The sequence below is a fragment of the Dasypus novemcinctus genome, chromosome 21, assembly GCF_030445035.2.
Source record: "Dasypus novemcinctus isolate mDasNov1 chromosome 21, mDasNov1.1.hap2, whole genome shotgun sequence".
NCBI classification, from domain to species: Eukaryota; Metazoa; Chordata; class Mammalia; order Cingulata; family Dasypodidae; genus Dasypus; species Dasypus novemcinctus.
Genome location: NC_080693.1, coordinates 59,925,915 through 60,070,093, shown reverse-complemented (window position 1 = coordinate 60,070,093; position 144,179 = coordinate 59,925,915). Strand labels below are relative to the sequence as shown.

At 39.8% G+C, this 144,179-nt stretch overlaps 6 protein-coding genes, 2 long non-coding RNA genes, 1 other non-coding gene and 1 pseudogene across 13 annotated transcripts; 7 read left to right on the top strand and 3 right to left on the bottom strand.

Annotated features, from left to right (window-relative positions):
- Positions 1-21,231: 21,231 nt before the first annotated feature.
- Positions 21,232-29,256, top strand: KRT20 (keratin 20). Its single transcript, XM_004450119.4, has 8 exons — positions 21,232-21,741; positions 23,608-23,690; positions 24,978-25,134; positions 25,489-25,650; positions 25,754-25,879; positions 26,858-27,078; positions 27,799-27,836; positions 28,350-29,256. The coding sequence occupies exons 1-8, from the start codon at positions 21,346-21,348 to the stop codon at positions 28,445-28,447; spliced, it is 1,281 nt and encodes a 426-aa protein (XP_004450176.2). The 5' UTR covers positions 21,232-21,345; the 3' UTR covers positions 28,448-29,256.
- A 14,023-nt stretch (positions 29,257-43,279) lies between these two features.
- Positions 43,280-98,718, bottom strand: LOC101411676 (uncharacterized). 5 transcript variants are annotated; one of them, XR_009182466.2, is made up of 7 exons: positions 98,599-98,711; positions 54,664-55,216; positions 50,565-50,644; positions 48,558-48,670; positions 47,440-47,604; positions 44,629-45,384; positions 43,280-43,682 (listed from the first exon to the last, which is right to left on the bottom strand). It is a non-coding gene; the product is annotated as an uncharacterized lncRNA (long non-coding RNA). The 5 variants fall into 5 exon arrangements; XR_009182470.1 differs by lacking the exon at positions 43,280-43,682 and adding an exon at positions 95,613-95,651 and having other exon boundaries at positions 43,738-45,384; positions 98,599-98,718; XR_011646881.1 differs by lacking the exon at positions 43,280-43,682 and having other exon boundaries at positions 43,738-45,384.
- Positions 50,881-56,814, top strand: KRT12 (keratin 12). The gene is made up of 8 exons (XM_004450115.4): positions 50,881-51,635; positions 52,341-52,423; positions 53,408-53,564; positions 54,425-54,586; positions 54,680-54,805; positions 54,937-55,157; positions 55,836-55,906; positions 56,369-56,814. The coding sequence occupies exons 1-8, from the start codon at positions 51,111-51,113 to the stop codon at positions 56,464-56,466; spliced, it is 1,443 nt and encodes a 480-aa protein (XP_004450172.2). The 5' UTR covers positions 50,881-51,110; the 3' UTR covers positions 56,467-56,814.
- KRT10 (keratin 10) lies at positions 95,088-99,671 on the top strand. Its single transcript, XM_012521602.3, has 8 exons — positions 95,088-95,759; positions 96,664-96,746; positions 97,083-97,239; positions 97,327-97,488; positions 97,578-97,703; positions 98,036-98,253; positions 98,605-99,020; positions 99,301-99,671. The coding sequence occupies exons 1-8, from the start codon at positions 95,088-95,090 to the stop codon at positions 99,405-99,407; spliced, it is 1,941 nt and encodes a 646-aa protein (XP_012377056.1). The 3' UTR covers positions 99,408-99,671.
- Positions 99,672-103,457: 3,786 nt separating this feature from the next.
- Positions 103,458-103,588, top strand: LOC111761993 (small nucleolar RNA SNORA31). Its single transcript, XR_002795214.1, has one exon. It is a non-coding gene; the product is annotated as a small nucleolar RNA SNORA31 (small nucleolar RNA).
- Positions 103,589-111,203: 7,615 nt separating this feature from the next.
- LOC101410803 (keratin, type I cytoskeletal 28) lies at positions 111,204-118,765 on the top strand. The gene is made up of 8 exons (XM_004450113.4): positions 111,204-111,653; positions 112,108-112,190; positions 113,123-113,279; positions 115,197-115,358; positions 115,440-115,565; positions 117,533-117,744; positions 118,365-118,420; positions 118,623-118,765. The coding sequence occupies exons 1-8, from the start codon at positions 111,204-111,206 to the stop codon at positions 118,763-118,765; spliced, it is 1,389 nt and encodes a 462-aa protein (XP_004450170.2).
- Positions 118,766-121,873: 3,108 nt separating this feature from the next.
- Positions 121,874-122,508, bottom strand: LOC101447755 (COP9 signalosome complex subunit 8 pseudogene; annotated as a pseudogene).
- A 5,786-nt stretch (positions 122,509-128,294) lies between these two features.
- LOC131274867 (uncharacterized) lies at positions 128,295-139,240 on the bottom strand. Its single transcript, XR_009182190.1, has 2 exons — positions 139,006-139,240; positions 128,295-129,019 (listed from the first exon to the last, which is right to left on the bottom strand). It is a non-coding gene; the product is annotated as an uncharacterized lncRNA (long non-coding RNA).
- LOC101447318 (keratin, type I cytoskeletal 27) lies at positions 128,687-132,725 on the top strand. Its single transcript, XM_004450112.1, has 8 exons — positions 128,687-129,130; positions 129,570-129,652; positions 129,974-130,130; positions 130,366-130,527; positions 130,618-130,743; positions 131,989-132,206; positions 132,421-132,470; positions 132,583-132,725. The coding sequence occupies exons 1-8, from the start codon at positions 128,687-128,689 to the stop codon at positions 132,723-132,725; spliced, it is 1,383 nt and encodes a 460-aa protein (XP_004450169.1).
- On the top strand, positions 136,615-141,487 carry LOC101446595 (keratin, type I cytoskeletal 26). The gene is made up of 8 exons (XM_004450110.3): positions 136,615-137,055; positions 137,511-137,593; positions 138,013-138,169; positions 138,302-138,463; positions 138,549-138,674; positions 139,022-139,239; positions 140,432-140,499; positions 141,085-141,487. The coding sequence occupies exons 1-8, from the start codon at positions 136,615-136,617 to the stop codon at positions 141,234-141,236; spliced, it is 1,407 nt and encodes a 468-aa protein (XP_004450167.2). The 3' UTR covers positions 141,237-141,487.
- Positions 141,488-144,179: the final 2,692 nt, after the last annotated feature.

The following is a 144,179-nucleotide window of genomic DNA, read 5'->3' as shown; positions in this document are numbered from 1 at the left end:
AAATGACACACGACACTGGCTGTTGGACAGCACCATTCTAAGAGCACGGTTGGAGCTTCACTTGTCCGTTCTCTTCATTTGATTATAAACTCTCTGGGGGCTGGAGCATGGGACCAATTCTACACATCACCCAGGGAGGAAACAACTTGAGAGTGGAGTTCATCTCTGAGGTCTCACCACAGCGAGCTTGCTTCTCTGACTCCCTCCGCCCCAACACACACAAGTGACACACATGCACAGAGGGAAGTAGACTTGGGACAGGCCTTAATCACCTTTCTGTGCCCAGCACAGGGGCTATTACCTGAGTAATCTCTGAATGTCTGATTTGTTGAAGCTCTATGTTCATTATTCATAGCTACACCCACTTGTAACACTTACAGAGCTCTGCATATATTTCTTTTTTTTTTTAAGATTTATTTTTTATGTATGTCTCTCCCCTTCCCTCCCCCACCCAGTTGTCTGCTCTCTGTGTCCATTAGCTGTGTATTCTTCTGTGACCACTTCTATCCTTATCAGTGGCACCGGGAATCTGTGTTTCTTTTTGTTGCATCATCTTGCTGTGTCAGCTCTCCATGTGTGCAGCACCATTCCTGGGCAGGCTGCACTTTCTTTCACACTGGGCGGCTCTCCTTATGGGGCGCACTCCTTGCGCGTGGGGCTCCCCTACGCAGGGGACACCCGTGTGGCAGGCACTCCTTGTGCACATCAGCGCTGCGCATGGGCCAGCTCCACATGGGTCAAGGAGGCCCGGGGTTTGAACAGCAGACCTCCCATGTGGTAGGCGGACGCCCTATCCATTGGGCCAAGTCTGCTTCCCTGTATATTTCAAAGTAATTGTGTGTTTTCTCAATTATATTTTCATCCAGAAAGTTGTCCTTCGGCTTATCTAATGCTAACTACATGGGCTCAATCAACCTCAGTGGCACAGTCCTACCAGCACTGAATGGTGGCCCTTTTCTTGCCACCTTCACCAAGATTACAATTACTTTTACTACTATCACTGCTACCATGAGTAGCTACCACTCACTGTGCACTTCCTACATTTCAGTGTTAGGCTACTTCGAATATGTTATTTTATTTCATCTCCACAGCAATTCTATGCTGCATGTTCTTACTATCCTCCACTTTATAGATAATGGAAGTGGGCCTCAAAGAGGTTGAGAACTTTGTCCCAGTTCACACAGCAAGTAAGTGGCAGAGCTAGGACTCAAATCCAGATCTCCAAAGGCTTTAGTCCTTGGTATCTATAATACTGGCAGAGTTCATGGTCATCCATGTAGCAACAAAGCAAAAACAACGTTGAATAGTTTTGAGTAATGCCATTTTGTTGCTTTTACAATGCTAAAATTTAAATATTTTATTTTTATTTTACAGGGTCTCTCATTCACACCAAGACAAAGATATTCTTTAATGCTTTCTCCTAGTCTATTTTTTAAATGTATCCGTCAATAAATTAGGAACTCAAAAAACAAATCATCAACCTTTTTCCCCTAAAACAAGAATCTGTAAATCTGACTTTTCCTTTATAACAGAATGGTATGGATGTATTGTGTCTCTATATATGTGTAGGTACATCTGCACTGAGTTTCAGTTACTAATACAGGACCTGTCAAAATAACACATTGGGCAAATATGCGCATAAGAAAACAGTGGTGAATGTTTCAAAAGCAATTACCAGTGAACTGGGTTTTTGTTTGTTTGTTTGTTTTATTAATTTATTAATTTATTTCTCTCCCTCCCCCTGCCCCCCACCCCCCCAGTTGTTTGCTCTCTGTGTCCATTCGCTGTGTGTTCTTCTGTGTCCGCTGGTATTCTTGTCAGCAGCACTGGGAAACTGCATCTCTTTTTTGTTGCATCATCTTGCTGCATCAGCTCTGTATGTACGGCACCACTCCTGGGCAGGCTGCACTTTTTTCGTGTGGGGTGGCTCTCCTTACAGGGTGCACTCCTTGCCCCTGGGGCTCCCCTACGCAGGGGACACCCCTGCATGGCATGGCACGCCTTTCACGCATCAGCACTGCACATGGGCCAGCACATCACATGGGTCAGGAGTCCCTGTGTTTGAACCCTGGACCTCCCACGTGGTAGGCAGATGCCCTATCAGTTGAGCCAGATCTGCTTCCCTGAACTGGGTTTTGATGAAAGCCCACAAGTTTTGGAATGATCTTTAAAAGATGAATTTTTAAATTTGCATCAGGCTCAGGTTTGAAGTCATTTTTTTCCTAATGACTTAATTCTTTCCTCATCAAAAGAGCTGGATCATTCCAAAAGGAAGATTTTATGGTTGGCAGTTTTACTTCGAGGAGTATTGCCTATGTATATAAATATCTCAGTATAATTTTAAAACACTAAAGCTTTGAAATAATAATACTAAGGCCACTTTGCTAGAATAGTTTAAAAAAGTGGTAAAGCCTTTAAAAGATTTCTTGTAGTTCTACAAAAAGATTCAAGTTTCCACATTAAAATGTAGGCTAAGGGGAGCAGATGTGGCTCAAGCAACTGACCGCCTGCTTCCTACATGGGAGGTCCAGAGGGTTCTGTTCCAGTTGCCTCCTAAAAGAAAAAAAAAACAAGCAAACAAACGTAAAAACCAACTCTGGGGAGCCGATGTGGATCAGTGGTTCAGTGCTGGCTTCCCACATACAGGGTCCCAGGTTCAATCTCTGATGCAAACTGGTGGAGACAAAATGATCATAATAGTTATAACAAAGCAGATTAAGGACTGTGGTTTTAATAAGAGAGTGTGACAAGCTAGAATAATTGATTTCTACTTTGACTCTTTGGCTAATCAACCAGTGCATCTAGGGTCAAATTTGTTGGATTGTTTTTTCCATTTTGACAGTGCTGAGGCTACAATATCAGTATAATCTAGAAAAACAAAGCTGAATTAGAAATTAAAAACCTGAATTCTGACCAAGTGTCACACTTACAATGTTCAGTAAACATAACTGGTAACTGAACATACCACAGTTGCTACTGTTTCATTTTTTTAAAGCCACCAGGTAAATCTTTAACAAAGTCTCAAATGACCTAGGAACAAAATGAGTTCCATAGCAGGAAACAAAATGATTTCTTGGTAGGGATCAAAATGCCCATAAACATCGTGTGTCAGCATAACAGTAGTTCCTCAGAAGCAATAGCCCACTCCTGAATTACAGCACCAGCAGTCCTTGTGGCAGTTCATTTCACAGGGAAGCATTTACTTTGAAACAGTGGGTGCAGCTACAAGCCTGTCCACTCTGTCAACTTAAGACTTGGCCGTAAAATCCTGTTCTATTTTGCCCTGGGCAGCAATTATGAAACATCCCTCAACATACTGTCAAACACATAAGAAATAACTTCATCTCTTTCCTACTTCCTCATTGCTTAAAAATGTACAAAACTCCAAACAATGAGGTCTTAGTGGAAGACCAAAAATATTAGTCACATTGTGAGAGCAGAATTATAGCAGCTCATTCTTAAAAGTATGTATTACTAGACCAAGTATTCATTGACTGTTCCAGGAAGCCCCTGGTTTTGAGGTCAAGGAAGTAGCTATCAAGGACAAAATGCAGAACCACAAAATGGTGTATGATCTCCTATGGTTCCTGTGTTATGGAATCTTGGCTGGTTCTCTGCCTTCACTTTGCTAAATCGGGTCAAATGGGGGTCATCACAGTGGGGTCGTTTCTTCATGGCCCTTTATCTAAGGCTTGACTCTCTTTTCACATGCCAGCATCCCAACTCACTACAATTAATACATGAGCTGGACCCCAGAGTTGGGAGGCTGACTTGAATCACCCAGTGGATTATCTTCAGGGTCCCCTGGGTCTCAGCTGTCTGCTCTCCCACTCTCACTGTCTCATCTTTCTTATCCACCTACATTTAAATGGAGATGTTCTTTATTCTGAGTACTCTGACTCTTTTAGAGTCTTTAAGACCGGAACAGATTGAATGGCTGTGACTTTGTCGCATCAGAAAGCCTTACTGTTTCCATTCCAGCCCCATCTCTGCTCACCTCCCTGCCTCAGGCTCTGGCTCATGCCGGTCCTCCAATGCCTGGCACTGATCAGCCCGTCAGAAAAGATCTCAGGAAGCATATGTGCCCTTCCCCCACCCTCCGCCTCCCATCCCCCGCTCTGCCCTAGTGTTGGGGCCTCGCCCGGAATGTCGCCCCTCTGTACAGAAGCCTTCCCTGATTACGTCAGCTGAAAGGCAGCACTTCCTCTGATTGCTCAGTTCTTTGTTGGGGCCCCACTTCCCCCTTTTATGTAAGTCTGTGTCAGTGTTTCCTCTGAGAGACCACAAGCTCCTCGATAGCAGTGTCTGAGCACTCAGTCAGCACTCAGCCAACACTTGCTGAAGAATAAATGATTTGATAACTTCACCTGGTGGTTTTTCTATTTTTAAAAGTCAGTTGTTGGGGAAGCAGATATGGCTCAGGCGAGTAGGCTCCCACCTACCACATGGGAGGTCACTGGTTCAGATCCCGGTGCCTCCTAAAAAAGACAGCGAGCTGGCACGTAGGGCAGGTGCTTTGAGCTGACACAAGAGACATGGGGAGGAAAAACAATGAGAGACACAACAAAGCAGCAAGCAGAGGAGGTCTCGAGTTTGGCTCCTGATACCTCCTAAAAAGAAACAAGGAGGATGGACACAGCAAGTACAATCAACAAGGTGGGTTGGGAGAAATAAATAAATAAAATAAATCTTCAATAACAACAAAAAAAAGTCAGTTGTCTGGGAGCAGATGTAGCTCAAGCGGTTGAGCACCTGCTTCCCATGTATGAAGTCCCAAGTTCAAACCTGGTACCGCCTCAAAAAAGAGCCAGTTGTCCAAATTTCATTTCATATTTTGCCAACTGCCTACTTCAGAAGAGGTTGAACTTTATAAAACAGTTTTCCTAAAACCTGTTTACACGTTTTAGTCTCAATCTCATTCTCTCCCACCCTCTCCCCCCGCTTCTCTCTCTCACTCTTTCTTTCTCTTTCCCATTTCAAGTTCTCTACTGTACCCTGCAAAAAATTTTCAATATAAGCAAAAAAGCCTCTCGTTTGATCAGTATGAAGCTTTGTATAGTTTTTTTAACTTCAGTATATACAGCAGTTTAAAAAAGTAATGACATAGCCTCCAACTGAGCTGAAATGCAAACACATATGCCATTTGTGTTCTGAGAGACTAATTAATAATACATTTCTTCATCTAGTTTGATGTATTCTTCTGCATTATACCTTGCCTTACTTGTATTCTGAAGCCAGAAATCATTGCCACATTTTAGAGCATCTATTTCAGTTGTGAGCTATCTGGAGCAAATGAAGGAAGAAATTAAAAAGAGTAGGTCTCTAACCTCAGGTTGGAAACTGGAATGCATGGGGCACATACCTTTTCTTAGCCTTTTTAAATAGTAATTTAATTGGTGAGTGTTTTGTTTATCTATCAGGATGGTGTTTGCTAGACAGCTTTCCTGGGTAATGCAAACCTATGTTTATATTGTTATAGACAAGTCATTTAACCTATACATACCTCAGTTTCCTCCTTTGCAAAATAAGGAGAATGGCCCAAGTAATTTGAGAGAGAAATGAGAGCCTTTGTATTTAAAAATCAGCATCATGACAATTAAAACACATGGTGAGTAATGGGCACTGGCTTATTTGTTTTCAAAAATATTAAGTTTTGGCTCTTCAAATAACATACAAGTACATCATAAAACTGAAGCACAGATCATTTCCTACCTTAAAACACAGTCCAGTGGTGACGGGAGCAAAGTGAGCAGCCACCACCACCGCGGCGGATTCCCCAGCTGAGGTGGCCGCCGCTGCCCCTCGACCTGCAGCCGCTGGGGCCTGAGGCGCGGCCTGGGAAGGAAGCGGCCACAGTCTCGCAGCTACGCTCAGACGCGCCCTTGGCCCTGCAGCCCTCCACGGGAAGGACCGTGAGCTGGGACTGAAAGCCAAACCTGCCCAGCAGGCTGAGAGCTAGCAGGATACGGCTGCAGCATGAAGGCAGTCCCGCAGCAGGGGCACGAACTTTCCATGAAGAGAGAAACCTGCTCTCTCTTGCCCACAAGAATGCGGTGGGCGCCCGCCGCTTTCCTTGGAGTGTCATCTTCAGCTGTTAACAGAAAACAGGGAGAAAGAGAAGCAACAGCAGATGGGCAAAGAGTGCTGTGAGAAGACAGAGGTGGAACTGCAGGTCATCTGCAAGGATGTTCTGGAGCTGTTGGACAAATCCCTTATTCCCAATGCTACTTGGAAAAAAGGAGATTATTTTAGATATCTTTCTGAGGTGGCATCTGGAGACAATAAACACACCACTGTGCCGAACTCCCAGCAGGCTTACCGGGAAGCAGCTGAAATTAGTAAGAAGGAAATGCAGACTACACACCCAATTCGGCTTGGCCTGGTACTTGATTTCTTTTAGTATGAGATCCTAAATTCTCCTGAAAAAGGCTGCAGCCTGGTAAAAACAGCTTTTGATGAGGTGACTGCTGCATTGGATACAATGAATGAAGAATCTGAAAAGACAGCACCCTGATCCCACAGTTACTTAGGGACAGTCTCACTCTGTGGACGTCAGAAAACCAGGGAGATGACCGAGATGCTGGGGAGGGAGAGAACGAATGTCTCGCATGCTTCGTGATCTATTTAGTGTCACTCTGTCCCCTCCATATATATCCCTTTGTGAGACTAAAAAATAAAAAGAATCATATGATGTTGACTTTCGATTTTTCACAGCCTCAGCCTAGCAAAAACGGTCCATGGAATAAACAGCTGGTATTTGTATCTAAAATTCAGATAGGTTATGTAAATGCCATGGCATTCTGAAAGTTTTGATTTTGATTAGCTTTGACAGGATTACTGCGTGTTTAATTTTGTAACAAACTGAACACTGTGATTATGGGGTTTTGTAATTAAGCAGAACTCTTACTGGTAGAAAAAATAGATCTGAATTATGTGTAGCATTTTGGAAAGTTTAATCTGATATCAAAATAGTCACTGAAATACAATTCCATTGTAAAGTTATATAGAAAGTTGTAGAAATTATATTGCAACGCCGGGACTTGGAGTGAGACGCCTATCATTTGGCATTCGAGTTGAGTAGTAACTCATTAGTTCTGCCTGTTGTTCAGGGGTGTATTAGTCAGCCAAAGGAATGCTGACACAAAGTACCAGACTCTGTTGGCTTTTATAAAGGGTATTTATTTGGGGTAGAAGCTTACAGTCACAAGGCCCTAAAAGAGTTCAACTCAAGATACCATGAGAGGTACTTTCTCACCCAAAGTCACTGGCCATGAACTTGGAGCAAGATGGCGGGCATGTCTGCGAGGGTTCAGCCTTCCTTCTTCCTCTTAAGGCTCTGTGGTCCCAGCTTCCTCCAATCTTAGTGGCAGGCTGGCATAAGGCTCATCTCTCTTTCCGGAACTTGTTTCTTTCTGGGCTCAGCTGCTCTGGTCTCTTCACAAGGTCAGCGGTAGACTATCAAGCTCATTTCTCTTCCCGGGACCCCTGCCATTTCTAATGAGCTGTCTCTTCCTCTGAGTTCTTCTCTGTGTGTCTACTTCTGTGTGAGAGGCTGTTTCATCAGCCCACCAAGAGGGCTGGGACTCAACACTGAGCTGCACTCTAATGATGTGGTTGAATCAAAGCCCTAATCTTAACACAATTTAATCAGATGTTTCTACTGAATGCAGTACAATCAAAGGTTTATCACACCCAGAGGAACAGACCAGTTTATAAACATAAGCTATATCTCTTTTTGGAATTCATAACTAATTTCAACTGCCACAAGGGGTTAGAGACACTTGACCAGTTTGGGTGGTTGCCACTCAAAAGCTCAAGAGCTGCAAATGTCCACAGTGTCTTCCTCTGAGGAAACTTGAAGCCTAAAATTGGCATTCTTTGTGGCAGATACCTGGGTTCTGACACCATGAAAAGATTCAGTGCTCATACAACACACATGACTAAACCCCCTTTCCTAGAGCAGTGTGACCAATTTGCAGCCCCTGTCTCAGTAGTGGAATCTGTTCTCCTTGTAACCTCTGAGCTAAAGAAAAAGAAAGCTGTGCATCTTAAGAACGGCCTTATCTGCTTACTGGATAATGCCTTTAAGAACAATGTTCTGCAGAGATTAGATTGCCTTTTACTTGAAAAGTACTCAAATATTTGGGGCTCCTCCTAGCTCCCGGCTTTTAAATTTTGAGATCTGAACATTCTTTCCCACTGTCCTTCATGAATGTTGACTTTGGTTTTCTCTTCCATCTCTAGATTTCCGTCCTCCTGCCTCCTTACATTTTTTTTTTCTGTCTTTGAATTCGTTGTCTACTCTTCACTGTTTAATACTACATGGGCAAGAACAGGAAACTGATAAGGGGTGAGATAAGGGGACAGGCACCTGGGTAAGCAGGCCTTGCTGCAGAGAGTGGCGGAGAGCTGCCGGCACCACAGCTCTGTCTTCCTCCACTTCTCAGCATGGCTGCTGCTCCTCAGTCATACCAAGAGCTGAGTTTTTTAAAGGGTACTTTATTTTTTTTTTATTTAGCAAGTATTTTAATTGCATTATCTTTTATATATTTTTTTTATTCATTTTTTAAAAATATTACATTCAAAAAATATGAGGTCCCCATTCACCCCCACCGCTCCCACCCCACTACTCCCCCCACAGCAACACTCTCCCCCATCATCATGACACATCCATTGCATTTGGTGAGTACATCTCTGGGCATTGCTGCACCTCCTGGTCAATAGTCCACATCATAGCCCATACTCTCCCACGTTCCATCCAGTGGGCCATGGGAGGATCTACAATGTCTGGTAATTGTCCCTGCAGCACCACCCAGGACAACTCCAAGTCCCAAAAATGCCTCCACATCTCATCTCTTCCTCCCATTCCCCGTACCCAGCAGCCACCATGGCCACTTTTCCCACACCAATGCCACATTTTCTCTGTGGACCTTGGATTGGTTGTGTCCTTTCCACATCTATGTCAAGAGGGGGCTTAGATTCCACATGGATACTGGATGCAATCCTCCTGCTTTCAGCTGTAGGCACTCTAGGCTCCATGGTGTGGTGGTTGACATTCTTCAACTCTATGTTAGCTGAGTAAGTCCAATAAATCAGAGTGTAGGAGTTGAAGTCTGTTGAGGCTCAGGCCTGGCTATCATATTGTCAGTCCAGAGATTCAAATCCCCTAGATATATCTTAAACCCCAGTACCAACTACAATTCCAGTAAAGTAGCATGAAAGACTTGTGAAAAGAGATCACATCTGAGTCCAGCTCCACCACGCAGAAACACCAGCTCCAAAGAAGGGCCAACTGACATGGCAGTGAACTCCGTCTGCCATGACCATAGAACCTGTGGGTCTCTTTAGCCCTCAAAAGAACCAATACCTGGGGTTATATCTACTTTATCTGTCTCTGAGACTCTGCTCAGGTGTGCATAAGGGCAATCCTTCTGACAACCTCCAGACTCTTTTTTAGAGACTCATAGCCATATAAACTCATTTGTCCTTTCCATTTCCCCCTTACATTAGGTCAAACAGCATTTTTAACTCCTGTTATTATATGTAGACAGGGTTATTCTGCTGGTCTGCATTGAACCTTTAATTCAAGGTCATTTTCTAGTTACGTCATCAGCTGGTACTTGGTAGTGATCCCTCGGTACCAGGGAGGCTCATCCCTGGGTGTCATGTCCCACGCTGGGGGGAAGGCATTGCATTTACATGCTGAGTTTGGCTTCGAGACTGGCCACATTTGAGTGACACAGAGGCTGTCAGGAGGGAACTCTTAGGCACAGTGCTGCTCTAGGCCTTGTTCTTATTTCAGGTGTGTAGGCTCACAAGCATAGTCATTAGTATCAGGGGCTCACTCTTGGACCCTCATTATTAAAGGACACTTTAAATAGCCACGATTTCTCCCCACAATGCAGCCATCCCTGATAATGCTTGTCAGTACCTGTCACCAGATCTGCCAGGTGCACTCATGCAGCTAGGTTCTCAGACACGTTTAAACAAGACCCTAGAATGCAGGGATGCTGCATGAGCACGACAGCAATGGAGAGGGTCCGGAGTAGCCAGACCTGTCAGGCTCACAGTCTCGCCCCGGAACCTTTTAACATTCCATGTAGCTGCAGAGTCCATCTGTTTGTCCAACTGCTGAAATGAGAAAAGAAAAATGCATGCACTGATTTAAAACAAACAAAAAAAGAAGAAGAAAAATTCCCTCTTTTCTAGCTGAACAAAAACATGTGGTACTCCTTGGCGCTTGATAAAGGCGTAGTAAGTGTGGAACTGAGCCTGTCTGTATATCTGGTGGCTCTTTATTGCTTTGTTTTTCCTTACCAGTATTCTGCAATGTTTGCTTCTGTGTTGGTTATATATTGCCTAGCAAGAACCATGGTTGTGAAAATAGTGCAGCTAAAAATAAAAATCCCTGGCTATTAGTGTACTAGATTTGTGTATGTCTTTTAAACAATTCTAATTTCACCTTACACGGAATCATCAGGTAAAGTATAAAACTTCAAAAGTGAAATAAAAAATTTCATCAGTTGAAAATTTTAAAAAACATAGTTCAAAAAGCTCCATGTTAATTGATCATTACCATTTAGTTGGCTACATCTGGATATTTTCTGGATCCTTCTCATATTGGACTCAAGCATCACAAATATTATACTTTCAGGTTATCATGATGAATGAAATGCTCAGTTATGTGGTAATGCAGCAGATTTATCCAGAGAAAGAAGAAACCTACCGGTAGCAATGACATCTATGCAAGAGGCAGCTTCTCCCAGTAGCTTGCTGTCTATTCCTGCAGGGTTATTTTGTTTTGTTTTGTTTTTGTTTTTAGGAAGTACCAGGGGTTGAACCCAGGACCTTGTATATGGGAAGGAGACAATAAACTGCTGCGCTATACCTGCTACCCAATGACAGTTGGTTTTTTCATCTGTGTGTTTGTTTTGTTTTTAGAAGTTACCAGGGGTCAAACCCAGGACCTAGTACATGGGAAGTGGCACTCAGCCACTTGAGTTACATCTGCTTCCTGGTCAGGGGTTTGACTCTGGAGTTTGGAAGATGGAATGAACCAGTTGATACTTGAGGGATGATGTGCAAATCAACAAGGTTGAAGGAAACCTTTCCTACACACCTTATGAATAAGGTATCATTACCTATCTGCAGCCCTGTTCTCACTTGTGCTCCAGATCTAAACATTCAACGACCAACTTCAGAGAGTCCTTCTCCACTTTAATTTGATGCAGGCACCTCAAACTCAGCATATCCGCAAATGAGTGCATCATGCGCCCCTCCTCTGCCATGCCCAATCCCCACTTCGCTCCTCAGTGAAGGGCACCACTGACACTGCCCAGTCACCCAAGCCAGGACCCTGGGGCTCATCCTCATCTCATCCAGGTGCTTGTGCCCTATACCCATTCATTCAAGAAAGGAATCAGAGCCGAGGAGGCCCCACATGCTGTATCCCAGAGAAAGAAGTGCACAGGAGACATAAATAGTGTGACCAACAATCCCAGTTTTCCTGGGACTGTCCCAATTTCAGCATGAAACTCTGAACCTGGAAACCTCAGTCCTGGGCAAACCAGAACAGTTGGTCACCCTGGGGCACAGGGAGATCTTGTGAGTAGAGATGACACCCAGAAGAAGAGAAGAAGGCAGCATGTGCAAAAACATGACATTGAGGAATGCAGATGGTGTGTGTTACTGAAGCGTAGCGTCTGAGGCATGGAGTGGTGAGACGATGATTCTGGAGAGGCAGGCAGGGGCTAGATCTTGAGAGCTGTGTAGTGGACTCAACCATAGAAGTGTCAGGAACTTTTCTGAGACATGAAATAATCAGATTTGCATTGTTGTCAGGGGCTTTTATGAACAGTCTCAACACTTATGAATAGTCGATGGCAGGAACTAGGCTGTTATTTTTAAATCTTCAATAACTTGTTTACTGTGATTCTAAGAAGAAGCTAGAATTTGTCTTGGGGGCAAATTGTTTGTTTGTTCTGGGAGGAATTTAGCTGGGCTCACTCTTTGTCAAGGAGATGGAAAATAAGTGCCCACATGTCATCCTTATGGTACCCCAAACATTGGTGAAATAATCCAGACACAGGGCCAGTCACAGGAGTGAGGAAGGCCATTTGGCCTGTGCCTGAAATTCAGTGGCTTCCCAGTCAGAATGTCTAATTTCAGAGATGACTGCGAGGACCGAAAGAAGATATTCATCTCACCAGTTAAAACTGTGATGTATTTTATGCATGACTTTTCCGTAAACCTACAAATTCTCAATTAAAAAAAAAAAAAAAACATGTCCTAGAGTGCAGTATTTTTTTAAAAATCTGGTGATTAGTAAAATACATTGTATTCAGATTTTTGCGTTGGAAAGGCCATAGGTAGCAAATAAAAACACTTAAAACATCATAATCTTAGCAACCCCATTTTGGTTTACTTTTTCATTTGTTTAATATACCAGGAGTCTCAAAAAATGGAAATAGTCTTCAACTTCCAAGAGGGCTTACAAATATGAGCATAGAGGGCTGGGAGGAATCTGTGACCATCATTTGCAACCTACTACACTATATATACATCTCTTAATTATATATTATATAGTACCACCAGGGTTTTTTTTATTTTGTATCAATTGAATTCTCCTGTATGCATTCTTTTCCTTTACTTAACATTTTATTTTTTAAGATTCATCCTTATCAATAATGTGGCTTATCCATTTTTAATTGCTGCATAATATTCTATTGTTTAATACAACTTCAATGTATTTATCCATTCTGCTGTTGATGAGCATTTGAGTTGTTTCAAATTGTGCGTCTGTGTGTGTATTTTACTATTATGAACAAAGCTTCTGTAAATATTCTTGTACATATGTGCAATAGTTTCTCTGGGGTATTTACCTAGTAATGGAATTACTAATCATAGGCTATATTAGATAATGTCAGACTGTTTTTCCAGGTCATTGTACTTATTCACACAGCCACTATCAATGGTTGAGAATTCCCCTCACTAACATTTGGTTTTGTCCAACTTTTGCCAATTGGCAAAAAATAATAAATAATATATAATAAACAAATTTTAAAAGCCATTCAGCTTTTCTCTTTTGTTCAATATCTATTTACATTTTTGCCCATTTTCTCATTGGGTTTTTTTTTTCCTTACTGTAATTGATTTGTAGGAGTTACTTTCATATTCTGGAAACTAATTTCTTGCCAGTCGCATGTATTTTAAGTATTTACTCCCTATCTGGGGCTTTTTTTGTTCTTGTTCTCATGATGGTCTCTTTTAATGAAAAAAAATTGTTAAGTTAGTCCAAAGTACCAATTTTGTCCTTCATAGTTAAACGCTTTCTGTGTCTTAAGAAATACCCTGGGTACCCTGATTCCCAGTAATATTGCTCTGTATTTTCTTCTAAAAAGTGTATACTTTTTACCTTTCATATTTATACCTTTAATGAACCTGGAATTTATTTTTGTATATTATATGAATATTTTGCATGGGATAGGAATTCAATTTCTATTTTTGTAATAGGAAAATGAAATGCCCATATACAGTAGATCTGTTTCTCAGCTCTGTGTTGATCCACTGTTTATTTGCAGGTCAGTTTAGAGCCATTACTCATCATGTGAGATACAAAACTTAACACTAGAAAATGTAATATGTATTCTTAATTTATAAATGTCTAAAGTTAATCCTAAATTTTGCCCTTTTCCTGAACAATCAAGGACCTTAGAAAAATGTAACTCCATATATCCCTTTCCAACTCTCATCTCCTTTAAGTTTTTCTTATGTTTTATTTCTCAATACACACATTATTTTATAGCCAATATTCATTCTGATTTGATCACATATTTAGCACTTTCTTTGTTCACCATCCATTCCTACATGTCAGATCTGGGATTAGCTTCCTTCTGTCAAACACATTGTTTCGGGTTGCTTTTAGTAAGAGTCTGCTGATGTCAAACTGTTTTTTCCTGAAAATGCCTTTCTTTTTCATACTTTCATATTTGAAAGATATTGTCACTGAGTAGGGAATTTTATATTATTGGTTATTTTCCCTCAGCACATTGACAATATTGTTTCATTTCCATTGTCCATTGTTGCCATTGAGGTATTAGCTATCAGTCTAATCACCATTTCTTTGTTGGTGATCTGTCTTTCCTCTCTACCTATTTTTTAACTCTACTCTTTCTTATTTAATTTGCTGAACTCTGATGTGTTTAGAGGTGATTATTTTTATTCATGTTGCCTGAAATCCACTGTGTTTCCTGAATCTGAAAACTTGCTTCTTTAAATATGTTTCACTTTTTATCTCATTGAATACTTCCTTCATTTTTCTCTTGTCTCCTTCCAGAAGTACAATTAGACATATTTAGTTAGACCGTATCACTCTAGCCTTCATGTCTCTTGACACCTCTTTGTCTCTCTATGATCCATTCTGGATAATTTCTTTGGAGATATTAGTTCAGTACTTCTCCATTTAGCCTTGACTAATCTGTTGCTAAACCCATCCAATGAACCTTTCATTTTAATTGTACATTTATTTTGTGTTATATTTTACAGTGCACTTAGTAAGTTTTATAATCTCTTACTCCTTTCTCCAATTTTCAGATTTATCTCTTATTTTGAAACACCTGACATATAATTGCATTTGTATTCTCTGTCTGATAATTCCAATAGTTAAATTCTCTGTAGCTCCAATTCTCCTGTTGTTACAGTGCTCATAATTCTTACAGCTTTATCTATAAAACTTGTTTGAAGTTGCACTCCTTTATGGAGGATTTGAGCTTGCTGCTGGTAGTTGCCTGGGGACATCACGGATTGAGAAACCACTTTAAATTAAATTCCTCACTTGAAGTTTTTCAGATTACACAAAGACACAGGTAAATACAAACAGCAAACTGTACCAGGCCAGCATGTGATTATAAATTCACAGGAGAGATGTTTTTCCCTCTGCAACCACCGCCAAGGTTGAGATAAAAATGTTCCCTTGCAGGGGAAGCGGCTGTGGCTCAATTGGTTGGGCTCCTGTCTACCATATGGGAGGCCCTGGGTTCGCGTCCTGGGGCCTCCTTGTGAAGGCAGGCTCGCCCGCATGCTGCGGAGAGCCACCTGGCCTGCAAGTGCCACAGAAAGCCAACTCAGCAAGGTGACGCAACAAAAAAGGGAGACAAGCAAAAACACAGAAGAGTGCACAGTGAATGGACACAGAGAGCAGACAGCAAGCAAGCCACGAGGGGAGGGGAAATAAAATAAATACAGACACAGAAGGAGCACGTGGCAAATGGATACAGAGCAGACAGCATGCAAAAAGCCACAAGGGGAAGGCGGGGGGATAAAGAAAAGTTTCCTGGCAGTCCTCTCCTACAGGTTTATTTCTCATATTCCTTACTCTGAAGGCATAGCACTTTAGGATGCTAGCTTTAAGTGGATTAGTCCCTACCCACCTCCCACTTTCCCCAGGTCCTAGACTCTCTTATCTCCTTTGCCCTTTACAGTCCTCACAAGAAAAGGTCAAGGTCTCCAGGACTGAGCGGAAACCCACAGGGTACAAACCAGCTTTGTCACTTGATTCCCCCCTAAGTTTCCTGTCTTCACTTCCTTTTTGATCGCTGAGGAATCCTTCCTTTCATATCTTCTCTGCTCTGGGTGTAAAAAGGTAGATATAGATCAATAGATAGATAACACACTTTAGTTGTTTCCATTGTGAGGGGCACTCAGGATATTCAGTCGCCATAGTCCGTAACATGGAAGTCCTGGGTTGCAACTCTTTTACTTTCTTAACATGACTGGCAGAGACAGGAGTCAGCAGGCACAGAGGATCTCCCCACCTAGGATCTCATGCTTCTTCTCTCAATGAAGTTGGGCAGTAGTACTTTTCTTCATTTACTCATTCATCATTAATATGACAAGTCGATACTGAATGCCTACTATGTTTGAACCATTATGAGACACTGAATTCACCAACCCATTGAAGCATAGTAGGGCAAAATTACCAATTAAGTATGAATCAAAACCTGGAGGGAAGCAGACTTGGCCCAGTGGTTAGGACATCCGTCTACCACATGGGAGGTCCATGGTTCAAACCCTGGGCCTCCTTGACCAGTGTGGAGCTGGCCCAGGCACAGTGCTGATGCGCACGAGGAGTGCCCTGCCACACAGAGTGTCCCCTGCGTAGGGGAGCCCCACTCACAAGGAGTGCACCCCATAAAGAGAGCCACCCAGCGCAAAAGAAAGTGCAGCCTGCCCAGGAATGGCGCCGCACACACAGAGAGCTGACACACAAGATGACGCAACAAAAAGAAGCACAGATTCCCGCACCGCTGACAACAACAGAAGCGGACAAAGAAGACGACGCAGCAAATAGACACAGAGAACAGATAACCGGGGTGGGAGGTGGGAGGGGGGAGGGGGAAGGGGAGAGAAATAAATAAATAAGTGAATCTTTTTTAAAAAACCTGAATATGCCAGATTGTATAATTTATAATAAGGCAAGTTTACCCACATCACTTGCTTATATGTTTCATTATAGAAAATTTCAAACAAATGCAAGAGTCATCAGACTAGTAAAATAAATTCCTATGTACCCATCTTACAGCTTCAACAAATAACTCACGGTTAAACTTCTTTCATTCATATTCCCACTCTCCTCCCTTTCCCAAATTATTTTGGAGTAAATCCAAGATATCATATCATTTCACCCATAACTATTTCAATATGTACACCACTTTTCAAATCACAGAGGTCATGATTCTTTTGTCATAACTTTGTGTAATGTCTACGAATACCATAATTCCTATATGCCATCCTTCTCCACTAATAAGAGCAATATATCCCAGCTGAGATGTCTGGGGAAGACGATTCTTCCCGAGATTGCAGATTCTGTATCTATCATATCTGAACTGCAATGCCTTATCCATGACAGAAAGAGAAAGTTTAAGATCTCTGTAGGGAAACGGACTTGGCCCAGTGGTTAGGGCGTATCTACCACATGGGAGGTCCGTGGTTCAAACCCCAGGCCTCCTTGACCCGTGTGGAGCTGGCCCATGCGCAGTGCTGATGCGCGCAAGGAGTGCTGTGCCACGCAGGGGTGTCCCCAAAGAGAGTGCAGCCTGCCCAGGAATGGTGCCGCACACACTTCCCGTACCACACCGCTGACGACAACCGAAGCGGACAAAGAAACAAGATGCAGCAAACAGACACAGAGAACAGACAACTGGGGGAGGGGGGGGAATTAAATAAATAATAAATAAATCTTTATTAAAAAAAAAATGATCTCTGTAAATTACAGTTCTTATGATAGCTCTCCAAATTACTGGCATTACTTTACATTAATCATTAACATGCTCGGTAAAGTCTGCCCCAGAGGTCAAAATGCAGTTCCTATTAGCTACAAGGAAACTGAGACCTAATAAATTTTTATTTATAGATAACTTTATGTGGGAACAAGAGTCATTAAAACCTACATCTGGTCCTGAGATATAATTCAGAAAAATGAATTGCTGTGAAATACTAGTCTGCTTTCCTATGGTCCAATTACAAGATATAATAATCAATCTACCACAGCAAAAAACTCAGCATAATAGAGGAGCCAGCAAATTCTTCTACCCCTATGTAAACATGCTGAAGTCTTTCCAATAGGAATTTTTTCACCCCAACAAATAAGTAGATTAGATGACTGAACCCCATAGTAATAGCCCTATTGTATCAGATTTTAGTTTAAGTGTGAAATCTCAATTCCTACAAATTCTAGGCAGGAATTGTTGAAATAACACATAGAAAAGATTATTTCTCCAAAAAATTAAAAATGGGATTTTTAGCTCTTTAACTTAAACAGAATTGGGTTCTGCAATAAGGAAGAGTGGCATTAAACAATAAAACAAAATTGATCACATAATAACTGTTTCCCCAAACTATGTCTCTATCCAGTTATAATGCTAACTATTGATTTAAATAATGCTTCTTCTTGACTTAATCATAGTTAGTATATGAATCTCTTAGCTGAGGCTAACTACAAACTTCTAGAATTTAAACAGTACAATTTTCCAATGACTTTAATCAAACAACCTCTTCCTCCATTAAGCACTAAAAACATTAATTCTATGTATACATATGTAAAGAAGAACACAGTTCACATGCCTATGAGTTTTTACTACAAATTTTAGCTGTGACATCTATTTACAAAATACAATTTGAATCTCTCTAATAAATAACAAGACCTGTTTGTTACAAGTTCAGTCACTAGCAGTGGGCCCATAATGAATGCTAGTTGATGAATGTATGAATGAATATGTATGAATGAATATGAATGAATGAATAAAAGCTGTCCATACATATACTATAAAAATGCAAAAGGTAGATTTTACTCGCTCTCAAATTTTACTTTTGCAATGTAACTGAGACAAAATCTAATACGAAGTATAATTTTCAAGTACAGTGTTTAAAGGGAAAAACAATATAGTCTTACTTTATTTTTGAAGAAGGAAGTTTGTGAAAGAAACTCAAACTCAACAAGTAAAAAAGCCATTGGTTTTCTAAAGAAAACCAACCAAAAAAAAAAGAAGAATCACTAAAGCAAGACATTCCAAATTCTTCAAAACAAAAGTGCAAGAATTTTAGATACGTCTTTTCAAGGAATTTTGTTTGTTTGATGTCTTGTTTTGGCTTTTTGTTGTTGTTGTTTATTTACTTGCTTTAATTACATACAAACCTCAATTCAATTAAAGGATCGAGAGTGAATGAGTTTTCTGTGACTTTTTCAATCTCTTTGATTTAACTTATTAAGGAAGCAATTTTTTTGTCTTTTTTTATTTTTTTAATGTTACATTCAAAAAATATGAGGTCCACATATACCCCCCATCCCCCTCACCCCGCTCCTCCCCCCATAACAACAACCTCCTCCATCATCATGAGACATTCATTTCACTTGGTGAATAAATCTCTGAGCACCGCTGCACCTCATGGTCAATGGTCCACACCATAGCCCACACTCTCCACAGTCCACCCAGGGGGCCATGGGAGGACATACAATGTCCGGTCACTGTTTAAGGAAGCAATCTGAATGCTTTAGGGGACATGTGAATTTTCATCCAGGAGGTTTAAATGAGGGGAGTAAATGAATAAACCCGACTCAGTTCAACAAGTGTTCATTCACTGAGTGCTTAAATCAGATCCCCACTCAAATGCCTACATTATCAAGGAGTATAACAGTATGAAAACTTCATCAATATGGTTGCATATTACAAATTGCAAGTCTTTAAGACTTGAACTACCATTTGTTTAATTTTGGTGTAGAATCACAAAAGGATAATGATGGTTATTGGAAAGTGCTATTAAAATTTAAAATATTTTGGTTCCTTTGAGGGCTAAAGAGACCCATGGGAGTTATGGTCATGGCCGATGGGGTTAACTACCAGGGCAGATGGCCCCTCTTTGGAAATGGTGTTTATGTGTGATGAATCTGGACTCAGATGGGATCTCCCTTCATAAGACTTTCATGCTAATGTGCTGGAGGTGCAGTTAATGTTGGGGTTTAAGATATATTTAGGGGATTTGAATCTCTGGACTGACAATGTGATAGCCAGATCCTGAGCCTCAACAGACTCCAGCACCTACAATATGATTTATTGGACTTACCACACTCAGCTAAGATGGAGGTGAAGAAGGACAACCACCACACCATGGAGCCTAGAGTGATTACAACTGAAAATGGGAGGATTGCATCCAGCATCCAGGTGGAATCTGAGCCTCCTCTTGACATAAAGGTGCAATGGACACAACCAATCCAGTGTCCACATAGAAGAGGTGGCATTGGATTGGGAAAAGTGGACATAATGGACAAAGGGTATGGGGAAAGGCAGGAAGAGATGAGAGGTGGAGGTGTCTTCGGGACATGGAGCTGCCCTGGATGGTGCTTCAGAGGTAATCACCGGACATTGTAAATCCTCACAGGGCCTACATGATGGAATAGAGGAGAATATGGGCCATGATGTGAACCAATGTATATGAGGTGCAGAGGTGCCCAAAGATGTACTTACCAAATCCAATGGATGTGTCATGATGATGGGAACGAGTGTTGTTGGGGGGGGGGGAGAGGGGGGGTGGGGGGGTGGGGTTGAATGGGACCTCACATATATATTTTTAATGTAATATTATTACAAAGTCAATAAAAAATAAAAAAATTAATAAAAAAAAAATAATAAAATATCTTGACCAGAAAAAAAAAAAAAAAAAATTTAAAATATTTTTTTAAAAAATAAATAACTAAATCAGATCCCCCTGGTGAGATGGCTCCCATAGCTCACCGTGTGTCTGGAGGTGGAGAAGCAGGAGCCGTGGCCTCCAACCTCCCCCAGGACAGCGGGGTGCAGTCCCGCGTTGCTGCAGGCCCTGCTTCCTCTTCAGAGAACTATCCAGGCTGGGACCTGCCAGGAAGATCAGACTTCCATGGAAGCGTTTGCCGGTAAAATCCAAAGAGGATTCTATAAGAGAGCAGCTGAAGCTTCAGGATGGATGGAGGGAGCCTGCCTCATGGTGGATGTTAAGCTGAATTTATACAGGGAAGAGAGACTCCTCTACACGGCATGCCAAGTGCAAAACAGTCTTATTTATTCTAAATTTCTTGGGAACAGGATCCAAGGTCAGACATGACTGAGGGATTTAAATGCATTATCTAGTCATAGAACATTAGAATGAGAAAAATACAAACCTTCAAAATCACCTAAATCCATTTAATTCACTTCCTCAAACTACAGCTCTAAATTTATATGTTTCAGTCCATATTCAAGGTCTTGTGTTTGAACAAAACATTATATAGTGCTTACAAAATAAAATGCCTAAGCATTTTATTAAACTTAAATGAGAAAAAAAGAGCTAAAACTAGAGATTCTGAAGAGAGATCTAGCAGTACAAATAAACCATGGCCCTTTTCCACCAGTGTGACTTATTATGTACTCACATTTGTCTTTTTAAATACCTAAATTATTCGTGAGGATTGTAAATATTCTTTATGTGTATATTAGGATGAAAAAAATTGCCAAGGCAGGTGTCAAGGCTAAGAGAACACATCTTCCTGATTCAGTTACTTCTATTTTTTTTAAAAAAGAAATCACCCTGAAAAAAACCCCTAAGAAATGCCTCTAGTGGTAACTGCTGGAATAGAAATAAACCTAACGCTGTATTAAAAAAGAAAGAAAGAAAGAAAAGAAAGGCAAGGCAGACTGAGGTGTCAGTCCTACCGTGATATGTCAGCAGAGGAGGAGTGTCTCGGTGAACACTATAAAAGGTCAGCTCAACGTCCACCGTGCCACAGACTCCACTCCATCCATCCTGAAGCTTCAGGGGCTCTCTCTCCTACACTCCCCAATGGATTTCTCCGACAGAAGCTTGCAGCTGAGCCTGAGTCCCTCCTCGCAGGTCTCTGAACTCAATGAGGGCGGTTTCCGGTACAGGAAGCGCGTGATGGCTGCCCCCAGCGTCTATGGGGGCGCGGGGGGCCATGGCACCCGCATCTCCACCTTCAGTCCCATGGTGCACAGTGGGAATGAAATCCACACGTGCAATCTGTTTGTTGACAACGAGAAAATAACCATGCAGAGCCTAAATGACCGTCTAGCAAATTACCTGAAAAATGTGCATCACCTGGAGCACTCTAACTCCAGACTTGAGGTGCAGATCAAACAGTGGTATGAAACAAACTCCGCGAGCACCCGTCGAGACTACAGCGAGTACTACCAACAAATCCAAGAGCTGCAACATCAGGTAAGAGATGCTGTTTTCTACTCCACTCTGCATGCTGGGCCAAGAGGGCATATATATGTTAGGTGGGTCCAAATGGACATTCTAAAGCCAGTTAGGCTGAGATGTTACCTTGGTTAAAAAACGCTATTCTCTAACATCTACTGTTAGTGGAGGTGCATGTCTGACTGCATAATAGGATGACCTTAAATCATGCTGTATAAATATATTATTATGTACAAAATATGCAATTTTAGCCTTCATTTTTATCATCTGTATTTTGTTACAGCTTACCAGGTCAGGGCTAAATGGACGGTAAATTTTTTTTCTGAGAAGAGCAAAAAATATTTTTTTACGTGATAATAATCTTTCTTAATTTTTCACCTAGCCCCCATCAACTTTCCCCTGGTAAATTCAGAGATTTTTTCCCCTTTCACTTATATGTGTTATATCTGAGTATTAGAATACTGTATCATAGATTTAAAAGATAAAGTATTTCAGGGTGGAAAGAGGGACAGGGAGGCCAGATTTTTAAGTACCCTTAAGTACTTTAAGTACCCTTAAGTACCAGATTTTTAAGTACCATTAAATAATGACCTCATCATTATCACCAAGTAGTTGAGAAACTACTTCTACAGTAATAAACTGTTATATTACTGCCAATTCAAATTTATTGCAGTCATATCAGAACCTTTCCCCATGTCATCCAAAAAAGGTAGAGTTCCCCATTTGGTCATTTGCATGGAATAAAAGCAGACTTTACTCCTGATTGAAGGTCTTAGATATGACACAAAGCACTTGCTTTGCTTTAAAGATCTTATCTAATCAAGAAAAATGTCCCTTTCGTTTTCATTTCCATTTTAAGATTAGTATTCCTTTAGAGCAAAGGCTACTTACCAGCAAGACAATTGTGGGTTTTTTTTTTTTAGTTAAATTAGACACCAGCAGGACAAAGGATTTACTTTGGACTACTCAGGAGGTTACCTTGGGGTCTCAGAACTCCAAAACTATGAATTAAAGTGTTCAAATTGCCTTTCTGCCAATGTGATGCCCACTAAAAACGTTCTGAGATAGAACAGCCATCAATTCCATTTGCTGGTCAGATCCAGTATATGAAGACAGGACTGGATCTCTCTAGGATCCACCCAGGCTGGAAATCTAGGATCCACTGAAAGAGTCATGTCATTGTGCATCTTTTACAAAGGAGACTTCTTATCCACGTGCCTCTTTGAGAGCATATTCATTAGGTTAACCACTTCCTAAGATCCCAGGAGCTTCTCCACCCTGATATTCCTAGAGCCAAGCACAATTCTATCCACAGAGCAAGTGCCTGTTCACTGACGAGGTGCTGGGCACAGTCTGGGCATTGGAGAATATGATGAAGAACATAATGTTATTTACGGGGTAACGGGCAAGGAAATAGGCAGCTACCAAAAGAATAAGGCAAGGAGGGCTTTGGAGGGCAATGAGAACCAGGCAGGGCCTCCAGCTCAGCCCTGAGGGCATCAGTGAAGGTGTCCTGGGAGCAATGACGTCTAAGCTGCAATGTGAAGGGAGAGGAGGGGCTCACCAGGAAGAGCTAAGAGGAATGTTCTAAGCAGGAAGAATATCAAAAGCAAGGCTCCCAATGCATGTTTCTTGACTCAAGTTGAATTAAATTCGCCTTTTATATAACCACGAGAAAGATGACCAAACCCTGGGGACTGGAGTTGCATTTTACGACTATATTATGTTAAAGACCCATCTCACTATTCTATCTTTCTATATCCATGTGGAAATTCTGGAAATGAACATCATCCCTGATATAAAAAAGTGGCTGTATCTGAGGAAAAGTTCAATCATTTTAAATTCCTCTCCAGTTGAAAGTGTATTTTATCACATGTTTTCCAGGTTAAAGATGCGCTACTTAAAAATGCTCGATGTGTCCTGCAAATTGATAATGCTAAACTGGCTGCTGAGGACTTCAAAATTAAGTAGGTTCTCTAATACCATGGTAAAACTGCCTAAAGAGGAACTGCTTTTCATGGCATTGGCCTTTCAGTATTATTCAATAGTATTCCTAGTAAAGGAGTCACCATTAAAAAAAATGTCGAATCTTAAAGGAAGTTAGAAGCTTTCTTACCTAGCCCAAAACTCACTTGCTGGACTTCCCTCTCACACAGTCCTAAAATTTGGTCACCCAAGTACAATGAATATCTCCGGGAATTAACACTCTTCTAATTGGTTAGCTCTCATTCTTTCTTACAGGAACCTGAAATCTACTTTTCCATCCAGTGAACCTAAGTCTGCCCCTGATGGTAGCAGTAACAAAGCAATTTATACCACTACTACATAAGAGTCCTTCTATAATCTAAAGAGAACCACTCTGTCTACCATTAGTGATTCTCCAGGTGGGGCATCCATGTTCCTTCAAGTGCCTACGCATGTATAACCCAAGTTCCAGGGATGACTCTTGATGCTTCCTCGTTTTCCAGCATTTTCCAGTCTGGTCTGACCAGCCAAATAATTAGGAACACTCTGCGATTAATACAGTTCAAAACTGTGTTTACTCTCTTGGCAGTCACAGCACACCACCTGTGAACAGAGCTTTCCCTCCTAAACATCTTCCATACTTCCTTATCCTGAATTTGTATCATCCATTAACATTAAAAAGTCCTTTGTGGCCTAGAAGGGTAGCATTTTAATACTACAAGGGATTGAAAAGAAAGAAATGGGAAAACAGATCTGAAAATTAAAGCAGTAAAATTCATTAGTTGCCGTTCTATTAAATCAGCATCTGAATGTGCATTTTTTTTGTTTGCTGGTTTTTTAAAAATGAGTGTATTTAAGATCAGGAGAATGCATGACTGTGTAAGATAATTCACTTTGGATGCATCTGTTTACAAAGGAATAAAAATAAATTAACCATGTGGGTTCATTAAGTAAATCTCACTAACTATATTTAACATCAATAACCCTTTGCTAATACAGTAATTAGAGCAATTTTTATTTCTTTTAAAATATATTCTAGAATTCAGGAACTTTAAAAAAAGATATTCTAGATTTCCCATTCACTCCAAACCACTGAGATTATATTATAGAGTAGACTATGTGATTCCTAGGTTCAATGCACATTTTTTAATGTATAAAAGGAGACTGTAAAGTACTGAAATTGATGTCCTCATATACCACATAAAAATCTTTCTACTTTTATTAAGATTATCTCTTCCACAATGGCTTCAGAAGGACTCAATTATCTATGCATGTTAATTTATTCATAGGTATGAGATTGAGAAGTCGATGAGACTAACAGTAGAGTCAGAGATCCAAAGCCTGAAGAAGGTCTGTGATGAACTAACCTTACTTAAAACAGACATGGAGATTCAAATTGAAGAACTGAATAAAGACCTGGCTGTGCTCAAAAAAGAACATCAGGAGGTGAGAAAATATTCAGAAGTGGTATTGGGAATAATGGAATGGCAATAATAATAATAATGAGAAGAAGGGGAGAAGAAGGAGGCAAGGTGTGGTCATGATGATGATGAAGAAGGTGACGATAATGACATAATGGCATAAGCCCTAACTTCTTTTCGTACCGTTGTTATATGAGTTAAATGACTGATAACAGCATCTGGTCCATAATAAGCCCTATGTTAGTGTAGCTATTTTCTTTCTTATTTGTTCATCCCCAATGAAAGGAGCCATAAGACTTCTTATGACTTTTCTGTGCTTCCGACTAAATCCATCAGAATGTGCTTCCCACTAAGTCAATCAGAATGCTCCCTCTCGTAGGAAGTCGACTGCCTGAAAAAACAGCTGGGCAAGACGGTCAATGTGGAGGTGGACGCTCCTCCAGGCCAGAACCTCGGCACTATCATGAATGAAATGAGGGAGAAATATGAAGCCATGGCCCAGAAGTACCTTCAAGATGCCAAAGAACAGTTTGATCTACAGGTAATGGTATAATTCTAAGGGGCGAGCAAAGACATAGAAGCTGGCCTCCAGAAAGAAGTAACTTTTCTTTTTTCTTCCTTTTTTTTCATTCTTTGAATTTCAGATTGGAACACTGCAACAACAAGTCACAGTGAGCACTGAAGAGTTAAAAGGAACTGAGCTTCAAATCAAGGAGCTGAGCCACCACCACCAGAACCTGAAGATACAGTTCCACACCCAGCTCAGTATGGTAAAGCACATCAAACTTTCACTTCTCAGCCCATTGTGGGTACTAAGCACCTACCTGTGTTAGGAACTCTGGAAATGCAAACACCTGTAAGAAATAACGTCTCTTCACAGAACTGGCAGGGAAACAGGACAAACAACTGATTTTAATTACAAGACAGAGAGAAATCCAGGAAAGAGCAAAGTACTGCAGGGATATGGGAAAGACTAGATCTGGAAGACCTCATAGGGGAAGTAGCATTTAAGCTAGATCTTAAAAGTCAAGATGAACTTTTAAGCTGGGGAAGAGGGGTAAAGGCATTCCAGGCTAAGCAAATCAGTCGGCTCATGATGAGTTCTGCTGTGGTAACAACCAACTTCCACGTCACAGTGGCTTACGACAGCACTACATCCATCATGGTTTGGCTGCAGTTCTGCGCCATGGTATTTTCACTCCACGGGTAAGGCCTCTATCTAGGGTATGACAGTGTTACTGCAGAAAGAAAAGACCACAGACCACACGATGACTCTTGAAAGCTCTCCTAAGGAAAGGCTTCTGTTGCTTCCTTTGCATTTCACTGACCAAAGAAAGTCAAATGGCCAAGCCTGATGTCAGTGGGATGAGGAAGTCAGTCTAATCCTCCCCCAAGGAGGGGTGCCTAGATGACATGGCCAAGCCTGATGTAAGGGACAGGAAATTACCACCCTTTCACAGTGAGAGGACGCAAATATTTGAGAAGAGTTAACAATCGCCACACCGAGAGAACAGTGGGCACAAAGCTAAAAACAAAACACAAAAAACAAGAACTGGTGATTCAAGAAGCTGGCTGGCTAAGTTTGCCTAGATGGACAGATAAGAGATAAAGCTAGAAATACACGTGATGCCTAGATGGAAAGATAAGAGATAAAGCTAGAAATACACATGATGCCTAACTACAGAGATTCTTCTCAAAAGAAATTAAAATTGAGTCGCCACTTAAGTGTCTTTTTCTTCTGTTCACAGAAAGAATCTTTGGCACGCACACTAGAGGAGACCAAAGCTCGTTACAGTGGGCAGCTGGCCAAAATCCAGGCACTGCTGAAGTCCCTAGAGACCCAACTGAGGCAGATTCGAACCGAGTTGGAATGCCAGAACAAGGAATACGATATTCTTCATGACATAAAGACTCAGCTTGAACACGAAATTGCTACTTATCGTAGCCTTCTGGAAGGAGTGGACGTAACGTAAGGCTCTTAGATCAAGGGATATGTGTTCATTTCTATATGCAGTGCTATTTTTAATGTCCACACATTAAACCTGGCCACTTATTACCCAGCATCAGTGCAATCCCTAACACAAAAGCAATCGCATGTACACCTAAACCAATAACAACAAAACAAAAATATACCCAGAAGTATACACACCCCCAAAATATCAAGTATGGCCTTTGTCCTTGAGGTTGTGTGGTAGGACTGAGTTAGAAGATGGTCATCCAGATGATAGGCTATGCTTATGTTGATTTTTATTATTAACAACTAATTCAAACTACAATGTTATTTTTTTAAATTTTCACTGAGAGCTCATGAATTGAACAACAGACCACAGAGGTTCAAGGGAGCCAGTTTAGGAATCCTTAGCTTTGCAGACTTGACTGCCTTCAAATTCCACACCCAGGAAAGTCAACAAGAGAACACAATATTTAAACTTACATTGTAATTTTGTCAATTATGAAAACTTGTAATTTATGTTAAGCAGGCTAGTTTTGGATCTATTTTCAACTTTAAAAATAAGCTATTCAAATTTCAAGTAACAAGCATTATAAAAAGGAAAGAAATACCAAACATCATTAAAACCCATGTCACTCAGACTTTAATTACTTTGAAACTCAAAAGTCTCCATTTTCAAAATGTCAATAACACTGTTGTTTTTTTCTTTTCTTTCTTTAAAAATAAAAAATAAAAAAGAACTACAGGATTTCCATTAAACATCCCGGAAGAAATAGGTAAATATTTTAATTTTCATACATTTCCTCTAACTCTGAATTCTCACTCAGCAGCTCTGCACTCATTATCTACCACTAATGAAATGTAAAGTGAAACCATTTCTCAAGGGAGCAGACATGACACTAGCGATTCTAAAATTCATGTACATCCCATCAAGAAACCTCCATATGGGAAATTTGGCACACTCCTTGTAACAGGGCGATTTTCTTGCCTGTGCTCTTCCATTCTGATGCTGGAAAGGGAAAATAAGCTAAAATGTGAATTTTGCTTAATTTAATAATGGATATTTCTGTTTGGGGGCAAAGAGAGTAGAAAGTTTATAAATTTGGAGAATGTGGTACATTTTCTGCATTTATCTATAAAGTGACTTAAGATTATTTAAGAGAGAATGGATACAACGTTTTTCCTAAAAGAAGGAAACAAGTGCAAAAAATTATAAGTTAAAGCTGAGCATTATAAATCAGCAGAGTCATGTGTCTGAATTAACGTTTACCGTTTAAATCTGAATTCAGATAGAAAGGCAACGAGGAAGACTAAGACGGATGTACAAGTCATAGTGGACGGCAAGGTTGTATTATCTGAAGTCAACGAGACGGAAGAAACTGTATAAACAGCTGCCAGAAGGAGATGCTGCTAACGTTTTGGAGGAAATGTGGCTATAATCTTTGCTTGCTACAGGAAAGCAGCCATCAGAAAGTGCTAGTAAAGCTTTGTAGTGCTTAGAAGCCTATTTATCAGTCTCTAATAGAATATAAATTTTGTACGCAGAGTTGCTGCAAACTACCCGCAAAACTGACATCCAAAGAGCACTGAGATTTTTAAACATCTTATCGTTATCATAAAGCACAGTAGTTACAAGCTATACACCACCTAATATCAATTCATGGTAATGTTCCTGAAAATTACATTACATTGCCATTATGCTAATCTAACTTCATGGAGCAGAGAATTCTAGGCAAATTGCAAATTAACCTCTCTCTCTAATCTTGCCCTGTTTCTCAATTGCAAAACTTCCTTTCAGAGGCCCTTAGATTCCTAATTGAGCCAATTTCTGGGTTGATCTCATTGAACTTTCAGTATTGGTACCATTCTGCTACCTTTGAACTATGTCTGCTTTTTTCCATTGTCTCCACTGCCTTTTAAAACTCAGCTCAGCTCTTTAAATAATTTGAGAGTCAAATTCCAGTCATAAATGCCAAGTAGAATAAGAATAAAGTATGAACACTTGAGAGTAGATTAAAAGCAAAATCAGTGAAGCCCTGCTCAAGATAGACCTCTGCGCCTTTTGATAATAAACTGCATAAATCATCAAGTGCTTTTTTCCTTATGTAGAGAAAATATGTAATGAAATGCTTCTATTTTTTAAATAACAGCTTTATTGAGATATAATTCACACACCATAAAATTTACCCTTTTAAAGTGCAGCATTCAGTGCTCTTTATATATTCACAGAGTTGTGCAAACATCTACCTAATTTTAGAACATTTTCATCCCCACCCCACCCCTTAAAAAAACCATACCTATAAGCAGTCATTCCCCATTCCCTCTGCCCCCAGCCCCTGGCAACCACTATCTGCTTCCTCTGGATTTGCTTATTCTGGACATTTCACATAAATGGAATCACATACTATGTGATCTTTTGTACATAAATATTCATAGCAGCATTATTTGTAACAGCCAAAAGATGGAAACTACCCAAATGTCCACCAACTGATGAACCAATAAATAAAAGGCAGTATATCCATACAATGGGATATCAGATAGCAATAAAAAGGAACGAAGTGCCTCCTCTCCCAGGGGCCGCAGGTTGGGGGCCTGATGCATGGAGGTTCCCAGGACGAGGACGCACTGGTGCTCTCAAGGAATGGATGGCGCCCTGGGGGAGAAGGGCAGGTGCTTGCGGATGCTGTGGGGAGGGGTTCCCAGGGGCAACGTCCCCTCGGAGACACACCCTGGGGAAGTCAAATGGTTCCCTGGAGGGAAGGGGTGGCTTCCTGCACTGGGGGTCCATCTGCCATCCCAGCACTGAGTTTCCAGTTGCGTGTGAGGGGAGGCAAGGACTCCTGCACAGGTGCTGGCCAGAGCAAGGCAGCCTGCAGAGTTGGAAGGCCACTCGTGTGGAGCAAGCCTGCTCAGCCACCTGGTGTTCACGGCCGCCTACTGCTTCTCAAGGTCCATCGATCCCAAACAGTGGACAGTCCAGTTTGGCCAGGTGACTTCCAGGCCGTCAGTCTGGAATCTGCAGTCCTACTACTGCCCTCACTACATGGAGTTACTCTTTCTGAACCCCCCAATTCAGGGGACCTTTTTCCTATGGCATTGCTCCAGTGAAGCTGGTTTACTATGTCCCTTACAACAGGCATATCCAGCCCCTCTGCTCCACGCCTCCACTTCCGTAAGGAAGGAGTTAAGTTTAATTTACACATAAAGGGGAGCGAGAACCAGCTCTGCAGTTAAAGGAGGGAGGAGGGAAAGGGGTTCTAGTGGTTTTGGTGCCAAGAATTTGAAAAGTGGCACCAAAGTGAGGGGTGGTCAATGGTGAGAAGCAAGGGCAGGGCCAAGGCGTGGGGTGGTCAGAGGTGAAAAGCAGGAGCAGGGCCAATAGTAAAAGCAGCGACAAATTTGAAAAGCGATGCCAGGAATGGAAGAGGTGCCGAGCCCTCCCAGCCCTCCTGAATGTAGCGAACAGGGGAGCAGCGACTCAGAGCGGGAACCAGGTAAGTTAGATCTCTCGGATAGGCTGTAACCCCTGAAGTACCTAGTCAATGGGGAACAGGGGAGGAACCTGTGTGTTAGGTTTAGGTTACAAATATCATTGTTTCTTGCTGTTTGGCAGGCCGGCCATGTTATCCAGGTCACATGCCCATTCTTGCAAGACTGTTAATAAAATTCTTTTCTCCTCCACAATCGGGTAAGCTTTTGTGCTCTTACAGGTAAAGCTTTCTTTCCACCAACTTTGGGGGCTCAACTGGGATCCGAAGTTTCAGTGGGGGACCTCCAGGGTGGACAAGGGGAAGGTGCACCCCACTGAGTGAGCGGTCTCGGACTCCTCCGTTGGGGTCCCACCTTTGACAGCTGGAAGGACTTGAGACCAGACGCTTAGATCTGCCAATTGTGGATGAGAAAAGGGGAAGGGAAAACCTGACTGTCAGTGACCAGGCAACCCTGTGCATGGGCCAAGGCAAGAAAAGGGACTATTAAGTATCGCCTTGGTGGTGGGGAAATTCTGATGAGTGTGGGCTTGAAAGAAACCCAGACAAGACTCAGAATGGGGAACAGAGGCAGTCAGTGGACAGGAGAAGGGGCATCTCTAAGATCCCCCAGGGATATTCCTCTTGTTAGTCCATTAGGGAGCATATTGGGTCATTGGACTGGTAATGATTGAACCAAGGGAAAGGAAATGACCATCTGGTGTATTCTGGCCAAAATCGGAGCAGATGAGGATTGGCTCTGTGCCAACCTTGCTTTCATAATTCTTTTTGTGCTTTCCTGTTTGTTCAATGTATGTTTTATTTTATTTTTTTATTTTTATTTATTTATTTATTTATTTATTTATTTATTTATTTATTTCCACCTCCCCACAACTCCAGTTGTCTGTTTGCTGTGTCTATTTGGTGCGCCTTCTTTGTCTGCTTCTGTTGTTGTCAGCGGCACAGGAATCTGTGTCTCTTTTTGTTGCGTCATTTTGTTGCATCAGTTCTCCGTGTATGCAGCACCATTCCTGGGCAGGCTGCACTTTCTTTCGTGCTGGGCAGCTCTCCTTACGGGATGCACTCCTTGTGCATGGGGCTCCCTCACGCGGGGACACCTCTGCGTGGCAGGGCACTCCTTGCGTGCATCAGCACTACACATGGGCCAGTTGCACATGGGTCAAGGAGGCCCAGGGTTTGAACCCTGGACCTCCCATGTGGTAGACAGATGCCCTAACCACTGGGCCAAGTCCGCCGCCCTCAATGTATGTTTTAATACCTCCAGGGGGTAATAGTAAATTGACAAATGAAAATTCTTAAAAGAGCTCTATTCAAATGGCTGAAAATCAGAAAAGAACTTATATTGATAAATAAAGTATGGAAATCTTTGAAATGCCTAAATTGAGATGAATAGTTTTTTTGGTTTTTTTTCCCCCCAGAACAGAATGAGGGCTATGAGACTTAAGTAGATATAGAAAGACGTAAAAGTTTTCTGGGAGTGCTGACTAAAATTTGGTACATTTGTTTAAAGGAACATGTTTTATTCTAAGATAAGATAGCTGGTTTTCATAAAATCAGAATGGAAATATGTAGGACAAAACTTGAATGTATATGACAAGATGTAGAAGGTATTGTAGAAAGTAGCATTAAGTAAGAGAATATGTTTTGTGAAGGCAGAATTTATCCTGAGATGAAGTAACTATTGTCTATGTGGTTATGGATGTTACAAGAAGTTTGTAGAAGCAATGTTTAAACAAAAATATTTGAATGGCTAATTCCAGTAAATCATTATTAAACAGAAACTGAATTGATTTTAATAACAAAAAGTAGATTCATAACAGGAAAAGCTGTCAGAGGCCACCTCAATCTGCATATTAAAGTGGTGGTAAAGGAAGATAATCTTTTTTTAAATAAAGATTCATTTTTTATTTATTTCTCTCCCCTTCCTACCCCCACCTCCTCCCCCCCAACCCCAGTTGTCTGCTCTATTCACTGTGTGTTCTTCTGTGTCTGTTTGCATTTTTGCCAGCAGCACTAGGAATCTGTATCTCTTTTTGTTGCGTCATCTTGCTGCATTTGCTCTCCGTGTGTGCGCTGCCACTCCTGGGCAGGCTGCGCTTTTTTTTCACACAAGGCGACTCTCCTTATGGGGCGCATTCCTTATGCGTGGGGCTCCCCTATGCGGGGGACACCCCTGTATGGCACTCCTTGCACACATCAGCACTGCGCTGGGCTGGCTATCAGTTTAGCCAAATCTGCTTCCCAAGGAAGATTGTCTTGATTCACCTGGGCATCTGTATTGCTGAGTAAAATACTTGTTAATTAATGTCATCAGGTTGAAGGTGTAGAAGTAAAAAGCTCCATGGTGCTGAAGGGCACTATATACCAGGCCAGTGGAATACTGGAGCCTACCTTCCTAGCTTCTCTCTAGGGTCAGTGGTGCTGTAGCGTACTGGCTGTGTGAAGGACATGTTAAGTGCAGCATCGATTGCCAGAGTGCTGTGAGTACAACATAATTGGCATTATGGCCTGCTTCCATGTAGAGACAACTTGTATGGTGTTGCAAACCTGGAGTTTAGATCTATTAATTGCTTCAAAAAGAAACTTATGCATTCATTAGTGCATTGATTAGTATTAAGTACTGTACCTATGTGTCTGCTATTCTAGATATATGCTCAATGATTATGATGATATCTTTTCTAGATCACATACTGAGGGATACTGGACATGATAAAAGGTCCTGGTATACTTCACTTTCTAAGTAGTTAATGAACGCGTTTAATCCAAGTCTCCCTCCTAGTCCTTATTCTAAAACCTGTCCCACTCATACCCTGGGGAAGACTGGCAAACCCACGTGCCATCCTGCCAGGGCTAAGCGTTTTCGCACCAGGAAGGAAACAGTAAACGAGGTGGCTAGGATCCACTTCAGCTTAACCCCTTCAAGATAGTCTGTGGGTAACATTTCCTCACCTAGGACCTGAAACCAATTCCTGATGAAAGCCAGCAAACTAAAACCCATCAACGTTGAGAAGATGCAGCCTTTAGGCACCTGGCCTTTTCTCTTTTCGTGGCCCAGTATTCTTTCAGTAAAATTCTATATATATCCTCAAATTTCTAATTAAATTTCTTTCTTCCATCTTGTTAACCATACAGGGATTTCACCCAATTTCACCCAGGGTGCCATAGTCATCTTCCTTCAACCATGACAGAATAGTAGAAGGGTTTTACACCTTGTCAGGTAAGACCTACTGCCCCTAACCAGAGGGAAGCAGTTACAAAAGAATGACCATCGTCCTACAGCACCCCTTTAAGAATGAATGTATAAGTTCTTAGGGGGAGAAAGAGGCTTTAGAGGGCTCAAACGGGCACTGGCAGAGGCCCCTGTTCTAGCCCTCCCTTCCCTTAAGAAATCTTCCCGCCTATTTGTTAGAGTAAAAGGGACAATCTTGGTGTTTCTGACCCAAATCTGGAGAGGTAAAAGGAAAACTGTAGACATCCTTTCCAAAATCCTGGATCCTGTCTCCAGGGGATGGCCCAGATGTATTCAAGCTGTGGCAGGAAATGCTATCCTGGTAGAAGAGAGCAGGAAGCTGACTTTTGGAGGAGCCTTACTCGTTAACACCCCTCATCAGGTCAGAACTACTTTGTCTCAGAAAGCAGGAAGGTGGTTGACTGATTCCCAAATTCTGAATTATGAGGCTACCCTAATGGGAAAAAATGACTTGGTATTGACAAAAGACCATAGACTAAACCTGTCCTTCTTCATTTGGAAGGGATCTGATCTTCCTGAGCATGATTGTTTAGACCTGATTGTGTTCGACCCGAGTCCAGTCCAACTTAGGGGACCTTCTCTGCACTTAGGGGAAAAATTGTTCATAGATGGGTCCTCCAGGGTCCTAGAAGGAAGGAGGCTCAATGGCTGTGCAATTGTTGATGGACTAACTTGTGAGGTGAAAGAAGCTGGCCAATTGCCCAATGACTGGTCAGCTCAAATTTGTGAACTGTATGCATTAAATCAAGTCCTCAAATTATTAGAGGAAAAGGATGGTATGGTCTATACGGACTCTAAGTATGCCTTTGGGGTAGTCCACACCTTTGGAAAAATTTGGGAGGAGAGGGGATTGATTAACAGCAAAAGAAAAGGGCTAGTCCCCAGGGAATTAATAAAACAAGTATTGGCCAATCTACTCTTACCCAGGGAAATATCAGTGGTGCATGTAAACAGACACCAGAAAGGTCATACGTGTGAAGCAAAGGGCAATAGGTTAGTAGATAAAGAAGCTAGGGAATGCTCCTAGTTCCCCTTTGAAATTGATCATATACCCTCCATTTCCAAAGACTTTGGGGCCCCCACACTCTCTGAAAAGGAGGTAAAAGAGCTGGAGCAGTTAGGAGTGACTCTAGATGATCAAGGGAGGTGGCTTCTCCCAGATGGCAGGCAAATGTTGAATAAACCAGTGGTGAGAGAGGTATTAGAGGTCTTATACCAAGGAAGTCATGGGGGGGGGGGGAGGGGAATAGGCCATGTGCATTTTGGATGTGTGGGCCTTTATACCATAGCTAAGCAAATAAGTGAATGATGCATAATTTGCCAAAAGGTCAAAAGGAAAGTCTTAAGGAAGCAAGAACAAGGGGGAAGGGGGCCGGGCCTCAAGCCATTCCAGAGCGTTCAGGTTGATTACACTGAAATGCCCCCAGTGGGTCAGCTAAAGTATGTTCCGGTTATTACAGATCATCTGACAGGATAGGTGGAGGCATATCCTCTGGCCTCAGCTATAGCATCAAGAATTTCTAAAACTATCCTTGAACAAATCATTTCTCATTGTGGATTAGTGAAAAATATAGATTCAGACAAGGGCAGCCACTTTATCTCCCAAGTACTGCAGAATGTTAAGCGAAGGCTGGGTGTCTCATGGAGCTTCCATACACCTTGGCACTCGCGTCCTCACGGAGACTGGAGAGAATGAATCAGACTTTAAGGAAGTATCTTTCTAAATTGGTTTTAGAAACAAAGTTACCCTGGATTAAGTGCTTACCCATAGCCCTGTTGAGGATTAGAACTGCCCCCAGGAAAGAACTGGGAATCTCCCTTTATGAAATCCTTTTTGACTTTTCCTCGGAGGACTGGAGACCTCCCTTCCTTAGAGTCGAAGAATAGCTTCCTTAAGAATTACATACTGGCTTTGTCCTCTACTTTGTCATCCCTCAGGCATCGTGGTTTGCTGGCCCAGAGGCCATCTCTCAAATTCACTGTCCATCAACACCAACCCTGCAGTTGGGTCCTAATCAAGTTGTGCAAAGAGTCGAAATTTCAGCCAACCTGGGAAAAACCCTATCAAGTTTTGTTGACAACTGAAAACTGCAGTCCAGATAGCAGAAGGAGGCTGGACCCAATACACCAGAGTAAAAGAACCAGTACCTGAGCCAGACGCTAAGTACCCAACAACACTGTCAAAGTCCTGGGAAATAACTCCAATTTCGGATCCCTTAAGGATCACTCAGAGAAGGCAATAGTTGGGAGGGCATATCAGAAAGGGGGAGGGACTGGTCAGACTCTGTATCAGTGAACTTTGCAGGAAGATATCCCTCCACTTAGAGGGAAGGCTCTTATCTATATCCACCTTGTCTAGTGCCTTAAGAGACTAGCAGATGAAGGATTTAAAGTTTCTGAAAATGAGAATAATTATATTGATTATGATTTTTCAGATTCAGATCATGACAAGCTCCATTAAATTGATAGTAAATATAACCAAAGGCCTAGAGTCTCAGACTGTGCAGTTTGACACCTGCCAAGTGATAAAATACGGGGATTTAGTACATCAGCGGTGGCCGAGTGGGTGAAATAAATATCTATGCCTAGAGTCTCTGAGAGACTATCTCAACCTCCCTCCTGTCTCAATTGGAGCTTTGTGTGGTGGACTACCAAGTACAAGGGATGGATAGAGGAGGTCATACTCACTTGAAACCATTAGAGGACAAAATAGCCTTTTATAAAGGTAATACCCCACCAGACTGCAAAAACCTCCAGTGTAACCCAATGGTAATAACCATTAGAAAGGCAGGCAAATTCAGCAATAACAACCATTATTCTTCCCCTACAGAGTCTATGGAATGGAAGTGGACATTACAGGTAAAGATCCTCTGGGAAGGTTCCAAATTCGAGTCCTTCCTCCCCCTGCAGATATGATGTCAACAACATCCCCTCCAGCTAACCCTACAGAGATACCAAGGGAAAACCCACCACAGGCCAGAACCCCAAAGCAAAATGTGTGGGAATTAGTTCCACCACCTTGGCAAGGGCATGATTAAATGATTTATAAAAGCTCATCTCTTCTTGCTTCAGAGCAAAAATACCTCCGTCCTTGCTTATCTCTGCACAAAATGTCTCTTTTTGCTTGAAGTTTGAAAACAGCTTCTTCTTCCCTTTCTGCCACTAGATAGGATGTGAGTCTAGAGACAAGGTTTCTTGTTCCAAGACTAAACCTCCTTGAGAAATTTAACTTTAACCACTGCCCTAGGCCAAATCCAAAAACACATGATATATAAGCAAGGAAATAAAGCAGATGGAACACTCCCTGCATATGAGTTTTGGTGTGCGAGTCTTTCATTCCCACAGCAAGTGGCGCCCAACGTGGGGCAGCTGATTTTCCCCCAGCTGAAGGGGATTTTTCGGGATGGCCCCCAGGATGTTTGTTGCTGCCAGCGATGACAGCCGCGCTTGAGGTAAGCTGCTCACTGGGTTGAGTCACAGGAATGCGCCTGCGTAGTGCAATTGGTCCAGACCATGCACCCTGCACAGGCAGGGGAGGTAAGCTGACTGCAGACACTAGTATAATATGGGAAATACATTACCAAAGCAATAGGAGATCTATCTGCACACTTTACAACAACTATTGAAAGCAGCTAATTGTAAAGTGAAAAAAGAACAAATTACTACATAGCTTCAAACAGTACAGACCTTTTGTCCATGCTTCCCCAATGGAGGAACCTTAGATTTTTAATTATGGGAACTCTAGACCTAGAATTAATTGTTTTTTGTGTTTGTTTGGTTGTTCAATGTCAGTGTATATTTTAATACATCCGGATGGTAATATAAATTGATAAATAAAAATTCCTAAAAGAGCTCTATTCAAATGGCCAAAAAACAAATAAGTGCTTATATTAATACATAAGTATAAATGCTAATATAATCTCTACAATGATAAAAATTGTAAGTCTTGATTAATGAAATTACAAGTCTCCATAAAAAATAGTTCATGCCTAAATTGAAATGAATAGTTAATTTTTCTTCACAAGATAAAATGAAGGATGTAAAACTTAAATGAATATTTTAAAAGGTAAAAAATTTGTGAGAATGTTAACTGAAATTTGATGTTTGTTCAAGAAAAGAATGTTTTCTCCTAAAATAAAATGACCAGTTTTCATAAAATCAAAATGGAAATATGCAGGAAAAAACTTGAATGCATATGGCAAGTTGTAGAAAGTATTGTGGTAACATTAAGTAAAGGAATGTGTTCTGTGAAGGCAAAATTTGTTTTAAGATAAAATAATTATAGTCTATGTGGTTATGAATCACTATAAGAAGTTTGTGGAAGCATTGTTTGAATTAAAGTGTTTAAAGAGCCAATTCCAAGGCATCATTATTAAACAGAAACTGAATTGATAATAATAACAAAAAGTAACTTCATAATAAGAAAACTTATTGGCAGCCAGCCTCCTCCTGTCAACTTGCCTCCAAAAAACTGTTTCTAGTATTGCATGCTACTAAGTATTTGAAATAAAGAAAAGTTATATTTCCATATAACCAAATTGAATCATTATTTTGACAAGTTTGTTTAGTGTTGATGGCAATTGTGTGTTGTAAGAAGTTTACTTGGAGACAGTTTCCAAAATCATTTTGGGAACTTATGTATGTAGGGTGTATTGAATGTGTTTTTATTATTAGGGAAAGAGAAAACAATTTTGTCCTAAAATAAAATGACTGGTTATTAGATAAAAGTAAAATTTTGGAAAAAATCTGAATGAATACAGAAAGTGCAAAAAGTGTGCAGAAAAAAAAATTGTAGATAAAGTTGAGTTAAGATTTGATGAATCTAAAAAGCAAGTCTTATCACTTTTAAAGGAACATAATGTTCAAACATGCTTTCTCAAAGTCAAATCCTAAAAAAGTATCTTTTATTTCAGACTATTGCAAAGGATTTGTTCTTTCACCTTAAAAGAAGTGAAGTAATAAAATAGTTAAGTTCATTTAATATATTAGAAGTTAAATGAACAATATTTAAAAGTGTTATAAAATTAAAAGGAATTCTAACCCTGTTAAATTGTATCAGTTAAAAGTTCATATGAATACCTAAAAAGTATACAAAATTCCTAGAAATTTAACAATGTTCCAGCATAATATTAAATAAAAATATAACTTTTTAAATCATAGTTCTAATTATTATTAAAAATAATACATATCACAAAAACAACCTCTCTGCCTGGAAATCAAAAAGCAAATGCTTTAACTCATACTTATCTGATTTCCATTGAAAGCTGCTGCAAAGCAAATACTTGAACTCATACTTGTCCAATTCACATTGAAAGCTGCCATGGGATAATATAAAACAGTAAGCTCTCATAAATTAAAGTAACACTAGTGTTGTGTGCAGCAACCCTAAATATTGTTAGGTTATTATAAAAATTAATATCCAATTATGTCACTATCACTTTATTTTAAAATTTGCTAAAGCTTTCTCTAATATCTTCTTAGGCAAGTCAAGCCAGCCTGCATTCATATGTGAACAATCCAAAAGTAAATTTTGCAGTGCTTTCCCAAGGCGGTGTGCATAACCTGGTCATCTATTCTAACCTAATAACAAAAATCTAACTATAATAAACCTGTAGTCTTATACAAAATAACCTCCACCTTGAAACTATGCTCACAAACCAAAAAAGGGCAATGGGGTGTTAGGTCTAACCAGTCCAAAGGATGTCATACAAATAGCCTTATATACTTTAATTTTTTTAAATTGCAATGAGGATGGCTATATAGCACCAGAATGACATTTTAAGATACCATTTGTAAAAATTTATCCTAAAGTGTTCTACAAACCCCTGGGACAAGAAGCTAATGGTAATTGACATGGTCCAGTAAATGTACTAACATAGGGAAGAGGGTATACATGTGTTCTCTCCCCAAGAGGACCTCTTTGGCTTCCAGCAAAGTGTGTAAAACCATACCATGGCCTGGTGGAATCTGCAGCAAAACCCAATACTGAGCCTGGAAGCACTCGACCTGCAATCAAACAACATCCCCCTGAGGATTACCCAAGGAGCTGAACAGTTACATGGGGGATCTTAATAAATTGGGCGACCAAGCATAAGCTGTTAAGGTATGAGTTGGGCACCCCAAAACACCTAAAATTATTTTTTAACTTATTTGGCAGTAGTCACTACTGCTTCTGCTAAAGTGGGAACATGGAAAATGTACATATTGCCCATCCTTATGTCTTTTAACCCCCGCACTGCTAATCACACCTATTATGGGCCAATGTAACAGATGCACCCCTATTTGCTCTCACCTCCTGGTGGGATCCTGAGCCCCTGTTATTCTCAAACAATTCAACGTGCGCAGGAGGATACTGGGCTCCTCCTGCAGGCCCACTAATAAATGAAATTGACTGGAGGCATTCTAGCATTTGTATCACTCCTTTAAAATGGAATGACACCCAACATAATTGGAACCAAATTTAAAAAACACCATCATATATAGGATGAAGTAGAGGCTCTCCATCTCCAATTAGAGTGGCAATTATAGAACTTAAAAAATCAAAATCAACAAACCACACTAAAAATCTTAGCCGAACAGTTATAATGACTGAACCCTTCAACGTAGTTTTCCAATCTAAATTTTAAATGGTGGGCAACAATAAGAGGATTAATTTGTCTCTGTCTTGTTATAGTTATAGGATGCAGATACTTCTTCCAACTATGGCAAAGTACCACACAACACTACAAATACCTGGCCACTGTATATACAGCTACTCAAACAGAACCACCTGCTCATAACAGAAAGGGGGAAGATGTGGGAATTAGTTCCACCACCTCAGCAAGAGCATGGTTAAATGATTTATAAAAGCTCATCTGTTCTTCCTTCAGAGCAAAAATAGCTCTGTCTTTGCTTATCTCTGCACAAGCTCTCTTCGCTTGAAGTTTGAAAACAGCTTCTTCTTGCCTTTTTGCCGCCAGATAGGATAGGAGTCTAGGGACAAAGTTTCTTGTTCCAAGACTAATCATCCTTGAGAAATTTAACTTTAACCACTGCCCTTGGCCAAATCCAAAAATACATGATATATGAGCAAGAGAAATAAAGCAGACGGAGCCCTCCCTGCGTATGAGTTTTGATGTGCGAGTCTTTCATTCCTGTGGCAAGAATGATCCCAAAGCAGTGAAGATACTTAAGGCAGAGGATTTAAAGCAGACTATAGGAATGAGACAGGATATGGAGACACAAATGCCTGGGTAGAATGGCTCAAATATACAGTCCAGAGTCTGAACAAAAGCAGCTGTTAAGATTGTGCAATAGGCCGGCTCACTCCTCATATTGTACCCTTTCCATTAGGTATGGAAGAGCATGAAAGGGAGTTTAAGTGCGTGGTGCTCCTCTTCCAGAATGCAACTCCTGGCGAAAATTGTAGTATGTTGTCCTCTCTCCTCCCTCCTGTCAAAAAGGGAAACATCAAAACCGTACTAGCTTCCCGCCTTGGTCCAGGAAGTCACTCTCCCTCTCTCTCCAGATGGGAAAAAGAGTTCCAGGACCTTGGACCATGGCCTAGTGTACACAAGTATGGAAAGTGAGTGAGGAGAGTACTGGCGATATCTCCAGTTTGGCCATACCCCAAGCAGAACTTTGGTGGTACTGAGGAAAAGGCGTCCTCCAACCGGTGTTACCTGAGAAGTGGGGAGGAACCTGTGCTCTGGTTCAATTGGCCATCCCATTTACCCTGGCATTCAAAAAAGAGGAAGAAACACAAAACCAGGGAAAGAGAAAGGAAAGAAGTTTACCTGGTTCCTTTGACGACCGAATTTATCTAGATAGTATAGCAGTTCCCCAGGGAGTCCCAAATGAAAATTTTTTTAAATTATTTATTTATTTATTCCACCCCCACCCCTACCCCACCCCCCGTTGTCTGTTCTCTGTGTCTATTCGCTGTGTGTTCTTCTGTGTCTACTTGTATTCTCATTAGGCGGCTCCAGGAAACGATCCTGGGACCTCTTGGAGTGGGAGAGAGGTTATCATTCTCTTGTGCCACCTCCGATCCCTGATCTGCTGCATCTCTTATTATCTCTTCTCTGTGTCTCTTTTTTGCGTCATCTTGCTATACCAGCTCTCCACGTGGGCCGGCACTCCTGTGTGGGGTGGAACTCTTGTGTGAGGCAGCACTCTGCACAGACCACCACTCCACGGGAGCCAGCTTGCCACACGGGCCAGCTTGCCCTCACCAGGAGGCCTTGGACATCGAAACCTGGACCTCCTATATGGTAGACGGGAGCCCAATTTCTTGAGGCACATCCGCTTCCCCCAAATGAATTTAAAGCTAGAAATCAGGTAGCTGCAGGATTTGAGTCATTCTTGTTCTGGTGGGTCACTGGTAACAAAAATGTGGATTGGATTAACTATACATATTATAATCAACAAAGATTTATCAATTACACTAGGGATGCAGTTAAGGGAATAGCAGAACAGTTGGATGCTACTAGCTGAATGGCATGAAAAATAAGATAGCCCTAGACATGATGCTAGCAGAAAAAGGAGGCATCTGTATTATGATTGGATTGTAGTTGCTGTACCTTAATCCCCAATAACATGGCCCCAGACAGGATTATCACCAAGCCCTTGCAAGACTTAACAGCCTTATCTGAAGAGTTAGCAGAAAATTTTGGCATTGACAACCCACTCACGGGATGATTAGGGAGCTCCTTTGGAAAATGAAAAGGAGTGGCACTGTCTGTCCTGACTTCCCTTATCATCGTGGCTGGGGTACTCAACAGCAATTGGATTTTGCATCATCCCTTGTGTCCGAAGGTTAGCTCAAAACTCATTGAAATGGCCCTAACCAAACAGATGCCCATACAGTACAAGCAAAACAACTGGTACCCCCTTAAAGAGGAATATCTCTATGATGAAGAATGTGAGGAGGCTCTTAGCAGATCTGAGAAACTGAATTGTGAAAACTAAAAGGAGTCTAAAAGAAAGAGGGGGATTTGTAAGGAAAGGGTTAAGTTTAATTTTCACATAAAGCGGAAGCCACAGCCGGCTCTGCAGTTGGAGGGAGGGAGGGAAAGGGGTTCTAGCGGCTTTGGCCCCAAGAATTTGAAAAAGTGGCGGCATAGAGGGCGGGGCCAAAGCGTGGGGTGCCAATGATGAGAAGCGAGGGCAGGGCCAGCGTGAGGGCAGAGCCAATAGTGAAAGCAGTGCCAAATTTGAAAAGTGGGGCCAGGAGTGAAAGGGGTGCCAAGCCCACCCAGCCTTCCAGAATGTAGGGAATGGGGAACAATGACTCAGAGCGGAACCGGGTAAGTTAGACTGCTCAGTTAGGCTGAGATGCCCAATCAGGGGGGCTCAGGGGAGGGACCTGCGAGTTAGGTTCAGGTTATAAATGTCATTGTTTCTTTCTGTTTGGCGCACCAGCCATGTTATCCAGGTCACGTGCCCATTCTTGCAAGATCGTTAATAAAATTCTTTTCTCCTCCACAACCAGGTGAGCATTTGTTCTCTTACAGGTACAGCTTTCTTTCTAACAGTTCCAGAACAGGACCGACTGCTGGGTGGCCAACTGGGGGCACACTCAGGAGAAACAGTGTGAGGCTGGGGACAGGAGCGCCGGGGAGAGGGCACTGCCCTGTCCTCCTGTTCTCAGCTGCCCTGCAGTCCTCCTCATGGTCTGCCCGCTTGCCTCTGAGCGTTCCCTCCCCACCCGCTCTCACCTGCAAAGGGCAGGCCTCTCTGTACCAAACACCTGATTGTGTCTCCATCTGGGTGGGGAGGCTGTGGGCCAGAAGTGTGCATTTGGGAGGAAGCCAGCTTGGCCCAGGCCTGCGCTCCCAGCCCGCACGGTATGCAGGTTTGGCCGCAGCCTTGTCACATGGTCTCAGCACTTGTTTGGTTTTTTCCTTAGTGAGATGTAATTGACAAAAAAAAAAACATAAAATTTACTCCCTTAAAATGTACAATTCAGCACTTTTTAGTATATTCACAAATTGTGTGACCATCACTACTATCTGTCATCATTCCAAAAAGAAACCTCCCACTTCTTAGCTGTCACCCCAACTCCCCACACAGACAACCAGCCCTAGACAACCACTAATCTACTGCCTGTCTTTATATAATTGCCTACTCAGGAAATCAATTCATATAAAAGGAATCATGTCATATGGGGGAGGAGGGCAGAAATGAAGTACCTATGCATGCCAGAATATGGGCAAACTTTGAAAACATTATGCTTAGTGAAGGAAGCCAGATACAAAAGACCACACTTTCTGCACTGTAGTGAGTGATAACTGCCTTGCGAATGTTTACAGGAAAATTTGCCCTCAATCATTGTGTGTGCCGTATGGCATCATATTCTAGTAAATGGATTAGCTTGGACTTAAATTTTGATATAGAAGTTTGTAAACAACTAGGATTTTGAGTTTTATTATTACATGGAAAATAATTATGTGGTTCACTTAAGAATATCTGCCCTTTACTGAGCATGTATCAGGAGCTCAAACAGTGTGCCAGGCATTTTACAAGCACTTTTCATTCAATCCTCACAATAACCATCTGAAGCAGAAACTATTAATTTGAATCATATGAACTTGACAATATTCAGTCATTTTTGACCTTCAAAAATAGCTATTTCATATGGTCTGATCTTACTGTATTATCCCCGTTTTACATATGGGAACAAATAATATATGAGAATATGAAATTAGTACTTTCCCGAAGTCACACAGTTAACAAATAGTGGAGCTAGACCGAACCTCAGAGTTATGTCTAGTCATGATATCCTCTTAAGTCACTAACTAGATGACAAACAACTGCGCTGAGTCACACTTGAAATGAGCATTGGCTTACCCTTAGTTATTTAGTTGTTTCCTCGTTGTCATTTTCATTAGCCAGACATTGTACAACACCCAATTGTGGCAAATATCCAGCTTTGTTAGATAACCTCACACACAAAACTTGAGTCAGCACAACTTCTGTCAGAAAATACATTTTCACCCATTCTCCTTCCCTTGCTTTCCAAAGAAATGAAGATGCCACAGTCTCAATTTTTCTTCATTTTCTTTCAAATCACTTCAGCTAGTAAATTGCTTTGAAAGATGTTAAAAACTTTTGGAAATGATTTTTTTTTTTTTACGATTTCTTTTTTATTTATTTCTCCCACTCACCCACCCATTCCCCCTGTGTCTGCTCTCTGTGTCCATTCGCTGTGTGTTCTGTGTCTGCTTGTATTCTCATAAGGCAGCTCCGGGAACCGATCCTGGGACCTTCCAGAGTGGGAGAGAGGCGATTACTCTCTTGCACCACCTCGACTCCCTGTTCTGCTACGTCTTCTTATTTTCTCTCCTCTGTGTCTCCTGTTGCATCATCCTCCTGCGCCAGCTCTCCATGTTGGCCGGCACTCCTGCGCGGGGCAGCTTTCCCGCAGTGGGAGGCACTCGTGGCACTCCTCCGTGAAGTGACATTCCCGTGTGGGCCAGCACTCCGCGTGGACCAGCCTGCCCTCACCAGGAGACCCTGGGCTGTGAACCCTTGACCTCCTATATGGTAGACAGGAGCCCAGTTGGTTGAGCCACATCCATTTCCCGGAAATGAATTCTTTTTCACCTACCAGGACACAATCCAAAATGATCTTGAGTTTTTCACATGCAAATATCAAAGACTGCGAATCTATAATTAATTTTAAAAAACAAAAACAACTAAGCAGATGGGTCTGAAATTCATGAGGCATGTAGAATGATGTAAAATCAAAACATGGTCAAACTGAGTCCCCATGGGCACCCTCTGCTCTCACCCTTATCCACTTAGGGGGTAGTAGTCTCAGGTACCAGCTGATTACACCTCCAGATAACAATTCTAACTTAAAGCATTGGTTAGTGATTTCTGTTTTTTAATTCCCCTTCACACATCCTTGTTTTCTTTCACCTAGACTCACTTCCAAGAGTCTCCTCACAGGATATTATTTTGTCTCCTCTCTCCCACCACAGCCAGCCTCCAAATTCCTCCCCTGCACTGGAGAACAACTGAGCTCTGAAGTCCAGAGATCAGCCCCAGGGAGTCCCTGTCCATTCCTCATTTAAAAGCAAAGTAGAAAATGTAGGTAATCCTCTATTATTTCATTCATATGACCTCAAAATGTTATTCAAAGCAAGAATAAAAGGTATTATAATCCAAGCAACTGTGAATTACAGAAATGGAAGGTTGTTCTACTATTAAGGGAAAGAACTCAGGTGGAAAATCCTGCAGTAAATCACCAGGAAACCACCAATGATAACCTAATGATTTACCAATACCACATAAATAGTTCTCTCCATTTTGAATATTACCTAAACTCTATAAAATGGAAAACAAATTTTTCTTTTAAGGCATTCACCCTGTCTCTAATCATTTTCTCCATTCCTCAAATTAGATAATGACTTTCCCAACAAGTATAAGATTGTTTCTATTTTGCACATTTTGGCCTGCCTGTACATTTATGCAGCTCTCAAGGAAACTTGTTTTCACTTCTGAAAACTCTAAGAGAGGATAGATGTTTTACTTACCACACACACACAAAGCCAGTGAAAAAGCATTCTTCCTTTCACTTATGAATATTTTCCATATTCAAAATTGGATTCAGACTAAACCTTGGCCAAAGCTTACCAGTAATGTAGAGCATAGTCATTTTTCAAATTAAAGGGACTTTAAATGACACATTTAAACACACTAAGGATTAATCTTCCATATGAAATAACCCCAGAAGTGCATTGGTGAAATTTAGCCAAACACTAGGCTAGGACTCAGGATAAAATGATAAATCAGACATAGTCTCTACCTGAGAGAATTATGGGTTGAGTATAATATATAATACATACATAACATAAATGAGTATAAATATAAATGTATAAATACTGGGCTAAATTCTTTAAAATTTACTTATAGGCATTAGAGCTGGGAAACACATTTCATCCCAAAATTGGTTCTGAGTTCAAAAATATAAGTTAATCATATTCCCCTATTATGCTATCATATTTCAAAGTTAAAACTCTGAATTTGGCACACCCCTTCTAACTCTGTAAACAAGTAATAGCCTCTGTTTGCATTTCTATGGCAGTAAAATAGAATCACCTCTATCGGGGGCAGGGGACAATTAATTTGTGTTATACAAAAATCTCTGGAGATGTGGTTACAGGTTAAAAGTATTTTGACTATGTGTCTGTGAAATTTCATCTGTGGTATCATTGCTGAGAAACTATGAAGAGTAGTTCTCTGGGTCTCAGTCTGCATAATGAGATGTGAAATTCAAAGAGAAAGTTTTTTATGAAAAGGAAAGAGCTAAAGCTCCTATAGGGTTGATGTGGAGGGTAGAAACCCAATCTCACAACTGGGGGTTGGGAGCGCGGCATCAAATCCACCCCCTTGTCCTTTTTATTTGCACTGTAAGCAGCATTGTTGTGATATCTGGAGAAGGTACTGCAGACCCAGAGCCTATTTCTGCCACCTCAAAGCTGTGTGTCCTAACCCTTAGACTGCTAATCTGTAAAATGAGATAACGAAAGCCACCTTAGGAGACTGCATGAAAGTTTAAAAGGCCGCCTGTAATTCACCTGGTACAGTTTCCAGAAGCACTAGGTATACAATAAATTGTAATTCAAACAAGGATAGCTAAGCCAGAATACTTACTTGTAAAATAGACTCAAGGAATCTCCATATGCAGCTAAAACTCACATTAAGTGGCATTTCGTCTTAACAAGTTTCCATTGTTGGGAAGTTGAAAAATTAAACAAATGAACTGTAGTCTCACACATTGAGCAGAGTCTGCCTTAGGTTGCTGCATCCTTCCCTTACCTGTAGTGAAGGAGAACAGAAAATTTCTGCCAATCCCTTGCTTGAAACCCCTTTATTTGGAAATCCTACATGCTAGCTCTTTTCGATGGTGATGTTAGGGTAAACTATGTCCCTTTGCATATACCCCTTATGTAATCAGGCAGAAACAAGTTTAATTGGATTTCACCATGGGTTCATCATTTCTGCCCTGGGAAAGAGATCGAGTCAGAACAGTGGTTCCACTTGCCAGAGCTGAAACTGGGTATCCCCTATGTTAGTTTGACATGGGCTTCAGGCATGACCCCTCTGCTCTGCCCCCAGATTGCAAGGAGACTCACAAGCTCTGGCTCAGGGCTGTTCTTATGACTGAAGACCTCCCTTTAGGGAGGCTGCTGGAATCAAAGCAGATAATACCTGGGTATGTGGGAGGTAACAGTGGAGGCACTCACCTAGTGGAATCCAAGCTACAGGCAAAGAATTCCTCAGTCTGCCTTCTACGAAGGCAAAGCAAGTGCTGACCATTGGGAGACGAAAGCCAACGGGATAAAGGCCAGGGGAAAAAGTCTCTGAAGAAAAGTCTCCAGGTAAAGGTGAGGCCGGTGGTGCTGCAGAACCTCCCCCTGCATGGAGCACAGGCTTTCGTGCCAAACAGTGACAGATATCTAAGTGCACGTTTGTGGAGGTGGGGGTGGGGGGCTGTTACATTAGAATGAGTCCAACATCTGAATGTGTTTACTTGGCATGCTATCATAGCCCACTGCTACTGAAATTGATATATCGCGTAGCTTGCCTATACATCAAAAACCCCTTTTTAGTTTTGGAAAAATCGCGTAAGTAACAGACTTTCATGACCCATAGCATGATTGATCAAAAGAGAAATCAGTTCAACCAGGGTTTATTGAATGCTGACTTTTACAAGACACATTACAAAGGAACTAGAAATTGAAGATGAAGGTAACAGCAGAATCAAATACCTTTAACACTTTCATGTTGGCTTGATTGAAATACTTGATTTAATTCTTAAAAATGCCAGCTCTTTTTGGCACAATTCAAGTCGTCTAACAGTTGCAGGCGTAATCCTCTACTGCTGAAGAAAAATGTCCAAAATACATTATTATTGTTTTAGTTAAGACAAATTTTAAAAATGCCATTTGAGCTCATGGCATAATCTTAAACAATGGACAAATATTTACTAAATATCATGATTGTTTGTATTAAGTACGTAACCTCTCAATAATCTCATAGATATCCAATAATATTGCTAGGAAATTAATCTTTATAATTTAGATTCAATCTCCAATTTAAAATATATAAAAAGCCTTCTTTATTATGAAATGTATTAAATCAAAAAAGAATTCAATTTACTTTTTAAAATCTAGAAGATAGTGATTTTTTAAAGGTTCTCATTAGTAATCAAATAAAACACAGAACCCGAATATACCAGATACAAGAGGAAACTTGTTCCCCTCTATGAGACCTAAATCTCTTTTTGAAATTTGAAAGTTCCTGAATGTATCTTTACAATGATTGTAATGTATTTCATTTCAATAAATCCATCCAATTCAAAACACATATGTATCTATAATACACAATGTATACCTTCTTAATGGAATTCAGTATGTCTTTGCAAAAACTTGCTTAAAGAACTATTATTTACACCCAGAAATTTTATTCCCTATCATCAAATGTAGAATATATTGAATTGAGAAATCTGCACTCAACAAAGTATTTCCAAGAATCTACAATATATACTCTTTGCCCAACCAATTATTAAAATTCCAATGATAATATTAAATAATCTTAAAAGAAAAACATTATAAAATTATATATTCTATCAGTTATGTTCAAATACATATACAAAATTCTCATATATGCATACATCTTTATATTTCTGCAATTTTCAAACTTCCTACAATGACTTTATATAAAACACATATATAAAAACACCAATAGAATTATTTTACTTTAAAAAGAGGAAATTTTAAAAATAATATCAAGATACTTAGACTATCTCAAAGAAAACACGTAAAAGAAAATTCTTTACTCTTAAGGAAAACCCACTAACCCAGAATTACATTAATGGTTTTCCAAGTACCTACAACTCTGAAAGTAGGGTCCTTTCAAGTTAATGCATTTCCCACCTGAACTGTACTGTTTTCATGCCCACATGTAAGCCACATTGGCTTCAAAGGCAAATAAAATTATCAAGGAAAGTATAATAGGAGTTTTATTTTAAAGAGAGAGAGAGAGACAATGTGATTCTTTGAAGCACACTTTCCAAAGTTTTCATGAAAATTAAAAAAGAATACTGCAGATTATCTAAATTGAGAAACTTATTCTTTCCAGCAGTCAACTGAAATGGTTCCCTGGCTTCTTAAATTTGGGACTTTAATCATTTCTCAATTCAAACAGTGTACTTCCTCTTTCTCCTTATTGATAATGGCAGTTTTTGCATGATCCATTCATTCAGGCAAGATTTTTACTGAGCACCCATTATATGCAACATCTGTTGGGGAAATAAATATAGTAAGCACTGTGTATAGAGCGGTAAACAATCAGACAAGGCCTGTAATTTCATAGAGTTTACCAAAAAGGTCAATTCCTATCAAAATAAAAAAAAACTGTAGAAGCGACTCAAAAATAGCACGTCAGTGTTCCTAAAAATAAAATAAACTAATTTTATTTGTGTGACAAAATAATGGCAAATTATTTTAAATTTAAGAAGGAATTATTTTTATATTTCTTTAGCCAGCAGAAAGAAAAAAGTGTCTTATTTCAGAATCTATATTCACAAATAAACTGAGGATAATCCTTGGCCCATACATTTTATCGATTTCTTTCACTCAGACCCCAAAGCAGAATATAAGAGGTCTTCTTTCTGAATTAGAAAAAGAAACCATATAATATTCTAGTAACAAGGTCTTAAAGTCCTTGAAAATTCAAATTCCAGTATCAACTTGGGAAATACATTTATTTCTCACCTTCCAACAGTGTTTCTTAGAACTGCTTCTGAAACTGTTTTCCACCAAAAGATATACTATCATGGTTTATACTGGCTTTTCTAAATGAAACAAATAGGAAAGACAAGTGAAAAACTTTTTAAAGCTTAAGGTTTAGAAGTATTCATTAATTTATCCACACCACAAGAATTCATTGCTTCTTACTGTATACAGGACTCTGGGCAGTGCTGGAAAAACAGGCAATAGAATCATTTAGAAAAGAAAAATTCCTTATGACAACCTATCCTGACCCCACCCAGCTTTCTTTTTTGTATAATAAATATGTAGTGGGCACAATTATTCAATTATTTCTATACCAGTGAATTTTCATTTGGCATAAATCATTTACTTGCTGAGCTAGCAAAAAGGGGGAGGCACTATATTTTGAATGGCGTGAACTTTTCAACTCCAACACCCCTTTCACGGCCTATAAAATGTTAACTTTTCTGCCTTACTCGCACTGCTTTACTTGCACTGCTTCCTCCCAGGTTGTGGCCACTGGGCTGTAGATCTAACCCAGCAACTGCCATGTCACGCTCAGGGTGCACCTCTGGGCTGTTATACCAGCTGTCCTCCCAAAATGGGACAACAAGCAGAGCCAGGGGCATGTCTGCTTCCAGTATTGGAAGTGGCTATGGGGGAAGCACCGCTGGCTTTGGAGGCAACTGTGGGGGAGGCTTCTCTGCTCCTTCCATGTTTGGTTCTAGTTCTGTCTTGGGCAGTGGGTCTGGAAGTTACTTTGCTGGAGGTCTGGGGAGTGGCTTTAGAGGCCTAGGCACTGGTTTTGGGGGAAGCCCAGTAGGAGGCTTCTTAAGTATTCTCTCTGGCAGTGATGGAGGCCTTCTTTCTGGATCAGAAAAAGAAACCATGCAAAACCTTAATGACAGATTGGCTTCCTATCTGGACAAGGTCCGAGCTCTAGAAGAGGCTAATACTGAGCTAGAAAACAAAATTCGAGAATGGTACGAAACCCAGGGATCTGAGACTGGAGACTCCGGATCACAGAACGATTACAATAAATATCATCCATTGATTGAGACCCTCAGGAATAAGGTAAGAATATGTTTTTTGGAGGGGCTTTGGAAATTCTTTTGTTTTCTTTTTTACTATTACAATATTTTACAGCGACAATCACCTAAAACATAAGTATTCTTCAATTTGATTGTATTTGCAACAATTTTCTCATCTCAAGATGGTTAATTCCATTTTATCAATTACCATAATTGTATTCCATTTCTTTTATAGGAAGTGTATGTTTCTTAATTTTTAAATATTTTATAAACATTTTCTTTGAAAAATGGAACTGCCTAAATTTTTAATACAAGAACTATTTCATATCACCTAAAATATATTCCTGTCAAAAATATTTGTATAACACTATATTGTAATATGGGGCATTTTTGGGACTTGGAGTTTTCCTAAATGATACTGCAGGGACAGATGCAGGACATTGTTTATCCTGCCATAACACATTGGATGGACTGGGGGAGAATGTGAACTACAATGTAAACTATGGTCCATGCGGTGTAGCAGTGCTCCCGGGTGTCGTCACCAAATGCAATGAATGTGCCTCACTGACCAAAGGGGATGTATGAGAGAGGACGAGGGGCAGGGAGGGGCCGGGAGTTTTTTAACATGACGTTTTGTATGATCTATTTATCTTTTAAAAAAATAGACAAAATTTTTTTTACAATTTAATTAAAAATAAAATATTATATTGTTAAACCTCATTTTGCATGTCTCCCTCTCTTCTGCCAGATCATTTCTGCCAGCATTGGAAATGCCCAGCTTATCTTACAGATTGACAATGCCAGACTGGCTGCCGAGGACTTCAGAACGAAGTGAGTAGAATAAAAGAAAGACTGATGATGACATGTGCCACAATTTATTCTTAGTCTCAATCTTCCTGTTTTTTTTTCTTTAAAGATACATAAATCACACAAAATTCCTCTCTTTTTGATGGTAAATACTTCAAACCTTTTGAGGTTCACATGCTGTATACATTTAAGTGTTGTGGTAAATTCACAATAATTATATTCAAACGCATTTCACATTACATGTCCTTAAAAGTTGCTTAAACCTAAAACAATGGATTACCATATGTGCGATTTTGCCATTGACTCATGATACAACATAATCCTGTCAATGTCCTATATCTCAACTTTCCATGTATATAGTGAATTAATAATGTTTTTTGCCCAGGAGTGAAATGAAACAACTGTTTTCCTGATGACACATACAACTAAAGTATTAATCATGACAATTTATTTTTGTATTCCCTCTTCTCTCCTCATGCCCTACCCTTTCAGATGTAAGAAACACTAATTTCCTTTTTGCTCCACAAAATTTCCACACAGTAAATGTGGTCCCGAAACTGTAAAATCCTTGGTAGAACAAGAAAAGAAGTACCAATCTTTTAAATTAAATAATGAATTAAAGTTAAGCAAAATGACAGTCATTTTATTTTCAGCTGCTTTCAGGATGCCATCAGAAACTCCACCTAGAGAGGAGCTGCTATTCTTCACAGTCCCAGCAACCAGGAAAAGGGGAAACAGTTCCCTGGCATGTGGCGATATTGGGGTTTACTGCTGGTAGAAAAGTATCACCTCATAATCTTTTCACTTTTCTCCTCCTGACCAACTGAGTAGTAGCCTATCATGCAAAAAGGAAAAAGGTTTATAAAAGCAAAAATAGCGTTATATGTTACAATGCTACTATTTTTAAATGGTGGCACAGATTTATGCAAAAAACAGCTCTGAAGACAGCAGGGGCTTTATTCAAATGACTGTTTTAATTCCCTGAACCATTCTCTATCTGGTTTTCAGGTATGAGAATGAACTGGCCCTACGCCAGGGTGTGGAGGCCGACATCCATGGCCTGCGCAGGGTTCTGGAGGAGCTGACCCTGGCCAGAAGTGACTTAGAGGTCCAGATGGAGAGCCTGACTGAAGAGCTGGCCTACCTGAAGAAGAGCCATGAGGAGGTGAGCCAGAAAGAACAGCCTCTACAGGCTTTTTTTTCCCCCTCCTAGACCAAAAACTACAATTTCAAATTTACAAACCTGGAGTTAGAACAAATGTGAAGAATATTTTATCTTCCTATTGACATTGGGTTTCTGGGAGCGTGTGTGTATGGGGAGGGGTGGTGGTGGTGATGGTATTGATGGTGGTTCCTGTTAGGTATTAACAAATGAGAGGCACTTTTTGATTTTGTCATTTAATGACAATTATAATTTTAATCTTCCTGACAGTGATTTTTTTTAAAGTATTGTTTTAAAAGTTAAAAAGAAAGGTCGACCAATAACTTGTAATGTTATATTATGTTAGAGAAATCTGTTATACCCAATGCAATGCAAACGCAACACACATCAGGAAACTCTGACACACCCGTTAGCTGGCTGATGTATAGAATGGATATTAATCATGACCCTGGCAATAGGATTCCAAAGAGGTTTCTACTGCATTTCAATGACTATGGCCCAAATGGTGTCAAGCCTAAGTACTGTTTGCAGGCCTCAGTTTGGCAGCTGTGCAGCATGCAAACATCACATCTTCCCATAAAGGCCCTCAAGAATTAGGACAGACTCACTCATTAGGCACAGTAGGCACAGATTTAGGGTCTGAGATACTATTTGGGACTCATGAAAATGTTTTAAGTTCTTTTACATATAGAAGAAAAATATGAACTTTTAGACTTATATATTTATTGCACTAATATCTTTATATCAACACAGTGTAAAATACAGTTTTTTAAATATCTGTGTGTATGTGGAAGAAGAGACCCATGGAGGCAAAAGCCCATGAAAGAATGCACCCCTATGCGCCTCTCATTCATCGTCCCCAGGAGCTCCAAAGTTTCCGGGCAGGCGGCACCAGCCAGGTCAGCGTAGAAATGGATGCTGCCCCCGGAGTGGACCTCACCGGGCTCCTCAACGACATGAGGACACAGTATGAAGCCATTGCTGAGCAGAACCGGAAGGATGTAGAAGCCTGGTTCAATGAAAAGGTCACATACAGAAAAGCAAAAGGTTTGATACATTGACAGAAAGACCTGTGAGCAGAGCGCTCACGTCCCCTCACTACCTCTTTGCTGTTGCAGACCAGGGAGCTCAGGAAGGAGATCAGCACCAACACAGAGCAGCTTCAGTCCAGCAAAAGCCAGGTCGCGGACCTGAGGCGCCAGTTTCAAAGCCTCGAGATCGAGCTCCAGTCCCAGCTCGCTATGGTAAGGGTCTCATAAAAAACAGAATCATGTCAATTTTCAAAGAAAATGCTGCATTCAAAGTAGGTTTGATCTCTTGGCTGCCTTCTTTCCATTCCGTTGTTCTATCTGTACCGTCTCCCTTCTGCATGCAGAAGAAATCCCTTGAGGACTCGTTGGCAGAAACTGAGGGCGACTACTGCAGCCAGCTGTCCCAGGTGCAGCAGGCCATAGAAGGCCTAGAAGCACAGCTGCTGCAGGTGCACGCCGATGCCGAGTGCCAGAATGCTGACCACCAGCGGCTGCTGAACATCAAGGCCCGCCTGGAGCTGGAGATCGAGACCTACCGCCGCCTCCTGGAGGGTGAGGCTGAAGGGTAAGTAAGAAAATGGAGGTTGAAAAGAACTTCAGTTGTTGGCCTGAGTGCACTTTTTGCTGTAATATAAGGAAAGGAGAGGGTCTTTAGTTGATGGAGAAAAACAAATCTAGTTAAGACATGTCTTGTATTTATTAAATGTTTCTCACTTTGCAAAGTGTTTTCACCTATTATCTTAATTGATAATTCATAAAATGTGGCAATGAACAAAGATACCATAGTAGTATATTGGAAACGGGTACTTCCATGTACTAGAAAAGCCATTCACTCAATTTCCAATATAAATGATCCAATGCTAAGAACAAAACATCAAATAACAACCATCTGGATCACCGAAGGCCCTCTGTTGCAGACTTCCCAAAAGTAATGGTAGCCTGGAGAAGTTAGAAGAACTCTGGACTATAAATTGGGAAATTTAATTTCTGAGACCAAATTTCCCCTAATTGCCAAGTCACTTCACTCTCAGAACCCACTGTAGGCAGGATTTGAAAATAAAGATGTATGGCACCAATTGATCACTCATTCAATCATTCTTAATCAAGAAATTTAGGATGTCTTCTCTATTTGGTCATAGCTTTGTGTACCATCTTAATTTTGACCTTAACTAGCAAACTCTCCTCATTCCTCCTTATTCCAGAAAGCATCATGTGATGCCATCCTCCCTTGCTTTCTTTACAGCAATAGTGTGGATGAAAGTTCATCGGTGATAGACAGCAAATTTGAGACACAGTCAATTGATTCCTCTAAAGGTAAGCAGATTTCTTAAGAATCACTTAGAGTAAGTCAGAATCGCATTTATTAATTAAAACTGTAAGATCACATTTAATATAGCAGTATTATTAATCATTTAAAGTATATTGGTATTCTGAACCAAGGAAAAACATTTTGCACTCCTGTAGCAAAATATAGTAGTCAGGACTGTATTAAAACTTTTATTAATAGGAAATTCAGAGAGAGCCTCTCTACAAAAGATATAAAAGCCTCATAATCAATTTTTAAATGTTAAAAAAAAGAAAAAAGGTTCATTTGTACACTAGACTACAATGAATACATTTCATTTTCATTGAATAAACGTATTTTTGAAAATGTAGAAGTCACTTTCAATGGATTTTATCAGCCAATACCTATTTAGCTTACATTAAACAATAACCAAATTTGGATTAACATTTCAAACACTAACTTTTGCTTTCTTACTCCATTTTTATCTTTAGACCCAAGCAAAACCCGAAAAATCAAGACAATTGTGCAAGAGGTGGTGAATGGTGAGGTGGTCTCATCCCAAGTTCAGGAAACTGAAGAACTAATGTAAAATTTCACAACATCTGCCACATGATTGGTTCATTAGGAATAAGAAATTTACTATTAGAAAGTATTCCTTTCAGAAAAGTTGTATTAGCTCAATCTCTATTTTTGTCTGTTTCATTTTCTTTGGACTCCCTATTCCCTTTAAGTACTTGTTGTCCTTCTGAAAAACTATTCAATTATAAATCATTGTGGTCAGATCAGTCTCTGTAACAAATCAAAATTACCTATCATCTTTCTGTATCTAGAGTAATCTTTAAATGAACTTTCTTCTCATGACCTGGAATTTTCTCTAATCACAGAATTTTGATCAAGTAGTAATATTTAAATAGAGTTAATTTTAATAAAAGATTAATGAATGGTAATAGTGTGAAATAGGTACTCTTTGAATTCCAACAGCCAAATCAAGGGCATCAAGAGGGGTTTATAAAATACTTGGGTAAACACAGGAATGAAGATGTCAAGGCTGAAAGTTAAGAAGATTCTTTTAAAAGTTCTGTCCTTTTTAGGTCAGCCCATCAAGGCTGCAACAATATTATATTGTCCACATACAAGGATAGCAGTTGCCATGTTCATTTCCTAACACTTTTTTTTCTTTTTTTTTAAGATTTATTTATTTATTTCTCTCCTTCCCTCCCTCCCGTTGTCTGCTCTCTGTGTCCATTTGCTGTTTGTTCTTGTGTGTCCGCTTATATTCCTGTCAGCGGCACCGGGAATCTGTCTTTTTTTGTTGCATCATCTTGCTGTGTCAGCTGTCCATGTGTGTGGTGCCACTCCTGGGCAGGCTGCACTTTTTTCGCACGGGTGGCTCTCCTTATGAGGCGCACTCCTTGCATGTGGAGCTCCCCTACATGTGGGACATTCCTGCACGGCACGGCACTCCTTGCACGCATCAGCACTGTGCATGGGCCAGCTTACCACACAGGTCAGGAGGCCCTGAGTTTGAAGCCTGGACCTCCCATGTGGTAGGCGGATGCTCTATCAGTTGAGCCACATCCGCTTCCCAATACTTTCATTCAGTCAAGAAACACTTACTGAGCTCCTTCATTGTGCCAAGCATGGGGGTCATGCTAGAGACTGATGAATAAGATATGGTGTCTGCCTTGAGACACTCACAATTGAAGGAAGAGGTAGTTGTCTACCAGGAATGGTGATACAATGGAGTGTCTCAGTATGCCAGGGCTGGCTGCTACAAATACCACATGATGGGTTGGCTTTAACAACAGGAGTCTATTTTCTCATGGTTTTGGAGGCTGCAAGTCCTACATCAAGGTACTGGTACTGGTAAAGCTCACCTTCCCAGAGTCTGTAATGTTCTGGTGATCTCTCTATCTCTCTCTCTCTCTGTGTGTGTGCGTGTGTGCGTGTGTGTGTGTGTGTTCCTCTGATTTCCAGCGGCTTCTGGCTTATTCTGAATTCTGGCTTCCAATGAATGAATGACTGTGCCCGAATCTCCTTCGCTTATAAGGACTCCAGTCACATGTATTAAGGCCCACCCTGACTCAAGCTGGCCTCACCTAAACAGTATCTTTGAAGATCCTGTTCACAAATGAGTTCACACCTTAACTAACAGCATCTTCAAAGGTCCTATTACAAAAGGGTTCACACCCACAGGAACACAGATTAAGACTTGAACATGTCTTTCCGGAGGTACAAGATTTAATCTCCAACAGTGAGATGGGGCAAACAGATATGCAAAGAATAGCCAACCAATGAGAGAACTTGTCAGAGAGCAAAATGGAAGGTTTCATACAGAAATGGCCCAGGATGTTGATGTGGGAGGAGCAGGAGGGTGGGGAGTGGGGTATATGGGAACCTTTTGTGTTTTTTAATGCAACTTTTTATGCCATCTATTTTATCTTTTTTCAAAAAAGACAATAATAAAAAAAAGAAAATGGGAAAAAAAAAAGAAAAAAAGAAATGACCCAGGAAAAGGCAGAGAAAGGGAACATTTTCTCCGCAGGAGAAAAGATACAGGGGAATAAGAAAACCTTGTTTCGTTTCCCTTCTGCTATCTGGCACCTGTGAGCCCAGGGTGAGGTTTCTATTAGGGAGGATCAGACTCACAACTCAAAAAGAGAAGTCATGAATTGGGGCTGAGGGGAGGCAGCCAAAATCCAAGCCCAAGAAGATGGCTCAATCTGGGTTGTCAAATTAAAATTCCCTAGAAAGAAAACAAGAGCATGATTTAATGATCAAGAGCCTGGACTCTAAAGCCAAATGGTTCAAATCCTGGCTCTGCTACTAAATAGCTAGAAACAACCCCTGTGTGCCTCAGTTTCCTGATCTTTAAAATGGAAATGACGGTGATGATAATACCTACATCACTAGATGGGATTTACGACAATTACAGGAGGTAATATACAGTGCACCTCTAAGAACTCAAAAGGTGAATCCTATTATTATTACTGTATGGAACCAAAATGGAATGGAGAAACCAGGGCAAATGATGAATAAGGAGTGTCAATGAGAACAGAAGGGAATTATGCAAGTGTAGAGGAATTTCAGAACTGAGTGCAGAAGTCGAAGGAAGGTTTATATGCGATGCGATTTTAAACTGATTTTCTTGAGTATGCAGCTTTCTGAAATCATACTTCCTTTTAATATTTTTTAATATTTTCAGGACTTGCACTCACCTAACTTTAAAATACAGAGAAATTCAAATGTTTGGCCTACATTTTCTAGAACACATCCTAAGATGCATTACCTTTCACACCCAAGAAGATTATCAAGGTCTTTCTTAAGCAGTATCCATAGTTTCCAAGTAATATATTATACCACTTCCCTGTTATTTCAAAAGTAGCTTTAAATAGGTACTTTTTAAAATAAGCTTTGTTTTCCTTAGAACTACATCTGAATGGTGTAAGACTCAGAGAATAAAGGGTTTTGCACAATCATAAATGCAGTAGGCATTTCTTAGCTATTATCTTAGTTTCTCAGTATTGCCTTCTTTTTGAAATATTTTCTCCACTGGGTTCCCAGAAATGGGAAACATTTCTCAGATTCCTCTTGGTAACCTCTGAATGTTGGGGGACCCCAAGGCTCAATCCTCCTCTCTTTTCACTCTACAATCCCTAGGTAAGCTCTTCCAATCCAGTGGCTTTAAAAACTATTTATTGATTACTCCAAGATGGCCCCCAATGAGTCTTGCCTCCTGGTATTCACAACCTGTGTAGTCCCCTCCCACAATGAGTAGTAGGGGGTGGGGGGACACAAACACCTGAAAAAAATCAGGTATTTCACAAAACTTCACTTTAACGCTCCAATGTCTTGAATTTAATGTAAAAGATAGTAAGTCTAGAGTAACAGTCTTTTTCTGATTATCTCAAGTCATTTCTTATCCATGTTCATTTGCCCTTTATTCAATGCCAAGAAATGGAATTAGCACAGCATCCTTATCATGAGAGTCCAGACTTCATTCACTAGATCATGAACTGTAAATCAACAGACTTAACATAGACATAAAAATAAAAAGTCTTTTTGGACTCAGCAATTAGTGAATTGCCAAAGTAGATCTGTCTTTAAAGGAATGTAACTCACAAGAAAAAGACCTGAGTAAATGATCAGACAGCAAAAGAGGAACATCTTTTTTATAATTATTTTTAAAATCTAAACTTTTACAAATTAAAAATATTTGATTTATATGCACTTGTTGCATGCATAAGCTAGAGAAAGACCTGAAAAATACAAACTAAACTGTTAAAAATGATTCTCAGAGATTAGATAGGGATTTAGAAAAATGTTTTCTTTTGCATTAAAAAAAAAAAAGTTTAAAAAACAGCATGTATGACTCCGGCAGTCAGAGAAAAATTGAGTTTTAATACTCAAAACAAATGGGCTTGCAAATTAGGGAGGGAACCACCCAAAAAGCAACCAGAAGTTTCCAAAGCAGCCACTTCCATAGGCTTTTAAGAGTGCCCCCTACTGGAATTTTAGGAAATGAACTTTTAAAAACTAGTTCTGCTTGATCAAGTCACTTCAGATGTGTTCAACATTTGAGTTTATCAAAAAGAAAAAAAGCAAGCAAGTATTTTTCAAAGCATCAGCTTAACAAATGAAATCTTTATTAATGTTTTAAGCAGTATTAGTTTCCAGAAAGTTCACCAGTGAGAAGACAGTTCTAAAAGGCATAAAGAAGCTAATAAGGTGCGGGCCGGGCCGCGGCGGCATACGGAGCCGGGCGGGGCCGGTGCAGGCCGCGGTGGCGAGAGGCGGACGCCGGAGCTGGGCCGGGCCTCTGTAGCGAGCGGAGCCAGGCGGAGCCGGGTCAGGCCGCGGCGGGTACGGAGCCGGGCGGGGCCGGTCCAGGCCGCGGTGGCGGGAGGTGGACGCGGGAGCCGGCTGGGCCGCTGTAGCGAGCGGAGCCGGGCGGAGCCAGGCCAGGCCGAGGCGGCATAAGGAGCCGGGCAGAGCCGGTCCAAGCCTCCGTGGCGGACGGAGCCGGGCCTGCGGAGGGGTTTCTGTTCTTTTTTTTTTTTTTTTTTTTTTAAATTTATTTACTTTATTTTATTTTATTTTTTTTTTTTTTGGAGCATCTGCAGTACTGGGGAGTTCGTGGGCCCTGGGCGGCCTATTGGGGGTTTGTAGGAAGGGAGGTGCTTGCAGACCCATTTGGGCAGACAGACGGGGGGTTTTAGGGCAAAGCGGGGGGAAGTTGTTGTTTTAGATAGTGTTGCAATTGTGAAACGTGTATACCTGTATCTCTCTTCTCCCTATCCGTTCCCCACCGTTTGCCCATCCTCTTTTTCTTTCTTCCTTTCTTCTTGTCTTTCTTTTTTCTTTATTATAATTAGTGTTTTTTTTTTCGGTTTTCTCTTTCCCTCTTGTCCCTCATCTTCCACTTATTTTTATTTTAATTCAAGTATACAATAGGTGCTACAGGGAACACCTCACATTTGCTGGGTTTTCCGATCCTCCACTGCCTCATTTCTGTGTGAACTGATTTAGGCTACCTACACTATCCCCCTTCCCCTGCATCTTGATATCCACTATCATCTACTGTCTCTCCTATATTCCACCCCCCACCTCCCGTTCTTTGATCCACAAAGTGTCTAACTCTTAATTTCTAATACCTTTGTTCTGTTTTCTGTCTATTATCCACTCTTGAAACTATTACCTCTCCTTTCTTTCTCCCTCTCTCATGAAAACAATAGCTTTGTAGTTCATACCATATTCCTCCCAAATTCAGTCATCTACTTCATAAAAGGTACTCTACCTACAGCTATAACTCTATACAATCTACATGAATCTAACCTCCATCCTTCCAGATCTCATATTCTTGCTTTGTTAACATACATCACCAATACAACTTTACACTTTTCCCTTGCTTACACAATTGCCTTTCCCCAACACTAATACTTTCCTCTAAAGTGAACTTAACCAACAACAAGTAACTAGAATAAGAAGAAAAATCTGACAAAGAGAAGATATAACACCTATGCAAAAATAACAACTAATTAACCTCCAAGAGCAGACAAAGAAGCTAAGGAACTGATTAAATTCGTCAAAATAAAGAGATGACCAGAAAGCAACAAAAATCTACAAACCAAACCAATAATCAGGAAAACATGGCTGAATCCAATCAACAAACCAATAATCACGAAGGGGAGCAAAACTTGGCACAAGCAATGAAAGATCTCAGAACATTTATCACCGACAAATTTGATGCAGTAATGAAAGAGGTTAACAACATGAAGACATCACTTGGAGGGGAAATTGCAGACATACGCAAAAACATAACAGATATGATGGGAATGAACACCACAGTTCAAGAAATCAAAAATACACTTGCAGCAAATATCAGCAGACTAGAAGAGACAGAGCAGAGAATTAGTGATGTGGAAGACAGTACATCAGAAATCAAACAGATAGTAGAAGGGGTCAATAAGAAAATAGAAAAAATCCAATTAGGATTTAGGGACCTGAATGACAATGCAAAACGCTCAAACATACGTATTATAGGCATTCCAGAAGGTGAAGAGAAGGGAAAGGGGTCAGAAAGAGTGTTGCAGGAAATAATGGCTGAAAACTTCCCAAATATACTGAAAGAGACAGATGTACATATCCAAGAAGCACAGCGCACTCCACAAGTCATAAACCCCAACAGGCCCACCCCAAGACATATACTTGTCAAATTATCCAATGCTCAAGACAAAGAGAAAATCCTAAAAGCAGCAAGAGAAAAGAAAACCATCACATACAAGGGAAGCTCAATTAGATTAAGTGCTGATTTCTCTTCTGAAACCATGGAGGCAAGAAGACAGTGGTATGATATAGTCAAGGTACTAAAGGAAAGAAATTTCCAACCAAGAATACTTTATCCAGCTAAACTAGCATTCAAATATGATGGAGAGTTCAAAATATTCGCAGACAAACAGAAACTGAAAGAGTATACCAACAAGAAACCTCCCCTTCAAGAAATTCTAAAGGAAGTGCTGAAGGAAGAAAGGAAAAAACAGGAAAGGCAAAGTTGGAGGAGAGTATAAGACCAACAACAACAACAAAAAAGACAAAAAAAAATATACAAACAAAATATGACAAACACAAATCCAATCAAAGTATGGCTAACACAAATAATTCCTTGATAGTAATAACACTGAATGTCAATGGATTAAACTCACCTATCAAAAGATTCAGACTGGGACATTGGATAAGGAAATATGACCCATCCATATGCTGTCTACAAGAGACACATCTTAGACCCAGAGACGCATGGAGATTGAAAGTGAAAGGCTGGAAAACAATCATACAAGCTAACAATAACCAAAAAAAGGCAGGAGTAGCTATATTAATATCAGACAAAATAGACTTTAAATGTGAAACAATTGTGAGAGACAAAGGATACTACATTTTAGTCCAAGGGAAAATCTGTCAAGAAGATCGAACAATCATAAATATCTATGCCCCTAACAAGGGTGCCTCTAAATACGTCAGGCAAACGCTGGAAAAACTAAGTGAAAGAATAGATACATCTACAATTATAGTGGGGGATTTTAATACACCACTATCAACTCTGGACAGAACATCTCAAAAGAGAATCACCAAAGAAACAAAACATCTGAATAGCATACTAGAGGAGCTCGATCTAATAGACATATATAGATCGCTACACCCAAACACAGCAGGATATACATTTTTCTCAAGCGCACATGGATCATTCTCCAAGATAGATCATATGCTAGGCCACAAAGAAAGGCTGAACGAATTCAGAAAGATTGATCATACAAAACATTATCTCTGACCACAGTGGAGTCAAGCTGGAGATTTGCAAGGGACAGAAGCCCAGATTTCACACCACGATTTGGAAATTAAACAGCACACTCTTAGAAAAACAGTGGGTCAAAGAGGAAATCTCAAAAGAAATCAATGACTACCTTGAAACAAATGATAATGATAACACAACATACCAAAATTTATGGGATGCAGCAAAAGCAGTACTGAGAGGGAAGTTTATAGCCATAAATTCATATATCAAAAAAGAAGAAAGAGCAAAAATTGAAGAACTAACTGCACATTTGAAGGAATTAGAAAAACAACAACAAAGCAACCCAACAGGAAGAAGAAGGAAGGAAATAACAAAGATAAGAGCAGAACTAAATGAAATAGAAAATAAGAAAGCACTTGAACAGATAAACAAGACCAAGAGCTGGTTTTTTGAGAAGATTAACAAAATTGACAAACCTTTAGCAACACTAACAAAGAAAAAAAGAGAGAAGATGCAAATACACAAAATAAGAAATGAGAAAGGCGATATCACCACTGACCCCACAGAAATAAAGACTATCATAAGAGGATATTTTGAAAAACTATATTCCAACAAAAATGACAATCTAGAGGAAATGGACAAATTCCTAGAAACACATAAACAGCCCATATTGACAAAAGAAGAAATTGATGATCTTAACAAACCAATCACAAGCAGAGAGATAGAATCAGTTATTAAAAATCTCCCAACTAAGAAGAGCCCAGGGCCAGATGGCTTCACAGGTGAATTCTACAAAACATTCCGGAAAGAACTGACACCAATCCTGCTGAAACTATTCCAAAACATCGAAACAGAAAGAACGTTACCCAACTCCTTCTATGATGCCAACATTACCCTAGTACCAAAGCCAAACAAAGACATCACAAGAAAGGAAAATTACAGACCAATTTCTCTAATGAACCTAGACGCAAAAATACTTAACAAAATACTTGCTAATCGTATTCAACAACACATTAAACGTATTATACACCACGACCAAGTGGGATTCATCCCAGGTATGCAAGGATGGTTCAACATAAGAAAATCAATCAACGTAATACACCATATAAACAGATTGAAGGAAAAAAATCACATGTTTATATCTATTGATGCAGAAAAAGCATTTGACAAAATACAGCACCCTTTCTTGATAAAAACACTCCAAAAGGTTGGAATACAAGGGAATTTTTTGAACATGATAAAGAGTATATATGAAAAACCTAAAGCCAATATTGTTTACAATGGAGAAATCCTAGACTCCTTCCCTCTAAACTCAGGAACAAGACAAGGATGCCCACTGTCTCCGCTCCTATTTAACATTGTCTTAGAAGTACTTGCTCGAGCACTGAGGCAAGAACCAGAAATAAAAGGCATTCAAATTGGAAAGGAAGAAGTCAAAATTTCATTATTTGCAGATGACATGATCCTATACATAGAAAACCCTGAGAGATCTACAACGAAGATTCTAGAACTCATAAATGAGTTTAGTAAAGTCGCAGGTTATAAGATCAATGCGCAAATATCATTAGCAGTTCTGTACACCAATAATGAGCAAGATCAGGAGGAAATCAAGAAACAAATACCATTCACAATAGTAAATAAAAAAATCAAATACTTAGGAATAAATTTAACTAAAGAGGTAAAGAACTTATACACCGAGAACTATACAAGATTGTTCAAGGAAATCAAAGAAGACCTAAATAAATGGAAGACTATTCCTTGTTCATGGATAGGAAGACTGAACATTATTAAGATGTCTATCCTACCAAAACTGATCTACACTTTCAATGCAATCCCAATAAAAATCAATGCAGCCTTCTTTAAGGAACTAGAAAAACTAACTATGAAATTTATTTGGAAAGGAAAGAGACCCCGAATAGCCAAAGACATACTGAAAAAGAAAAACGAAATTGGAGGAATCACACTACCTGACTTCAAAACATACTATAAAGCCACGGTGGTGAAAACAGCATGGTATTGGCATAAGGAGAGACACATAGACCAATGGAATCGAATTGAAAGCTCTGATATAGAACCTCACATATACAACCACATAATATTCGATAAAGCCACCAAACCCTCTCAACTGGGAGAGAGTGGCCTATTCAACAAATGGTGTCTGGAGAACTGGATAGCCATATGTAGAAGAATGAAAGAGGATTACCATCTCACACCTTATACAAAGATCAACTCAAGATGGATCAAAGACCTAAATATAAGAGCCAAGACCATAAAAACCTTAGAAAGCAGTGTAGGGAAACATTTACAGGACCTTGTAATAGGAAATGGATTTATGAATATCTCACCAAAAGCACGAGCAGCAAAAGAACTAATAGATAAATGGGACTTCCTCAAAATTAAAGCCTTCTGCACCTCAAAGGAGTTTGTCAAGAAAGTAAAAAGGGAGCCCACACAGTGGGAGAAAATATTTGGCAACCATATATCTGATAAGAAACTTATAACTTGCATATATAAAGAACTCCTATATCTTGAAAATAAAAAGATAAACAACCCATTTAAAAAATGGGAAAAAGACTTAAACAGACACTTCTCCGAAGAAGAAATACAAATGGCAAGAAAGCACATGAAAAAATGTTCCAAATCTCTAGCTATCAGGGAAATGCAAATCAAAACTACAATGAGATACCATCTTACACCCATAAGATTGGCAGCTATGAAAAAAACAGAAGAATACAAGTGCTGGAGAAGATGTGAAGGAAGGGGAACACTCATCCACTGCTGGTGGGAATGCAGAAGGATCCAACCATTCTGGAGGACAGTATGGCGGTTTCTCAAAAAACTAGCCATAGATTTGCCATATGACCCAGCAATACCACTGCTGGGTATATACCCAGCAGAACTGAAAACAAGAACACAAACCGATATATGTACACCAATGTTCATAGCAGCATTGTTCACTATTGCCAAAAGTTGGAATCAACCCAAATGCCCATCAACAGATGAGTGGATCAATAAAATGTGGTATATACACACAATGGAATACTACTCGGCTGTAAGAACAAACACACTACAAACACATGTGATAACATGGATGAATCTTGAGAACCTTATGTTGAGTGAAGCAACCCAGACATTGAAGGACAAATACTACATGACCTCAATGATATGAAATAAACAAGCTGCCCTAGATAGCAAGAGACTGAACGATAGGCTTACAGGAAATCGGAGGGTGGAGGAAGGATATGAGCCGATGTCTGCAGGGGTCGAATTTAAGACGAGATGGTGGTAAGTATGAACACAAAGAAGAGATAAAAGGGGGGCAAGGGGTTGCCTTTGCTTGGGGCTTTGCGGGTTTGAGGGTGGCTGGGGAGGGACGGATGGGTAACGTTGCCCAAAAGTGGGGGGAGGGAGGGGTAGCATACGAACCAGGGGAGGGTCAGGTGTTGGTGGAGAGTAAAATGCCGACAAAATCATATCAAAATATAATAAAGAGGGTTACCTGTTTAGAATGCTCGGAGGGGAGGGTCTGATGCAGGACGGGCTCCTGGGGAATGTCTAAATGCTCATTCTGCCAGAGTGGGTGACACCATGGGGTAGAAACCCAAGTAGTGAGAGTGGGGGTGGACCCACATCCTGGGGAGGACTAATGCCATCCAATAGAGGGAACTGTATCCCTCGAGAGAAAGGGTGGCTCCCAGGGCATTGGGGCAGTTGAGTAAGTTAGGACCTGAACACTATTCCATCTATCTCTGGAAGTGGCTCCTCAGGAAACGGAGGTTGGCTATCACTGAGGGCACCAAGGTGGAAGGGAAAATGGACGTTAAATGTGTGGAACCAAAGTAAATGGGGGGTAAGAGAGGAGTTTCTTGAGAGTACACAAGGATGGATATAAAACATGTAATATTACACTATAACATATAGGAGATGACAGACTAATAATGTAAACCATAATGTAAAACATAGGATAACTAAAAATGTAAAGAACTGTGTATCCTAAAGTATGCACCACAATGTAAGCACAGATGTCACCTTGTTAGAAAGCTAATGTCTCAGACTCTGTACATCACTTTAAGTAAATATGATATGAATAGGGCGTAAGAGTATCACTGTGGAAGGGAAAAGGTTTTCTGGTGGATGTGTGGGAGTGCTGTATATTATATATATACATTGCTGTGGTCTAGGACTCCTGTGAAGAAAAGCTGAATAATTAGGGGGGGGGGGGAAAGAAAAAGATAGGATGTGGAATTTTTTCAAGTCAACATTCTTTATCTAAGTTCTTTATCTAACTTTATCCAAGTTCTTTATCTATCCTTTAAACTCATCGCTATATGCCATTCCCTAGTAAGGGACCATGAAATTATATTGGGCTTCAAATTTCGGGGAGTTCTGGATCAGAGTGTTTCAACAATGGCAATGGAGGGATACTGGTATGGGGTACCAATGACAGGTGATATATGGCTGACAGGGAGCTGTACAGAACATATGTCCAGGGTGCATGGTAATGTTTGGATATACTCATAGTGGCAACAATTAAAAACCACAGTAGGGGGGGTACTGGGTTCCTGGCCAGTGGTGCTCTGTCGTGGTCCCTAGGGGAGCAGCGACAGTCTCCCAGGTACAGTGGCGGGGACCGGGAGGGAGTGAGGGTTCAACAGTGAGCCCCTGATGCTAATGACTATGCTTGTGAGCTGATAAACCCAAAATAAGAACAAGGCCTAGAGCAACTTTGTGCCTGGGAATTTCCTCCTGTCAGCCTTCATGTTACTCAAATGTGGCCAGTCTCGAAGCCAAACTCAGCATGTAAATGCAATGCCTTCCCCCCAGCGTGGGACATGACACCCGGGGATGAGCCTCCCTGGCAACGAGGGACCACTATCAACTACCAACTGATGAGGCAACTGGAAAATGACCTTATACGGAAGGTTCAATGCGGATCAGCAGAATATCCATGTCTACATAAAATACCATGACTTTAAAATGCTGTTTGACCTAAAGTAAGGGGGAAATGGAAAGGAGAAATGAGTTTATATGGCTACGAGTTTCTAAAAAAGAGTCTGGAGGCTGGCAGAAGGTTTGCCCTCATGCACAACTGAGCAGAGTCAGAGAGACAGATAAAGCAGATACAACCCCCAGATATTGGTTCCTTTGAGGGCTAAAGAGACCCATGGGAGTTATGGTCATGGCCGATGGGGTTAACTACCAGGGCAGATGGCCCCTCTTTGGAAATGGTGTTTATGTGTGATGAATCTGGACTCAGATGGGATCTCCCTCCATAAGACTTTCATGCCAATGTGCTGGAGGTGCAGTTAATGTTGGGGTTTAAGATATATTTAGGGGATTTGAATCTCTGGACTGACAATGTGATAGCCAGATCCTGAGCCTCAACAGACTCCAGCACCTACAATCTGATTTATTGGACTTACCACACACAGCTAAGATGGAGTTGAAGAAGGACAACCACCACACCATGGAGCCTAGAGTGATTACAACTGAAAATGGGAGGATTGCATCCAGCATCCAGGTGGAATCTGACCCTCCTCTTGACATAGAGGTGCAATGGACACAACCAATCTAATGTCCACATAGAAGAGGTGGCATTGGAATGGGAAAAGTGGACATAGTGGACGAAGGGTATGGGGAAAGACAGGAAGAGATGAGAGGTGGAGGCGTCTTTGGGACATGGAGCTGCCCTGGATGGTACTTCAGAGGCAATCACCGGACATTGTAAATCCTCACAGGGCCCACTGGATGGAATGGAGGAGAGTATGGGCTATGATGTGAACCAATGTATATGAGGTGCAGAGGTGCCCAAAGATGTACTTACCAAATCCAATGGATGTGTCATGATGATGGGAACGAGTGTTGTTGGGGGGGGGAGAGGGGGGGGTGGGGGGATGGGGTTGAATGGGACCTCACATATATATTTTTAATGTAATATTATTACAAAGTCAATAAAAAAGAAAAAAGAAAAAAAAAAAGAAAATTGGTAGGCATGTAATAAATAAAGCCAGATATGAACTGAAAAAAAAAAAAAAAAAAAAGAAGCTAATAATTACTGAGAAAATCAGCCAGCCAATCTTAACTAACCAGCCTTAAAAAAACAGATCAAATGAAAATTAATTCACATAGCTGAAAAAAATGCCTTTTTATGGAGTAGTAAATGTTTCCAAAATCTTGGAAATGAATCTAAAATTTAAATGTCACTGTTTAATATTAGTATCATAAACAAAAAATCAGATTTTAAAAAGGCCCCAATTGAATTTACTCTCCTTGGTGCCTCAGTTTTTCATTAGAGCTGCAGCTGCACATTCAGCAACATTTGATGAAAGGACCTACTATAACCAGAATTTGTGATTAAAAAACAATCAACTGGTGAACAGATAAATTGTGGTATATTCATACAATAGACTACCTGGCAATAAAAAATAATAATAATAATGGAACAACTAACATACAAAGCATTTTGCTGAGCAAAAGACGTTAGACACAAAAAGACTATATACTCTATGATTTCATTTATATGAAACTCTAGGAAAAATAAATCTAATCTGTAATGACAGAAAGCATATCAGGAGTTTCCTCTGCTGAAAGCATGGAGGAGCGGAGAGTAACTGGGAAGGGGCACAAAAGAACCTTACAAACTGATAAAAATGTTCTGTATCTTGATAGCTGTGATGGTTTCATGGGTGTATCCATTTGTCAAGACTCTTCAAACTGTACTCCTAAAATGGGAACATTTTATTGTTTGTAAATCATATGAAATTGATTTTAAAATGATTTAGTTATCTGTCTTCATGACAAACCAGGTACCATAACCAGTGGTGTGCTGGGGCAGTCTTGCACCTGCTCCCAAGCAGACTGATCAATATTTAAGAATTTTGCAAGCATGGCATGGCAATTGGCAAACACTACTATGTGGCTTACCAGCACATGACTGAGCCTAGTGGTTAAGAACACAAGTTCTGGTATCTGACTGCCTGAGTTTGGGTTTCAACTCTGTCATTTTCTAAGGGATTATATTTACCTCTCTTTTTTTCAGCTCTCTGGTCCATAAGATCAGGGCAGTAATAGTACCCACCTCACCTCATACGTATATTGTGAGGATTCAGTGAGTTCATTCACATGTGGTACACAGTAAGTACTAAATGCCAACTGTTTACAGAAAGAAAACTCATGCTACAACTAAGGAACTTATTTACATATTTTCCACAGACTTATTCTTTTTCTTCCTTTCATGCACACTCCCTAACAATTCTAGTGTTGGAAAAGAAATAAGCAATTTTTCATCTCATATATTTCTCCTTTGCTGACTGCTAAGGGGTCAAATTTTTTCTCACCTGAATGATGAGGAGGATAATACTTACCCCTCCTATCACAAACAGCTGTGAGCCTCAAATAAGCCAAGTTCTGAGAGAGACCTTTGTTACCCCTGAAGCACTGTGGAAATGCTGTTAACACTGAGATTGAAGGGGGAAAGATTCTGCAAGTAAATATAAAGTATATAAAACAAATTGAAGAAAACCTTAGCGCTCCTGGGGATTATCTCTCACAATTTCGGAGGACTTTTTCCCTAAGCCATCATAGTATAATTTATAGCAAACTCCTGAACAAACTCAATGCTTTACACACATGCAATAGGTTGTTTGCAAAAATCTGAATAGATATTGAAACTTTATAGAATGTAAAACATGAGTATTAAGGCTTTGTTAACTATTTCTGTACTCTGGTTTCCTTTGGATTAAATTTTGAATTTAAGGATTTAGTTGCTAACAAACGTCATTGTTACTGACTCACTCTGCAAATGTTTTCTAACAAATGTATGTTTTTCAAACATCATGAAAACAAATATACAATTTATAAACAGACTTTAAATAAGCCATGCTAATAACAACAGTCCACAGAGAGGCAGTAGAAACTAGATGGTATTTCAGGCTTGGCTCAGTGAGTCATTACTTTACTCCTAACAAATTACTCAACTTGAGATTATTCACCTTTTACAAAAAGACTATAATAATAATTCCCTTAACCCAGCACATTGGAATCCTCATGAAAAATCACTACAAACAGAGGGCACTATGAACTTGGCAGGTCAGAATATACTCATTTCGGTTATTAACTTTGAATCCAACTTCTAAAATTAAATATTCATAAAAGTTCCTGCTGAGAAAAGCATATCATTTTTGAAATATTTCATTTCTTTGCAAATGCTATGGTATTTCAAAGGAACAAAACTGCAAACACAAATTTTTCTAACCAAAGTATATTTTTAATTTTTTTTAGACAATATTCAATTGGAAGCCTTATGTTTAGGTATGGTTATGAGATATCATATTCATTTATTTGTGTATTCATTTATTCAACAAATATTTATCTAACATCAATTATATGTGTTTTTACACAGACTACTGAAAGTAACTTCAGTTACAAACACGAAGTTTTCCAAGGGTGTTTCTTTATTGCATTGGTGCAAATGGGATAACATTAATCATCATTTTTAACTGACAACCGTGACGTTGCTGCATAAACAGTATATGCTGATTATTTAACAAAGGTGTCAGGAGGTGCAGTCAACTTCTTTTAGGAAGATCTGACACTTCCTCATTCATTTTTATGAGTTTTACAAGTTTTAAAAGGAACAACTCATATTATTAAAAAAGTATTTTCAGGGCATACTTTTACATTATGATGCTTGTAAATATTTAATTGCATTTTATGTTATATACAAAAGTACCTGCAAGGTACTTAGTGATATTTTAACTGGATACCTATTTTAAGCAACCTAATGTGCTGATTCTGGATGAGAGGCAAATTCTACTGTTAAACTTTCCTATCTTATTTAATAAATGACTGAATAAGATAAATTTTCATTATTGGTGTGTATATATATATATATATATATATATAATCAGCATCTAATCAAGAGATAATCATGGGACAAAAAATGCAAAATAGATCCAGGTTACTACAAAATTAGGCAATAGTGTTATGAAGTAGTACAAGGAACTCTAGTTATCCTGTCTCACTATTCAGAGTTTTAGAGTAAGGAGAAGTCTAAAGGACTTTGTAAAGGGGGAGAATTTGACTCAATTCCCCACTGGAGTTTTCTGTGGAAGATTTCTCTCCCCTCTGAGACTCTGGAAGGTATTTTCACTGCTTGGTAGAGGTGGAAGGAGAGAAGGGCTGAATGCTGGGCTGAATGTGACCAGTGGGAAAATGTGACTCGCTCTAGGGGAAGGCAGATCTCAGCAGGGAGGGGAGCCCATTGAACGTTTTAGTCATCATTATCTTTATCATCTGTCACCTCCAGGGTAACTGAGGAAACAGACGCATGACAGAGGAGATGATTTCTGAGGCGTTAAAGGACATATAAGATCATATTTCCCAAGATATAACGCTGAAGTGCCTGGTTACACAATAACTTGCTCATTTATTCAGAGGGAGATTGTTTATCTTCATTTTCCAAAGTATTAACACTGAAAATATCATAAACAATTATATTTCAAAAAAGCATATATATCATAAAATACATATATCTAAGCATCTTATATCATGATAATTTATTTTTAATCACATATGATCTTTATGGGTCATTTATGTTTAGTGTGGTCAGAAGAATCACCAAGTAAGATTTATGTATTTTCAGTCAAACTGAACTTTAACTAAAAATCCAATAAAAGTTATTCCACCCCTAATGTTGGTCTCAAAATCCCTCAACTGTAGTTTTTTAACCAGGGTCAAGATCCATGTCCCCTGAATCCATCCATCCATCCATCCATTCCTCCATTTATTCAGTCAAAAAATAGTGTAACCATATCCTGGCCATATTCTGGCATTTTACCTCCTAAATATCTGTGACCTAAGTACTATTCTCTCCAGATCCACTCTAGTCCAAGCCACCATTCATCAGCTCTCCCTGGATAACCACACAGCTCCCACTTGCACCCTTTCCATTCCATTCTCCCCACTACACCTCATTCCTAAAACCCTTCAAAGGCTTCCTACTGTCCTTCGAATAAAAAACAAAAATTCTGCATCATCTGGCCCAGACTCCCTCTCCAACCTCAAATTGGGTGCCCTCCCTCTCTACACCATCCCTCCTGGCCTTGTTTAGCTTTTCTAACAACCTGCTCCTTCCACCTCCAGCATCTTCTCACAGGCTTTTTCTCTGCTCAAAAAATGCTTCCTTTCCATTTGGGCCTAGCTAACTCCTACTTAAATCAAATGTCACCTGTCCTATTATATCATAATATCCTGTAGTTTTCTATCATAGCTCTTAGCACAATTAGTAATTATTCATTTGTATAACTAATGAGGTATGTCTGCTTCTTCCACTATAAACTCTCTAAAGTCTCTAAGTGCAGGGGCCACAACTATTTGGTCCTCCACAGTGGCCCTCACACGTAGCAGTGTCCACTGCATAGGAGACAATCAATATTTGCTAAATATACGTGCATGGAATTGTGTACAAGTGCTAGACTATATACTCAATAAATGCTGGAATGCACCCAGGACAAGTAACATGGAGGTAATGATGACAATTACCATACCAAGGAATGAAGAGTCTACATCTGCAAGCCAGAGAATCCCCATCCATAGGCCCTATGGCAACACAGCCCCCTCTCAATTAGAGGCGGAATGGACATCACCATCCCAGAATCCTCAGGATTGGGGAATCAACTATGAATTAAAGCAGACTTACTGGTATCCTACTACAGACTTATTGTGATTCTAGCAATGGAAGAAATTATATCATTGATGTGGAAACGGGCCACTGGAGGTTCTGAGGGCAGGAAGAGGGAAAAGCAATGTAATATGGGGGTATTTTTGGGACTTGGGAATTGTCCTGAATGACACTGCAACGACAGATATAGGCCATTATAAATCTTGTCATAACCTACAGTATATGTGAGAAGAGTGTAAACTATAATGTAAACTTTAATTCACGCTTAGTGGCAATGCTCCAAAATGTGTTCATCAATTGCAATGAATGTACCACACTAATGAAGGGTGTTATATTGTGGGAAAATGGGGGAGATGTGGGGGTGGGGCATATGGGAACCCCCTATATTTTTTATGTGACATTTGTATAATCTAAGTATATATTTTTAAAATGTTTAATAAAATTAAAAAAAAAAAAAAAGCTGGAATGCCTGTATGGCTCTCTAGGTATCCCCAGTTTAGCATAGGGCTACCACACAAACAGACTCAATATTTGTTGCATGACAACTGAATGGTGATATATTTCCTCTATTACTTTCTTGAAATATCCATCAGGGTTTTATCTATTTATTCATTCCAAATACTTCGCCAATCTTTCTTTTGGTAAGAATGAATGAACAAACCCTAGTTTATCAATGAACAACAGCTAAGCTGAGTGTCTATCACATAGGAACAAAAAAGATGCTCTGAATGATTTAATTTGAACCTGTTTTGGTAACTTTATTGAAAAATACATGTCATATGGAAATGAATTCCACTTACTTTATCCTCCTCATATCTTAGTAAAGAAAGTATGCTGGCTATCAGAGACTGAAAACCACTTAGATGTTATTTGCATTTTACTGAGAAATTCTTTTAATTTAACTAACATTTTCAGAAAACCCTTAAGACACTCACACTCTTTTTTTATTTTACATATATAAATCTTAACTTGGTAATTTCACAAGGAATATTCATATAAATCTTACTGCACAATATCTGTTGACTCAGTCTAAAGTACTCTTCAGTTGCAACAAGAGTCTTTAAACTCAAGACACCTTCTCTTTTTTTTAAGGAAATTTAACCTTAAGACTTCTTTCCTTACATCTAAAGAGTATTAGGAATTGTTTTCACAAAACAATTGACTTGGTTTCTATGCAGTTTTTCTAAGGGAAGGAAATGTGTCCATAGATGTTCACTTATAGAAGCAGCATCAGAATCCTCTAATTCATTATTAGCATATGTTTGGTACAGAAGCACTCAACTCTGGATACAAAACTGAATTCTAAAAGCAACACCATGAAAAGCTTCAGTCTGAAAACTTAATACTCCTGGCAGTCTAGACCAAAACACAACTTGTTCTTTCTTAATTGACAGAGGTGTTCTAATTGATTTTTCTCTCAAACAAAATAAAATTTACTGAGCATTATGGAAGAAACCATGAACAGACATAGATATGTATGCAAATAACCTTACTTTGAGGTAGGAAGATTCCTGCACTATGAGAGAAAGTGCAGATGAAGTGTTACAGAGGTTTGAAGGAGGGAGAGAATACGTAGGGCTAGAACAGAAGGACCACTCTTAAGGCAGAGCCTTGAGAAGTATAAAAAATCTCAGTGTATGGTGTTAAATGGGAGTGTGGAGGCAGGAACAGGAACAAATAGCATCTCCCTTGGACTGCCTTCACACAAGACTAAGTGCCTTTTCTCTGTGAACCCTTTAGAACCCCCAACATTCCTTAACCATGGTGGACTGCATTTCATTTTTGGAAGATGAGTTTGCATGTCTGATTCCACCTCAAAGGCAATGACCATGTACTATTGGCCATTCAGAAATAAATCCTCAGCACCTAATGCAGCATCTAGCACCATGTAAATATACCAAAAAAAATGCTGGCTGAAATGTTTAGAAGCATCACACTGGGTTTACATATTGTCAACACAACTGAAAAATTCAGAGATAAAGAATGGCTGAAATCTGATGAAAACTATTAATGAAATCCATCATTTGCCACAGTTTAAAATGAAAGCATATGTTAACTGGATTTTTCATTTTGGTTCCAATTATGTTGTCACATATATATGGCCCTAATGAGTCACTCGAAATTCTGAAATCTGGGAACAATAATTTACTAAGTTTCAATCACTACATTACAGCAGGTGAGGACGCAGGAGAACAAAACCAACAATATTGCAAACTGTCTGTCCACTGATCAATCTTTGTTAGGAAGAATGTCCTAGTCAGCAGTGGAATGACAGCAACACCTAACAATGGAACAACCCAGAAAAAAATAAATAAATCATCTGGGAAAATTTGCTTAGTGGAAAATAAAAATCCAATGTGTATTGCAAGATTTTGCAATAGCTACATGTTGCAATAAATAAATGTGATTTTTAATTGAAGGTGTAAGATAATTATAGCTTAGGAGTCAACTAGTTAATTACCACCACAATCAGAACTTTGAGGGACAAGCCTTGGCTCCATCCCCCAGAAAAGAGGGTGAACCCAAGTGAGTAAAACAAGTTTCCATTACAAATGTGTTCAAGACACCTGAGCCACCCTGAAACTAAGCCCTGAAACCAAGAGGGAAATATTTGTGTTACTAATGATTATTAAATTTAAATAATTTCTATAAATATATTAAGAAAACAAAAATGCCATGTTATAGATCTCTGAAAGTAATATTACACTGAATATTGCTGCAATGGGACAAAATATAGCATGCATTCCTAAAAAAATATTCCTTGAATACTTAAAACAGAAAAGAAAAAAGGTCAGATTAATAGCATAGATTTAGAAGTGGTCCAACTAATAGAATCCGTATGACAATGGGCATGAAAACCAGGTCATCTAAAAAATTGAAGTTGAATGAACTGGTGACCCTTTAGCTTGGAAAATAAAATACTTAAGGGAACAAAGTAACTGTCTTCAAAAATATGAAAGACTGTCCATCAGAAAAGCTATGTTTTTTTGTGGCAGAATGAAAGCTACATACCATATAGCAGATTTCAGTTCAACCTGAAGACAAATTTTTTAATAATTATAACCTCTCAAAAATGGAATGAATACTTTGTAAGCAATGAGTTTCCCATCACTAGAAATATTCAATAGAGATAGGAGATAATTGAGAAGGAGATTCTGTTTAGCAATGAACTAGAGAAACCAGGAGAAGGAGAAGGGAACTAACATTTGTGAATATCTACCATACACAAAACACTTGCAGGACACTGGTTTACTTTATCTCAATTGATAGTCTCAAACTCATGAGTTGTACATTATTTTTCATATGAAGATGCTAAAGCTCAGAGAGGTTAATAAGCAATTTATCACACACTCAGTAAGAGGAAGAGCTGGGATAAGAAACCTGGTGATGGCCTTTAAGGTTCCTTGCAAATTCCATGCAGGTTGAAGTCATGACAGTGAATCTGTAAGAGGTCTACATAATTTCATTCTGGTTACTTCCGTCAATTCAAGCAGCCTCATATTATTTTTCATCAGAATATCCAGAGACTTTGGTCAAAGAGAATGTCAGCTTCCCCCGTGATGTCAAATCCAAAAGATAAACCATCTTTAGATCCTTTCCAGATAAAATTCTGTAATTCTGATGACCTATTTTACCCAGAATCCCTAACAACCCATCTAAACTGGAAAGGGCGGAGAGTTTCACCTTACATGGATCCAATCCAGGAAACTGATTGTGGCTTTCTGGAACAATGTCATTAAGAATTCTGGGGAAGTGGACTTGGCCCAATGTATAGGGCGTCCGCCTACTACACAGGAGGTCCAAGGTTCAAACCCCAGGCCTCCCTGACCCACGTGGAGCTGGCCCAAGCACTGCACTGATGTGCATAAGGAGTGCCCTGCCACGCAGGGGTGTCCCCTGCGTAGGGGAGCCCACACGCAAGGAGTGCGCCCCGTAAGGAGAGCAGCCCAGTGCAAAACAAAGTGCAGCCTGCCCAGAAATTGTGCTGCACACACAGAGAGCTGACACAACAAGATGATGCAACAAAAAGAAACACAGATACCCAGTGCCGCTGATAAGGATAGAAGCGGTCACAGAAGAACACACAGCAAATGGAACACACAGCAGAGCAGACAACTGACACACAGCAAATGGACACAGAGCAGACAACTGGGTGGAGGGGGGAAAGGAGAGAGAAATAAATAAAAAATAAATCTTAGAAAAAAAAAAAAGAATTCTGCAGGCAGTTTAGGTTCAGCAGATAGAAGTGTTATTACCAATTCATAATGTCTGCTATGGGTAAAGGGAAGGAGAGTAGCAGCAAGGACATCCATGTTTGTCATCCCTAATCTATTTCCTAAAACTACTTTTTCTAGTTTACATCACCAATTCCTGAGTAGATACAAGCTCCATATTGTTTTACCAATTAACTGTTGAAACTAATGCTTATTATTCCTAAAACTACCAATGGAGAATATGGGAATACCAAATGAGGCAGACAGAAGGCTGAAAAATGGCTTGGAAAGCGACAGGGAGGAAGCGAGAGACCCGACTTGGACTCAAGAGCATGAGAATTATATGAACATAGGCTCAGAAGGAAGCAAAGGTTTTCTGTTAGAGAAGTGCCTGGAGTGTTTCCAAAAATGATCACTTATTATGGTTCAAAAGACAGGGTCAAGAAATGATGCCCTTCTATTTTTTTAATTATTTATAACCAACACCCTGAGGAGGCAGCACTTAATCTAACATGGCTCACAAACACTAAAATAAGGGGGAGACAAAATTGACCAAAAGAAAGCTATACTTTAAAAAAAAAAAAAGGTGCAATAAAGATGTAATTAAGATGATACATATATTTAAAGCCCTACAATGATCTGGTAGAGCATTGAATTGGGCCTATACTCTGACCTGAGACCTCTGCTACACTTGTACACAGCAGCATGTTCCTCTGGGGTTTTGCAGCACAGCAGTGCCAGGAGTGGCTGTGGGTCCATTAAAGGCTCAGGGGAAAGTTACGGCACTGTAGGGGGCTTAGAGAGTACAGAGGGCAGCTGTGGTGGGGAGCCTTCTGGTGGAGTTTATAGTGTTGGGGGTGGGCTGGGAACTGGCACAGGGTAGAATGCTGTATTAAATGGGAACCTTGGATTTTCTCGTGGCTCTGGTAATGGTGGCTTTCTCTCAAGTAATGAGGGAAACCTTGCAGAATTTAAACAACGATGCAGAATCTAAACTTCCAACTTTGACAAAGTACATCACCTGGAAAATGCCAACGTTCACCTTGCACTGAAAATAGAAGGCTGGTATGAAAACTTTGGAAAAGGAAATACTGATGGTCAACCTCAAGACTATACAGCAAATATGAATCACTATCCAGGACCTTAAAACTCAGGTAAATTGGTTTATATAGGTTTGAAACACTGACCAATATACATTAGAGCAGATAAATTAAAGCATATATACATACATATTTTTTTAAATCTATTGTGCCTAAAATTGTCATGAAATGGCCTGAAACTCAATTGAAAGATAATTTGATTTTTTTCTATATTTCAGAGGCTCTGAAAATATTTAGATGAAAAGTTCTACAATAATCCCAGAAGTCTGAAGTGCCTGTTTGTTATTTATACAAATATGACTGACACACTTATAATTATTAAAAATCTATAATCTGGCCTAATAGCAACCAATGTATTTCATTTAGTGGTATAGATCTTTTTCCTCTCGCGAAGATCACGAATGTTACTTTGGAAAACACTGTGCTACAGATCAACACCATCAGGTGGTGCATTACAGATGATTTCAAGTTCAAGTAAATCAGAAAACATGTAAAAGACTAGTTGTGAAGAAAATATTTTTCCCCATTTTCTTTAACTGAAGTTAATAATGATTCCAAAATCTTACAATATCATTACTTCATTTTATTATATTACCTAAAACACCACAGCATAAATGTTTTCTACAAAACATTTAAAATACAGTAACTAATAGTAGTAGGCTAGCTATCTGGAAACTCCCAGCTGTCTGAATCTAATAAATAGAATGTGACTCTCCAATCCACAGGTCTGAGACTCGATCTATTTTTTTTTAAGATTTTATTTATTTATTTCTCTCCCCTTTCCCCTGCCCCCACTGTCTGCTCTCTTGTGTACTTGTGCTGTGTGTTCTTGTGTCCGCTTGCATCTGTCTCTCTTTTTGTTGCATCATCTTGCTGCATCAGCTCTCCGCGTATGCAGCACCACTCCTGGGCAGGCTGCACTTTTCTTGCCGGGGGCGGCTCTTCTTACAGGAACACTCCTTGCGCATGGGGCTCCCCTACGTGGGGGACATCCATGTGGCATGGCACTCCTTGCATGAATCAGCACTGCGCATGGGCCAGCTCACCACACGGGTCAGGAGGCCCTGGGTTTGAACCCTGGCCTTCCCATATGGAGGGCAGACACTCTATCAGTTGAGCCAAATCCACTTCCCTGAGACTCATACTTTATAGAACTGCAGAGGGTCTCCAGTACTGTACTTAAAAATGAGAGAATTTTCTTCCTTTCCTATTCAAAAAGTAGAGTGTAGATGTTCATTCTTTTGTGCCTTTAGTATTACTTTATCTACCATTTACTGAACATTTACACCTGCCAGGCTCTGTGCAAAGCACTTTTGCACATACTAACTCATTTTATTTCCTCACAACACTGTCATTATTTAAAGATGAAGTAACTAAGGTTTAGAGAAGAGATTTGCCCAAGGTGACAAAAGTGGCAGAGGTGCAATTTTAACCCAGGTCTTTACACCTCAGAGCCTGTGCTCTTTAACTTCTACTATGTGTGATGTTTTATTAATATTACCACGGCATGAGGAAAGTTCCATTAATCTACAAGTTGTAACCATTCTTCTAATTCTGCTTTATTCAGACACCACAGTGAAGCTGCCCTTTACCAGAGAATTGAGGCTGACAGCAATGGCCTACAGAGTCTTAGGCAAGTTGAGTCTAAACAAGACTGACCTAGAGTTGTAACCGGAAAGCCTAATGGAGGAGCTGAGTTACCTCAAAGAGAATGATGAAGGTGTAGTAGGAACTGCATGAAAAGTTTTAATGTCAGGACTTGTGAAGATATAGTGGTAATAGGCATTCATTACAAGACACTTTTTTTTTTTTAAGATTTATTTTTATTTATTTCTTCCCTCTTCCCCCCACTGTCTGCTCTGTGTCCATTCACTGTGTGTTGTTCTGTGCCTGCTTGTATTCACATTGGGCGGTTCCAGGAACCAATCCTAGGACCTTTCAGAGTGGGAAAGAGGCAATTACTCTCTTGCACTATCTCTGCTCCCTGTTCTGCTACGTTGTCTTATGTTCTCTCCTCTGTGTCTTTTGTTGTGTCATCTTGCTGCACCAGCTCTCCATGTTGGCCGGCACTCCTGCGTGGGGCGGCTTTCTTGTGCGGGACAGCATTCCCGTGCAGGGCAGCACTCCTGCACAGGGTGACATTCCCTGCATGGGCCGGCACTCCGTGTGGGCCAGCTTGCCCTCACCAGGAGGCCCTGGGCCTCAAACCCTGGACCTCCTATGTGGTAGACAGGAGCCCAACTGGTTGAGCCACATCCATTTCCTACAAGACACTCTTTTCATAAAACACAGATTAAATAACACAGACTGTAAAGTCACTATGTCTATCAGGTTTTTTACATCTCTTTCCCTCTGCCTAGCCCTCTGATCTCAGTAATGGCCAATAGAGGCCTGGAGAATGAGACTGGATCTTGCCTAAACGCAACATTTCATAAGATTAGTTCCATAATGCAGTACATTGGACACAAACAGAAGAAAATTTGAAAACTAAGGGTAAGCAATGGTGGGAAGGGGAATATGGCTATTTCTTACATTATTATTTTCACTGTTTTGAATCTTAATTCTTGGTGTGTTTCCATATTTTGCAAATGACTCAAAATTTTAAGAAAGAGCACTTAGACTAAAGTCAAAAGTCTTGGATGCAGGTTCCTGCTCTGCTCAACACCAACTCTGTCAAATGGTTATTCTCTGAGTCTAAGTTTCTTTGCTGATTAAATGATACCAGAGAATCAGATGTGGCTCAAGTGATAGAGCTTCCGCCTACCATATGGGAGGACCTGGGTTTGATCCCTGGGGCCTCCTGGTGAAAAAGAAGAGAATGTGTGCCCACGAAGCAAGCCAGTGCCAGCACAAGTGCCTACATGGTTAGTCAGTGCCTGCACAAGTGCCCGCGTGGTAAGCCAGTGCCCCGCGCAAATGAGTCACCCAACAAGATGATGACGCATCAAAAGAAGAGACAAGGGGAGAGTCAAGATGAAGTGCAGCAGAGACCAGGAACTGAGGTGGCACTATTGACAGAGAACCTCTCTCCACATCAGAGATCTCCAGGATCAAATCCCAGTGAATTCTAGAGGAGAGAAAATGAGAAGAGAAGACAGCACAGGAAGCAAAAAAAAAAGCCCCAGCAGGGCAGGAGGAGGGGAAGGGGGAAAAATAAATCTTTTTAAAAATAAATAAATAAATGATACCAATATTTACTCCCTAAATATACCCATACCCCCCCAGCACAACTTAGTTTCTGGGGTAGCAATGAAGATCAAATGAATCACACTAAAGCACCTTGAAAAATGTAAAAATATTATATTGGTCTTGAATATTTTTTTAACAGGTGTGCCAAATAAAATTCAGGGCAATCAGTTAAATTGGAATTTCAGAGACACAATGAATAATATTTAGTGTAAGTATGTTCCATTAATTGTGTCTCTGAAATTCACATTTAATTGGGCATCCTGTAATTGTATTTGTTAAAGCTGGTAACCCTATATTGTAATCGTCTAGAAATTTTCTAAAATTTTAAAAAAAGATGAGTAAAATCTGGAATTCCAGATTTACCTTTTAAAAATGTATTAATTATCAAATTCCAGATGCAAAACTAAGTAACCTGTGGCATTTTAAATTATTTTTATTTTGGACAAGGAAAGAAAGGTGACAACGGTAAGGAAGCTCATGTTGAAGTTAATGTAGCAATGAAAATGGCCCCCAGGGAGAGCACCTAACTCCCTGCTGAGCCAGATGAGGGGACAATATGAGGTCTTGGCAAAGCAAAGCCACACAGAGGCTGAGGCCTAGTTTAATGAAAAGGTAAATCTATTACCACCAAAAGTCATGCACTATTAAGCAGAGATCATAAAAGCTGGTACAAAGTATTAATAATGCACAAAAAAAAAAAAAAAAAAAAAAAAGAACTGGGAAGCCATCAACTTCTGCTCCTGGACTGCGGAGCTGCAGCAAACCCTCCAGACCTGGAATTGAAGCTTCTGACCCAGTGGTCTCTGGTAAGAATGCTACATGTTGTTTTGAAAGTCAAAATGGTATATTCACATATGACAGAGACATAACTGGTTACAGATATTTTGAGTCATTTTATCCATTTTATTAATAGACCTCTATAAAATAATGTCTGCACTGTAAAAAATTAAAGCAACTCTGACTAAGGTTAAATAACAGAGGCACAGTGAATTGCGATAAGGGAGAAAAACACAATGCCAAGATTAAATACAGTTAGAACAGTTTTTCTTTAAAATTACAAACTAAACTCTACCTGATAGTGGTGTATAGTATGTCATTATGCTATGTTTTTCTACCTTGCGATTTTTAGAGTCATCTTTTCACTTTTATTTTCCATTCCTTCAGAAACAATCCTTTGAATCTAGTTTGGCAGAAAAAGAAAGTAGCTATTGTGCTCAACTTTCACAAATGCAAGAAATGACTAATAATCTGAAAGTTCAAGTACAACAAATTAGGATTGGAGCAAAGAGCCAGAACACTGAATCTGAACTCCTGGGCATCAAGATTTGCCTGGTAAATGAAATGGAGAAGTGCCATAAACTAATGAATGGAGTGGCTGGGTACATGATGAAGTAATATCTACTAAAATCCCAGCCCTTCTATTAAACACTCAGTTCTTAAAGTGAATGTGCATTACTAAGTGAAGCTGAGAATATCAGGCCAAATAGAGCTTGCCATAAATTAATTTATCATCATGAATGACCCATTTCTAACCAAGTCAAATCCATTATCCTTAAAATACATCTACATCACAAAGTATTTGCAGAACAGCTTTGAAAATAACATTTTAAAAATCAGCTAAACAAGAAGGAACATTCTTCAAACGTGGTTAACTTAAGATTTCCATGTTAGTTCATTTGTAAATACATTTTGACCAGAAATACACAATGAAGAAAGGCTAAAACCCAAATTCTGTTCATTTCAGCAGCTCTTTATTGAACAATCAGTGAGTAAGGCATTGTGCAAAGCAGTTTAAGGGATACAGAACTGAATAATTCATGGACTGTCCCTCCCCACAGGAAGCTTATAGTCCAGTATGAAAAAAGGGTCCACTTCATTCAATGCAAAATCAAATGTGAATCAGCAACGCCTTTGAGCAATCAACTTTCTCCCTCAATTTTCTAAAATCCTCTGGAAAGCATCCTCCTTTTAAAAGGTTTGTCCCGGGCCCTACTTTAAAAACTAAAACAACTTGTAAACTAAAAGGGTTAGGCAACTGTAGCCTATCTGACTTAGACAGGAAAGAAGGACTCTCTAAGTGAAGTAAGGAAGAAGATGATCTGCATTCCTATGATCCCTCTTTTAAATTTTACCACTGGAAATGGTTCCTCCTCACAGTCTCTGGGCCTCTACGAATACTTTGATGTGACCGCAGAGAGCAAGGCATAGCAAAGCCCTTGTTCAAGTGTCAAATCCTGAACTACCCCATGCTTTCCCTTTTGTAAAAAAAAGTAAATCAACCGTAAGCACCTTCACAACAACCAGACAGCACAGAATCTTTTGCTATAACCTCACCTCACAGAGTAGAAGATATTACCCTCTAGTCTTCAATTTATAACACAGCTAAATTCAACTACCAAAGTCAGTGCACCTGAAAACACTATAAATACCAACTTACATAACTCAGCTGTAATACGTGATTGTTGATGAAATGTAAGCCTACACTAAAACACAGCTAACTATAACAGAAAGGCTCCACCCTCACCATTGTAAACTACATTTCAGTGAGAGTCAGTGAAACCAAAGCAAAGTTTAATTAAACACTGGGCACTGAAAGGGTATAGAAACAGACAAACATGGCTTCAATCCTGGCTTGGTGACTAATTTACCAGCTGTATGGCCCCTGCACAATCTAAGATTCAGTTTCCTCTTCTGCAGAATGGAGCCACCTTATAAGGTGGTTAAATAGGTTACATGAGAAAAAGTGCATAAAGCCCTGAATACAGTTTCTGGCACAGAGCAAATACTTACTGAGTGTTAGTGGTGGTGTTGGTAAAAGTTCTCATTGTTAGTCTTCCTGTTCTTATGCTTAGAGTAACTTAATTGCTATAGTTACAATACAGTTATCTCAGTGTTAACTTTTGGGATCTTCATACTTGGATAGTTCTGTTAAAAAGGGGGTAGCAGGGCAAGCAATTCTACTAGATCATATTTAGAGTGTAGCATTTATATTTCAGACATCAAGAAAAAGAAAGTATATACAACATCTTACAGTTCTATAACTATCCATTCATTTATATCTAGCCTTTAGGACTAGAAAATTCTACTCCTACTCCCACATTTTAACCAAATTTCTCACATGGAAAGTATTTGTAAACACACCAAAAGGTGGATAACATTTAAAGTCAGACTGTTGGAAAACTCCAAAGCAACAGAAAACCTCCATGTCTAGTTCACATTGAATTAATTCAGATCTACGCTATGGGTTCACTATTGTAAGCTCTAAAACTCACAAGAAAAACCTGATAAAAAGTTATAAATCGCTAGAATGGGTGTTAGCTCATTCTAGAAAAGTTAGATTATAAAAGGATTAGCAATGCAATTATACATTATGGCTAATTGCTATGATTTGTTTTTTTAATGACTGGTCTGGAACTAAGAACAATTCTGCCAAAGACTCAAGTCAGAGGGACCCTCAAGAAGTTAGGATAGAATCTAGATTGGGTACAGGCAAGGATATCTTCAAGCATACAAACTCTTACCCCATCAATCCTTTTTCCTTTCAAATTAGTCTACTTTTCATCACAAAAGTTATGTCAATTTTTCAACACAAATCAGTCTTTTTTCAACACATATAATGATAATAAGGAAGGCTGGTTCAGGCAAAGGAAAAAAATAAAATTCCTACGTTCTTGGTCATTTAATAGGTCATGAGGCTAAAATATACAATTTGAGCCACTTCAAGATTTTAAGTGTTATTCGTTGTGTTAAAGCAAAGTTAATCTGTTATCAAACCCCATTTGAACTACTTTAATGAAAAATTGGGGCGAGTTACTTAATTTCTTGGTTACACTAAAAACCTACCTCGTAAAGTTGCTATTAGGATTTGATGAGACAAAAAAGCAGTTAGGGGAGCTGGTGCAGCTCAGTGCTTGAGAGCCAGCTCCCCACATACGAGGTCCCAGGTTCAATCCCCAGCCCTGGTACCTCCAAAAAAATAAAAATAAAAAAGAAACTACACAATTTTTTGTTAAAAAAAAAAAAATGTAGGTAAAGTGCTTAGCATAGGTCCTGGAACATAGTAAAGTCTCAAAAAATACACGTTCTAATTACCTGTTATTTGTATATTTATTTAATTGGCTTAATCTGAGAAATTAAAAGTTCTTTGGATTTTATAAAACCTTCAGCCTTGTGAAGGGAGCCACAGAATGGTTATGATCAATTTTCTCCCTTGCTTTTGGAGAAATAATTATTAATTTTTATTTAAATAATTACTTAGATCTATTCCTTCACCATTTCACCACTGAAAAAAATATGATCTGGAGAAAATGCTCCTCTTATTTTGTTATAAAACTGACAAGAAGTTATAATTTTTTAATAGTCAACTATTTTTTTAAATCTCTAAAAAATAAAGAGATTAATGTCATAAGATTTTCTTTAAATTTAAGCACGATATATGTATTCACTTAAAATCACTAGTGTGCTTACTATTCTCATTCCAATATTTTCTCTATTCTAGTAGATCTTCCCAGTCTCCTTAAATAAAAATTAACAAGAAGCTATCTCCAGCAATAAAGTTAATTTCTCTCATGACTAGCCATCTTTGAAATGACTGATATTAATACACAACCACACATGGACCTAGAGGAATTTTCTTGGACTTGTGAATGGGGAAAAAGCAGTCACGATATTTTTGGCACTGTTCACTTTCAGTGCCTTAAGACTGGGGTGTGTAGAAGTTTGCTTGGTACTTCCAGCTTTACTATTTTTAATGAAAACTAAAAGGGACATTATGTTTCTATTTTTTTTTCTATGCCAATAAGTTCTCCTCCTAATGCAAGTAATTCAGAGTAATTGTCTTCCACAAAAGGAAGTTAACTCAACCAAAAGGAAAAAGCTATAACACACTAACGAAATTTAAAGGTTAAGTCATATTACATTTAATCTTTAAATTATACCATACTCATGGGCTAACTAACTAGAAATCCAACTAAAATAGCCAATTCTCCTAATTCAAAAAAAGCATTCAAATTTTAGAGCAAAAATACTGCTAGATCTCAGCAGTCCACTAATATCCAGATCATCTCAACAGGTCCAGGATCAAAAATAGGGACTTCTAATGAAGAGGGAAAAGTGAAGTCTAAAATATTTTCTTAATAAAGTATATACAAAGAGCATTTGTGGCTCAAGCGGTTGAGTGCCTGCTTCCCACACAGAAGTCCCAGATTCAGTCCCCAATGCCTCCTAAAAACAAAAAAAAACAAACAAGCAAACAAATGAAAATCCAACTCAGAGAAGCCAATGTGGCTCAGTGGTTGAGTGCCAGCTTCCCACATATGAGGTCCTGTGTTCAATCCCCGAGCCTAGTACCTTAAAAAAAAAGGGAAAAAGAAAGTATGTATATTCTAAGATATATTATCTTTATATATTTTAAGATATCTTAAAATTCCCAGGCAGAATTGGTTTTCTTATTATTTCTTACACAACATGCTCTGAAAGTACTGGCTTAAATCAAAATTAAATTAGTTGTCTTTAACCAGGCTTTATTTAAATTTTTAACTTGCACTATTACCAAAACATATGGAACAGGAGTTTAGAGAACAAAATAAAAACAAAGAAAAGAAAGTGGAAAACAACCCTGAGGCAAAATGAAAACATTCAGAGAGCAATGAGCATTTACTGGGGATATCAAAGAGTATAATGCGGCAACCCATGTAGCTCTGTTGTTGAGTGCCTGCTTCCCACGTACCGAGGTCCGGGTTTAATCCCCCATACCTCCTAAAAACAAAACAAAGCAAAACAAAAAAAGAGTATAAGGCACCCTCCCTTCTCTAAAGGAATTTAAATGTGTTATCTCACGGGGAACAATAAGCAGGACTCCAGAATACTACAGCACATTATATAATACTAGATTACACAACATAGTAAAGAAGAGACAATCATGAACTAGACTGGTGGTGAGACGTCTATGAGGAGATGGCATTTAAATCAGAGCTTAGAGCTGAGGTAGAATGATGTGAGTAAGCAGCAAGTTAGAAGGGTATTCCAAGCCAAGAGCAACAGACAAAGGTCTTAAAATGGGATTAGGAACAGTGTCTTGGATAAGAGTAATAAGCCAGGGCCGCTTGTAAATAAAGGATTTTTTAAAAGAAACGCTAACACACGCTCTTTCATGGGATCATGGCTGCATTATTATTCATTTTATGGGTAGTAAACTGAGAGGAAAGGCTGAATGTCTTGCTCAGGGCCACATAAATACTTTATGAGATGAGTCTAGCACTCCTTCCACCCCACCACCCTCATTCACTGCAGAGAGCATGAGGCTGGACAGAAAACTGTAGGTCACCGACTTAATCCATTCCCAAAAGAAACCAATATAGACACTTTATGTTGATGACATGATAACACTACTGTTTCAGAAAATTAATCTTGCTGCAGTGAAGAAAACAGATATTAAGCCACACAGCACTGAGCCAAGAAAACCAGTTCAAAAGCTAGCAAAGTAATCCATAAAAAGTACTGAAAGCCTGGAATAGGACAACTGCAATGGACTACACAGAATGAAACAAATACATCAGATGTGACAAAAGAAAAAGTGACAAATTGACTGCTAGACATAGGAGGCAAAGAAAAGAATGGAGTTAAAAATGAAATCATCTATCATTAAGGGAAAAAAATTGACGGATGGGTTAGTCACAAATTTATCAGACTGAAGACACAACCACATCCCTACAACCTCTGCCCTACTCTCCTCCCCAGCCATTTTCTCCTCCTCACTGGCCATTTTAGCCATTTTCCAACTTCTAACACTATCCTTTCATTCATTCTTATTTTGTCAGCCTACTGTGCTTGAACAGGGGTCAGGCTCTTAGAAACCTGAGCAGTAACTAAAAATAACAACAAAAGACATTTATAATGCACTTATTCTATGTATGTCAGGCATTCAAAATGCTTTATTTTTATTAACTCATTTACCCCCCTGTACAACCTGACAGGGTAAGCAAAAATTATTATTCCTATTTCAGGGCTGAGGAAACTAAAGCAAAACCACACAGTAAGTGATGGAGCCAGGATTGTAACCTAAGCACTTTGACTCCAGAGCCAACTCTAAAGCTTTCCCATGCAGTTTCCTTAATTTTGTGGCTCCTATTACAGTGCAGTCACAGAAGATACAGAAAAACTGTGTGTAATGAAAGTGTCTACAGATTTTAGATCCCTAAATTTTATAAGTTTGCCAATGAGAAGATATGGGCCTTATTAAAATCTTAAAGTACAGTATTGCCCTAATTGCCTAACTGCTCAGAAGAGTAATTCATCAGACAGTTGCATAGTTTTCCACTTTGCTCTGACTCTGTGCACATTCAGCAATTTGTATAATCACAGAACATTCAAGTAGAAAATGTCTGACACTCAAACGCTTAAACAGAAAATTCTAAACATTTAAGTCATCGACCTTGCCATTTTGAAACATAACCTGCATTATCAGATTCATTCTTCTACAACTACCTCAATTATTTATTATATTTCTATTATTCAATCAAAGAAAGAAATTTGCCATTAGAGTTTTCAGCTAGAAACTTCAAACTAAAATAAAGAAATGGGCAAGATCCAAATCCCAACAATGAGACAAGTCAAGTTGATAACAAATGCTGAATCAACAACACGGTTCAGGAGCCCCAGCCAAATTAACCCCATAAGAACAGCACCTATAGCCATCCTAACCATGACTCAAAATCTAGAAGCAATAAAAGAAACTGATAAACTAGAGCACATGAAAATTTAAAAACCATTGCATGGAAAAATAAAACACCATAAGCAAAGCCATCAATTCTAATACTGGGTATACACCATGGATTGTCCCACCACTACTCTCTTAACCCTGTCCTCCGGTGAGGTGTCAGTGGTTCGTAAAAGTCAATCAGTGATCTTCAATCCCCTTCTTCTTGACCTCTCTGGTAACCATTCCTACTTATCTGGCTTCTCTCCTCCTTTGTCCGAGGATATACTGGTCTGATTCAAAATCAGGCTCCAGCAAAACAAGCTGTTTTACCCTGGGCAACTTCCTAAGACTTTCTACACAGTTTTTTCAATTATTAAATGAGGTCTATAATACCTATTTTAGAAAATCTGGGAGAGAATTAAAGAAAGATAAACGACCTAGAACACAAATGATGCTCAAGTAATGTTAACTCCTCTTCCCTCACCTCATTAACATTTATCCCACACTTAAACTGAGAGTATACGTCTCCTCAACAAGATTTATAATGACTGGTAATATCCTTAAAGGCAGGATTTGAATCTCATTCAATCTTCCTAGCTTCTAAACACCTATCACTGTGCTTTACATAGAGACACAGTAAAAATGAGAACAATGAAATCAGTTTCATTGGATTATGGCAATCAAGTATAAATGGTGCCAACACAAATAGAAGGCTCAAGATACTTTTATTTTTTCCCTTGTACTTTGATGCAAAGGTTTCTTTTCACATATTCCTTAGTTTAATATGATTCATTGAATATGATCTTTCCAACTGTTAACTGAAACCAGACTGAAATGTTTATATTTTCCCACTGGGGAAAAAAGACTAATACTAAAGCAAAATTGTTAAGATCAAGATCCTCAAATTTGTGATAATTACAGGTAAAATCTAATAGAATCTCGCTTTACTTACAAGTTTTTCTCTCCAAATAGCTTTCATTAATATCAAGGTTTCAACATCCTCTGAAGTTAGGAGAATCTTTTTTTTTTCCTATCCTGATTTATCAGTCTTCCTTTACCATGTGTTATCTTCAGCCAGGATCAATTCCCATGGTTGAGTATTGTTTTTTGTTGGTTGTTTTTTTTTTTTAACTAATGCCCTACTTGCGTGTGCTAACAGGTTGGAGGAGCTGAACTGTGCTGGGTAGTAACCTCCACCCTAACAATCAGCTCTTCATTATTGCACCCAACCACATTCCCTTTCCCTATAGAAACTATTTCTATAACTTCCATAAACTAAAATATGCTATTTTAAATTCAATTTATGGGAGCGGATGTGGCTCAAGCAGTTGAGTGCCCTCCTACCACATGGGAGGTCCCAGGTTAGGTTACTGGTACCCCCTGAAAAAACAAAGACAAATAACAAGCAAAACAAACGATAGAGCTAGCTCAGGAAAGCAGATGTGACTCAGTGGTTGCATGCCCACTACCCACATGCAAGGTCCCAGGTTCAATTTCTGGCCCTGAGAACCTCAAAAAAAAAAAAAACACTTTTTTTTTTCAATTTATCAAAGCGATATAAATTGGTGCCAAATACCCTAGCCTCCAAAGCGATATAAATTGGTGCCAAATACCCTAGCCTCCAAGTTCTCTTTTGTTTTTCCCATGTGGAGATTATGGTAGTAAAAAGAGATATTCAGGTCTATCACTCCAAATCCACTGTTAATAGAAAGGAGAAATTATATGACTACCCAACCCACTGGTATAATAGGAGAGAACCAACAGCCAGGAGTCAAAAGACCTGATTTCCAATCCCATTTAACCATCTATTATATTGCTTTAGGCAAAATCATAACCTCCAGCTTCAACTCCCTCTTCTATAAACTGGAGATTATAACCACCATCCCTACCTCAACAGGTTGTTTTCAGAGATTATAAAATCACAGGATCACAAAAGGTACGATATAATTGTAAACTATGTGTGAATATATATACATATGATTTTGAATAGCAACATCACAGCCTATGAGAAGACAGAAAATAATTTTACCTAATGTATTTAAATCCCAATTAAATACTTCACTAAACAAACTGTTATACCAAACTCAGTATAACCAAGGAAATGTGTTTTTAACTGAGAAACAGCATCTGGCTTGGGAATATATGTGCACAGCTTCGTTCATAAATTGGGTAGCAAGTATCATTCTCTAATCTGGACTTACATACTTGCAGTAAAATTTTAAAATATTTAACAAATATCTCAATTCATTACATTCAATGAATCAGAACTTACTGTAAAGAAAGGGCTGGATTAGGAAGTGGACTTGGCCCAATGGATAGGGCACCGGCCTACCACACGGGAGGTTCACAGTTCAAACCCCGGGCCTCCTTGTCCCGCATGGAGCTGGCCCATGCTTAGTGCCGATGTGCGCAAGGAGTGCCGTACCATATGGGGTGTCCCCCACGTAGGACAGCCCCACGCACAAGGAGTGCGCCCCATAAAGAGAGCCGCCCAGTGCGAAAGAAAGTACAGCCTGCCCAAGAATGGCACCGCACACACAAAGAGCTGACACACCAAGATAACGCAATAAAAAGAAACAAAGATTCCCGGTGCCGCTGATAAGGATAAAGGATAAAAGCGGTCACAGAAGAACACACAGTGAATGGACACAGAAAGCAGACGGGGGGGGGGGGGGGGGGGGGGAATAAATAAAAAATAAATTTTTAAAAAATAAAAAGTGCTCGGGAAACGGACTTTGGCCCAGTGGTTAGGGCGTCCGTCTACCACATGGGAGGCCCGCGGTTCAAACCCCGGGCCTCCTTGACTCGTGTGGAGCTGGCCCATGCGCAGTGCTGATGCGCGCAAGGAGTGCCGTGCCACACAGGGGTGTCCCCCGCGTAGGGGAGCCCCACGCGTAAGGAGTGCACCCATAAGGAGAGCCCCAGCGCAAAAGAAAGTGCAGCCTGCCGAGGAATGGCGCCGCCCACACTTCCGGTGCCGCTGACGACAACAGAAGCGGACAAAGAGACGGGATGCAGCACACAGACACAGAGAACAGACAACCGGGGGAGGGGAGGGGAATTAAATAAATAAAAAATAAATCTTTTAAAAAAAAAAAAAGTGCTGGAGGTTAGCTCTTCAAAATCTTATGCTAAGAATTTCTGCATTATGATTTTCACAAAAGTCTTGAATATGGTGAGTCTAAAAGTCCAAAAAAGATCCAAGATAGCTTCATTATTTCAGATTTTTTTCATATAAAAATGGTTATCATTAAAAGATTCCTCAATCATTCCTCACTTCCAATTTCCTAGGCAAAGTATCAATATACTCTCAACCCTTCAAAGAAATTAAAATATAAATATACAAATTTCCTAAATTCTGTTATTATAGCTTTAACTCACTTTTTCTATTTTGTAGCTTTACAACACTACTAAATTGTTTGGCATATGTTTTTTATTTTCCTTTTGGTTGCTTAGTGTTTTCTACAAGATCTTTATTATAACATGATTTTGGCAGACTATTCTATTTGCTGCTCCAGTAAATTAGAACTATTTAAAACATGAATATGAGCTTTTATGTCAGGACTTAAAAGTTAGTGGTGAGCATACAGATGCAAAACACAGTTGCAGAAAGCAGAAGAATATATGATGAAAATTAGTAAAAACGTGACATTTTTGAAAGCATCCTTGCAGGTGACTGAAGTCTAATGAGGATACTGATGTTCCTAAATAGAAGCCTCATTTTGAATGAGGGATAGATGTCTTTTGAGAGGCCAGTTGGCTATGAAGTTCCTTCTTGAGGGCTCATGCTATGAGGTTAATTTTGAAAATCTGGCAATGAAAATCAACCAGAAATAGCCCTTCATCTTACAGACATGGAAAGGAAACATACACATGTGAACTGTTTTTATTAAGACATTGATTTTTAATTTTGTAAATGGATAATGAAACAACCTTATGCAGATTAGTATGTTGGTAAAATTCAAACCTTTTCTGTTAACACTACCCTAGAGTCACAAGCTATTAACTTTTGCTAAAGGTGAGAACCTAGTAAAGGCAATGACACTTGAAAATTCTAGTATGAATAAACCTAGATGCATGTAAAGCAGAAAACAAACCAAAAAAAAAAAAACCATGAATCTGAAAACTCTTGTATTGGTTCTAATTTCATGGTTAAAATTCTCTTTCCCTAAAATACGCAAACATTCAGAGCAACCTGAACTAGTGCTGAGAAAAAAAAAGGATTTTAATAGTTACTCAGTGTTCTTCAAAAGATGAAAAAGAATAATGAAACATGCTCATCTGAACTCCACCTATTTTCAGTTTCCACATAACAAACCTCCTGTTTGTTCTTAAGGCAAATTCAAAACCCTTACATATTGGGATTGGTTATTAATGAAGGTAATTTATGCAATCCTAAACCAAAGATGCTAAGTTGGCAAAAGGAAAACCATGCAAGTAAGCAAACCCTAACACACGTGGAACACGCCCTCTCAGTATATAAGGACTTGTCACTGTCCTTGGATAGCAGGCATTCCCTGGGCTAACGCAACAGCATCACCATGTCTGTTCGATACAGCTCAAGCAAGCAATACTCCTCCTCCCGCAGTGGAGGAGGTGGTGGAGGAGGAGGAGGAGGATCATCCTACAGAATTTCGAGCAGCAAAGGCTCCCTTGGTGGAGGATTTAGCTCAAGGGGATTCAGTGGTGGCTCTTGTAGCCGTGGGAGTTCTGGTGGGAGCTTTTTAGGAAGCTCATCAGGTGGCTATGGAGGAAGATCAGGAGGAGGATTTGGTGGCGGAAGCTATGGTGGGGTCTGTGGTGGAGGTAGCTATGGAGGAGGAAGCTTTGGTGGGGGAAGCTTTGGTGGGGGAAGCTTTGGTGGGGGCGGCTTTGGTGGGGGCGGCTTTGGTGGGGGCGGCTTTGGTGGGGGCGGTTTTGGTGGAGGCAGCTTTGGAGGAGGCAGCTTTGGTGGAGGAGGCTTTGGTGGAGGAGGCTCTGGTGGTGGTTTTGGAGGAGATGGCGGCCTTCTCACTGGAAATGAAAAGATAACCATGCAGAATCTGAATGACCGCTTGGCTTCCTACTTGGACAAAGTTCACGCTCTGGAACAGTCAAACCATGAACTGGAAGACAAAATCAAGGAGTGGTATGAAAAGCATGGCAACACAGGCCCAAGAGAGAGACCTGACTACAGCAAGTACTATGATACCATCCAAGACCTTAAAAAGGAGGTAAGCAGCATTTTTAAATCCAACTTTAAGCCTATTTGTTATGCATGTAATTCAAATAGATGAAGCTTTAATTAGCCACAACATGGCTTTTCACTGTTAGCCTATGTAACTTTCTTATGTCCAAAAATAATAGTCTCAGCAAAAATGAGTATTTGTGAGAGTATGGCCACGACAATCTTCATTCAACATGTGTTACATGTCTTATAGGATGGCAGCTTACAGAGAATTTTTTAGCACTTAAGGACTGTACAATGAGTCCCTTGTAAAGATATACCAGATTTACAAATGTAGAAACAAAAAATTACTCAATGAATCAGAATGAAATATTATTCAGGTTGATAACAAATAAACCAAACTCTTTACCAACATTTCCAGAAACATGAATTCTCCACTAAGGAAATGGGATATTGCTGGCCTCCAGGGAATTCATGAAGTACACCGACCATGTACCAGTTCGGAGTGTATTTTTTTTATTTTTATTTTAAAAGAAGCTTTAGATTACATAAATGTTACATTTAAAAAATTGGAGAATCCCAGATGCCCCAGGAGTGTATTTACTTTAAAGTATTTATATAACAAGTCAAACCAGACAAGAGTGAGTCCGTTAAAAGTTGGCCAAAATACATTGAAATCAAAGTATAAAATAGGTGGAGGGGGGCACACTAGCAGGAACACATTTATATAATTCCAGTTAGTTCTCAAAAAGTAATGATGCAAATAAAAGTTTAGAAATTTCAAGAGAAGAAATGATTTAAAATTAAGCATACAGGTAAACCTGTATTTCATATTAAAACAATATATTCCTCAAAGAGTTTGTGGGAGAACAAGAAAAACCTGTTGTGCATTTATTAAAAGCCGTAACTGCATCTGACCTCTTTCTAAATAACCGTGCCTCTCTCCCCAGATCCTTGATCTCACAACTGATAATGCCAATGTCGTGCTTCAGACGGACAATGCCAGACTGGCAGCTGATGACTTCAGGCTGAAGTAAGCTAAGTGAATATGGTACAAAGTACATCAGTTGTTTTTAACAATCCTTTTTGATACCCCACAATAGCATTTGCATTTTCGTGAATTCATTCGAAGTTAAATATTACTGGAGTTGTCTAAGAAATTTTCAATTTCAATAGTACCTTTCTGGTAATACTAAAGGAAGAAAATGCATTTAAAGCAACTACTAAACTTCTCTGCATTCCACTACTAGTATTTCTATAATAAAAGTTGCCATGATATGAAATCAACTCTATATTTGCTTTATGTATTCTCTGCTAAGAGACACCTCCCTTAAATAAGTTACATCTATTTGTATCCTGCTTATTTTAGGTATGAGAACGAGCTGGCCCTGTACCAGAGCGTGGAGGCCGACATCAATGGCCTGCGCAGGGTCCTGGATGAGCTGACTCTGGCCAAGGCTGACCTGGAGATGCAGATCGAGAGCCTGACTGAGGAGCTGGCCTACCTCAAGAAGAACCATGAAGAGGTGATTCAAAAGTTATACATCCCCAGCCGAAAAAGGGCTCATTGCCTTCACAGTGAGGTCATTAAATCTTTTCTGTTCCTCTACTAGGAAATGAAAGACCTTCAAAGTGTATCCACTGGTGATGTGAATGTAGAAATGAATGCTGCCCCTGGTACAGATCTTACTCAACTCCTGAATAACATGAGAAACCAATACGAACAAATTGCTGAACAAAACCGCAAAGAGGCTGAAGCCTGGTTCAATGAAAAGGTGAATTAATCTTCCCTCAGAGTAAATACCATGGAGATTTTGCTATCATTTCAGAATTGTCTCATCTTTCCGGTTTTTTCATACTCTAGAGCAAGGACCTAACAACACAAATCAACAGTAACATTGAAGAAATGTCCAGCAATAAATCTGAGATTACGGAACTGAGACGCACTGTTCAAGGTCTGGAGATAGAACTACAGTCTCAATTGGCCCTGGTATGTTAATAATAACCTCTTTAAATGACTTCAACTTTACCATACCACGTTTCATGCCCACAGAAGAATAGCAACAATAAGATATGTAACAAGAGAAAAATGCTGAGTTGGGGCAAGAAAGTAGAAATTAAACTGGAGCTCTACCTTAATGGCAAAGTATTATGGCACTGATCTAAAAGTGATGAAAGTGAAGTGCTGTCATTAAACATAAAATAAATTCTATTCATTTTCTTTAGTCTTCTAAATGATTTCTTATTAAACTATCAAGTAAGCTTCACTGGTTCAACTGAACAATGAGATCGCTAAACCACAATACATTCTCCTCTTTTCAGAAACAATCCCTGGAAGCTTCCTTGGCAGAAACAGAAGGTCGCTACTGCGTGCAGCTCTCACAGATTCAGGCCCAGATCACCGCTCTGGAGGAACAACTGCAACAGATTCGAGCTGAAATCGAGTGCCAGAACGCCGAGTACCAAGAACTCCTGGATGTTAAGACACGACTGGAGAATGAAATTGAAACCTACCGCAACCTGTTAGATGGAGAGGGAAGGTAAATTTAAAAACTGAAAAAAAAAATATCCCAAGCTGTGCCTCGATAGCACGATTCCAGATAGCAAAACTCCAAAATCGCGAGGAGGTGCTAGCAAGGGGTAAAGAGGAGGCAGGAAACAGAGAACCTAAAAGGGCATACGCAATCAGTCTCAACGTCTCTTGAATTTATCCCAACAATCATCCTTGGAGTTGTTACGTATTAAATTGTTTAAAGGATGCATTTAAACGTGCATGCAAGGCTGGGTTTTTACTTTCGAAACGTTTCTCTTATTTTCTAAAGTAACGATAATCTGGAAAGCAATCCACTTTTGCTATGTTAAAGTTAACCGAATGTAACTCTCACCCTCAGCGGCGGCGGCAGGCGCGGCGGCGGCGGCAGCGGCGGCGGCAGGCGCGGCGGTGGCGGCAGCTACGGCGGCGGCAGTTCCGGCGGCGGCGGCGGCGGCAGCTATGGCGGAGGTAGTTCCGGCGGCGGCAGCTACGGCGGCAGCAGTTCCGGCGGCGGCGGCGGCGGCGGCAGCTATGGCGGAGGCAGTTCCGGCGGCGGTGGCAGCCACGGCGGCGGAAGTTCCGGCGGCAGCCACGGCGGCAGCCACGGCGGCGGCGGCAGCGGCAGCCACGGCGGAGGCAGTTCCGGCGGCGGCGGATATGGGGGCGGTGGCTCCAGCGGAGGCCAGAGCGGAGGTGGGGGCTATAAGTCCTCCTCTTCCGGGTCACCTGGAGAGTTTTCGTCTAAAGGCCCAAGGTCAGCAGAAACTAGCTGGGGTAATCAGAATCAGTTTTAACTTTTTGGCGATGGTTTTGTTGTTTTGTCTGCTCTAGAGCCGTTTTAGAAATACAACTCTTACGGCTCCCACTTAAGTTTTTTAATAAGCTATAAATACTTTTGCTACCAGTCTTGAAGGAAAACTAGCCTGAACATTGGAAATTGAATTGTTAATTTAACGTATTTTCTTTAAAAAATATTTTAATTTAGTTTTAATTAGCAAAGACCCCTACACATTGGTTAATCTGAATTCCATTTCTTTTCATTATTCACGTACAGATACTAAGAAAACCAGAGTAATCAAGACAATTATTGAAGAGGTGGCACCTGATGGTAGAGTTCTTTCATCCATGATTGAATCAGAAACCAGGAAACAGTACTTTTAAGCCGCATCTAGAGGAAAGAATCTACCTTCACAAAGGCCGTTATATGCAGATGAATAGAAAAAAATCTTGAAGAAAACACTAAAGTTTTAATGGTCTATGAAATCAGGTTTACTCCTTGAAAATAACGTGTCTAAAAGGTGTTTTGTGGTTTCTATACTTCTTTTCACTTTATCGGAAAGTTCTCTTTAATGGAAAAAAAAAGGAAAACTTTTCTGTTCTTACGTATTGATGAATTTCAATAAACTTTCTAACTGATGCAAACTATCCAACTTGGTCAGAATTGTCTTAAATGATATTTTTAACATTAGAATTAGTAAGCCCTCTTTCCCCTGTTGTCTGCTCTCTGTGTCCATCTGCTGTGTGTTCTTCTATGTCTGCTTGTATTCTCATTAGGCAGCTCTGGAAACCAACCCTGGAACCTTCCGGAGTGGGAGAGAGGCAGTTATTCTCTTGCGCCACCTCAACTCCCTGTTCTGCTACGTCTTTTCTCTCCTCTGTGTCTCTTGTGTCATCTTGCTGTGCCAGCTCTCAACATCGACCAGCATTCCTGCGTGGGGCGGCTTTCCCATGTAGGGGGGGCACTCCTGTGTGGAACAGCATTCAAGCGTGGGCCAGCACTCTGCATGGACCAACTTGCCCTCACCAAGAGGCCCTGGGCATCGAACCCTGGACCTCCTGTATGGTAGACAGGAGCCCAGTTGGTTGAGCCACACCCATTTCCCAAAACCACAGCATTTTTTTTAAAGATTTATTTATTTATTTCTCTCCCCTTCCCCCTCCACTCCAGTTGTCTGTGTCTATTTGTTGCATCGTCTTCTTTGTCTGCTTTTGTTGTCAGCGGCACAGGAATCTGTGTTTCTTTTTGTTGCGTCATCTTGTGTCAGCTCTCTGTGTGTGCGGCACCATTCCAGGGCAGGCTGCACTTTTTTTTGCACTGGGCGGCTCTCCTTATGGGGTGCACTCATTGCACATGGGGCTTCCCTAAGTGGGGGACTCCCTGGGTGGCAGGGCACTCCCTGTGCGCATCAGCACTGCACATAGCCAGCTCCACACAGGTCAAGGAGGCCTGGGGTTTGAACTGCGGACCTCCCATGGAAACCACAGCCTTTTAAGGTTCATTTAAACAAAAGTTCTGAACACTGAATTGCTGTAATTATGATTTCTCTAAAGTAAAGGTGAACACAAACAATACAGGTTTTTAATCTTGTATGTGGCTAGGATTAGTCTGTGCCTCGAAGACTCGCTTGTTTTCCTTGATGGGTTCCTGGGTTACCCATATCATCAAGTACCACCTTCCTCTCTATCATTCCTGGTTTGAACTCCAGTTTTCCCCAAGATTTAAGCCCTAATCCCCAGGCCATTTGCTTGGGACTCCCTCTGCTGGTAGATCCTACACTCCTTACCTGAAATTGATGGCCAGGGGTGGACTTCCCTCCAAACGCTTTCTGACCTACCTGATAGCAAATATTACCAAAACTCAGAGACATTCCTGAAAAGTCTAAAGCCTTCGCGGTCCTGTCTTCTTGCCTTTGTTCCCCAACCCCCCTCATTTTCTGCTCTCTGTATCCACTCACTGTGTGTTCTTCTGTATCTACTTGTCTTCTCTTTAGACAGCACCAGGAATCAATCCTGGGACCTTCTGGAGTGGGAGAGAGGGGCTCAATCCCTTGTGCCACCTCAGATACCTAGTCTGCTGCATCTCTTATTGTCTCTCCTCTGTGTTTCTTTTTGTTGTGTCATCTTGCCGCACCAGCTCTCCATTCAGGCCAGCTTGCTGTGCGGGCCCTCACTCCTGTGAGAGCCAAGTCTCAGCACTGAAGGAGAGATGCTCCCATGCCTCTTAGCTTGTGGTATCTCTCCAGGATCCATGATGTTCCTTGGCTTGTAGCTGCACCACTCAAGCCTCCATTCTCACAAGGCCTTCTTCCCTGTGTGTCTCTGTGGGTCCTTTTCTGTCTCATAAAGACACTCTGTTATTAAGACCCACCTAATCCAATACGACCTCAGCAGATCCTTACTTTGATTACATCGGAAAAGACCCTACTTCCAAATAAGGTCACATTCTGGGGCTCTAGTTGGACATGAATGGGGCAGAGGGGGAGGTCTTCAACCTACTACTAGTAGAGACAAAAGAAAGTGGAAAGTTCTACAGTTAAGTAAGCCTAGTTCACTACGGGAGTTTTAAAATGCAATTTTAATTTTAATGCCTTCTGAAATGTCTACAGGTATCTACATCACATCTAAATTACACTTCCTATAATTTCACTGTTTCATCATCCACCCTGGCAGTAGAGCTGATTACCTTCTTCAAATTTTGGGGCAAAGACCAACTAGTCACATCTTGGTAGTGATAACCATTCTTTACAGAATTTATTTGTAAATGAAATAATCACAATGTAATTTCCACTCTGCTTGGATTAGGGTAATGCCTTAAGCCAATTATAAAATTTTAATGTTCATAAATATTATTTAGGATTTTTAAAAATACTTAAAAACACAAAGTGCTTAGGCATAAATTTTAAAAATGTGCAAAATATCTACAATAGAAACTAGTAAACCATTGGTGAGAGAAAATAAAGAAATCTAAACAAGTGAAGAAATACACCATACTTATGGATTGAGTCTTACCAACAGCTTACAAGTTGCTGAGGCCTCAGTCCAACTACCCTTTAGGCCCTGAATCCTAACAGCTAGTACGTGAGTGCGCAAGGAAACAGATCCTTCCCAATTGAGCCTTGAGATGGCTGCAGCCTCACAGAGACCCAGAGCCAGAGGACCCCACTACGTCAAGCTCAGATTCCTGACCCATAGAAATTGTAAGATATCATATGTCATTGCGTTAGGCCACTAGTAGACGAACAGTACACTAGACATCTTCAAAATAAACAACTTCTGCTCATCAAATAGTACTGTTAAGAAAAATGAATAAATAAGCCACAGGCTGGGAGAAAATATTTGCAAAACATACACCTGACAGAAGACGTGCATCCAGAAAGTATAAAGAACTATAATTTTAAAAATAAATAAATAATACAATGGTTTAGAATCAATTTACATGACTCTCGACCTTGTCAACGCCATCATTCCACCATTGATGGCACATTGTCAGTTTGAGCTGCAACTTCTATAATCATGTTTCTTATTTGGGTCAAGAAAAGATTAGTCATCTTGGCATTATTTTTAATGAAACAATATTGGATGTCATCAATTGCAAAGAACTTTGCTGAGGTTTCTTGGAGGACTTCAAATTTTCCAACTAAAGCATCTCATCTACTTCCATGCCTGAAATGCCATCTTTAGGCCAATAACTCCTAAATTTACAACCTCAGCCCAGACTTCCTCTCTGAGCTTTGGACTCATATATTCATCTACCTATCTTTGTATATCCATCTTGATGTTCGACAGGCATATCAAAATTGTGTAGAACTTTGGGATCTTCTTTTTCCAGTGTTTCCAGTCCCAGTGAATGGTAATCTCTCTACCCAGTTGCTCATGCCAGAAACCTCAGATTAATTCTTGGCATCAGCTTGATTTTTCCTTCCCAATCTTCCCTCCATCCCAGCCAATCATCACATATTATTCCCTCTATCTGGAAGAAGGAGCAAGTTCACACACGAGTGTGCATGCACACACAGACACACAAACACACTGTTTCTGGCTAACATTTACTTATACCTCAGGACTCAACTAGATTTCACCTCCTCAGAGAGGCTTGCTCTGACTCCCCACCCAACCTCACTCCAACATTCTACCATCCAAATGATTTTCCATGTTATTCTCTACCAGAGCGCTACTTTCTTTTCCCTTATACTTCCTATCTCAATTTGCTGTTGTCTATTTGGGTCTAAAGTCTGATTCTGCAACTAGAATGTAAGCTGCATCAGGGCAGGTACAGTGCCTATTCTGTTCACCACTCTATCCTCAGCACCCAGCACAATTTCTGGTAGAGAAGAGAGGTGAAATAAATACTGGTTGAGTGGGGCACCTTGTCTAATCATCTTGCCGGTCAGGTCTTCCTGATCTGCTGTATTTAAAAAAACATCAGGTAATCCATCTCTAACAAACCTGGAGCAGTTAATGGCTGCTGCTCAGGTTTCCAAAATAGGTGCAAGAAAAAGAAGGTCCTCACACTTTCTGCCTGTCTGGTCGTGGCAGCTAAGATCTAATGGGGGAATACAGGAAATTCTAAATATCTTGGAGAAGGGGAAATAATCTTTGCAACTCAAGAAATAAACTTAAAAACAGCAAAAAAAAAAAAACCATCAGATATCCTTGATCTTTGGCAGTTCATTTCAAATAGTCTAGTCCATTATTCACATAAACCACTAAAATGCCTTGGAAATGCAATATATTTGGTGGCCAAGCTACATCTCCCAAGGTGCCTTTCGAACACACAAGTGACAAGGTGATTATTGCTGAAACCATGGGGACTGATTGGGAGTTCATAAAATGCGGTGATTGGGAAGCGGATTTGGCTCAACTGAAAGAGCATCCACCTACCATACAGGAGGTCTAGGGATCAAACCCAGGGCCTCCTTGACCCGTGTGGAGCTGTCCCACACACAGTGCTGATGCGTACAAGGAGTGCCGTGCCACGTAGGGGTGTCCCCCGTGTAGGGAAGCCCCAAGTGCAAGGAGTGCACCCTGCAAAGGGAGCCGCCCCACATGAAAAGCGCAGCCCACCCAGGAGTGGCACCGCACACACAGAGAGCTAACATGGCAAGATGATGCAATAAAGACACACAGATTCCCAGTACTGCTGACAAGAATACAAGTAGACACAGAAGAACACACAGTGAATGGATACAGAGAGCAGACAATGAGGGGGCGGGGAGGGGAGAGATGAAAGTATCAATGACTATATATTCCTGAAGGGGTATGCCTTCCAAAATATTTTTAAAAAAACAAACATGATGACCATGATAAAGCCCACCCATCAACAGCTGAGTCCTACAGCTGAGTCCTGACTCCTAATCACAGTTGTCCTTCTGCCCATTTTTTTAGCATAATAGACAAACTTCTCAGTGTTGTGTTGTCAATATCAATAAGACATGACCAATTACCTCGGTTCAAGAAGTACCTACTTGCTTCAACTGGGGTAATGAATCATTGTCATAAAATTCCTTACACATGTCTCATTTCATTGTGGCATGACTTTAAGCTGTATGATCATTTTTCAAAATATCAGCATTATTATTAATGATATTTGGCAAAGATTCCTCCAGCCATTTGGCAATATAAATCACCAAAGTAATTACATAACCTTTGAAATCCATTGTCAAACAATTCATTTTAACAACTACTGCTTGTACATCTACTATGTGCAGGATACTGTGTTATGTGGTAAGAACGTACAAAAGTAAGTCTTCTTCACTTTAGTTATCAAGAAGTAATGCACACCAGGGAGCCAAGAGTGCCTACAACTGCAAGCAAGAGAATTGCATCCATCATCCATGTGGACTCTAAGCCCCCACTTGATGTAGAGGGGAACTGGACTTAACCATCCCAGGGTCCACAGGATGGAGGAATAAAGTATAGGTTAGAGTGGACTTGCTGGTGTTCTGCTGGGGAACTATTGTGATTAGTAAGGGAAGAAATTGTAATACTGATAAGGAGAAAGTGGCCACGGTAGCTGCTGAGGGTAGGGAAAGGGAAGAAAAGATATGATGTGGGCACATTTTCAGGATTTCAGGTCCTGGGTGGTGCTGTAGGGACAGATGCTGGACATTGTGTGTCCTGCCATGGCCCACTGGGTGGACTGGGGGAGAGTGTAGATTACAATGTAGACCACTGTCCATGTGGTGCATGCAGCCAGTGCTCCAAAATGTATTCACCAGGTGCAGTGAATGTGCCACGATGATGGAAGAGGTTGTTGATGTGGGAGGAGTGGGGTAGGGGGTGTGAGGGGGTTATATGGGGATCTCATATTTTTTTAATGTAACATTTAAAAGAAAATAAAGAAGAAGAAAAAAATCTAAGAAAAAATTGTTACACAACAATGCAAGGTATTTGAGGTGGTATGATGTATTGAGCTCTGTATGATGTTATGCATGTTTCTTTTGTGAGTTCACATCTTTTACTACATGCCCATTGCTTATGTACGTTCGTGTATGTATGATATACTTCAATAAATAGTTTTTAAAATTAAAAAAAAAGGAAAGCACAATGCTTTGTGTGATCAGAGATCTTTACAATTTTCAGCATTCTTATACCTCTACATGAAACATATATGTCAGCAAAGGACAGTGGACACATATCTGTATTTCAAATTATCTTTTCAATAACTTCAAATTTTATCATCTGATTTTCTGTGAAATATAATATGATCATCATAAAGATTGTTTTATATTTTACCTATTAATGTGGCTAACAACTCTTAATAGAGGTGGAAGTGTCATTTTTGTTATTCACTCATACTTGTGTGATTCCATTATTTTCCAGTTGCTGTTTATTTGCACTGGTCTATTCTGAAGGGTTCATTTCATTAAAACTAGCAAATAGAGTCTACAAATACACTCAACTAGACATACATACACTGCAATATCTCAAAACACTGAGAGAAAATAAATGAAGATATCACTATCCACTTCTCCACATTTTGGGGTACCCACTCAAGCTGATGGAGACAGGTGACTGACAGGTGAAGGCAGACTGCCAGTGTCATTCCTTTATTATATGTTGATAAAGCTTAATTTATTTCTTATTTTCTCAGAGATAAAAACCTAAAGAGACGTTCTAGTCTTTTTCCTCCAACTCATTCCGTTGCCTTCAACCACCTAGAGATGCACAACCTAGTTGGAGACCAGTGCTCTACAGTGCTCAGCCCTGCAGCTATCTGTAGTAGGCCAGTGGTTCTCTCTGTATCAGACCTAATATTCTCTTTCTTAAAACAAATATTTTTATTTACCCCCTTGCATATCCAGATGTGAAATAATAGTATAATACAACCTTTCTACATAGTTTCAATACATACAAATGTTACATGTGTATTTCATACATATACCTCATACACGTATTTCATATAGATACATACATAAACACATATATGTACATAAGCATACATAGACACATATACAACCATACCTGTAATATCTAAAAGAAAAAAGGAGAGAAAAGTTACTTACAATAAAAGTATTTGCATTTCACTATTGAAATGTTTTATCATGACAATACTGGAAGACAAGGAAATAATCAAATGATTGCACTTATAGGCAAATTCAGTATGAATGCAGGAACTACAAGTGAAGACTGATAAAACACATGAATATTTGTTGACTCAAATACCATGAATAGCAATGATGTTGGTAATAGGATCTTTCAAACCACTCTTGATAAAATTCAGGTCAAAATAAAACACAGTCTTCCCTTGATTTACACAGCATTTACATTCCTGGAAAATTCTTTCAAAAGCATGTTGTGTTTTTATATAAAACAGAATTTTTTCCAGACTCAATAATTATAAACAAGTTTTTCATCTCCATGAATGTCCCATGGGAAATTCAAAATTCATGGGCAACACAAGAAATTCCTTGGTGTGCAGAACTGTACAATGCATTTAGGGTATCAGATGTACTTGCCCCCATCCAAATGCCAGTAACGTTCCCTATCATTATGATGACTGATCCCCACCCTGCACACATCCCTCCAAAATGCACCCTTGGGGGAAGTGTCCCCTCCACTGAGACTGGGAACTAGACTTTCATTGCTTGTGCATCAAGAGTGCCAGTAGAAAAATAAAAAAATATTAAAAAATAAAAAATAAAGAGTGCCAGTAGAAAAAACCTTGTCAGTAATGCGTTCCCCAGGAACCCTTTGGGCACTTCCTTTGTAAACCAGATTGTAAACCCTTTAAGATGGGGACCACGTCTGCTTTACTCATCATTGTATTCCCAACACCTAGCACTGTTCCCAGCACACAAATAGTTAAGGCTCGATAAATATTGATTAATTGAATGACCAAATGAGTGAGTCACCTACAAATAAATGAATGACCAATAAGATATCCCAAGTCAAACCCAGAGACAGCAGGGTTAAAAAATGAGAAAGGGAACGAGCACTGAAATCATCCAGTGTCTACCATGTACCAGATGTACCAGGCACTTGGCTAGCTCTCCATCTCCATTATTTCTTTCATAGTAAATATCAAAACTGTTAAAGGCTGCCCCCAACCTTTGGGAGGAGTTCCAGCCACCCAGTAACAACAAGGGATCTTGGGGACCGAGACACTGGATTGTGACCAGTGGGGACACTGCTAAGTGCAAAGCTGGGTAGTGTCACTCAATTGTCTTTCAATTCATTCACTGGGGATAGTTGTTTCTGTTTCCCAGGAACCAAGAGAGAAGGTATATTGAAATTAGCAACTCCCTACAGGAGTTCAGTAAAATCCATGAACACTAGTGTAAAGAGAACTTTCCCCAACATGATAAGAACAGAGGAAAGATGCAGCAGGAGCATGTATGTCAGAAAGAGCACACAGCTTCTGAACCAAGTCAAGGACTATGTGCACAGTTGAGCAGTAGCAGGGAAACCTTTCAGAACAATCATTCCCAAGACCCTGCCAGAAGGAAGAAAGGGATTTGGAGTCCTCAGGACTTTCATTGAATAGATGAAATTCATTCATTCAACAAACACTGATTTAGGACCATGTGTTAGGCACTGTGATAGGCCATGGAGATAAAAATTTTAAAGTTCTACCAGACCTAGCCGTTTCCTGGGATACATGCTGCAGTGAACATATGTGCAGACTACTAAGTATCATAGGCCAGGCATGACAGCATCCAAAATCAGAGTTGTCAGGGAAGGTTTTCTAGGCGATGTGGCTCTTGAACTGAGGCTTGGAGAAGGTTAGAAATTGGATAGATGTTTAAAGGTGGGAAGAGCATTCTAGAATGAGAGGGGGCACAGTTACAAATGCTGTGCTGAAAGTATCTACCTCCAAACGGTGATTAGTGTATTAAAATTTCTGCAAAATATTTCTGACCAACGTTGTTCGTTGTGCCAAAAGTGCTGTTGCTGATGATGGTGGCATCATCCCAGAAGGCAGCCCAGCGTGGTGGGAACAGCCAGCCACAGGCTCCCTGGCTTCAAATGCTAGCACCATTTGTTTGAGCTGTTTTTCTATCTAAACTTAAAATGCTTATGTATAATGAAAGGATCACTGTCCAGTCAGGGAAACCCCTTTTGAGCATGACTCATACAGTTTTATGTTGTGTATCCTTAAACAGCCCCTATCCTCAGTTTCCTCATCTTTAAAACCCAGAAAAGAAACCTTTCTTCTCCTAATTCCCTGCTTCATTGTAAAGTTCAAATGAGGTAATATACACGAAATCCCGTTGGAAGCTATGAAGCACCGTATAAATGTAAAGAGATCTTGTCTTCATGTTCACCATGATCTGGAACTTCAAAAAGATAAATGTTGGGCTGTTTCTAATCATGAATTTATTAGTTTCCAGTTGAGGGCATGCAAGACCCAAATTGGAGGTTCCGCGCCAAGCACCCAAGCCCAAAATCCATTTGAAGATAAATGCTGCCACCTGGTGGAAATAAGGGGCAGGGGCAAGTATGGTGAACAAGGTGGGATCTTGACAGGTGATAACAGATGCTGGCTGAAAAGGGAGTCAACTTTTTAAAACATACCTTTTAAGTAACCGCTTGTTTTCTTTTTAGTTGTGAAGTGTTCTTTTGGAAATATTTTATTTACATATACAGGATGTAGAATCATTGTTCCAATGGCTTGTCTAATTATTATTTACAGGTAAGTAATAACCAGACACTAAAGAGGTTTATAATTCTTTATATTTTAATATACTTATTCTTTAATATTTAAATATTCCCATTAATATGGGATCATCAGCCAGCTGGAAGGTACTGAGTCCTAGAGGAAGCAAGACTTCCAGCCTCTAAAACCAGGAGCCAATGAATTTCTGCTGTTAAGCCAACCCATTATATGGCGTTTGTCTTAGCAGCGGGGAAGCTGACACAAACATATGGACTTCAAGGCAGAGCCTGCATTCTCCAGTTCCCCAATGCCACATCTCGACTTGTGCCACTTAATTCTTATGCTAAACCTCTTTTGAGGCTGCCTTCCATTGTCCCTCAGCACACCATCCCTATCATTTAAAGAGTTTGGCACCTGGGTCACAGTCCACTTCTCTCCCCTCTCCTGCCATCATGAGAGACTTAGTGCCTATGCAGAAGACCATCTAACGTCTTAATCTCATAGTTCTTGATCTTTTACTCCAATAATTGTTATTTGTTGGGCACTGGTAGCACCTGGAATTGTGACTACTTTAAAGTTCTATTCAATTTTAATCCATCTTCCTTCACTTCCATCAATCCCCTACTTTTACTCTGCCTGCTCTGTGGCCTCATAACGATGCCCAATGACTCAACCTTTGTCTTTATCTCAATCTATTTATCTGTCCTTTTGGTTTTACTTCCTTCTTTTTATATCCTGGACCATATGACCAATCACTCAACCATTTTCTCAAAAGCACCAGAAACTTCTTTGCCATGTTTTCCTCCTTCTGCACCTGTTTTCAAATCCCAAAATCTACATCCACCTAACCGTCACCCTCTCTACTCCTGCACTAGGAGTACTTCCAAATATACAGGTGAATGCCATTGCAAATTTACGGTTTCCAACCGCAGCTGGGCCCTCAATTCTTCCTGACAATCCCTTTACTCATTGCTAGTCAGATGTATTCCCTGATTTCATACACTTACTCTAAATAGCCACACTACCTACCAATCAGCTTCTAGAACAGTCCGCCAGTGCCTCAAACACCATCAGTCCAAAAACTGAACCATCTTCCCTCTCCTGTACTCCCTTTCTCAGTTAATCTAACCATGATTCTCCCAGCTTCTGATTTCAATTACCTAAGAGTCATTTCCAACTCTTTCTTCTTCCTGACTTTCCAAATTCAACCAGTCACCAAATCCTCAACTCCCTCTTCTCTTCATACCCACTGCCTTTATCTTTTCCCACCTGTGCCTGTTGCTCTAAACTAGTGGTTGGCCTTCTTGCTCCATTGCAACCTGATCATCTTACCATCTACTTTTTACTTAGGATTCATTCCAAACTCTTTTCAATATCATTGAAAGCTCTTGTCTGGTCCTGACCATAAATTTCTTAAAGACAGTAACCTTATCTTTTTCATCTCTGCATTTATCACCATGACTTCATTTTTACATTTCACATAGAGCAACAGACACAGTCGCCATAATGTTAAATAAAGGAATTAGTCGATATTTGTGTCATTGTCCAAGATAATAAATAGATGTTATGATCGTCAAAGACATTACCAGGATCATATATTTTTAAATAACATATTTTTTGCATAAGTGGGATAAAATATCTGTTTCTGTAGTTAATAGTCCCTTATATACCTCTGAAGTTAAGTGAGACCCTACTGTACCTAAGGTATCACAGTCTTACTTAACTTTTAAAACCTTATAATACTCTGCACCAGATAATGATGGTATATTCCTGGGGTCTAGATAAAAGTAAAGAATTAGTCAAAATTAGAATTAAAATAATGAACTTAATACAGAACTAACCCTATTATATTTAAGATAACAAATACCCTGAAGCAACAGTCAGGGATTTTAGACGTTAATTAATTTTTTAAAATCACCCAATTATACATAATTTCATGCTAATCTGAATGATGCCATTTTTCTTTTACTATGCATGACTCAAAAAGAAACACCCCAATAATTTTGCATAAAAGCCCATGATACGGCTCTGCTTTGATATTATAGCTACCCACAGACGAAGTGAACGTATGTCATAACATGTCTTTCCGATTTTCTAGTGGATCCAGGCATATTTGCTTACGACCTGGAGCTGGATCTGTCAGACCACCCAATGGAGGTACAGGCTTTGCGGGCAGCAATGCGGGTGGCAAATCTGCTGCTGGAGGTGGATTTGCCTGTGCCCTGGGAGGGGGCTTGGGCAGTGCTCCTGGTGGGAACCATTCTGGTGGTGCCCTTGGAAGTGCTGCTTGTGCTGGCTTTGCCAGAAATGAAGAGGGCCTCCTCTCTGGGAATGAAAAGGTGACCATGCAGAATTTAAACGACCGCCTGGCATCCTACCTGGATAACGTGCAAGCTTTGGAGGAGATCAATGCTGAACTAGAGAGAAAAATCAAGGGCTGGTATGAAAAATATGGTCCCAGATCGTGTCGTGGACTTGAACATGACTGTAGCAGATATTATCCAACTATCAAGGACTTTAAGAATAAGGTGAGAAATGACAAATTTGGGACCGTTGAAAGTATTTAGAGCTAAAGACCTAGCAAAAGATACAGAACTACAGTAGGAAATGTTTCCTGTTTTTTTTTTTTTGTCATTTATATTGTATTTATTTGTTTATTCTTTATTTTGATACATTATTCTTCCTATTAGTTAAAAATAAGCATTTTGATTCATAAAATTCTATGAGTTAAAATGCTACTTGTTCCATTATTAATGTTTATTTGGCAGTATATTCATAGGTGATATTGCATCATAAGGGTTATGTGAGTAGAGAAGAAATAAAACTATAGCCGTAATTTTTAATCATATCTTAAACATTTTGATTGTTACTTAAGGAAGCAACATTTTGAAGGCAAAAGGTTAATTGTGCAGCATTTCTATTCCTGAAATAATAATTATAAGATCAAACTTATTTGTTGTGTCCCCCCTTGATTTCTTCTAGATTATTTCTTCTGCTACTGTGAATGCTAATGTCATTCTGCAGATTGATAATGCCAGACTGGCTGCTGCTGATTTCCAGCGAAAGTAAGTAATAGAAAAACATTCATGCTCTAGAAAAAGCTTCCTATATATTTCACTGGTGTTTTAGTTTCCTAGCCTGCCCAGCAGATACCACAAAATAGGTTGGCTTAAATAATGGAAATTTATTAGCTTACAGTTTTGAGGCCAAGAAAACATCCATATCAAAGCATCATCAAGGTGATGCTTTCTTCCCAAAGACAGACTATGGCGATCCTTGGCTCCTCTGCCACATGGCAAAGCACATGGCAGCATCTGCTGGTCTCTCCCTTCTCTTCCAGATTTTGTTGATTTCAGTTTCTTGCATTCTTGACTTTCTCTCTCTCTCTTTGTATTCCTTTCATTTGTAAAGGACTCTAGTAATAGAATTAAGACCCATCCCAAATGAGGTGGGTCACACCTTAACTGAAGTAGCCTCATCAAGAGGTCCTACTTACAATGGGTTTACATTTACAGAAACGGATGAGATTTAAGAACATGTTTTTCTGGGATGCATACAGCTCCAACCCACCAAAATTTGTTAAATAAAGTCTCAATTTCACCCAAGTAGAATAAACTGTAATAGAAACACGTAAAGGAAGCAAGTTTTATGTTATAATACTTCAATCAACTATATTCACAGCTTATACATGTTTATTACATTCTTGGGCAAAAATATCACTGTATTTCTATGCTTATCTGGAACATCAACTAACTAAAACCATTAAAATAAAATTCTAAAATGGTATATTATATTTAATTGGGATATGTTATTGGAATTTGCACAACTGAATAAGTGCTGAATGTCGTGCATAGTATTGGGGAATTGGGGGGCTATGTACATTTTTATTATATTTAAAGTCCTAATTCAATGTCTAATTTCAGTAGAAAGCCATTAAGGCTTTATTTTTCCATCTCTTGAGGTAGCCTAATTTGTGCTGAAATTCATGCCCTCCAAGGTATGAAAATGAGCTCAGCCTTCACCAAAGTGTAGAGGCAGACATCACTGGGCTGCGGCAAGTTCTGGACGAGCTGACGCTCTGCAAGACGGACCAGGAACTACAATATGAATCCCTGAATGAGGAGATGACATATCTCAAGAAGAACCATGAAGAGGTAGGAGAAGCTTTACTTCTAGTCCAATTGGGACTTTGTGCATTTTAAATACTTTCAGGGTTTTAAAAGATTACAACAGCAATTCATGCTCACTGTAATAATTCAACCAATGCCAAGAGTTAGAAAGAAAGAATTTCATTTTCTCTCACTCTGCCCTCTAATCCCATCCCCCAAGGTAATAAATGTTAACAATGTGATCCATAGCCTTCCATTGTTTTAGGCTGATATAACATTCTGTCCATTTTTAAATAATACATTACTATTGCATTAATAAACCCATCTTTCTTTAAAGCAGATTATTTCATTTGTAGAGGTCCATTTGGGGATCCACCTTCTCAGAAAAGAAGATGTTACTGTCCTTCCTCCTCCTGAATCTGGGGTGATCTTACCACTTACTCTTGCACAGTGATAACCCCGTTAGCTGGCTCTTACAATCCCAGGCAGCGGCTACCCTGTGACACACACACACACAGATGACTGCCCCAAAAGTAAGCCCAGAAGTTTTCGAAACAATGGATGAGAAATACTTTGGAAACACCCTCTGGCAGGAAGTGCCCCAATGTTGGAAATAGCAAAACACTAAGGCTACTTGCCTCCACTGAGAAAGGGAAGAGGGGGAGGGGAAGGAAAGGGAAAAGGAGAGAGAAAATAACTGAAATGAAGGAGACACAAGAAGAGGGAAGGGAGCCCTGGATCAGAGAGCTGGAGTCAGAGCAGCAGAGCAGATGCAGGAGATGAGACAGCAGACCCAACTCCGCAGAGGGAGGGACACCCACAGGGAAGGAAGAAAGAGCAGCAGGTAGAGTCAGGATCACAGGGGGGCTCGTTGTTCCCCTGAAAGACCTGACAGGGGTGGGTGGGACCTTGGGATGTCCTGAGGGTAGGTGCAAAGAGCCACTCACATCTCAACATCCCCCAGGAGAATTCCATCTACCACACTCACCAGTCACCCGTGTCCCTAGTGATAACTTCAAGCATTGATTTTCAAACTTTTATAACAGCAACTCTTCTTCAAATGGAATCTTACACAAACTCCCAACCATAGAAATAAAGTAACCAGTGGTTTCCTTGGGCAATGTAAGTATTTTGCTTTTAGCAGACACCGGAAACCCACTGATCTAGTGTCATAAAAGATGGCCTAAGAAAGCAGTTACCATGGTAAGAATCCATCAAAAACCTCAAAGGCTGGGTTCATGTCATCGATCCACTTATTTGTCCAGAAATCCAGACTCTGACTAGGTCAGACAGCTAAATGCTGTGGCCCGGGCTAGAAGCTAGAACAAAGCAGCTGCTAAGAGCAGGTGCACTGAGCACGGAACATCTGCATCCAAATCCCAGCCCCTCCCAGCACTAAGCAACAGGCAGATCACTTTACCACTCTGTACCTCAGTTTCCTAACCTGTAAATGAGTCTAAGAATAGTACTTACCTCATGGAGATGGTCAAGATTTGGATGAGTTAATTTCTATAAAGCGCTTACAGCGATGCCCAGCATTGTTCTTGATAAATGGCTTTTGTCCCACAAAGCTCCGTGAGAGGAGGAATTTTTGTGTTTTTCTACTGCTCTGGTACCATCACCCAAAACTCTACCTGACATCTAGTCAATAGTCATGTGTTTAGGGTAAAAGTGTGTTAAACTCTCTAGTCTTTGAATCCCCTCCTCATTTAAAAGAATTTTTAAAAACTTCTCTTGGAATGCAGTGGCTTTTTTGTGGTACTGGTAGCTGTGATTGTTTTCATTCACAAAGGAGTAACTAATTAAATAGATGATTGACCTGACTATGGATGGACTAAATCAATTAAAATTTTTTGTCCCATAAACTGAAACCACGAACCTTGAGACAGGTCTTAAAAAGTTCTTCTCTGACTCCATGTTGTCAGAAATGCCCCTCCAGTCGCACTCATGCTTCCCTCCCAGGAAATGAAGGCTCTGCAGTATTCTGCTGGGGGCAACGTGAAAGTGGAGGTGAACGCAGCCCCGGGGGTGGACCTCACGGTTCTGCTCAACAACATGAGGGCCGAGTACGAAGACCTGGCCGAGCAGAACCGCCGGGGTGCGGAGGCCTGGTTCAACGAGCAGGTGAGGCCAGCCACCCCTGCCCTGCCCCTACCACGCGGCCAGGGCGGATTCCCTTTAACCTGCGTGCTCCTGACCTTCCAGAGCACCACTCTGCAGCAGCAGATCTGCCGGGAGGCTGGCACCGCCGCGGCGGCCAGGAATGAGCTGACAGAAATGAGGCGTACCCAGCAGGCCATGCAGATTGAGCTGCGGTCCCTCCTGGCAACGGTAGGTTAGAGCATAGATTGGCCTGGTTTCGTGACTCTAAAAAGCCGAAGAGAAACCCGGCTCTTCTTCCCTATTAAAACTTTACTAGACAGCAGAAGAGAGAAGGAAAAACCAACGCAGAGACACTCCTAAAGAGAGACAGGCAGTGTCTTCTCCTCCCTGAGATCCCTGAGGATGCCCTTCCTGGCCAGTGCTCAGGGCCCGGCATGAAAATTTCCAACATTTCACACTGTCCCTTCCTTCAGGTAGCTCCTCTTAGCCCCACAGAGCAAGCAGCAGCAGTGCTGCTCCACCTGAAAATTAAGGGACAGGTCTACAGTCATGTGGCCACACGGGGAAGCCAGGTCTCAAACCAGCATCCCCTACTGTAGATGAAGACTTACTGAAAGCCGCACGGGGGGAGAGAGGGCACACTCTGCATTCCCAAGAGCATGGTCGGTCTCCTCCTCCCCATAGCGTCCAGGGCAGAGGTCCAATGCCGACACACCCCACAGAGAGCCTGCCAGCCAGCCATCTCGGCACCTGCCGCGGGCACCCGGATAACTTAAAACAAGCCAAGACTAAAACCGGCCTTCCCTTCTGGAGTGTGAGCTGGCAGCAACCGAAAGGATTGATTCTGAGAATTACGGCACACAAGTGGCCTAGGGCCTCCCTGACCTCAGAAGAACTTTCACCCTCCCGGAGGACACAGAGAAAGAGCAGCTATTATACAAATGAATGCAATGAAACAAGAAGGAAAGATGACTCAAAACAATAGGAAGATTATTCTTATTTAGCCACCATAGAAAGGCATAGTGCTTTCTTACTTACTATACAGAATTTTGATTGGGGACTTGCTTTTATTGTCTATTAACCCAACTAAACTCTTCTTCTTCCCATCCTCATGACTCCTACCAGCTGGTAGCCAAGATCCTCCCTGCCACATTGGGCTCTTGTACCCTCCTCTCTTCCCCATTCCCTTCTATCCTGCAGCTAGAGCCCGCCGTTCCCTTCCTTTAGTCCTATACATGGATCCTCTCTTATTTCTGAGCTATGTTGAAGGAAATCAATTCCTGAGTTCCCAGATCAGAATTTTAAGCATTTTAACAGGGAAACAGTGCTTTACTTTAAGCAAATGTGAGATCAAACGTCACTCCAAACCAGAAGTCAAGGAAAATGAAAGGGCAGATGTGTGGAGTGGGTACTGGGATAATAACTAATATCAGAAGACGTAATAATTGCCCAGATGTATTTATATATGATGAGGGAAAGAGGGAAAGTACCTTAATTGAGATAGGGTCATATGCCAAGACAAATTATAGACTATGGAAGCAGAAATGAAGACATATAATATTCATAAGGGTAATATCAAACTAATGACCTCTACTGTGTTATATGATGGGATAGTGGCAAAGTATCACAGAAAATATATCTCTTGTCTGGAAATCCCACCCATGATAAGACAGTCTTTCAACCTCAAATGCTTATAAATGTCTTTGATGGATGGCAGAAAATCAAGGATGGATTAGAAAAAGAAACAGTAGGACAAAAGACTTGAAAAATGGTATACCTCTGGGTACAGTAGCAGAATAAGATTGAAAAACAACAGGCAGCCCAAAAATAAATATGTAACTTCAAAATGTAAGTTTTTTCCAATTATAATACTATCCCAAAATAATTATTTAATATACACATTGGTAATAATATGAAATATGACCTAAACAGCATGAATGTCCAGTGGAAGTGTCAAAAGCCTTACAGGAAAAGGATCACTTACCCACACGTCCCATGCATGTCAGGTCACCCAAGCCTGGCCCCCACCCAGCAGATGTCACTCACTTTCTCCCCCAACCCCCACTCTATGGCACCAAGCCCCACAAATTTCCAAAATTCACCCAGGGAACAGTGCTGCTACTCACTGAGAAAACCAGTCTAGGTGGCTCACCGAGCATTTCTATCCCTTGCTTTGATATCTTTTATGTCCACAGAAACACTCCCTAGAGTGCTCCTTGACGGAGACCGAAGGCAACTACTGTGAGCAGCTCGCACAGATCCAGGCTCAGATCAGGGCCCTGGAAGAGCAGCTGCACCAGGTCAGAACTGACATTGAGGGCCAGAAACTCGAGTACGAGCAGCTCCTTGATGTCAAGGTCCACCTGGAGAAGGAGATCGAGACCTATTGCCACCTGATAGATGGAAAGTAAGTTAAAATATTTGAACATTCCATTTTCACTCACTTTCATCAACAACCATATGCTGCCCATTTGCCTTCCATACCTTCAAGCCTTTTATTTTTCATTCCCACTGCAGAAAAGCATGTCCCTCTTTGCCTCAGCAGTCACCCCTTCAATATTTTGTACATTACGTTCTCTTCCTTATCTTGGAATGTCTTGGATGACCACTATAGTCCCTGCAGGAGCTCCCATTTGTTGTCCATATTAATTATTGTGGACCTCAAGATTGTCCCATCCAAGCTTTAGCCTTCTTTCAGTTCATTTCTAATATCACTGCCCTGAAATAAATGTAGTCTACACAAAATCCCAGGAGCCATGCATAAATTCATATATATATAAAATCTCTTTAAATTTTAACATTTTGGGTTTTAAAAAATCAAATGGAAACAATTTTTATATCCTTTCTTTAGATTACAGTTAATTATTTTCAGCTCATGCACACAAAAAATTTTTTAAATATTTTCTTTATGGAAAAATAACATCTGTTTCTGGCACACAAACTTTACCTGAGTTCATGGTCATCTATGAATATCTCTTAAGTGGTAGTAAATAGAAATATAAAAGAATATACTGTTTTTTTCAATAGCTCGTGTTCCAAATCAAAGGGCTTTGGATCGGGAGGCTCAGGGAATTCATCTAAAGGTAACAAAATCTAGTTCTTTACTATTGCAGCAAATAATTTTACATTAATGTCAATCATATACTCTGGCAAAAGTCTTAAGTAATTTTAAGGAATGTGCTCTGAACTATTATAATCTATACTTACTCATCTACTATATTATAAGCAGCAATGTCATGTAATCCTTTAGGTTGAATATGTCTTTCACATGTATTTTATTTCTAGGTTTACCCAAAACCACACTGGTAAAGATGGTGGTTGAAGAGATAGATCAACGTGGTAAAGTTCTTTCATCAAGGGTTCATTCCATTGAAGAAAAGATATCCAAAATGACCAGTGACAAGACAGAACACAGGGTTCCTTTCTAGATGTCATTTTAGAGTCAAGAATAACTTAGAAAAGGATCCTGCACAATTGCATTAAAAACAATTTCTATCCTTAAAGATCAATTTACTTAGCAAAAATACCTGTTTTCTTAGTTAACTTTTCCACTGATTTGAATGTTTGTTTACAAATAAAGAAGCTGGTATGCACTTATCTCCATTTGCTCATGACTAAATGAAAAATACTTTGCAATTTTTCTATGTCAAATTCCTAGGGAGAGATTTATAAAATATACTGAATGGCCTTCCACTCTGGTTTCAAGTAATAGGCAATACCACATGGAATTTAGTGGTATTTAAATATTAAACATTCACTAGACATAATCTTTAAGCTGAACCGTCTTCGTGGGCAAATAACCTAGTAAAGTTCAGAAGTTCTCCTGTGACTGAACAACTCTGCCACTAGATGGCGCTTTTCTGGAATTTCACCTACTAAACTCTTAGGCTCTGAATACTTCCCAGCACACTATTCCCCATATAGTAGAATGATGTCCAGGAAGATGCACAGCAACAAGCCTCGTGTTAATAACTCTTTTTTTTTTTCCTGGACCAGCAGTCAGCAACCTTCTTCTGTGAAGGGCTGGATAGTAGATAATTTAGGCTTTGCAGTCCATATGGTCTCTGTTGTAACTACTTAACTCAGTTGTAGCAGAAAGCAGTCACAGGCATTAAGTAAACAAATGCACGTGACTATTTTCCAATAAAACTGTATTTATGTCACCAATATTTGGATTGCAAGTACTTTTTGTGTTCCATAAAATATTATTCTTTTAATTTTTTTCAACCATTTGAAAATGTAAAAACCGTTCTTACAAAACCATTTTGTACAAAAACAGAGGACAGATCAGATTTGGTCCACCAACCACCCCCTGTTCTAGAAATTTTAAATCTCACAGGATTAATATGCATTATAGGGAAGCGGATTTGGCTCAACAGAGCGTCTGCCTACCACATGGGAGGTAGGGTTCAAACCCAAGGCCTCCTGACCCATGTGGTGAGCTGGCCCATGCGCAGCGCTGATGTGCACAAGGAGTGCTGTGCCACACAGGGGTGTCTCCCGTGTAGGGAGAGCCGCCCCACACAAGAAAAGTTCAGCCTGCCCAGGAGTGGTGCCACTCACACAGAGGACTGATGCAGCAAGATGGCACAACAAAAAGAGATACAGATTCCCAGTGCCACTGACAAGAATATAAGCAGACACAGAAGAACACACAGTGAATGGACACAGAGAGCAGACAACTGGGGGGGAGTGGGGAGGGGAGAAGGGGAGAGAAATAAATAATAAACCTTGAAAAAAAATGCTGTGGATCTCTCCCCCTCTTAAAAAAAAAACATGCTTTATAGTTATTGGGTCTTCCTACTTTTCTAGATCAAAATTTATGGTAGGGATTCCCAACAAATATTAAATTCCCAAAAAGGGAGCCTCTTTCATTTCTCTAATCTATGACTCAATTCAAAGAAAAGCTCCAACAACCATGTGAGAATTCAAAGAAATGATGAACAATCGGGTAATTACAAAGATTTGAGCCAAAATTCATCAAATGAAGTAAATACTATATTGGGAACGGGGGGTGGGGGGGCTGGGAAGGATAATTGCCCAGATATACCATTCATTTCTATATTGTTCAATGTCACTTTTACATGCAGACGTAACAGCATTTTACATGTATACAGAATCACTAAAATTATACAATCATATTTCATAGCTCCTACATGCATATGTATTTTGTTCTTACCAAAACAGTAGAAATGCTGCACAAAACAGACTCATTCTCATTTCATTCCTTGCTGTGCACATATTCTACCAACACTCTATGAGTAAGAAAAAACTGAAATAAAAATATATGGGTTGCCCTATCATTCCCTTTCCTTCTATATCTTCAATTCTGTGAAGGCTGAGGGATGTGAGGGAGATGCAGAAGAAAAACTGGAAGGTAGTAGAGATTGGTTCCTGAGGTTTAAGGAAAGAAACCATCTCCATAACACAAAAGTGCAAATGCAAGGTGAAGCAGCAAATGCTGATGTAGAAGCTGCAGCAAGTTATCCAGAAGATCTAGCTCAGATCATTGACAAAGGTGGCTACACTAAACAACAGATTTTCTTTCTTTTTTTTTCAGATGAAAGAGTTGAAGAATTTAATTAAATATTTACTGAACAAACACAGAATAAATGAAAAGGGGGTATTTTAACCTGAAGATACAATAAACAAGTTCAAACATTCAGAGGGCTATCACACACACAATGAAAGATTGTTTGTTCAGTGTTTCTCTAAAAGGCAAAACTTGAACTGAGGGATAATTACAATCAACCGACAGGCTGCAACGTGAATTTTACCAAGTGTATCACTTATCTTAATAGCTGCTTCTCCAGTATCATGCATTCCACACTTTTCCTTTCTCCTGAAAAGAGATACTATAACTTAACATTTTCCATGAACGCCTTACATAAGTTGCATTTTCATGACAAGCCATCCACTGCCAGTAATGGATGCATGCACAGCATCAGTAAAAGTCTAAAGTTAACAAAGTGTTTTTTAAAGGAAATGATCTTTTGTTCCTCAGCTATATTTTAGTATTCTACACTGGTGAGTCTCAAGAGATGGGGAGAAAAAGAGAGCATATTCTCCAAAGAGGGTGAGTCTGAATCCCCAGCAATTGTGATACTGCCTTCTGGCAACAGTCCTCCTCAAATCCCAAATGAGTCACACGACTATCAACCAAGGGTACCAGTGGGAATATATTGGGGGGGCGGGGCCGGAGCAGGGAAAAGAGCTGACAACCACGGCTCCGTGGTAAACAGGAGAGCTTTGTTTATGAGTCACTAGGAAAAATAACCTCGCTGTGTAATACTGATAGGCTCCATCCAAACTGATGAATATTAGAAAATGAGAATTGTTTCAACTTGTATTCAGCACAATGTTTAAGGACAAAATACATATAATACACTTTATATTATATATGTATTTTATCACATACTCTGTAAAGAATGCTGAGGTATTTAATCCATTCAATAAATTGAAAATAAAAATTTTACATTTCTCTATTTGTTGGTATATAGGATTCTGAAGGTGGATCTTGAACTATGAATGACAAATCAGTTTTCAGGGAAAGCCGTGTAATCCGCCAGTCTGGCTGGCTGTTGTTCGTTGGGGATTGGTGGGACTAGGGCAGGCTTTAATAAGGGAATAAATGTACTAAACGAAACATCCAGGGTTTCTGCAACAGAGGTTTGGGGCATAACCATTCTCGTGGTGGAGTCAGCTTGCCACCCTTGTTCTCAAATATCTTTCACAGCCTCTTCCACAAGAAGCTGGACAAAGGCTACAAAGCCGTCAGCGATTATGGAAGTATATGCCTGAGAAACCAGGGTGAAGCCTCATCTCCTTGTTGCATCTCTTGGTGCTTCCATGATCGGCCTAACCGTCTTGGAATATTGGTGGGCATTGATGGTCATGTAGATCCCAGGGAAATCTCTCTGCCAGATTCTCTGTCTTTCTGACCAAATTCCCCCAAGTTAAAATTGGCAGATTTTATAGCAGGTGGCATTCTTTTCCAAAGATATCTTGCATTATTCACTCCATTATGAAGCAGATTTAGAACTAAAAGCTGACCATACATTGGAGGTGGGGGAATTCCTCCAGGATCCTCGAGCTCCTGATTCTAGCACTGATTCAGCAACTTTTTTTTTTTAAAGATTTATTTATTTATTTAATCTCCCCTCCCCCGCCGTTGTCTGTTCTCTGTGTCTGTTTGCTGCGTCTTGTTTCTTTGTCCGCTTCTGTTGTCATCAGCGGCACGGGAAGTGTGGGCGGCGGCATTCCTGGGCAGGCTGCACTTTCTTTCGCGCTGGGCAGCTCTCCTTATGAGGTGCACTCCTTGCGTGTGGGGCTCCCCTACGCGGGGGACACCCCTGCATGGCAGGGCACTCCTTGCGCGCATCAGCACTGCGCATGGGTCAGCTCCACACGGGTCAAGGAGGCCTGGGGTTTGAACCGCGGGCCTCCCATGTGGTAGACGGATGCCCTAACCACTGGGCTAAGTCCGTTTCCCCCACTTTTTTTTTTTTAATAAGTAAAACATTTTTATTTTTTAGGTTTTTTTATCTTTATTTCTTTTTTTAATGTTACATTAAAAAAATATGAGGTCCCCATATACCCCCCACCCCCTTCATCCCACTCCTCCCCCCATAACAACCTCCTCCATCATCATGAGACATTCATTGCACTTGGTGAATACATCTCTGAGCACAACAGCACCTCATAGTCAATGGTCCACACATAGCCCACACTCTCCCACAGTCCACCCAGTGGGCCATGGGAGGACATACAATGTCCAGTAACTGTCCCCGCAGTACCACCCAGGACAACTCCAAGTCCCGAAAATGCCCCCACATACATCTCTTCCTCCCACTCCCTACCCCCAGCAGGCACCATGGCCACTTTCTCCACACCAATGCCACATTTTCTTCAATTACTAATCACAATAGTTCATGAATAGAATATCAGTAACTCCACTCTAATCCATACTCTACTCCTCCATCCTGTGGAACTAAGAATGGTTGTGTCCACTCCACATCTATATCAAGAGGGGGCTTAGATTCCACATGGATGCTGGATGCAATTCTCCTGCTTTCAGTTGTAGGTACTCTTGGTTCCCTGGTGTGGTGGTTGACCTTCTTCACCTCCCTGTTAGCTGAGTGGGGTAAGTCCAATAAACCAGAGTGTAGGAGTTGCAAGTGTGTTGAGGTTCAGGGCCTGGCTATCACATGTTCAGTCCAGAGATTCAGGTCCCCTGGGTATACACTAAATCCCAGCACCAACTACAGATCCAGTAAAAGTAACAGGAGAGGCTTGTGGAATCTGAATCCAGCTCTATCACACAGAAACACAAACTCCAAAGTAGGGCCAACTCACATGGCACTGAACTCCATCTGCCATGACCATAGAAGAACCAATATCTGAGATTGTATCTACTTTATCTGTCTCTGGGACTCTGCTCAGGTGTGCATAAGGGCGACCCCTCTGATAACCTCCCAGCTCTTTTTGGAGACTTATAGCCATATAAACTCATTTGTCCTTTCCATTTCCCCCTTTCATTCAGGTCAAAAAAGCATTTTTAACTCCTGGTATTAGATGTAGACTGAGATATTCTGCTGGTCTGAGTTGACCCTTTTATTCAAGGTCATTTTCTAGTTTCATCATCAGCTGGTCCTTGGTAGTAATCCCTCAGCGCCAGGGAGGCTCATCCCCAGGAGTTATGTCCCATGCTGGGAGGAAGGCAACACATTTACATGCTGAGTTTGGCTTTGAGACAGGCCACATTTGAGCAACACAGAGGCTCTCAGGAGGTAACTATTAGACACCCTGCAGCTCTAGGCTTAGTTCTTATTTCAGGTGCATAGGCTCACAAGCATAGTCATTAGTATCAAGGGCTCATTGTTGGAACTTCCTTCTTTTTTGGTCTTTGCCGTTGCACTTGGGGGATTGTTGCTGTTTCTTTAGGGAATGTGATAGAGCTCCCCTGGCTAGGAGCTCAGCACTCCCTCAGTTGTTGTTCTTAATTGTAACCACTATGAAAATATCCAAACATTTTTATGTACCCTGGATATATGCCCTGGAGAACTCCCTGCCAACCATGTGTCCCCTATCAATAACATCCCATACCAGTATTCCTCCCCTACCATTGTTGAACCTCTCTATGATCCAAAACTTCTTAAAAAATGAAGCCCAATATATTGCCAGGTTCCATTAATAGTAAAATGGAATATAGTGATGAGTTTAAAGGTTAGATATAGAATACATATTAATTTAGAAAAATTAAGGTAAAAATAAATTGGGGTATCAAAAAATTTAAAAATGCAAAAGCTTTGTTTTTGATGTTTTGCTTTCTATCACTGCAAAGCCCTGAATACACTACAAACACATGTGATAATATAGATGAATCTTAAGAACCTTATGTTGAGTGAAGCAACCCAGGCATTGAAGGATAAATACTACATGACCTCAATGATATGAAATAAGTAAACCAAGCTGCCTCAGAGAGCTAGAGACTAGATGATAGGCTTAAATGATTCAGCAACTTTTTGAAACTGAAGATACTTTCTGCCATGACCTCCACTGGCATCTTCTCAGCCAGTCCAGCCGTTGCACCTTCCCAAAAGCCAGACCCTAGACTCAACAGATTTTCAATGTAAATGAAACACCCTTCGATTGGAAGAACACCATATAAGACTTTCATAGCTAGGGAAGAGAAGTCAATGCCTGGCTTCAAAGCTTCAAAGGACAGGCTGATTCTCTTATTAGGGACTAATGCAGCTAGTGATTTTAAGTTGAAGCCAATGCTTACTTGCCATTCCAAAAATCTTAGGCCACTTAAAAATTATGCTAAATTGACTCCTCCTGTACTTTATAAATGGAAAAACAAAGCCAGGGTGGCAAAACATCTGTTAAACAGCATGGCTTACTAAATATTTTAAGCCACTACTGACACCTATTGCTCAGGAAAAAAAGATTCCTTTCAAAATATTACTGCTCATTGACAATGCACCTGATCTCCTAAGAGCTCTGATGGAGCTGTAAATGAAAGTAATGTTGTTTTCATGCCAGCTAATATAACACCCATTCTGTAGCCCATGGATCAAGGAGTAATTTTGACTTGCAAGTCTCAATATTTAAGGAATACATTTCTTAAAGTTATAGATGCCATACACAGTGATTCCTCTGATGAATCTGAGCAAAGTAAATAGAAAACCTTCTGGAAAGGATTCACCATTCTAGATGTCATTAAAAACATTTGTGAGTCTTGGGAGGAGATCAAAATATCAACATTAATGGGAATTTGAAAGCCCTCATGGATGACTTTGAAGGGTTCAAGACTTTAGTGGAGGAAGTAACAGTAGATGTAGTGGAAACAGCAAGAGAACTAGAATTAGAACTGGAGCCTGAAGATGTGACTGAATTGCTGCAATCTCATGATACAGCCTTAATGAGTGATGAGTTGCTTCTTGTGGATGAGCAACAAAGTGGTTGCTTGAGATGGAATCTACTCCCAGCAAAGAGGCTGTGAACATTGTTGAAATGACAAGAAAGGATTTTAAAAATTACATCAACTTAATTGATAAAGCAGCATAAAGTAGAAGAAGTAAATTCACATATTATAATAGATCATGACAATTTGCAGTTTCAGCTACTTCATTTTCAATCTATATACTTGAAAGTTATACCAGTCCCTGGCAAATGCAAGATTTTAAATAATTTTTGAAAATTTTTAATTTTAAGAAGAAAGCAAACCAGGTAAAGAGAACAACATGAATAAAGGCAAAAAGGTAGGAAATGGGTATTAATCAGGTAAAAGAATGGACAAGTCAGGCAGGTAGGACCTACATCAAGAAAAGCCTGAAATGTTATCCAAAGGAGCTTCATCTACCCTATAGTCAATGGATAATCATAAAAGATTTTGAACAGGAGGAGAATGGAAAAAGAGAAGAAATACTCACTGACATATTGACAAGCATGGTTGTTTTACATATGTAACTTCCATGTTACACTCATAACAACACAAATAATGTTTCCATCACAGAAGTGGAAAACTAAGTCTCAGAGAGAATGAACCCTGCATTAGTTACACAGCTAAATGGTGGCAGAGCTGAGATAGAAGTGTTGATGTACTTGATTCAAGAATCCAAGTTCTTACAAGGACATGAATGGTGCTGACTTCAGAAAGTTACCCTGACACCCACCTATTGAACATGATGGAAAAGAAAAAGGCTTCACACCAGGAATCAGATTAGGATTCTAATAATTCAGTTGAAAGATAATTATGGACTAATATGATAGTGACAAGAGAAACAGACCAGAGGAAAAGGCTTTAAGAGCCACTGCAGCAGTAGATTCAATGGGACCCAGTGACCTATTAGAGGCAGGTTGGTAGAAAATGGTATTATGCAGAATTGTATGTGAGAGGGTGTAAACTACAATGTGAACTATGGCCCATGCTCAGCAGCAATGCCCCAGGATATGTGTATCAGTTGCAATGAATGTGTCACACTAATGAAGGCTGTTTTTATGTGAGAGGGTGTGGGAGGTGTGGGGAGTGGAGCATATGGGAATCTCTATATTTTTGGTGTAACATTTATGTAATCAAAGCACATTTTTAAAAATATCTTATTAAAAAAGAAAAAGAAAAAAGAAAATGGCAGTATTAAAGATTTCTTAGTAATTCTAAACATTACTCAGGGTAATCCAACCAACATCTAGTGAAAACAAGAGACACAATATCAAGTCTTGATAACAAGGTAATTGTGCAAGGAATTAAAAGTAATGAAATACCCAGGTAGAAATGCCTGATAAGCATAGTAAGATACAGGTCTAGAAAGGAGAAGAGGCAAGTGCCAAAGATATGTATTTAGAAATCATTCATACAGAGTTAAAGCCATGAGAAGGGATGAGATCACCAAAGAAGAGTATGAAAAACAAGAATGTAAAGTATAAAACTGTAAGGAAAGACAAAATTTAGAGCACATACACAAGAGCTATGAATGGAAGAGCAAAGAAGATCAACCAAGACTCTTTGAGTACCAAAAGTGACCAAGAGGGTATAGGAAAATAAATATGACGAAAGATGACTGGATTGCAGATGTGGGGTGATTAGTGATTTTCAAGATATTAATTAGTCTTGATGGGACCAAAACTCAGGAGTGAGTAAAATGTGAAAAGTAGAAGTAAACGCAGAAATTTTTTCTAGCAATGAACAGTAAAAGAAGAAATGTAAAAATATGAGAAATTTAGAGTTAGAAAAGGAGCATAGAGATCTAATAGTCCATTCCTTGCCTTTTACAGATGAGGAAATTGAGACCCAGAAAGGTTAACAATTCCCTTATTTAACCTGGTTAGCAACAGAGCTTAGGCAGAAAACCAGTAATGATAAAATGCTGGCTTGCTTTTCTGTAAATTCATGTATTATAATAGATCACGACAATTTATAGTTTTAGCTACTTCATTTTCAATCTATATACTTGAAAGTGATGTCAGTTGTTCTTGGCAAATGCAAGATTTCAAATAATTTTTGAAAATTTTTAATTTTAAGAAGAAAGCAAACCAAGTAGAGAACAACATGAGTAAAGGCAAAAAAGTGGGAAATGGGTATTAATCAGATAAAAGAATGGACAAGTCAGGCAGGTAGGACCTACATCAAGAAAAGCCTGAAATGCCATACAAAGGAGCTTCATCTACTCTATAGGTGATGGGATAATCATAAAAGATTTTAAACTGGAGAAAAATGAAGAAAGAGAAGGGATATGGATCAAGGGAAGAACTTCCAGTCTCCAAAGAAGATTTTATTTAATTCATCCATTTTCCTTTAGGACATGGCCCCCCTTTCTCTGATACCATGAACTCATAGTCTTATTTTTAACTTATCTGGAAGAACAATCATAATATCTATAGAAAACGATGACTATGATGCTTCACTTACTGGAGCAAATGCAATGTTGTTGATTTGAACAAGGAAAGGAGAAATTCATTTATCATATTTTTTATTATTACAGGAATTTTATATTCCTAAAGTCTAGAAGACAGGAAGAATTACTCATACTAAATTTAAAGTGCATTACTATAATAATCTTGATAATACTCCACCCTGTCCCATTCCAGAGATAAAAAATAACCCCAAGGTGAGGATCCACCTATAGAAATGGACACTGTAGGGTAAGGACATTCATTAAAAAAAAAAAAAAGCACCCAATTATGGATAATTCACTATGAGCTGGGAAACACCATTTTGCTACATCTAGCAAAGTTCATCAAGAAACACCCTAATAATGTGTATATATACAGGCAAATTAAACTGTTTGAGTCAGACCTTCACCATCAGAGTGCCACTCTAGAACAAACGCTCCAGTCTAGACACCATGTCTGTGTGCTTTTCTTCTGCATCCAGACGCCTTGGCTCATGCGGGGCAGCGGGTTCTGTGAGGCTTTCTAGTGGGGCAGCAGGCTTTGGGGCTGGAAACGTCTGCGGTGCGCAGGGTATTGGAAGCGGCTTCTCCTGCACCCTGGTGGGGAGCTCATCTGCAGGAGGCTATGGTGGGGGCCTGGGAGGGGGACATCTTTCTTGTGCCACCTTCACCGGGAATGAACACAGCCTCTTCTCCGGCAATGAGAAGGTGACAATGCAGAACCTCAATGACCGCTTGGCTTCCTACCTGGAGAATGTGCGAGCACTAGAAGAGGCCAACGCCGACCTGGAGCAGAAGATCAAGGGGTGGTATGAGAAATTTGGGCCTGGTTCTTGCCGTGGTCTTGATCATGATTACAGCAGATACTTCCCAATAATTGATGACCTTAAGCACCAGGTAAGAAACACATCATGAGAACATTTAGTCACACACACACACACGCAAGCAGGAGCTTTCACAAATTGTAAGACTTTGCTCTCAGTTTCTGAATTTTGGTAGCTCACTATGAATATTCAAAATAATTTGTACTAAAATTCTAATCTTTGAACCTCTTCTAGCATTAAGTATGCAGGTTGATGCTTTTTATAATATTAAAATATCAATAACTGTCCAATGTCTTCAGTTCCATCTATATAAGTTCTTCTTTGAAAACAAGTTTTTTTAAGAGGTGGGGGCGGGGAGTAAAATAGCCCATACTTAAATTTCCCATTTTCAAAAGACTCACCTTAATATTGGAGACAGAGTGACAGAACCATTACTATAACTTCATAGGTGACTTCATTTCAAGGAAATTTAAAATAAAATATATATATTTAACTGACTCCCCCTTTATCAGATAATTTCTGCAACTACAAGTAATGCCAGTGTTCTCCTGCAAAATGATAATGCGAGACTAACAGCCGATGACTTCAGACTAAAGTAAGTAGCGCTGAAAAGAAATGGAAAAGAGTTACCCAAGCATTTCCCTCTTTTATTTAAGCCATTTAAAGTCAGCTTAATTCTTTGTTTTTGTTTGTTTAAACCAAATGAATATTGGAGAACCTAGTGGAATAGCAGACTTGAGCTTATTATGTACAGTATTTGAGCTCTTTCTTCAAAGAAATGTATTTATTGCATTAGGAAGGATCTTACTGAAGTTTTAAGTATATCTTAAGAGTTTTACCTCAAAGCTTACTTTGAGCTTTATGATCTAAAAAGTGATTTGACTAATGTGATGGAACTTTCAAACATTCTTCTAAGGTATGAAAGTGAACTGGCCCTTCACCAGAGCGTCCAGGCGGATATTGGTGGCTTGCGCAGGATCCTGGAGGAGCTGACCATGTGCAGGACGGACCTGGAGATACAACTGGGGACTCTGAGCGAGGAGCTGGCTTACCTCAAGAAGAACCACAAGGAGGTAGACGCTCTTCCTCCCTCTCTTCCACCGCCCTCCCCCTCCCAGATTTTAAAATTAATTTCAGGTGGTAAACGTAACATCAAGAAGGAACTTCCAAGTTCTCCACGCAGCTTGGATTGTTTGAAATGTTTCTATTCATTCTATTCATCCTCCTCAAGACAAAAAGATTTCTCGCGTCCATCTGGCTCTTTTAAAAATATTCAGATCCTAACTTCCTCAAACAAATCTTTTTCAGGAAATGAAGGCTCTGCAGTGTGCCGCTGGGGGCAACGTGAACGTGGAGGTGAACGCAGCCCCGGGGGTGGACCTCACGGTTCTGCTCAACAACATGAGGGCCGAGTACGAAGACCTCGCCGAGCAGAACCGCAGGAACGTGGAGGCCTGGTTCAAGGAGAAGGTGAGCCCTTCTCGCCAGCCGACGCGGCCCAGGGTGTGATGCAGCAAACGTCTGTCTCCTAACGGGGATTCTTGACCTATGGCCTTTCAGAGTGCATCGCTGCAGCAGCAGATTTCCGAGGACACTGGTGCCACCACCTCAGCACGGAATGAACTGACTGAGATGAAACGTACTCTTCAAACTCTGGAGATTGAACTTCAGTCCCTTTTAGCGATGGTAAGTAAAAATTACAAAACAGACGTCCTTCAGAAATTTCGAAAAAAAATCAGACATTCTTCGAGATGACGTTACTTCTTGTAGTTTTAACCCATTAATTACTATGCTTAAAGTAAAATATATTTGCATTTTGCCCTTTAGAATCTTCTTTTGCCTTTGTGATAATTTTGAGGTACTCAAAACAGAAAACAGTTTTACCCTGAATATTCTCTCCCAAGTCAAAAGCTCAAAAGCCACAGTCCTGTGAAGAACAAAACTCCTTTTACCCACATTCCTAGCTTCTTTATCTAGCATTCCTTTTGGTCACTTAATTAAGAGGACTTATAAGTTCTTTTTCAAGTAGTATAAACAAGAAGAAAAGTAGAGGAATGAAGGTTAAATATAAAGCTAAAATGCATAATGAATGATAATACCCTTTTTCATTAAGGATTTGCTCAGCACTTTGACCCACATGTGAGTCTCACAGTAACTCTAGAGTATGGGAGAGTGGACTTTATAATTCATGTCATTATTTCCAAAAGAAGAATCTGAAATTCAAAGAAGTTAAGTAATTTACCCACAATTCCACAGACAGATACAAAGGATCTAGAATTCCTCTCCAAATTCGCTAACCCCAAATTCTATACTTTTCCAATGTGGTTAACAAACTTCTAGAGTTTACCCACCAAAAAGACTGTGAATGTATATAAAAGTGGGACTTTACCCCTATTCCATGTGTCCCTCTGTGAATCTATACAAGCCAGTGAATCAAATTGTTTAAAATCTTTAAAAAAAAAAAAAGTAATTATTTTCTTTGGATCATTCTACTTATGGAAAGTTTATGCCATCCACTATAGGATATTCTTTTATAGAACAGCTACAATCCTTAAGAGACAAGACCATCACATGATTAGAAATGAGGTAGCAAAAGTGTAGAGGAACTTTTATTCCCAAGGAAAGCAGCAAATTGTGCTAGACACTACAAGCACAGGCTATACGGTGGTGGGAGGGAACTTTAGACTGTGCCCTATGAGGAAAAAATTTCATCTTTTCTAACACACGTAGAATGAAGTAACATTCACCACGTACTGTGTCTTTGTCAAATGGAAAAACAGTATGACAGCTAATAAAGGCAACAATTAATATTGAACAAGTGATATCTTTTGGATGAAGATGGATATTTGCATTATGTAAGGGTGGCTCTCTTAAATATCTATTGTAAAACAACACTGCCATTTTCTATTAAACTGTCTTGCTAACCCACAGAAAGACTCCCTGGAGTGCTCCTTGATGGAGACTGAAGGCAACTACTGTGAGCAGCTCACACAGATCCAGGCTCAGATCGGGGCCCTGGAAGAGCAGCTGCACCAGGTCAGAACCGACACCGAGGGCCAGAAACTCGAGTACGAGCAGCTCCTCGACATCAAGGTCCACCTGGAGATGGAGATCAAGACCTATTGCCACCTGATAGATGCAGAAAATGGGTAAGTCTTCTATTTGGAAAATAATTTATTTTGAGATTATTAAAGATTATTTGAAATCAAGTTCAAAGTATCTGTGATCCAGATCATGTGCACATAAAACCCCTCCTAGGGTTATTTCAGAGTTCATGGAACTCCCATCCTAAGTCATTGTTGTTCAGTTTTCTCAGAGAAACAGAGAGAAAAAAATTAATGCAAGCTTCTCATATTTTCACAGCTCTTGTGTTAAATCAAAAGGCTATGAATCACCAAGAAATCAGATAAAAGGTAAACAAAAGCTGTGTTGGCACTCAATGTTTATTTGAATATATTTCAAATGGTGAGTTATTTCCCATTTGTCTATTCGATAAATTTCAACAGTTCATATGTGTCATTTTAGATTCATCTAAAACCACCATGGTTAAAACGGTCCTTGAAGAAATAGATCCTCGAGGCAAAGTTCTGTCATCTAGAATTCACACAATGGAAGAGAAATCCACCAAAGTCAACAACATCAAGAGTGAACAGAGAGTTCCTTCCTGAACTCCAACGGCCCAAAAAGGAGCAACCCTAAGTTAAAATACCAAATTAAAACTAGATTCCTGCATAAGGACCCTCTTGTTTTTCTGCTATACTTCCAATGAATTAAGACAAATTATTTTTTAGAATAGTAACTTTTCTTTGGTTCTCCCTATGGGGGTGTTTCAATAAAAGCTCTTCCTGTTGCAAGTCATCTTCACTGGTTCTGATTAATCTTTGCATTTTAAATATACCCCTCACCCCAATGGGAGCTGAGCTTTGTTTTTAATTTCTTCTGTTTAATTCAATGGTCTTCACAAGTCAAGAGTAAGTTTAACAAGAAAATTAGTTGGAGTTTTTTCACATCTCTGTAAAAATTTTATTTTCCTTTAATAAATACTTATTGAGAACACACTAAGTGCCAGGTAAGAAGAATAAAACAGTCAATCCCTGAGCTCAACATGCTCATAGAAGTGGAAGTATGGAGACCAAGAACAGAAACATTCTAATAAAAAGGATTTCAAATCTTAAATGGTGAGAATTAAAAGTAGGAGGGAAAAGAAGTTTGGGGGAGCAGGGTAAGTGGAGAATTCCAGTGGGTGGCCCATTCATAATAGGGCCATTCCACTATGAGGATGGAAATTCACAAACACTCCACTTTGTCTTTGCCATCCAAGACTACAGAGTCATATGTCTCTTTCAAGTCAAACAACTTCGGCTGAAATAAAATATAGTGTTTAGGTCAACGAACCTATTTCTCTAACCTATGTCCAAGGTTTGGTGAAAATGGGATGGGGAATAAAGTCAGCTGAAAACCCTCCATAGGTCCATTTGAGAGTGAGGGAATTTGGTGCCCCCATCCCAAACCCATAACAATAACAAAGGCAGATTTTTCTCTGGAGCTGGTGCTGTTCATCAAAACAGTTGAATCACAATGACTTTAAACTCTCTTCCTCTCTCCCCCCATGTATACTTAAGGTCCAAGGAAACCTAAGGCAAATACTCCCCTTTGCACTTAACTTTCTAATTAACCCATCCTCCCACTATCTATCCTTATAATCCTAGAAGCAGTTTATCAAAATCAGGAAAAGAAGACATCCAATTACATGGTTACTTATTAAAAGCATTTAGCTCTGATTTATTCAATATTTGAGATGCCTGATCACCAACCAGTCATATCTCAGAGAAAAAACTCTTTTTACTAGAATCAGGTTGAGAGAATGAGTGTTTATATTCAGGATTTTCAAAAATAACTTCCAGGGAACAATCAATAATAATTGAAAACCAGCACCCACTATGTGCTAAGAGGCACTGTTCTAAACAGCATTTAATCCTCACAACAACCCTATGAAGTAGGCATTATTTTGGTCCTCATTTTACAGATAAAGAATCCAAGCACAGAAGAGTTGAATAATTTGCCCAGCTAATAACTGGAGGTACAGGATACTAACCCAGGCAATCTGGCTCAGAGTCTGTGTACTGAAACAGGACATAAGGACAAGCTAGTAAGAACTTTATGGTTCTACCTTCCTTCTAGCAAGACATAGGATTAAGAAAACGCAATAAGATTAGAACTCAGAGTCCCCTTCTTCCCAAACAACCAGGAAAGCCATTTTATGGAAGAATTAGGACACCAGAATTTGATTCTCAGAAAAAATTTAGGAATCTAGTGACAAAAAAACCTCATTCATGTTCAAGAAAACTGCTGTTCTAAACTTGACTAACAGAAATGTAAGAATGTGAATTTTAAACAATGGCAAAAGATGTTGAAGTATATTTGAAACTAAACACTAAATTTATCAGGAGGAAAATTAATATAAGACAATTAGAATAAGATAATGTAATGAAAAACTTTATCCCAAAAGAAGGAACATTAACACAGCATAACTTAAAGTTTAATTCAGTTCAATTATTTGGAGTACCTACAACATGCACATTAAATAATGCTCTAATACCTAGTAGATTCTCAAGAATATCCATTTCTTATCATGAATAAAATAAGCCTTCTCATGGAAGAAATATGTATATATTCTAGAAGTGGCCCAAAGAATTTGTTAAATTTATTCTCCACTTCAAGAAGAGGTTAAGGCACACCTAAAATTTTATAGTAAGAAATTAGCTTAGAGGAAAGCTGTAATTAAGAAAATTTAAGAGACTTGCTCTTATTAGTAAATCAGGGGCAACATTTCAAAAGGAGTTTAGCATCAAACTTTCCAGTCCTGCTTTGATACAGAAATGCTTTGTGACCTATGTTATCACTTGGCTTTACAGCCAGCTCATCTCCAAAATGATTAAAATAATATATACTTATTTCACAAAAGACTGAGTTAATTAGTATTTATAAACTCTTTAGAGATAAATAGATTATGTTAATTATACTTTGCAGTCACATAATAGCTCTTACCCAAGAACTTCAAGCCTTATAAACTATTATATTAACAACATGATCTGTTTTTCTTATATTATTCATGGGAAATATGGGGAAAAGATAAAATCTGACCAGTCACAAAAAAAATCAATAACCAGGCTCTGATTACGAGCTACATCTCTTAGGTTATCATGCATTGTTTTAACATGTGCCAATGGTCCAAATTACATTTTTGTATTATCTTAAAATATTTCGAGTCAAAAAATTCCAAGCATTCCATTTCACCAAATATTCCATATCTTTTAGTGACGATAATTTTTGGACTTTTTCAAAGTATTAGCTATCCACAGCATTGACAATCTCATTCAGAAAAATAATGACTGTTTCAAAACTATCTAAACCTGTAATCAGTTAGCCAATCAATTTATACCATTATAACTGATAGAGGCCTAACTCTTTGAGACATGTCCACTTGATTATAATAATTTGAATAATTAACATTTACAAAGTGTTCATGCACTTCAGACTATTTTATAGTCATTAATAATTGGAACCGCTCAACACTCATTTGAGACACTTCAGTTATTCTTTTCATTTGTTGAATGAGGAAATGAAGCATAACCAGACTGGAAAACTTCCCATGGGCATTAATGTAAGAAGAGTCTGTTTCTCTACAACAACCATCTTCTGTCTAGGATACTATAATTAATGGGTCTCAAGGTAGTGATGGAAATATCCTTTTCCTTTATATATATTTCTCTCCACTTATCAACATGAAGCTCACCTCTCAAAATAATCCATATTAAATACATAAATTCCAACTAAGAGACAGCTCAGAAAATATTTCTAAGGTAGGGAAGCAAATATTTTGGAGACTCAGAAGTTGGTTGAATTAGACATTCTGCCCCTGGACTATACCAAGAAATCTCTATACAAATAATTATCTATTAGCATAACATGTTTGTTAATTTTTAGAGAAATTAATAAAAAGTACAGTAAGACTTCTATTATTTCAGTTTTCAACTTTAAAAATCAACTAAAAACCTTCTACTACCAAAGGATCAATAGATATTGAATGTCTGATTTTATAAGAAGGAAAACACTGAATAAAGTGGAAATAACGGAGATATGCCATGAACATTTGCGGGACAAAAGTGGTAGACATTCCTCATTTGAATTGTCGATTCTTTGTTAAATGGAGGGAAAAAACTAGAATCTATTCCAGAGGTCAGAAAGATGAACATTTAGTCATATTTAATTTTGACCTTTGAGGCTATGACTTAGTATTACTCCATGTGGCACCTTTTTTAATATATAAAAAATATCCTTGGGCACCTTTCTACCTACAGACAGGGCACTATTAAAAATCACCCAATTATGGAAAACAACAATTAATGTGCAAGTAATATTTTTTTACAGTTTGTCATAACTAAGACTGAAATAACTTACTGAACCCTATAAAAGGCCAATGGTGTTAACCTCTATGGACGGTGTACTTTGACTTTGCTCCTCTCTGGGAAGGGGTCACTCAGCTCTCCTGTCACCATGTCTTTCCAACTTTCTAGTGGTTCTAAGCAGATGTGCTCAGGAGCTGGCTCTGTTAGGTTGTCAGGTAAAGGAACAGGCTATGGGGCTAGAAATGTGTGTGGTACATTGGGAGCAGGAAGCAGATTTTCTTGTACTCTTGGGGGCGTTTCTTCTGGAGGAGGCTTCTATAAGGGTAGTGGAGGGCTGGGAAGCAGATTCTGCATGGGTTTTCTTGGAAATGAGAATGGCCTCCTCTCTGGAAATGAAAAGGCGACCATGCAGAACCTCAACGACCGCCTGGCGTCCTACCTGGACCACGTGTGTGCTCTGGAGGAGGCAAATGCAGACCTAGAGCAGAAGATCAAAGGCTGGTATGAAAAATACAGGCCCGGTTCTTGCCCGGGACTTGATCATGACTATAGTAACTATTTCTCAATTGCTGAAGATCTTAAAAAGCAGGTAAGAAATACGGATTTGGAGGCTTTTACTATAGATTTCGGGTGTGCATAACTTTAAAAAGAGAAAATATAAAATGGGCCTAATGAATTTACATGACATAGAATGTGTTCACTCTATATTCCCAGTGCTTAAGGCAGTCCCTGGCAGTAAATATTTGTGGAATTAATTAATGAAAGAGAAACAGTTTAAAAATAGATATAATTATTTTGTTATTCTTGTGTATAGCTCATGCTTTTTGATCGAAAGTAATACAAATATCCATGATTGTAAGAGCTTATACTTTGGCTCTTAAGCTCTGGACATTTACCATCTGAAGAAAATCTAGACTCTTTTAATAAAGAAAAATAATACTAAAATAGATGCTTGCAGAGTTAAGAAAATATAGACTCACACTAAAATCTGGAGGCTCCCATGGCTTTTGGTATTTAACATTTTGTACAATATGCCCTATTTAGATTTTTTCCATCACCACCTGTAATGCCAATGTTGTTCTACAAAATGACAATGCCAGACTGACTGCTGATGACTTCAAGCTGAAGTAGGTGAAAATAAAGTTATTAATTTTAATAAAGGTAAAAATACTACAGTTGGGTTAAAGAACCTATCTTTTGCATTTAAAACCAAATTTTTTAATAAAGTGAAACTACATCAATGAAGAAAGTGAATTAAATATGACCTTATCACAAAAAAGAGCTAGCATAAATTTTAAACATCTAACAATATTTCTATTCAACTGTTAAGCACATTGGATGATAAAAATCAACTCTAAAGAAATAACTCCACCCAAATATTATTCATAAATCAATAGGTATCTCAAACCGTTTTAACTTGGCCATTGCAAGAAGCTTCAGAATTATGTACACAACATCATACACTTCAGCATATAAAATGTCTTAAAACACTATACTTTGCATTTGCCTACAATTAAAATTCTCAAGCATCTTAAAAATCTTTAAGGTATGAACATGAACTTGCTCTGCACAAGAACATTGTAGGCAACATCAACAGTCTTCGCCGAGTGCTGGATGAGCTGGTCTTTTGTACAAATGACCTGGAGATACAGTGTGAAATGCTCACTGAGGAATTAACATACCTCAAAAAGAATCATGAGGAGGTAAGGAACCCTGCAGATTGGCTTTGTCCAGGTCTGAGCACCTTCTTCGAGTCCATGGCTCGAAGTCCACAGCAGAGTTCACAGATCTATCAAAAACCCCAGCCTGACTACGGACACTGATGGCTTTTCCAGGAAATGAAGGTCCTCCAGGGCGCGGTGGGGGGGGACGTGAATGTGGAGATGAACGCAGCCCCCGGCATGGACTTAACTGTTTTGTTGAACAACATGAGGACTGAATATGAGGACTTGGCTGAGCAGAACCGCAAAGATGCCCAGGCCTGTTTTAAGGAGAAGGTACATCCATAGCAAACGACCTACTAAGGGCTTGTTCAGTAGATGATCAAGCTGGTCACTAACTCTTCTGACCATTATGTTTCAGAGCGCATTGCTGCAACAACAGGTTTCTGATGACGCGGGAGCTGCGACAGCAGCCAGAAATGAGCTGACAGAAATGAAACGCAACCTCCAAACCCTGGAAATAGAACTTCAGTCCTTCACAGCTGTGGTACGTAGGGATCACCACTGAACTGAATGTATGTACGTGATGATATCTATCAATCTACGTTATGAGTAAATATATATAATATGACTTGCTTATATTATATATAAATTAATTAAATACCAAGAATTCTGTCCAAACACAACATTGTTTTTAACTCACCAATCCCAAAAATTGAAAAATGACTTTATTTTGATGGAGGAGAAATGCTCTTTTAAAAACTTGCTAATACTGATTTTTCAATTGAAAAGATTTAGATCTTATACAAATATTTCTTCCCACCTTGAGGATGATTAAAATATAAACATGTCATTTCTCTTTACACATTCAGACTTACTTTGTTCTTCTTTCAGAAACATTCCCATGAGTGTTCCTTGGCTGAGACTGAAGGAAATTACTGCCTCCAACTCCAGCAAATCCAGGATCAGATCGGGGTGGTGGAGGGACAACTGCAACAGATTCGAACAGAGACAGAAGGCCAGGCGCGGGACTATGAAAAGCTTCTAGACATCAAACTCTTTTTAGAAAAAGAAATAGAAACTTACCGCAACTTAATAGAGGAAGAAGAAAGGTAAATATTAACTGCTGAAAAAAATTAATCTCACATCAACTAGGTTTTCTCAGTGTGTCGGTATTGTGCCCCAGAATTTCTTACTCTAAAGATTAAAGATTATAGCCATATATGCTCAAGAGTTTATTAAAATGTATTATTGCATCCAAGTGGAATGAAAACAGGCAGTGAAATCAAATTTCAAAGTATAGAAAGCATTTTTATCTATAATAATACAAAGAATATTTAAGTATAGAGTATCGAACAATTCTAGTACTCCAATTCAGAGGAAATTTTCATTCTGAGATTTAGTATTGAAACACGTTTCTTATAATAGCAGACTCTATTTTATTATTGCTTAACTGGTTAGCCCACATGCACCCTGTCCTCAGTGGAGTATTACATTTTCATTTGAAAGATAAGCAATGAGGATACAGGAAATTCCATTGGAGAGGCCAAGAACAACAGCCCTGAAACCGCAGCTCCAGTTTGAACCACACTAGCTGGAAGAATTTGAGCACACTGTTTAATCTATTTAAGCCCCAGTCTCCTCACTGGTAAAACTGCAATACCAGCAAAACTGTACTCTTAATACTTTTAACAACAATGCCTCATCATGTATGTAAAGTGCCTAGGGCAGTGCTTGCCCACAGAAGGTCACAGTGATCTGTGGCTATGATTAAATGCGGGGCCATGGCCAGACCACGAGTAGGTAGCATCTTATGCACGCTCAAGGGCAGGAGCCGGCTGTCCCTATCCTCACAAGAACCCAGCGTTGCTTGCTGCCTCCTCCGAACAAAGTGCTTATCTTACTCCATTCAGTTTCCACTTCTCTTCAGCCCACATTGTAAACAATATTACAGATAACTTTCTACACGCATATTTTATTTTACTTTCAAAAGTGTAAATTGCTCGAGTCTTGCCTTTATTTTTTCCACAGCGCCTAGCCCAGTGCCTTCTCCATAGTAGGCACTACATACCTGTTCACTGGCCAGTAGTGATGGAAAAAGTAGGAGAAAAGGGAATTTCTGATCAGAAACATCCATTTAATCTCTTCTTTCATTATATTGAAGCCATAAAAAGCTTACTAATGTCCTTCAAACATAAGAGGAAAATGAGCCTTATTGAAACTAGAATCCATAAATGTCATTACAAATTCTTGGTTATTTCTGAACTCCCTAATGAAGAAAAAATGAAATAATTTTCTTTGCAGAGGAAGCAAATCCACATGTTACAAATCAAAAGGAAATGGGCCTGTAAATTCTGGAAATCAAGTGAAAGGTACAGAAGCATTTTTTCTTTAAGTTGGTGTAGATCTTTTAAACTCTAGAAGTTCTGTTAAATAAGAAAATGAAATAAAATTTGTTTCTAAGTTCAGTTCTGATGAATGAAAGGATGAGGATCATTATGACAATTCTGAATATTGTATTTTATATTCCTATAGAAGAGATGTGGTCAAATGATACAATTACTGAAATGAGGAAACATCTTAGTTACCTAGAACCTATTATTTTCACAGTGTCGATGCTTTGATAAAAGAGCTCTTTTATTTTAAATCATGAAAACAGTGCAAGTAGGTTTTTAAAAGAAGATAGCATTACTTGCTCCAGACTTGTATTTGACCACTACTTATGTTTCTTTTTAATCCGTGTTTCATTTACTCTTTCAAGCCCCATTACTCTAAAAGCAATGGTTATGTAAGAAAGATAGTCCAGGACATTGCTAAGCATTGACTTCAAACTATTTCATATCAATTTATTGCAAACTTAAAAAACAGAACATTTTTTAAAAGCATGCCAGTAATGACTGAAAATACCTTTCAACCTGTTGAGAATGAGCACTAAACTTCCATTTATTTTCCTTTAGACTCAACAGAAGAAATCATTGTCAAAACAGTGATTGAGGAAATAGATCAATTTGGCAATATCATTTCACTGAGGATCCACTCAGTTGAAGAAAAATCCTCTAAAATAAGCAATATTACAATGGAACAACGAATACCTTCTAAAGCACCATAATGAGAAAAATTGTTGTTGTTTTTTTAATGAAGGGGGAAAAGAGGCTTCTTTGCAAAATCCCATGGGCCAAATAATTCAAGGAAATCATTCATTTCTGTTCCTGAAAATAAAGGGGCTAGAATTCGCTTTCCTTTTCTTCTTTCTCTAATGCTCTTTGCATATAATCTTTTTTAGAAGAAGGAAAAATCTCATTCTGTCCCTAGTTTTTACTTTTATTTTTGGGGTGGTCTATTTTTTTTTTTTTTTTTTTTTTGCACCATTTCATTAATAATTCTTCTGTTACGAGTTCTTTTTGAAAACTCTGGTTATTTTGAATGTTCACAGTTGATCCCCATGTGTCAGTACCAAGAATGTGCTAATAAAATAAAATGCTTCACTTCACAGTCACATTTACTTCAGTTAATGGCAGGATAAATTGGAAAGAGCACTAACCCTAATCGCAGGTCCCAAATCTGTCCCTAACTATGTAAATTTATTAGTCTCTTTGGGTTTGGTGTTCTGGGGGTGTAAAAGAAATGTACACCACCCTTATAATGCCTACCATGCATGAGTGGTCAGCAAGCATTAGTTTGTTGAGTCTAAATCTGGATAGATATTTTTCCATTTTGCAGCACATGCACTGGTCTGTCCCTGCCATGGTTGCGACTGAGCCAATTCAGACCTGTGCTACTCAAGTCTGAGGTGGTACTCAATCTTGCTCATAACCTGTGCACAAGAATCTGCCTGATATCCTTACCTACTTTTTTTTATCAGTATTGTTGAGGCTGGAAAGCAGCAGAGTTCTAGGCTGGGGAGGCTTTTGAAGCTGGAACAGTGTACGGCAGGGAATTCTACAATAGCCTGGATTTCCAACTTGCATGAAAGGGCAACACTAAAGGGTTTTGACCAACAGGTATATAGGCCCATAAACTTGGCCCATAAACACTGAACTGTACCATTTCAGGGTGCTAGGCCCCCTGAAGTTGTATCTCTGCATTTCAAAGATCGCCTTGATTGCCATTATTTCCTGCTCCACATAAGGTAATTGGCCGACAAGCAGCTTCTTGAGATGTAGATATGGTTACCTTTACCATAGTCCTCTTGTGATGAATATCCCCAAACAAGGTGATGGAGGTCATAATTTCAATGACATAGAGTTGGGTTGAGTCGGGTTAGAAGTGCTTTCAGTGACAAGACTGCAGCTTACATTTATTGAATGTGTTTTATCTTGCTTTACATGCATCAACTAATTTAATCTTCATAAAGATGTATTAAGTAAGTATTTTATTAGCTTTCTTTTACAGATAAGGAAAACAGAGTTTCAAAGAGATTAAGGACTCTCTGCCAGGTTACACAGCTGATGTGTAGTAGGGCCTGGATCTCCAGATCCAGATCTCCCTTTCCAGCATGGTAGCTAGAGTCCCATTAACCAGGACAAAATAAACACAGGACTTTTATTTGAGTACACTCTATTTCCACATTAAGATTCCATGCCCCTCCAGAGGGACCATAATCAGATCCTGGTGCACATAATAAGTAGTGACACACCAGGAGTCTGGCTTCTAGTTAGTGTGAAGACATAGATCTTACCTCACTGCCCCTTCCAGCCTCCAGCTCCTCTCCTAGAACCTCCCTTTTCTGCCCCCATGTTTGAGTACCGGTCACTGCGTGCCCCTTCCCTTAAGCTACAGTTTCCCTCACTATGCTCCATTAACTTCTCCTTCTGACAGGTAGGGCCATCCAGAGGCTCTATCTCCCAGGAACTGGAGGACTAGAGCAGCACCCTCTGCTCGCTCAAGATGTGGGTTAAACCACCATCTTACAGCACAGTGTTAGAACCCCTTTCTCTCATGACCACCAGTACTGGTCACACCTTCCTGTCCCTGAAAGATGTCTTATTTTTTCCAAGAACAATCTAACTTCCATTTTTCTGTACTCACCCTTACTTAACCAGATAAATAGACTTACCTATCTACAAAAGAAAGATTTCAACTTCATACAAGCATAAATTATGACTCCAAAATACATGTTTTTATATAATAACCATACTCCTTGAAATAGGGCTGGAAAGCTTAAGTATTCCTCCTTGCTTCCAATAATTCGGTATTAGCAAAAAATAAATTTTTTTTAAAGTAAAAGATTATCACCAGTACGTTCATCCCAAAAACTTTTATTGGATACCCTTAAATTGTGAATTACTAAACTTTGTCCAGTATACATCATCCAAACACCCTGGCTGATCAGCACACGTCCAGGAAATTTCACTTTCAGGCTCTTGGAAACAAATACCCCACAGAGCAGGCTCATAAAGCTGTCAAGTCAAGACCAGTGAGAATACAGACGATCGTCAGAACTCATGGCAAAGTGTGGACTGAGAAGTCATGCACAAGCCCACTCAGCAGTCCTACAAGGATAGAAGGACTATGGAGGAAAGATGTAACTAGTATTATGCTGTATTAGAACTGCCCGCGGAGATCTGGAAGGCCATATTTTGTCTCTGATCCAGATAATATTACAGTCCTAAGACTGATGCAAGAATGTGACCAATTTGAGGCCATGTCCAATCCTGATACAGAGCACTGCCACCTTCTTTACAAAGAACATAAGTGTGATGAACAAGTGTGTTCTTTTCCCGCCACACATTCTACTAAATTGAAAATCAACCAGTAGAAAAGGTATAATCCCACAAGGATAAAAAGAGTAAGAGAGGGGACAAAGGGGGATAAAGTTTTTGACATTTTTGGAAGAAAGAAAGTAGATGGAGAAAGCTTATTTGATTCAGAATGAGAATGGTGGAGGAAGCTTAAAAAAAAAAAAAAAAAAAAACATGTTCAAGGTGCTAAGGGGTCTCACAGAATTCTGGAGAGATCCAGAACTTGGAGGAGCCAAAAACAGTGATGGACCAATGTAGGGACAAAGCTGAAGGCAAGGTAATCAACAGAGGTTAATTCATCATAATACTAA

What these genes read in the sequence shown, in the direction of transcription:
- LOC101410803 (XM_004450113.4), top strand. Translation starts at nt 111,204, where the DNA reads ATGTCTTTCCGATTTTCTAGTGGATCCAGGCATATTTGCTTACGACCT. An exon ending in TCAAGAAGAACCATGAAGAG is followed by an intron (nt 113,280 to 115,196) that starts GTAGGAGAAGCT and finishes CTTCCCTCCCAG; the next exon opens with GAAATGAAGGCTCTGCAGTA. An exon ending in TGCGGTCCCTCCTGGCAACG is followed by an intron (nt 115,566 to 117,532) that starts GTAGGTTAGAGC and finishes TTATGTCCACAG; the next exon opens with AAACACTCCCTAGAGTGCTC.
- LOC101446595 (XM_004450110.3), top strand. Translation starts at nt 136,615, where the DNA reads ATGTCTTTCCAACTTTCTAGTGGTTCTAAGCAGATGTGCTCAGGAGCT. An exon ending in GCTGATGACTTCAAGCTGAA is followed by an intron (nt 137,594 to 138,012) that starts GTAGGTGAAAAT and finishes AAAATCTTTAAG; the next exon opens with GTATGAACATGAACTTGCTC. An exon ending in TTCTGGAAATCAAGTGAAAG is followed by an intron (nt 140,500 to 141,084) that starts GTACAGAAGCAT and finishes ATTTTCCTTTAG; the next exon opens with ACTCAACAGAAGAAATCATT.
- LOC101447318 (XM_004450112.1), top strand. Translation starts at nt 128,687, where the DNA reads ATGTCTGTGTGCTTTTCTTCTGCATCCAGACGCCTTGGCTCATGCGGG. An exon ending in CTGATAGATGCAGAAAATGG is followed by an intron (nt 132,207 to 132,420) that starts GTAAGTCTTCTA and finishes ATATTTTCACAG; the next exon opens with CTCTTGTGTTAAATCAAAAG. An exon ending in ACCAAGAAATCAGATAAAAG is followed by an intron (nt 132,471 to 132,582) that starts GTAAACAAAAGC and finishes GTGTCATTTTAG; the next exon opens with ATTCATCTAAAACCACCATG.
- KRT10 (XM_012521602.3), top strand. Translation starts at nt 95,088, where the DNA reads ATGTCTGTTCGATACAGCTCAAGCAAGCAATACTCCTCCTCCCGCAGT. An exon ending in TCCAAGACCTTAAAAAGGAG is followed by an intron (nt 95,760 to 96,663) that starts GTAAGCAGCATT and finishes CTCTCTCCCCAG; the next exon opens with ATCCTTGATCTCACAACTGA. An exon ending in AAGCCTGGTTCAATGAAAAG is followed by an intron (nt 97,489 to 97,577) that starts GTGAATTAATCT and finishes TTCATACTCTAG; the next exon opens with AGCAAGGACCTAACAACACA.
- KRT20 (XM_004450119.4), top strand. Translation starts at nt 21,346, where the DNA reads ATGGATTTCTCCGACAGAAGCTTGCAGCTGAGCCTGAGTCCCTCCTCG. An exon ending in TCCAAGAGCTGCAACATCAG is followed by an intron (nt 21,742 to 23,607) that starts GTAAGAGATGCT and finishes CATGTTTTCCAG; the next exon opens with GTTAAAGATGCGCTACTTAA. An exon ending in TCCACACCCAGCTCAGTATG is followed by an intron (nt 25,880 to 26,857) that starts GTAAAGCACATC and finishes TTCTGTTCACAG; the next exon opens with AAAGAATCTTTGGCACGCAC.
- KRT12 (XM_004450115.4), top strand. Translation starts at nt 51,111, where the DNA reads ATGTCACGCTCAGGGTGCACCTCTGGGCTGTTATACCAGCTGTCCTCC. An exon ending in GCCGAGGACTTCAGAACGAA is followed by an intron (nt 52,424 to 53,407) that starts GTGAGTAGAATA and finishes TCTGGTTTTCAG; the next exon opens with GTATGAGAATGAACTGGCCC. An exon ending in TGAAGAAGAGCCATGAGGAG is followed by an intron (nt 53,565 to 54,424) that starts GTGAGCCAGAAA and finishes CATCGTCCCCAG; the next exon opens with GAGCTCCAAAGTTTCCGGGC.